The sequence below is a fragment of the Oncorhynchus masou genome, chromosome 8 (genome assembly GCF_036934945.1).
Source record: "Oncorhynchus masou masou isolate Uvic2021 chromosome 8, UVic_Omas_1.1, whole genome shotgun sequence".
Classification (NCBI taxonomy): domain Eukaryota; kingdom Metazoa; phylum Chordata; class Actinopteri; order Salmoniformes; family Salmonidae; genus Oncorhynchus; species Oncorhynchus masou.
In genome coordinates, this window is record NC_088219.1 from 46,596,673 (window position 1) to 46,740,851 (window position 144,179).

General features: G+C 42.8%; 2 protein-coding genes across 4 annotated transcripts; one reads left to right on the plus strand and one right to left on the minus strand.

The window, feature by feature from the left end:
- The first annotated feature begins 4,654 nt into the window (after nt 1-4,654).
- On the plus strand, nt 4,655-104,012 carry LOC135544750 (solute carrier family 12 member 2-like). 2 transcript variants are annotated; one of them, XM_064972614.1, is made up of 27 exons: nt 4,655-5,702; nt 29,863-29,982; nt 35,098-35,173; nt 35,567-35,662; nt 42,765-42,904; nt 43,706-43,816; nt 44,867-44,975; nt 45,409-45,536; nt 45,688-45,772; nt 45,873-46,039; nt 47,442-47,549; nt 47,791-47,914; nt 48,132-48,233; nt 49,969-50,124; nt 51,949-52,048; nt 55,197-55,308; nt 56,156-56,296; nt 58,256-58,362; nt 59,754-59,833; nt 60,856-60,996; nt 76,201-76,248; nt 80,245-80,361; nt 80,834-80,945; nt 89,058-89,144; nt 97,707-97,842; nt 98,147-98,214; nt 99,208-104,012. In XM_064972614.1, the coding sequence occupies exons 1-27, from the start codon at nt 5,157-5,159 to the stop codon at nt 99,341-99,343; spliced, it is 3,453 nt and encodes a 1,150-aa protein (XP_064828686.1). In that variant the 5' UTR covers nt 4,655-5,156; the 3' UTR covers nt 99,344-104,012. The 2 variants fall into 2 exon arrangements, with proteins under 2 accessions (XP_064828686.1, XP_064828687.1); XM_064972615.1 differs by lacking the exon at nt 76,201-76,248.
- A 10,219-nt stretch (nt 104,013-114,231) lies between these two features.
- LOC135544751 (F-box/WD repeat-containing protein 2-like) lies at nt 114,232-123,140 on the minus strand. Of its 2 annotated transcripts, none has more exons than XM_064972617.1 (8): nt 122,867-123,140; nt 121,729-122,015; nt 120,213-120,435; nt 119,600-119,794; nt 119,124-119,257; nt 118,640-118,726; nt 118,243-118,412; nt 114,232-117,993 (listed from the first exon to the last, which is right to left on the minus strand). In XM_064972617.1, the coding sequence occupies exons 2-8, from the start codon at nt 121,993-121,995 to the stop codon at nt 117,705-117,707; spliced, it is 1,365 nt and encodes a 454-aa protein (XP_064828689.1). In that variant the 5' UTR covers nt 121,996-122,015; nt 122,867-123,140; the 3' UTR covers nt 114,232-117,704. The 2 variants fall into 2 exon arrangements, with proteins under 2 accessions (XP_064828689.1, XP_064828688.1); XM_064972616.1 differs by having other exon boundaries at nt 122,692-123,139.
- Nucleotides 123,141-144,179: the final 21,039 nt, after the last annotated feature.

The window sequence follows — 144,179 nt, forward strand, 5'->3', positions numbered from 1 at the left end:
AGCCTACAGCAAACAGACTTAATTTGAAGTGTTTCTAAAATTAAAAATTAATGGTGAAAAAACGACTGGAACCATTTCCGTGTTTCACCGCTGAGTTTTATGGGTATTTAGCCAACATCACTGTGACATTCTAATTGACAGGCACGTATCTCATCCCACCTCAACGTCCAAAGCTAATTTGTTATAATTCAATTGTGTGACCAGCGCAGACTTATTTGAGTGTCGGAGCTAGTTAGCAGACAGAGTGAGTGGCTGTCATTGCCTGGCCTGGCTACTGGTCTCAATGTAATGAGCTCCTGGGCTGTAAATAATTGTATTAACAGGATTAGAGAGTAGCCGGGTAATAAGGAGAATAAATTTACTGGTGGATCTGACCTCTGGCTTTAACACTGCTGAGCAAAGATGTTGCCGTACCAAGAGCCAAGATCTGCTCACACAGCAGCAAGAAGATCTCCAACTACCCTACTACAGGCAGACTTCCAGACCTTTGAAGTGGAAATCTTGTATTCTTTTACAGTATCGCCAAATGATGGACAGAGGATAGCAGTGTACCATGCAGTGCAGATAGGGGATTAGCTGCTGGAGTTAAGTCAACAGCAGATCATATGGGCTCTGAAGAACTTGTTGCTCTGGCACTGTTATTCATTAAAATGACATAAGCACTCAGTTTATAATCAATCATGATGGTGTTTTGGGATTACAAATCACCATTAACATTCTATTATAAATTATTAACCTATTCAATTTGAAATATATTCTCAACTGTTTTGTCATAAGCATACATGCCGTAACAAGTTATAAAGCATTATACCTTTCAATAATAATAAATATATGTATATATATTTTAAAACTATTTTCTACATTATAGAATAAGAGTGAAGACATCAAAACTATGAAATAACACCTATGGAACCATATAGTAACCAAAAAAGTGTTAAACAAATCCCAATTATATATATATATATGTTTTAGGTTCTTCAAGGTAGCCACCCTTTGCCTTGATGACAGCTTTGCACACTCTTGAAATTCTCTCAACCAGCTTCACCTGGAATGCTTTTCCAGCAGTCTTGAAGGAGTTCCCACATATGTTGGCTGCTTTTCCTTAACTCTGCGGTCCAACTCATCCCAAACCATCTCAATTAGGTTGAAGTCGGGTGATTGTAGAGGCCAGGTCATCTGATGCAGCACTTCATCCCTAACCTTCTTGGTCAGATAGCCCTTACACAGCCTGGAGGTGTGTTTTGGGTAATTGTCCTGTTGAAAAACAAATGATAGAGCCCCCAAGGGTGGATCACATCCGGCCGTGATTGGGAATCCCATAGGGTGGTGCACAAATAGCCCAGCGTCGTCCGGGTTTGGCCGGGGTAGGCCGTCATTGTAAATAAGAATTTGTTCTTAACTGACATGCCTAGTTAAAAAAGGTTAAATAAAATAAATAAGCACAAACCAAATGGGATGGTGTATCACTGCAGAATGCTGTTGTAGCCATGCTGGTAAAGTGTGCCTTGAATTCTAAATAAATCACAGACAGTGTCACCAGTAAAGCACCCCCACACCATCACACCTCCTCCATGGTTCACGGTGGGAACTACACATGCAGAGATCATCCGTTCTCCTACTGTGCGTTTCTGGATGAGAGAATGCAAAGAGTGTGCAAAGCTCTCATTAAGGCAAAGGGTGGCTACCTTGAAGAACCTAAAAATATAAATATATATATTTGGATTTGTTTAACACTTTTTTGGTTACGACATGATTCCATATGTGTTATTTCGTAGTTTTGATGTCTTCACTATTGTAAAAAGAAAGAAAAACCTTGGAATGAGTAGCTGTGCCCAATGTAAAATTGAACTCGGAAGTTTACATACACTTAGGTTGGAGTCATTAAAACTCATTTTTCAATCACTCCACAAATTTCTTGTTAACAAACTATATTTTTGGCAAGTCGGTTAGGACATCTACTTTGTGCATGACACAAGCCATTTTTCCAACAATTGTTTACAGACAGATTATTTCACTTATAATTCACTGTATCACAATTCCAGTGGGTCAGAAGTTTACATACACTAAGTTGACTGTGCCTTTTAAACAGCTTGGACAATTCCAGAAAATTATATCATGGCTTTAGAAGCTTCTGATAGGCTAATTGACATAATTTGAGTCAATTGGAGGTGAACCTGTGGATGTAATTAAAGGTCTACCTTCAAACTCAGTGCCTCTTTGCTTGATATCATGGAAAAATCAAAAGAAATCAGCCAAAACCTCAGAAAAAAATTGTGGACCTCCACAAGTGTGGTTCATCCTTGGGAGCAATTTCAAAACGCCTGAAGGTACCACGTTCATCTGTACAAACAATAGTACGCAGGTATAAACACCATGGGACCACACAGCCGTCATACCGCTCAGGAAGGAGACTTGTTCTGTCTCCTCCAGATGAACATACTTTGGTGCAAAAAGTGCAAATCAATCCCAGAACAACAGCAAAGGACCCTGTGAGGATGCTGGAGGAAACGGGTACAAAAGTATCTATATCCACAGTAAAACGAGTCCCATGTTGACATAACCTGAAATGCCAATCAGCAAGGAAGAAGCCATTGCTCCAAAACCGCCATAAAAAAGCCAAACTACGGTTTTCAATTGCACGTGGACAAAGATCATACATTTTGGAGAAATGTCCTCTGGCCTGATGAAACAAAAATATAACTGTTTGGCCATAATGACCATCATTATGTTGAGAGGAAAAAGGGGGAGGCTTGCAAGCCAAAGAACACCATTCCAACCGTGATGCACAGGGGGTGTTATGGGGGTGCTTTGCTGCAGGAGGGACTGGTGCACTTCACAAAATAGATGGCATCATGAGGATGGAAAATTATGTGGATATATTGAAGCAACATCTCAAGACATCAGTCAGGAAGTTAAAGCTTGGTCGCAAATGGGTCTTCCAGATGGACAATGACCCCAAGCATTCTTCCAAAGTTGTGGCAAAATGGCTCAAGGACAACAAAGTCAAGGTATTGGAGTGGCCATCACAACGCCCTTACCTCAATCCCATAGAACATTTGTGGGCAGAACTGAAAAAGCGTGTGCGTGCAAGGAGACCTACAAACCTGACTCAGTTACACCAGCTCTGTAAGGAGGAATGAGCCAAAATTCATCCAACTTATTGTTGGAAGCTTGTGGAAGGATACCTGAAATGTTTGACCCAAGCTAAACAATTTAAAGGCAATGCTACCAAATTCTAATTGAGTGTATGTAAACTTCTGACCCACTGGGAATGTGATGAAAGAAATCAAATCTGAAATAAATCACTCTACTATTATTCTGACATTTAACATTTTAAAATAAAGTTGTGATCCTAACTGACCTAAGACAGGGAATTTTTAGTATGATTACATTTTGAAAAACAGAGTTTAAATTTATTTGGCTCAGGTGTATGTAAACTTCCGACTTCAACTGTAAGTGTTGACAGAGGTTGTGGATGGGCTGCGGCCGCCAGAGGTATTTTTGGGATGGTGTGAGGTGGGGTTGTTCAAAAAGGGGCTTTTTTTAAATGAATTGTGTTGCCTTTGTGACCCAATTAAAAACAATTGTTCACAGAAAATGCATTATACCTTTAAGTAAAGTGTTAACACAAATGTTTGGTTGGCTTGGAGAGGGTAGAGTGTGTTGTAGGGAGGGGACTGATCAGGAATTAGTGGTGTGGTGACACATTGCTGACGATCCATTGATATAAATATGATCTATGCATGTAACACTAAACACACCCACAACAATGAGCCCTGGACAGCCACTCCCCTGACAGCGTCTAAGATCCTTTTGCATCAGTAATGTGGCCTAAAAGAAAACACACAGTAATGTGATCTTTTTGTTTCTCCTGTATCTAGACCACAAACAACAGAGATTAGGCCTAGTTTAACCATTATCTGAATAGTTTTGTTGTTGTGGGGACAAAAGTTACAATGAACCTCAAGATGTACAGTACATTTAGGGTCGCTCCTAATTGAGTTGGTGAAAAACAAGAAGTACAACATGGTGCATTTGACCTGGCCAACCTCCAAACACAGACCAATTACTGATTGGCATAAACCTTTATCTACAAAACTACACATCATGACAAGAGCTTAGAAAATGAAAGGGTGGGCTGTCTACATCTCATCTCCACATATTGTTTACATTAAAGGCATTCCAGCAAAAGTTCTAAGCACATCTGCCAAGTAGTATATCTTTTCATAAATTAAATTGGAAAAATAAGCCACACATAACTAACTACACCATAATGATATGTTTGACTATTAAAGTAACTTTGAACTGAAAAAAAGTCTCTTACTCAAATTATTACATAGCAATAAGATCAGGCAAAGTTCTACGTTTTTTCTGGACATCCTGTCAATTACACTGTATGAATTGACACTACTTCAAACTTGTAATAGTTTCTATCATAATGTATGGTAGGCAACTTTAATTCAAATGTTCATCTTTTTGGTTGCTTTTTTGATTGCAAAACTGTTTCTCCACCGCAACTACAGACTTTAAATGTTTCTGGTACATGCTTTGCATAAGGAAACATTTTAAATAACACGCCTTCCCCCTTTTCCCTTTAAAAAAGGATGAGCTGAAATCTCGCGAGCTCTACCCCCGGTTTGGAACTCATGCTACCAGTCGGTATCTGAATGCCTTACTGCAGTGTGTATTGCAGCGAGGATGCAATGGGAGTCTAGGAGGAGTTGCACCAAGGTCAATGCAGCATCCACTCTAAAACATAACACCGCGGATTTGATTCACTTTCGTACACGTGTGCTGAAAGCGAGAGGACCGTGAAGCGTTTTGAAGATTCGTTTGCCAGGGCTGAAAGTTGATGCCTTTTTCCTCTGTAGTGTATATAACGTCAGTGAGGCAACTAGCAAGCCATCCTTCTCCATTTGTAGCTCTCCGCATGTCTGGACTACCTTTTCTCAATTCGGATGCACTGCGTTTCTGTTGGAGCGAATCTCCAGACAGTCTTCCTCCACTTGGGTGGTATCAGGAGTGTTCGCTAACTTTGTCGGAAATAATTGGGTTTTAGCAGCAGTGTAGCTTTGCTATTGTACACGAGTTGTGCTGGACATTTAGCTAGCTAGGTTTGTCTCTGCAAGCTCGTCCATTCATCAGTAATATTTGCAATGTCAGCGCCATCCTCCACGCCTCCCGTTCAGGAAGAGAAACAGGCGCCAGAAAATGAGGGACTGACCGTGGATACAGGTTTGGAGCCCGCCGGCCCGACACCCAGCTCGAGTCGGTTCCAGGTGGACCTAGTGGCTGAAGCAGCCAGCGCCGCTGATAAAACGCCCAGCACGGATTCCACGCTTGCATCTGGCGACAAAGCCACCCCCGAAGGTTCGGAGCCAGCAGCGGGTGGTGAGGCAAAAGGCCGGTTCCGAGTGGTGAACTTTATGGATCCCACTGGAGCGAGCCCACCAGAAGTAGTGCCCGCTGAAGGCTTCCAGAATGGAGACACCGTAATGAGCGAGGGCAGCCTGCATTCTTCGACAGGAGGCCAGCACCACTACCACTACGACACCCATACAAACACCTATTACCTGAGGACTTTTGGCCACAACACCATCGATGCTGTGCCTAACATAGATTTCTACCGGCAAAGTGCTGCTCCGCTGGGGGACAAGCTGATAAGACCCACCCTTTCGGAGCTGCACGACGAACTTGACAAGGTAAGCAACAGCGAATTTATGTTTTTGAGCCATAGCGCCTGCTTGGACATGTGCTGCGTTCATAACAACTGGGAACTGCGACGTCTCCGACTTCCGTGCGTTCATGACAACTGGGGGAAAAAACGAGTTCCGACTGCGAACATGTTTTTTGAATGGTCAAGCAACTCGGAATCCCGAGGCGGGAAACCTCTTTCCAGAGCTACGACTTTCCGATCTGAAGATCACCGACGTCATGATTCGACCTCGTTGTTTTTCTTCCGATTTCGCAGTTGTCTTGAAAGCAACTTTCTTTTTGCTAGCCACCTTTCTGTATTTAGTTCTAATTTTGACATTGTTGCTGTCAATTCTATATTGTTTAGTGGTACATTTTGCCTAACATTGGCGAGAAGTCAATGTGTGAAAAGGAGTTTTGCGCATAGAAACTCGTGTGAATAGGATACACGTATTCGTTGTACTTGAATAGTGTGGTAAGAGTATTTGGATTAGAGGTCAACAGTTTATGATTTTTCAACTCCGAAAAGGATTATTGGAGGACAAAAAAAAGGCCGATACTGATTAATCTGCCAATTTTTATTTATATATTTGTAATGACAATTACAACAATACTGAATGAACAATGAACACTTATTTTAACCTAATACACAAATACAATCTATTTAGTCTCAAATAAATAATGAAACATGATCAATTTGGTTTAAATAATGCAAAAACACAGTGTTTGAGAAGAAAGTAAAGGGGCAATATGTGCCATGTAAGAAAGCTAACGTTTAAATTCCTTGCTCAGAACATGAGAATATATGAAAGCTGGTGGTTCAATATTCCCAGTTCTTCAATATTCCCCCTTAAATTTTAGGTTGTAGTTATTATAGGAATTATGACGTGTTAACTATTTCTTTATATACCATTTGTATTTCATATGTCTTTGACTATTGGATGTTCTTAAAGGCACTTTAGTATTGCCTGCCTAATCTCGGGAGTTGATTAGGCTTGAAGTCATAAACACCGCTGTGCTTCAAGCATTGCTAAGAGCTGCTGGCAAACTCAGTAAAGTGCTATTTGAATGAATGCTTACGAGCCTGCTGCTGCCTACAGCCGCTCAGTCAGGCTGCTCTATCAAATATCAAATCATAGACTTAATTATAATACAATAAACACACAGAAATACGAGCCTTATGTCATTAATATGGTCAAAACCAGAAACTATAATTTCTAAAACAAAACGTTTATTCTTCCAATGACATACGGAACCGTTACGTATTTTATCGAACGGGTGGCATCTCTAAGTCTAAATATTGCTGTTACATTGCACAACCTTCAATGTTATGTCCTTCAATGTTAAGTCCTATAAGGTTAGTATCATACCTCATGTAGCCTAGCCCATAGTCCTATAGGTTTTAATAAGGTTAGTATCACACCATGTAGCCAAGCCCATAGTCCTATAAGGTTAGTATCACACCTCATGTAGCCAAGCCCATAGTCCTATAAGGTTAGTATCACACCTCATGTAGTCTAGTCCATAGTCCTAGAAGGTTAGTATCACACCTCATGTAGCCTAGCCCATAGTCCTATAAGGTTAGTATCACACCTCATGTAGCCTAGCCTCCAACACTACTCAGACTGCATCCAATTTGTTTATCACAGTGCCATCTGTTTTGTCACCAAAGCCCCATATACTACCCACAACTGCAACCTGTATGCTCTTGTTGGCTGGCCCTCGCTTCATACTCGTCGACAAACCCACTGGCTCCAGGTCATCTACAAGTCTCTGCTGGGTAAAGCCCTTCCATTATCTCAGCTCACTGGCCACCATAGCAGCACACACCTGTAGCACGCGCTCCAGCAGGTTTATCTCACGGGTCACCCCAAAGCCAATTCTTCCTTTGGCCACCTCTCCTTCCAGTTCTCTGCTGCCAATGACTGGAACGAACTCCAAAAATCATTAAAGCTAGAGACTGTTACCTCCCTCGCTAGCTTTAAGCACCAGCTGTCAGAGCAGCTCACAGATCACTGCACCTATTGCGGGAAGTTTGTGAAAGGCTACCTGAAACATTTGACCCAAGTTAAACAATTTTAAGGCAATGCTACCAAATACTAATTGAGTGTATGTAAACTTCTGACCCCCTGGGAATGTGGTGAAGGAAATTAAAAGCTGAAATACATCACTCTCATTACTCTGACATTCCACATTCTTAAGATAGGTCAGTTGGGATCACCACTGAGACAGATCCTTTACTAGGATTAAATGTCAGGAATTGTGAAAACGGAGTTTTAAATGCGTTTGGCTAAGGTCTATGTAAACCTCCGACTTTTCTGAGAAACATTTTCCCGTCTCTGTGTGTGTGCAGGTCTCTTGGAGCCAAGAGGATAGATAGATGAGCTGCGAGTTCAAAGATATTTTCTATCTGTTCTGATGTACACCATCTGATGTACATTACTCATACTTTGTCACTCAAATCATTGTTGCTTTGGTTAAGCTCTGATGTAAGTTTTTTTCTATTGGCATTTGTTATTGGCTTGAAGACATTTTGCTTGGCTTTTGGTGTGGTCGGTCAAGACACACCCACTTCCAGCTTTGATGTTAGACAACTTGTAATATTACGTTCTCAAATAGTTAATCCTGTCTTAATTTAGAGTTCCTTATCTGACATTTTGACAGTAATTGTTTAAAATGTATATCATTTTAATGTCTAGTAGCCTATGGGTTTAGCAGAGTACTAATGTAGTCAGTTTACCATGACAAAGCGATCCCAGGCACACTGGCTTGCGTCCACAATGTCAGCCCTTTCATTTGGTCAGCAAATCTACGGAAATCCTTCTCCATTTGAAACACGCCCCTAATAATACCACAAATGTAGTTGAAATTCCAGAGCATTTCTGCTTAGCATTGACACCATTTCCCTGGCATGCGCCTGGCATTGATGGCATGCCAGCCCTGAGGTCTCCTTATCGTTCTGTTCAACTTATTGGAAGACGGAGAAAAAAAACAACGGAACCATGTTGACATTCCAGGGTCTGTTAAGTCTCAGACATCATGGTAAGGAGGCGGGCGCCATTACCGACGGACACACGGGAAGACGCTCAAGTTTAACTGTCTTGACTCCGTATCTCCAGATGTGTTTTTTTCCCCACATTCCATCAATGTCCTCTCAATCCTTACATTTTGGGTAATATTTTTTTCTGTAATGTTCTTGTGGTGTCCATTCTAACTGCAAGTATGGGTGGATACTATTCCCATATGGACCTGTAAGCCTTACAGCTTGTATGTAGAGTACACAGTTATGATCTTCATAAGACCGTGTGGAACAGTATATTTAACTTAACGAACAGCTTAACACATAAAGCAACAACCTGCAACATGTTAGCTTTTACTGTGTCCTTTTTGGGAAATTGTGTGCTCTTGTGACCCAGTATATAATAGACTACATGAGGAGTAATGGTTAATTCATTCCCGGACTGAAAATCTATTCTAGTCAGTTTCCTACTATAGTAGTGCAACCTCCCCTCCTTAATTTCCACTATTGGTTTATACTGTTTGATCTGCGGTCGTCTCCTTTTCCCAGCTTTGATATGTATCCCAGCAGCACAACACATTACCATAGACATTTTGACATCCTGTTTTGAATATATGAACATGTCCCTCTTTCCTCCCTTTCTTGAAGTAGGTTAATGACTGATCTGTATGTGAATGAATAAGTGAAGGAAGGTGTCCATCCTATACTGCTTTCACCAATCCAACTCTTTCCAGATGTGCAAAAAGCGAGGAAGTGTTGTTTTTTACTATTCCAAACGGCCTTAGTCAGCATGTTGAACTTGTCACTATTTTTTGTCCTGGTGGCATCAGTTGAACATGTGGCATTTTTGGCCAAATGCCTGCATTTGTACATCGGCAGTTGTCAGTAACCGGACACTGGTAAAATATACTTTGACACATTGAATTTTGCCTTTGACTAGGCCTATAAATATAGATGTTACATTTTTCTGCATGTATGCACAGAAGGCTTAAGCCAAAGCTTAGCGACTAGAGGTAGACCGATTTTAATTGGCATGGCAGATTTCAAATTTTCATAACAAATCGTAATCATCCTTTTTGGATGCCGATTATGGCTGATTTACATTGCAATCCACGAAGAGGCTGCGTGGCTAACCACCTGTTACGTGCATCTAATCAGTGCGGCGCCTGTTCATTTATCATCGAATCACAGCCTACTTCAACAAATGCGCATTTACGGAAAAAGCACTTACGTTGCACAAATGTACCTAACCATAAACATCAATACACAAAATAAATACACAAGTATATATTTTTTAAACCTGCATATGTAGTTACAAGAAATGCATGTTAGCAGGCAATATTAGCTAGGGGAAATGTTACTTTTCTTGCAGAGTCAGGGTATATGCAGCAGTTTGGGCCGTCTGGCTCGTTGCGAACTGTGTGAAGACCGTAATTAATTTGCCAGAATTTTACATAATTATGACATAAATTGAAGGTTGTGCAATGTAACAGAAATAATTAGACTTATGGATGCCACCCGATCGATAACATAGGTAACTGTTCCGTATTTCACTGAATGAATAAATGTTTTGTTTTCAAAATGATAGTTTCCGGTTTTGACCATATTAATGACCTAAGGCTCGCATTTCTGTGTGTTATATTATAATTAAGTCTATGATTTGATAGAGCAGCCTGACTGAGTGGTGGTAGGCAGCAGCAGGCTCGTAAGCATTCATTCAAATAGCACTTTACTGCGTTTGCCAGCTGCTCTTAGCAATGCTTGAAGCACAGCGATGTTTATGACTTCAAGCCTAATCAACTCCTGAGATTAGGCTGGCAATACTAAAGTGCCTTTAAGAACATCCAATAGTCAAAGATATATGAAAAAAAAATGGTAATAGAGTGTCCTATAAACTACAACCTAAAACTTCTTAACTACTACTAACTACTACTATTTTATTCATGTATTAAGTTAAAATAAATGTTCATTCAGTATTGTTGTAATTGTCATTATTTTTTATGTATGCATGTGTGTATTTTTATTATTTTATTTTTTATTTCACCTTTATTTAACCAGGTAGGCTAGTTGAGAACAAGTTCTCATTTGCAACTGCGACCTGGCCAAGATAAAGCATAGCAGTGTGAACAGACAACAGATTTACACATGGAGTAAACAATTAACAAGTCAATAACACAGTAGAAAAAAAGAGTCTATATACATTGTGTGCAAAAGGCATGAAGAGGTAGGCGAATAATTACAATTTTGCAGATTAACACTGGAGTGATAAATGATCAGATGGTCATGTACAGGTAGAGATATTGGCGTGCAAAAAAGCAGAAAAGTAAATAAATATAAACAGTATGGCGATGAGGTAGGTAAAATTGGGTGGGCTATTTACCGTTAGACTATGTACAGCTACAGCGATCGGTTAGCTGGTCAGATAGCATATATATGGTCCGATTGTAATTGGTATCTGCTTTTTTTGGTCCTCCCAATAATTAATAAAATGTGTATGCATGCATGCGCACACACACAATTATTGGAGGACCAAAAAAAAGCCGATACTGATTTTTGGAGGACTGTGTGCGTGTGTGTGTGTGCATGCATACATACCGATTTAAAATCGGGCAGTTTTTATGTATCTGCTTTTTTGTGGTCCTCCAATAATCGGTATCGGCTTTGAAAAATCATAAGTGGTCGACCTCTATTACAGACTTTAGAAAATTTAAATAGCATAAAGTAAGGCCAACCCCTCCTATGCTCCATCGATTGGTATCAAGAGAGCGACAGTGTTCAGACAGCCATGGTTTTAATGAAAAGTAGCATCCTAATGGTTCAATGCCATGTAGTTGGAAGAGCAGCCCTATTGTATGCAGATGGACTATATTAAACTTATTTTACCACCTTAGAATGACTTGTATTGATACTCATAGAATAACATAATTGTCCACATGCCTTATTTTCTAGTCAATCAACATCAATGATTCCTGCCCCTTTTTGCTATATTTTATTTCCTCTTTCGCTGTGTGCCACAGAGGAGGCTTTCAAATTCAGTCAGTTCGTGCCTGTCGCTTCAAAGTCGAGGTCACACTACTACCATTAAAATGTTTTTCCCTTTTATCAGTAGAGCGAACTAAGGATTGAAAACGCAAAATGGAAATTCCAGTGTAGCCAATCAATCTGTGCCTGTGGACTTGCTCAGAAATCATCAGTCACCCAATTAGCCATCGTTAGTGTTGCTAAAAGGGGACTTGTCAAGAGATAGACTGCAAAGTTACCTGACCATTGCTAGGCACACACAAACTCTGTGAAGCAACCAATGGCCGTTGCAGATTCCATTGAAAATGAATAAAAAGGGACATCATTCTGCATTTGTAATGTGGCCCTTTTCTGATATTGCTGCTGCCACCCATTTTTTTGTTTTGGTGGGGTAGATTGTAGCCTTTACTGTTCTTATTGGGCCTTGAACCCATTACCCAGCAATAGCCGCATGTGACTTGTTATATTGACCAGGAAGAGTAGAAACCCTGACAGGGCAGATCTATTCAGTGCCGGGTGGCCAAGCGGAAGTGGATTGTGGTGTTATATATTGACGTCTTCCTATTGCAACTACAGTTGGGGGCTCAAAGTTGACGAGAGCCCAAACAGGCCAGCTAACTTCCAACTATAGTATGAGTCAGTACTATGTGGCTTCTTGGCCTTAGTAGTGGGGGACCAGGCATGGAGTAGACATGTCTGCCTTTAATATCTATTTATGTCCCAGTTAGATGTTTTAATGCAATTTGAACACGGCCCAGAGAAAACAGAACACAGTTTACAGTAAGTAAGCCTGTGGTATTGGTTAACCTTTGTCAATGTTTAAAGCCTTATTGCTCTGATTACAACTTCTTGAGTGTTTCTATGAAGTTCAAGTGGTGTACAAAGTCTGCAAAATGCCCATGCCATCACTCTGTTACAATGCAATTACAATCATGTCAGCATGTGGCTTTTGTTCTCATACATTCTTTGGATGGTGACGCTGTGTGCCAATACTTTTGTGTTCCCTTTGGCTCATGTTGTTAGACGCTGACCAATCCCTTTGGCAGTTAACGTAGTGCGAAGTCTTGACCCCCTTCCTCCGTGGAGTGTTGAGTCGGCAGGGCCTCTCTTTAAGAAGTGGCCAAATTAATAGAGCTGCGTCCCCCGGGGAATTCCCAGTCAGGCGTTTCCATGCTCGCAACTAGGAAGCCCTTGGTGGTGGGGAGACCACCCCAGGTGATGTGACACCCCACTCTTAACATTTTATATATATTTTTTAATTGTATGCTATGCAGCCAAATGAACCCTATTCTGAATGATTGGATACTCCCTTATTTGAAATGATCAGTCTTCTGAAATTACATGGCCTTTTAAGTGCGACGATTTTGGTCGCATTAGGCTTGGGCGGTATACCGAGGTATTTGGAAATAGTCAAGGGGATAGTTTTTTCAATACCATTTGAAACAATTTATTGAAAAACTTCCAAATTTGTAGCTACTTTACATAAATGCCTGCAGTCAATTTGTGAAAAACTTTAGACAGAGCAGATCACATTCTTCATTTCACCTGTCACGTTATTTAACATTATGAAGCTTACCGTTGTTCCCCAGAACGGTTGAGCCAGTCCCGTCTTTGTAAAAAGCACCACAGGAGAAAGCGGGAGCATGTGAGTCCAGCTGTGTATTGATGGGTCGCATTTTAAATTGAAAGTCAAGTTTTTTTTTTTTTTTGCTTCAATAGTTGGGCAGCTACAGTTTTCTTTCACGGGAAATACATTAGTTCAACACATTCATCAGAAATTGCTTCATTTTCATTAGATGGCAACAAGTTCAACGCTATTTGGCTGGCAACCACACAAGTAAATGAGCTTAGCCTTTTCATCTATTTTTCGCAAAAACGATCCATGGCCATCATGTTTCTAATGTATATCATAGAAGGAATGTTGCCAGCTACATTTCCTAATGTTTTGCTTGAAGTTAATCTTGCATTTTGCAGATAAAAGTAGGCTGGCTACACCAAGAAAAGTAACAGAGAAAAATAGCTACAGATCAGAGTGCTGAAATTACAATAAGAAGCATTTTAGATCTGCATTTGTAAAACATGGCAGCGTAGCCTAGTGGTTAGAGTGTTGGGCTAGTAACCGAAAGGTTGCAGGTTCAAATCCCGAGCAAACAAGGTACAAATCTGTCATTCAGTTAACCCACTGTTCCTAGGCTGTCATTGAAAATAAGAATTTGTTCTTAACTGACTTTCCTAGTTAAATAAAGGTACATTTTTTTTTTGATTTCTTAAGCATAAAAATAATTATGTAAATAATTATGTAAAAATATGTAAAAAAAATAATTATAATTATGTGTAATTATCTTGCTAGTTATCTAAGTAAGTAGTGTTGTCACGATACCAACATTTTGAGTAATGATACGAAACCAGGCCAAGTATCACAATATCGAGTAGTATTGTGATACCAAGGGGGGGAAATTCAGTGGCCTAGCATCTTGTTCGTCCCGTCCCCCGGACACTTGTTCACATTTTCTAAACGTTATGCACTTGTGCTACGCTAAAACCTGTCACTGATAGTCACACTTCTACTCAATACAACACATATTGAATTTAACTTTACACTGTTCACTGTATAATAGAATACTGCATCGAGGAATGTGAGGAAGGAATATACATGCATAGCTGCATGGCATTGTGCCAACAAATGGAAAACATTGCAGTTAATGCTTTGACTCTCTCCCACAAACACACACTGCTCCAGACTTAAATGTTAGGCCCCAAACAGAATGTAAGGAGCACCAGAAAGATATTTTTGATATACACAAAAAAATATATATAAACACAACATGTAAAGTTTTGGTTTCATGAGCAAAAATAAAAAATCCCAGAAATGTTCCATACGCACAAACTTGTCTCTCAAATTTTGTGAACAAATTTGTTTACGTCCCTGTTAGTGACAGGTGTGGCATATCAAGAAGCTGATTAAACAGCATGATCATTACACAGGTGCACCTTGTGCTGAGGGCAATAATGCCACTTTAAAATTTGCAGTTTTAGGACCTCCCGAGAGGTCTAAGCCACATTGATGTGGCTGGCTTCGGGGTTAAGTGAGCAGGTGTTAAGATGCGTGGCTTGGCGGGTTATGTTTCGGAGGACGCATGACTTGACCTTCACCTTCCGAACCCAGTTATAGCGATGAGGCGATGGAAATTGGGGATAAAAGGGGTGTAAAAAAGTGCTTTTTTTTCTCTCCACAAAACACAATGCAGCAGATGTTTTTAGGGGATGCGCAATTCGCATGCTGACTACAGGAATGTCCACCAGAGCTGTTGCCAGATTAATTTTATATTCATTTCTCTACCATAAACTGCCTCCAATGTTGTTTCAGAGATTTTGGCAGTATGTCCATCTGGCTTCACAACCGCAGACCACGTGTAACCATGACAGCCCATCTGACGGTCATGTGAAATCCATAGATTAAGGCCTAATGAATTCATTTCAATTGATTTCCTTATATGAACTTTGACTCAGTGAAATCTTTGAAATGGTTGCATTTATATTTTTTGTTCAGTATAGTTAGACCAAGATGAATCTTACCATGGGCTCTTGTAGTGACCGTATTACTGCCACACCACGAGTCAACCGTAGTAAAATTCCAAGTAACTGAGTCAAGGGAATCTCCTCTTATGCACTCTGGACATGCGTTGGTAGTACCCAACTCCCTAACAATCAGGTCGCTAATGGCTTGGTACTCAGGACTCTCTTGTCCTTCTAAAGGTGTCCACATGCTCCCCAACCGAACAATTTGGTTATGATGACATTTTGTGACATTTTACTACATTTTGGAGTTTGGTTAGGGTTTTTGTCCACTGTTCGGGCACTAGTCATTTTTCCTTCGTGATTGGTCAACTGTAGGGGTGACGTGAGTTTTTGATTCTTGTCGATTCAGCCTAATACGAACGACAACTTTGAGCATCGATTGACCGAGACGTTACAAAAGTACCTTTACCAGTACGATTCTAGCCATGTATTATACAAAGAGCAGAATGTAAATGCCAATTCATGGAGGGAGATTGCGGAGAAGCTGGGGTCTGACCCAAGCACTTGTGAAAAGGCAGGGTAGGGTTTGCAACAAGTTCTTCAAAGAAACAAGGGCCGCAGTGGAGTTGCGGTTGGAAAGGCTAATCCAGAAATGTTGCTGCTGGCATGGGAAGCATGTAAGACTGAAAGCAACGTGCCTTCTTCACGAAAGGATGGGGTATGTTGTATTTTCTATATTTGTCGACAAAAAGAGTAGTCATGTTTTGCTAACAATAGTTAGCCAGCTAGAGCTAGCTACTTGGCTGGCTAGTGTCTAGCTAGCTTAGCAGCATACTCGTGCAAGCCAACCAAATAAACTTTGGATCAAACATTTTGTCATAGAAAGAAAATCATAAGCTTTCCACATTGGTAACACAAGTCAAAGTTTGGTAGTAAGGTCCAGCTAGTGTAGATGTTTGAGCAGAGTTGAGTAGCTAACGTTAGGCCAGGCATACTCTGCTCAAACGTTTCAAATGTTGTGGTCTCGGTTAATGATTATTTGATGTTCATTAATGTTTTGGATATGTGTACTAAATAGCCCTCTACTTTTTTTTCCCCAAGACACATACACAAGTGAATGGAGACAGCACCTGGTTTTGTTCTCTGTGCCCCAGTACTGCCTGTTCACCAGCCCCAAGCACTACCTCTGCAGCCAACCGATCTTCCGCACTGAGTTGCAGTGCAGAATTACAAACGATCTCAATGCAGGACCTGGGAAGCTCTATCTTGGGCCCACCTCCCAAGACCTACTCCGCTGGCTTGCTCCTCAGCGCTGCCAAAGAGCAGCAGCAGGGATTTGAGGAGAAGGGAAGACCTACTCCACTGGCTTGCTCCTCAGCGACGTCAAAGAGCAGCAGTGGTAGTAGCAGGGATTTGAGGAGAAGGGAGACCTACTCCACTGGCTTGCTCCTCAGCGACGCCAAAGAGCAGCAGTGGTAGTAGCAGGGGTGTGAGAAAGGACAAAGGAGCTGCAGACTCGGTCCTAGACACATCACTATTAAAGGCATTGCAAATGTTTGAAGACATCTCAAGATCTGGAGAACGTCATGCGCCAAGCCCACCAGCTTGTCCCAGAGGTAAATAAATACAAATAATTTCAGACTACTTTGATCCCCTTTTCTCTCTTCTGTTTACCTTCTTCCTCACCATGCACACTGCTCTCCAGACACTCATAATGTCCCCCCTCTTTTCATACTCTCCACAGGGTCCTGGCAGCTACAGATGATTTCATGGATGAACTCTTGACCAATCTCCGGGAGGAATTTGATCACCAGCTGCACGAGTTCGTGCATGATTTCAAGAAGATGACATGGACCGAACGACTGGGACCACAGTGAAATTAACTTGTTCTATTGTTTAGACATCTCAGGAGTCACACTAGACACTTACATTTTATTCCATAGATACTTATTTACATGTCTGTTCTTAGCAGACACTTTGTTTATTTTCAGAAGCAAGAATAAAGGTTTATTTGTGTGCTGAAAAAGCTCTGTTGCCATTTCCTCATCTCAATACAATGTGTTTCAATGCATTCTATTTCAACATCAGGGGCTGACAATGTACAGAAGAGCCGTGTGCCACGTAATTTACAGGCTTTCTTCTACTTGTGGTGTTGCTCAATCTAATCTAAATTACTGCACATTGAGATGTCCCAGAATCCGGTTTCATTTTATTAACCAGATTAAAATTCTACTGGTTCAATGCGGACAAAAAACTGAGACTGCATACAAGAATCCTCCTCCTTGCAGCCATGATGCAGAATGCATTCTGACTCTCTGACAATGAGGGGTGGTAGGTCCAGGTACGCCCAAGTTTATTGAGATGGACACCTGTGAAAGAGCGGTAAACAGGAGAATGTCATACATGCATACATACAGTACCAGTCAAAAGTTGTACATTGTAGAAAAATAGTGAAGAAATGAAAACGATGGAATCATGTAGAAACCAAAAAAAGTGTTAAACAAATCTAAATTTGAGATTCTTCAAAGTAGCCACTCTTTTGCCCAGCTTTGCACACTCTGTTCTGTCTTAACCAACTAGGCTCTTAGTTTAACCATTTTATTTGTATTTACAGATGGCATACATGTTTGTTATTAAGGCACATGAAAGTTCACATGTTTGAGAAAGGCATTTCTGATAAAAAAAAGTACATTCAAATGGTTCTCCTGTGAAGTAGTGACCCGCGACATATGCTTGGTTTTTCTGGAACGGGTCACAAATTTGAACATTGAAGTGGGCACACACATTCCATTTGTTCTCCATTAGAGCTGGGACTATAAACTGAAAATGGACACTGATCATGACTTCTTGCAGGAATTTTGCTGATGTCATTAGGATGAGTGAGAAGTTTGAAATGAAATAAGATGGTTAATGGGACAATTGATGGTTACATCCATGGAGGTGGTAGTTCAAAGGATAATACAAAAAAGCTGTGGTGCACATTGTTAGAAACGTATTGTTCTATTTATCGTTATCGCATCAATTGAGGCAATTTATTGCTATATGGATTTTTGTCCTTTTCGCCCAGTTCTAGTTTCCATTGATGAAATCAAAGTGTTGCAGTCAGCAAATACAGCTGGGATGTATTTGGGGCGTGCAACCATATATGGGTAGTCTAGCACAGTTTGATGCAGTATTTGAGTACAAATAAGCAGACGTGTGTGTACACTTGTGGGAGGTCGCAAATAAACATGAACAGGAAGTCTGCCCGTTTAATCAACGCTGTCATCTGTCACTGCGTCACAACACGGGATGCTCCCAGATCCTCTTGGAGAGCTTTGGTGTGGCAGCAGCCACCATTAGAACTCGACACACTGACGTCAAAGCAGCTCTTATATACACTGAGTGTACAAAACATTAGGATCATCTTCCTAATATTGAGTTGCACCCCATTTTGCCCTCAGAACAAATCAAATCAAATTTTATTTGTCACATACACATGGTTAGCAGATGTTAATGCGAGTGTAGCGAAATGCTTGTGCTTCTAGTTCCGACAATGCAGTAATAACCAACAAGTAATCTAACTAACAATTCCTAATCTACTGTCTTATACACAGTGTAAGGGGATAAAGAATATGTACATAAGGATAAATGAATGAGTGATGGTACAGTGCAGCATAGGCAAGATACAGTAGATGGTATCGAGTACAGTATATACATGTGAGATGAGTATGTAAACAAAGTGGCATAGTTAAAGTGGCTAGTGATACATGTATTACATAAAGATGCAGTAGATGATATAGAGTACAGTATATACGTATGCATATGAGATGAATAATGTAGGGTAAGTAACATTATATAAGGTAGCATTGTTTAAAGTGGCTAGTGATATATTTACATCATTTCCCATCAATTCCCATTATTAAAGTGGCTCAATTTGTCAGTGCATGGACTCTACAAGGTGTCAAGCGTTCCACAGGGATGCTGGTTCATGCTTCCCACAGTTGTCAAGTTGGCTCGATGTCCTTTGGGTGGTGGACCATACGTGATACACACAGGATGTTGAGCATGAAAAACCCAGCAGCGTTGCGGTTCTTGACTCAAACCGGTGCGCCTGGCGCCTTCCACCATACCCCGTTCCAAGGCATCGTAGTGTTTGTACACACAGTGTACAGTATATGGTTATCCATCTAGAACTCTAGTTCTGCACAAAGTTCACCTGTCAACAGCCGTAGAGCTGTGGTATGGCGACTGGTAATTGCACTTCTGTAGAGTCTCATTATGAAGCAGAGGAAAAATGGGGGACGGTCTTAAACCCAGCTCAAGGTGAAACCTTGTTGGCCGGTATGAGGGGGAAAAATACTAATTTCCTGTTTAAAAATGGGCTTGGCTCACCCTTGCACAAGGGTCACCTATAAAATGGAACCCAACCAAGCTGTCTCTAGCGAAGCCAAATTGGAACCTAGGGCGGGATGCAGGTAGTGGGTGTTTTGTTCCATAATGCAGTTTGGGATTGCAGTGTGGGAACATGCCGCTCCACGAATACTGATGTTAATTGGAATGTTATTTGTTTTTGGATGAGAGTTGTTTCGTCAATTGTTGGACAACTGATAAACCACAGCATTCATTACGAAGTGGCCACTCTGAGGCCAGCACACACAATTTGGTTGAGCACTATTCCCAGAAATGTCTCTCACATCAGGTTTCCTTGAAGTTCTATTTACTTTTCCCAGGCTCTTCCCTGTTCTTCATTAGGCAGATTTGATGGTGGCTTCATATGTCTACGAGGCCTAGCCCTGTATCATATTGTTTCGGCTGTGTGCACACAATTCTTCTTTATTTTATTTTATTTTGATTCGTCATTATCCAAGTCTCTCTTTCCGGAGGTCAACTTTGCTTGGTGTGAAATCTGATTGCTTTCATCAGTTTTTGGAGGCCATCTTTGCCTTGGCACGTCCAACTCCAGTTTCCTCTGCCCAGCTAATCCTCCTGATGGCTTTTTCTTTGTTGTCGAAAGCTGCTCTTTGTGTTACGTCACCCATGTAGATGATGTCCTCTGACTCGTACAGTGGTGTTAATTTCAGAAGCGCTGGCACACCGAGCAGATTTAGTAGAATTCAACTCTGCTTTGCCCGCTTTTTTTTAATCATCGCTCAAAATGTGCCAAGACTCAATGCTCGCTTAATGGGAACATTTGAATCCTTTTTCATGGTTTTGAATAAATAACAGATGAGCGACATGGGTACATAACTCTATTTTACTGGTACTTATTTTTAGCTCCTAGTGTCCTGTTTTATTCCCATATGTATCTCAGCATTTTCTCTATAGGCCAACATTTGAGCAGCCTGTCTCTACACTATCTGGTCTGAGTCATATAGTGCTTTCAGAAAGTATTCATACCCCTTGACTTATTCCAAATGTTGTTGTGTTAGTCTGAATTCACAATGGATTCACTATTTTACCCCCTCACCTATCTACAGAAAATACCCCATAATTAGTGAAAACATTGTGTTTTTGAACATTTTGCAAGTTGATTGATTGAAAATGAAATACAGAAATATCTCATTTACATAAGTATTCAATACATGAACTTTGGCAGCTTATTTAGGCTTGCCATAACAAAGGGGTAGAATACGTCTTGACTAGAGACATTTCAGCTTTTCAATTTTTATTAATTTGTAAAAATGTGTTATGATCTTTAAGTGTTAGCGTTACATAGTCAAAAATGTGAATTTGATAGTTTCCTTATTTTTTAAGGTGTCAATGCCAAAGTCAACATGGTTCATAGTGGTAATACAGTGGGGCAAAAAAGTATTTAGTCAGCCACCAATTGTGCAAGTTCTCCCACTTAAAAAGATGAGAGGCCTGTAATTTTCATCACAGGTACACTTCAACTATGACAGACAAAATGAGGGAAAAAAATCCAGAAAATCACTGATTTTTAATTAATTTATTTGCAAATTATGGTGGAAAATAAGTATTTGGTCAATAACAAAAGTTTATCTCAATACTTTGTTATATACCCTTTGTTGGCAATGACAGAGGTCAAACGTTTTCTGTAAGTCTTCACAAGGTTTTCACACACTGTTGCTGGTATTTTGGCCCATTCCTCCATGCAGATCTCCTCTAGAGCAGTGATGTTTTGGGGCTGTTGCTGGGCAACAGACTTTCAACTCCCTCCAAAGATTTTCTATGGGTTGAGATCTGGAGACTGGCTCGGCCACTCCAGGACCTTGAAATGCTTCTTACGATGCCACTCCTTTGTTGCCCGGGCGGTGTGTTTGGGATCATTGTCATGCTGACAGACCCAGCCACGTTTCATCTTCAATGCCCTTGCTGATGGAAGGAGGTTTTCACTCAAATTCTCACGATACATGGCCCCATTCATTCTTTCCTTTACACGGATCAGTCGTCCTGGTCCCTTTGCAGAAAAACAGCCCCAAGGCATGATGTTTCCACCCCCATGCTTCACAGTAGGTATGGTGTCCTTTGGATGCAACTCGGCATTCTTTGTCCTCCAAACACGATGAGTTGAGTTTTTACCAAAAAGTTCTATTTTGGTTTCATCTGACCATATGACATTCTCCCAATCTTCTTCTGGATCATCAACCCCGTGTGGTTCTGGGATTTTTGCTCACCTTTCTTGTGATCATTTTGACCCCACGGGGTGAGATCTTGCGTGGAGCCCCAGATAGAGGGAGATTATCAGTGGTCTTGTATGTCTTCCATTTCCTAACAATTGCTCCCACAGTTGATTTCTTCAAACCAAGCTGTTTACCTATTGCAGATTCAGTCTTCCCAGCCTGGTGCAGGTCTACAATTTTGTTTCTGGTGTCCTTTGACAGCTCTTTGGTCTTGGTCATAGTGGAGTTTGGAGTGTGACTGTTTGAGGTTGTGGACAGGTGTCTTTTATACTGATAACAAGTTCAAACAGGTGCCATTAATACAGGTAACGAGTGGAGGACAGAGGAGCCTCTTAAAGAAGTTGTTACAGGTCTGTGAGAGCCAGAAATCTTGCTTGTTTGTAGGTGACCAAATACTTATTTTCCACCATAATTTGCAAATAAATTCATTAAAAATCCTACAATGTGATTTTCTGGATTTTTTTTCTCTCACTTTGTCTGTTATAGTTGAAGTAAAACCTATGATGAAAATTACAGGCCTCATCTTTTTAAGTAGGAGAACTTGCACAATTGGTGGCTGACTAAATACTTTTTTGCCCACTGTATATTTGAAGACCCAAACAAGTTTCAAGTTGATGATAGGCCATTGTGAAGGGGATTTACAAAGGATTTAAAAGTACACTTAAAATCTGATTTCCTGATTCATCAATTTCTCAGCCATTTTATCAATCCCTTAGTACAGTTCTTAACTTATTTTGAGAAATGCTATGGGCCTACATACCGAATGGTCTTATTTGGACTTGTGGTTAATGAGAAGAAGTTTTCAAAAATCTATCCTGAGGGACCTTGTGGGTCCTAGACAAAGATTTGACGTCACAAATTTGAAGTCACTCATGGCCTGTAGTTTCTGTGTGCCGAACTATATATTTTTTAGTTTTGTCCGTGTATTTTTTAAATATTTTTTTCTTCTTCAATTGCTGATTACATCAGAAGAACAATATGTTTAGCTGTAAACCCCTAATGAATATTACTTCACATGGATGTGGGGGCAGGCAGCAGTAGCCCCTGGGGAGCCTCTATGGTGCGGTTGTTGTAGGGATCTGCCCACATCAACATCCATGAAGGAAGCCAGTGTACTATGAGTTAAGATCAGGATAGCAGTCCCTGATCCTCGACACAGCAAGTGGGGATGACCACACAGGTTCCTGACACAATGCCACACGACAAATTGTAGTACACATGTTAGTGCTTCCTATAGTCATCCCCTGGGTCCCATGGGTCAGCCAGTGCACATCTTTCCTGTACTTCCTGGCGAAGCGCAAAACACCATTTTCCAGGATGCACAGGAAGAAGTATGGCAGTAAGCTGACACTGTGTGGGGCCCTGGCCACAGCACTCCCTTTGTATGTCAGTGTAGCCTGACAACTCACACTAAATTCTTACCTTCTTCTTCTTATTACCTCTACTTTAGCCTTAGACTGCCATCATTGAAGTTGTTTGTGGTGGCAAGGGTTACGAGGGGCATGTATGAAAAAAGTGAAGAGCGATTGGATCGTCTCTAACCAATGAGTGTATCAAAGCCAATGCCACATTTTCAAACCGCCGCTTTACTTACGCGTGTTCTGGCTCTAGACCAACTCATCGTTTTCTGAACCAATCAGATGGCCCTGAATGTGTTCGCATTCAGTGAAGGGTCGAGGAAGTACTCTGATCCGGACTTATTACGGAGAAGAAACGAACATCTGTGGGAGTGGCTTAGCGTTTGGACGGAGCAAGGAGTTGAGTAGCCAGGCAAATGTCAGTGGGCAGGTCCTTTCAATGACCACAATGGCACCACTGAGGCAGACTGGGTGCCACTGCTGCCTGTTCCTCACCTGGGGTGTATCATTATGCAGATTCTGTTGCAAAACGTTTCGCGAAGGAAATTGTTTAACGTTTTGTCTAGGAACCAAACGGAAGTAAACAGAGCAAACCAAACGGGGAGGGACTTACATGAATTTGTCCAATAGAAACTCTTGTTTTTCTTGAAAAACATTTTTCCATTTGGAGTAAACTGTTTCTATAGCCATGTAATTTAGCCTACACCATCACAATAAATGCATTGATTATTTTGGACCGGTCTAAAGAAACGTGATATGAAGAAAACATAGAGTATGCTTTTCTGAAATAGACATAACATAATAGTTATCCGTATGTTAGACCCTGATCTGGTTATGCCACATGGCTGTGGGCTACACTCGTTCATTTAGCAGACAGAATTCCGTTGCATTTGATATTTTTTTATAATATGAAGAATACAATTGAACATAGCTGAATAAAATAGAAAGGACATTTTCTCCGTACATTTTGAGGGAGTGTGCACATGCGGCTATTCTGTGTTGAGCTGTTAAAAAAGAAACACTGTACTCCTGTATGCTTAATTTAGTTATTTATTTAACTTTAGCACCTTGGTGCATTCAGCATGTCAACAATTCTTACAAAAACAAATAGTGATGAAGTCTCTTCCACTTTGAGCCATGAGAGATTTACATGCATATTATTCATGTTAGCTCTGTGTACTTTTAAGGGCCAACCATGCTGCCATGTTCTGAGCCAATTGTAATTTTCTGAGTTCCCTTTGTGGTAACTGAACAGTAATCCAGGTGTGACAAAACTAGAGCCTGTAGGACCTGCCTCGTTGATAGTGTTACAAAGACAGAACAGTGCTTTATTATGGACAGACTTCTCCCCATCTTAGCTACTCTTGTATCAATATGTTTTGACCATGACAGTTTACAATCCAGGGTTACTCCAAGCAGATTAGTCACCTCAATTTCCACATTATTTATTACAAGATTTAGTTGAGGTTTAGGGTTTAGTGAATGATTTGTTCCAAATACAATTCTTTTAGTTTATGAAATATTTAGGAGTGCCATGCTTGTTGAATGTCCTTCCCTATAAGCGTGCTGAAAGTCTGTCAATTTGTTTACAGTAAATTAAACTCAGCAAAAAAATAAATGTCCCTTTTTCAGGACCCTGTCTTTAAAAGATAATTAGTGAACATCCAAATAACTTCCATATCTTCATTGTAAAGCGTTAAAACACTGTTTCCCATGCTTGTTCAATGAACCATAAACAATTAATGAACATGCACCTGTGGAACGGTCGTGAAGACACTAACAGCTTATAGGCGGTAGGCAATTAAGGTCACAGTTATGAAAACTTCACTAGCCATACTGCTCGTTCTCGTTCTATCTCACAGCAAGAACTGGCAAATCTGGTGTAGGCCACGAGGAGGAGATGCACTGCAGTACTTGATGCAGCTGGTGGCCACACCAGATACTGACTGTTACTTTTGATTTTGACCCCCCCCCCTTTGTTCAGGGACACATTATTCCATTTCTGTTAGCCACATGTCTGTGGAACTTGCTCAGTTTATGTCTCAGTTGTTGAATCTTATGTTCATACAAATATTTACACGTTAAGTTTGCTGAAAATAAACGCAGTTGACAGTGAAGAGGATGTTTCTTTTTTTTTTTTGCTGAGTTTAGCATTGTATCTAGTCAAACACAATTGTCCCCAAAAGTTTACCGAGGGTTGGTAAAAGGGTGATTGGTAGGTAGCGGAATTACTTTAGCTTCCCTCCAGGCCTGAGGGCTCACACTTTCTGGAAGGCTTAGATTGAAGATAAGGCAATTAGGAGTGGCAATATCATCTGCTATTATCCTCAGTCATTTTCCATCCAAGCTGTCAGACCCCGGTGGCTTGTCATTGTTGATAGACAACTATTTTATTTTTTTCACTTCTTCCACACTCACTTCACGAAATTCAAAATTACAATGCTTGTCTTTTTATAATATCATCAGTTATACTTTGATGTGTAGTGTCAGCGTTTGTTGTTGGCATGTCATGCCCAAGTTTGCTAATCTTGCCAATGAAAAAATCATTAAAGTAATTGGCAATATCAGTGGGTTTTGTGATGAATGAGCCATCTGATGAATGATGTAGTTGAGTTTGCCTTTTTGCCCAAAATGTCATTTAAGGTGCGCCAAATCTTTTTTTATCATTCTTTGTAGCTTATCTTTGTTTCATAGTGTAGTTTCTTCTTCTTTTATTCAGTTTAATCACATGATTTCTCAATTTGCAGTCCGTTTGTCAATCGGTTGTACAGCCAGACTTATTTGCCATTATTTTTGCCTCATCCCTCTCAACAATAACTTTGTTCAGTTCCTCATCAATCCATGGGGATGTAACAGTTTTTTTTTTCTTAATGTGTGCTTGGTTATTAGTAACTGGAACAAGTAGTTTCATAAATGTGTCAAGTGCAGCCTCTGGTTGCTCTTCATTACACACTGCAGAACAACAAATATTCTTTACATCAACAATATAGGAATCACTACAAAACACCATTTTAGGCTCAGCCTTTCAAACGTTTTCCTAGATATGACTACTATATTGTGATCACGACATCCTATTGGATTTGGATACTGCTTTAAAGCAAATTTCTGTAGTATTAGTAAAGATGCGATAAATACATGTTGATGATTTAATTCCTGTGCTGTTTGTAACTACCCTGGTAGGTTGACTGATAACCTGAACCAGGTTGCAGGCACAAGTTACAGTTTGAAGCTTTTTCTTGAGTGGGCAGACTGATGAAAGCCAGTCAACATTTTAAATCACCCAGAAATATACCTCTGTTTATATCATATACCGTATCAAGCATTTCACACATTATCAAGATACTGACTGTTAGCACTTAATTGTCTATAGCAGCTTCCCACCAGAATGGGCTTTAAGTGAGGCAGATGAACCTGTAGCCAGATTACTTCAACAGTATTTAACATGAGATCCTCTCTAAGCTTTACAGGAATGTGGTTCTCAATATAAATGAGAACCTTGTTTCGTAAGTTACAGGTTAACGTGGGCTATTTTGAGCACTTTTCTGGGATGCTTGATTGTTTTCATTGCTTTACTGGGAAGCTTAGCAGAAGTAGACATGCTCATGTTATTTATGTTAGTGCAGGGTGAGCTGCACACAGTGGACTTCCTACTAGGTTACACCGCCTCAGTGCTAACGGTAAATCTGGTTTGTAGGCACATGATTACTGCATACAATGATTTGGGTGGATCCCATCTTCCTTATAAAACGATCTTTGTTTCCAGAAGGTTTCAAAATTGTCAGTAAATGTTGCACCCACAGAGCTGCAATAGCCTCATAGACAGTTATAGAGGGATAAAAGTTGTATGAAACATTTAATGCCACGATTTAGGGAGGGCACAGGGCCAGATATAAGATAAGGGGTGTTTGTTGGTGTCAAGGAGAGACTCAATCGGTTATTTAAAATCCATCTTCAGCTGTTCTGAGCTGCCCTTCATAATGCCATTGAATCCCACATGAACAATGATCAATTTACTGTTGCAGGTTTATAATGTTAGGGAGCAGCTTATTGATGTCCTGATGCAGGTTTATAATGTCTGGGAGCAGCTTATTGATGTCCTGTTGCAGGTTTATAATGTTAGGGAGCAGCTTATTGATGTCCTGATGCAGGTTTATAATGTCTGGGAGCAGCTTATTGATGTCCTGTTGCAGGTTTATAATGTTAGGGAGCAGCTTATTGATGTCCTGATGCAGGTTTATAATGTTAGGGAGCAGCTTATTGATGTCCTGATGCAGGTTTATAATGTTAGGGAGCAGCTTATTGATGTCCTGTTGCAGGTTTATAATGTTAGGGAGCAGCTTATTGATGTCCTGTTGCAGGTTTATAATGTTAGGGAGCATCTTATTGATGTCCTGTTGCAGGTTTATAATGTTAGGGAGCAGCTTATTGATGTCCTGATGCAGGTTTATAATGTTAGGGAGCAGCTTATTGATGTCCTGATGCAGGTTTATAATGTTAGGGAGGGGCTTATTGATGTCCTGATGCAGGTTTATAATGTTAGGGAGCAGCTTATTGATGTCCTGATGCAGGTTTATAATGTTAGGGAGCAGCTTATTGATGTCCTGATGCAGGTTTATAATGTTAGGGAGCAGCTTATTGATGTCCTGATGCAGGTTTATCATGTTAGGGAGCAGCTTATTGATGTCCTGATGCAGGTTTATAATGTTAGGGAGCATCTTATTGATGTCCTGATGCAGGTTTATAATGTCTGGGAGCAGCTTATTGATGTCCTGATGCAGGTTTATAATGTTAGGGAGCAGCTTATTGATGTCCTGATGGAGGTTTATAATGTTAGGGAGCAGGTTATTGATGTCCTGATGCAGGTTTATAATGTTAGGGAGCAGCTTGTTGATGTCCTGATGCAGGTTTATAATGTTAGGGAGCAGCTTATTGATGTCCTGATGGAGGTTTATAATGTTAGGGAGCAGCTTATTGATGTCCTGATGCAGGTTTATAATGTTAGGGAGCAGCTTATTGATGTCCTGATGCAGGTTTATAATGTTAGGGAGCATCTTATTGATGTCCTGATGCAGGTTTATAATGTTAGGGAGCAGCTTATTGATGGCCTGATGCAGGTTTATAATGTTAGGGAGCAGCTTATTGATGTCCTGATGCAGGTTTATAATGTTAGGGAGCAGCTTATTGATGTACTGATGCAGGTTTATAATGTTAGGGAGCAGCTTATTGATGTACTGATGCAGGTTTATAATGTTAGGGAGCAGCTTATTGATGTCCTGATGCAGGTTTATAATGTTAGGGAGCAGCTTATTGATGTCCTGATGCAGGTTTATAATGTTAGGGAGCAGCTTATTGATGTCCTGTTCTCGTGCTCCGGGAGAGTACAACGATTTTGCCATTTTCCACCATTGAACAGCCCAATACAACGGCTGGAGATGGGAATGGATAAATCCGCCCATTCCCACCCCTCACACAATTAGATGACCCTTTAACGGGCCCACGATAAGCAGGATAGCATACACCCGATACTCCCGGCGATGGGACCAGATCTCCCGCAGCAGGCAGTGCCCATCTGGAGTCAGCATAGTTGAAGTCAGCACAGCCGCTGCAGACACATTCAATCCCAGCGATGAAGGCACAGGTAGATCAGGCACAAGTGCAGCGAAGCTATTCCTTATGTCAATCTGCTCAAACATCTCGCAGACACTCCAGTCCGCTTAGCATCATGCCGCTGCCTTTGGATTCCACCTCTTGTGACATAAGACCAGCACTGATTGGAACAATCCTCTTGATGTTCTCTGTCTACTCCACTACAAGATGGAGGAGAACCAGATGGAGACGACATCCTTGGCAAGCAAGTTCCAGGGCGCACAGGCCATTCGGAAAGAGACAGATGGCAAGGCGGGGAAACAACCATCAGGCCCGCGTGACATCCAGCCACAGGAGTTGAGAATGATCCTATTTGTGTTTTCCCCATAAGTGTGCACAGAATTGACATTTCTAGCTAAGGATAGCCACCTCATTCCTGTAATCATACGCAGGCAAACAATTGCCTAATTGTAACACCGGAATGTCTGTTGGCCTGGACGAACTTAATAAACACATCTTCTACAGTGCTGGAAACATTCGTTAGCTATTTCAGGGCTCCATTGCAACTTTTCTAGCTCGCTGGCAAGTTGGTAGCAGGCGTTGACACAAGCACTTATGAATAAAAAGGAAAGAGGACTTTGGAAACAACAGGTTGAGGCGCAGGAGGTTAGAGTTCGTGACAGGGAGTGAGTCGTCGGGGGGGGGGGGGGCTGCAGGCTGGGAGCGTCCTGGGACACATAGATGGAACAACTTGTATTGGTGGGCCCTGAGAGACTGACTTGGTGGGACAGCCACCCACGTCACTGCATTGTCTCTGCACAGGAGGGATGCTTCCTGTGTTTGACCTTCTCCAGCCGATACGAGGACAGATTAATCAGTGTCTGTGAGAGAATAAATGTTCTGTAAAATAAAAATCTAGTAGATTGTTTCTAGAGATAAATAAACATGGGTGAACCACAGTTGAATTCAGAGATGTTGTTAGTCAGATGTCTTTCTCCATTGTGCATGCTGACCATAGCGGTCTGTCTCATTTTGTTTACAGGAGCCATTTGAGGATGGCTTCGCCAACGGGGATGAGCTGTCACCGGCCGAGGAGGCCGCAGCCAAGGAGGCGGCTGAGCCTAAGGGAGCGGTCAAGTTCGGGTGGATCAAAGGGGTGCTGGTAAGTGGTCAACCGACAGACTGTTTTACCTTTTTGCATCTCCTGAGAGTCCTCCTGCTTACCTTTTTGTTATGTGACACAATGTGACGTTTCCCCATCAATACCCCTGCATTTCGATCTGCATCTCCCCCTCCATTTTTATGTGTGTCTTTACTTTCTGGCATTTCTCTTTGACCCCTGCGTCTACATTGCTACTGCATCATAAGCACTTCTCTTTTTGTGGATATGACATTGTAGGGAATGCATTGTCCTCCAGTTATTCTTGAACACAATATTCAATGGCATGAATGGAAATCCTGACTTGGCGTACATGAATTTCAAGTCAGGATTTTGACCATAGTATATTTTTCTGCCCTCTCATTCAAAGTACAGAGAAATTCCTTCATGACCCCAGAATCAGACTCGGCCTCTTTTAGTTAACGTTTCATTCAACTTAAGATTCCCTTGGCTATCTAATTGTATTTTATCAGTCCTATAGCAGTCAAAGAGGAACCTCAATAATTGAGATGTGAGTCGAGCACATTCTACTCAAGATTCTGTGCAACTAGCAAGAAATCCTTTGGTGATTAATCCGTGGTCTGTCCAGGCCATAAAATGTTTCTGAGAGTCTAGTGTAAGAATCTGCCAGGGTTGTAGGAATTTGTCACACATTACATTTTTATTTATTTCACCTTTATTTAACTAGACAAGTCAGTGGATGCCCAATATTCAAATTTGAATACGAGTTCTACGTCCTACAAGACAAATCGGTTGCGGGACGAGCGTCACCATCTGACGTGAGACAATGCAGCAAATATTGATGGGTACGCTTCCTGCTTTTAGTACCTGCTTTGCTTTTATGGGTACACTCGCAATGCCAGTCAGTCCACCTATTATGTCATCATTGGCTTGAACGGGGACACCCGTTCTATTATTTGTATTTCCATGGCAACACATGCTATTCTAACGGCTAATACAGTGACCATGATCATTTGGCTGGCCAATAACAGTCATCCCAAATTCCATGACTGTCACAGCCCTAAATAAATGTGGTACTAGTTCCTGCTGCTTTTTAAAACGGTCAGATGGGTGAGAGGAAGAAAGGCTTTTACATGTCAAAATACAAGCTGGGTGACAAGAAACAGAGATTATCTGAGAAAGAACTAACTGTGCTGCACATCTGTCAGAACTGAAAACTTCAAACAAAGAGGAAATGGCTTGAAGTAAACTGTTTCTACTAGCTGTCATGAATGTAGTTAAAAGTACTTTACATTTTAGACAGGCACAGCGGTCTAAGGCACTGCATCTCAGTGCTAGAGGTGTCACTACAGACCCTGGATCAATTCCATGCTGTATCACAACCGGCCATGATTGGGAGTCCCATAGGGACCCATTGGCCCAGCATCATCCGGGTTAGGGTTTGTCTAGAGTTGGCCGTCATTGTAAATAAGAATTTGTTTTTAACTGACTTGCCTAGTTAAATAAATAAAAAATAAAAATCCACCATTAAAAACATTCAAACATACAGTACCAGTCAAAAGTTTGTATCACAGCTACTCATTGAAGTTTTTATTTTTTATTTTTTTATTTTTTTCGATTTTCTACATTGTAGAATAATAGTGAAGATCTCAACATTATGAAATAATACATATAGAATCACGTAGTAACCAAAAAAGCGTTAAACAAGTCAAAATATATTTTATATGACAGCTTTGCACACTTGACATTCTGTCAACCAGCTTCATGAGGTAGTCACCTGGAATGCATGTCAATTAACAGGTGTGCCTTGTTAAAAATTAAATATTGGTAAATAAATATGGTATATAGAATTTTTATTATTTTAGCCCTTATTTCACTGAGAACACATTCTCATTTACAGCAACGACCTGGGGAGAGGGGGGATAAATGAGCCATTTGTAAGCTAGGGATGATTAGGTAGCCATATTTGGAATTTAGCCAGGGCACCAGGGGTTAACTCCCCTACTCTTACGATAAGTGCCATGGGATCTTTAGTGAGCACACACAGTCAGGACACCTGTTTAACGTCCCATCCGAAAGATGGCACCCTATACAGGGCAATGTCCCCAATCACTGCCCTGGAGCATTGGGATATTTTATTTTTTAGACCAGAGGAAAGTGTGCCTCCTACTGGCCCTTCAACACCACTTCCAGCAGCATCTGGTCTCCCATCCAGGAACTGACCAGGACCAACCCTGCTTAGCTTCAGAAGCAAGCCAGCAGTAGGATGCAGGGTGGTATGCTGCTGGAAGATAGCCCTATTTGGTAAAAGACCAAGTCCATATTATGTCAAAAACAGCTCAAATAAGCAAAGAGAAACAACAGTCCATTACTTTAAGACATGAAGGTCAGTCAATCTGGAAAATTTCAAGAACTTTGAAAGTTTCTTCAAGTGCAGTCGCAAAAACCATCAAGCGCTATGTTGAAACTGGCTCTCATGAGGACCGCCACAGGAAAGGAAGACCCAGAGTTACCTCTGCTGCAGAGGTAGAATTGCCAGCCTCAGAAATTGAAGCCCAAATAAATGCTTCACGGAGTTCAAGTAACAGACTATTGCCCGTCTCAGAAATTGAAGCCCAAATAAATGCTTCACGGAGTTCAAGTAACAGACTATTGGTTCCAACCGCCGTGTCTTTGAGACGCAGAGTAGGTGACCGGTTGATCTCTGCATGTGTGGTTCCCACCATGAAGCATGGAGGAAGAGGTGTGATGGTGCTTTGATGGTGATTTATTTAGAATTCAAGGCACACTTAACCAGCATGGCTACCACAGCATTCTGCAGCGATACGCCATCCCATCTGGTTTGCACTTAGTGGGATTATGATATGTTTTTCAACAGGACAATGACCTAACACTGTGTAAGGGCTATTTGATCAAAAATGAGAATAATGGAGTGCTGCATCAGCTGACCTGGCCTCTACAATCACCCAACTTCAACCCAATTGAGATGGTTTGGGATGAGTTTGACCGCAGAGTGAAGAAAAAGCAGCCAACAAGTGCTTAGCATATGTGGGAACTCCTTCAAGACTGTTGGAAAAGCATTCCAGGTGAAGCTGGTTGAGAGAATGCCAAGAGTGTGCAAAGCTGTCATCAAGGCAAAGGGTGGCTACTTTGAAGAATCTCAAATGTAAAATATATTTTGATTTGTTTAATTAACACTTTTTTGGGGTTACCACATGATTCCATAGGTGTTATTTCATAGGTTTGATGTCTTCACTATCATTCTACAATGTAGAAAATAAAAAAATCCTTGAATGAGTAGGTGTTTTATATCTATGCGAGCTCATTTTACTCTCCATGAAATAGGCAGAATAACTAGCTAGAGAAATTATTACAAATGTTGAGACCGTTAGTTTGTAATTGTGAGAAAATAAAAACACATTCTGTGCAAGGACGTTGGCCGTCAGTGCAGTGACTTGATCCACTGTGTAGCGAACTCTTGTAACTAGCGCTTCCTTCACTGATATAAAAAGCTTTCAAGCCTGTTTAAATGACCCTGAAGTTGTAGACATGCAGCCCCACAATTAAGAGGAACTGAGTGTTATCAGAAATCGGTCTATAGATCAGCATGTTTCTCCATGATAGCATTGTTGGTTCAGCTGAGCACAGCAGCTGACTCAGGAGGCTACTGCAATGACTTGTGATAGAAGAACAGCTGCTTCATGAAAATCAATGTAAGCATTATCACTACTAACTACAGTAGTTTGATAGCAGCAGTTGTTGGAAGATTTAACATTGTGTGTGCAGCACTAAATAGGTAGCTGGTTCATTTCAGTCAAAGAACATTTCAGTGACTGGCTCCGCTGTTGCTGACAAGTTGGGGTGGCAGGTAGCCTAGTGGTTAGAGCGTTGGGCCAGTAACCGAAAGGTTGCTAGATTGTTACCTTGTCAGCTTTGGGATTCAATCTGTTGTTCTGCCCCTGAACAATGCAGTTAACCCACTAGGCAGTTAACCCACTAGGCAGTTAACCCACTAGGCCGTCATTGTAAGTATGAATTTGTTCTTAACTGACCTGCCTAGTTAAATAAAGGTTAGAAAAAATACTAATAATAAATAAATGCTAGCTATCGCGCCCATAGTCAAACTTCAGAAATACTGTTCCTTTGAAGCACAATATTCCTTAGCTAGATGAAAATGAGGCAACTAAGACCCCCCCCCCCGGCGGAATCTGATGTGACATAATTTGAATTAATATTTTACATTACCATGGAAATGATTGCATCACAATACCAGGTGGCCACTGCGAGTGTACCCATGAGTTTACGTGTCAAATTGCCAGGGTTAGATGTTCCAAGCACGTTCTCTTTCTATGTGTGCTGCTGCTGCTGCTACAGGGAGAGGGGGTGCTGCCGAGAAACCCAAGACTTGTTCGCTACAACACCTTAATTGTTTCAGCAAGGAGCATCAATGTTTCATCATGTTGTTAGGAGTCCATGTTACTGAAGAAACGAACTCAACCGTACGAATGCCTGGCTGTCCTGTCTTCAGTTCGTTCCAAAATAATACAAAAATATGGTTATGACTTATTTTACTTTCATGACGATCTTCATCCATAACTTTTGGGTACACGGTAATTGTGCCACACCTACTTTTGTTCTGTATTACAAATTCTGACTAGTGGGTATGATGCTAATCAATGAGTTTATTATACTACTCAATTACAAGATATTTGCACCGCAATTGATAACACTGTGGTAGATAATGATGAATGTTATTTGAGGTTGACAGTGATTTGATTTTAAATTAGGCTAGTAATTAAAAGTTTACTTTTTCCTTCCACCAGCCTTGGCCAGGTTTTCAAATGTTATCTTTTAAAGAGAAGGGCTTCAATTAGGACTTAAATCACTTTTTAAACATTTCTTCTAACATGAAGTTGCAATCTTGGTGCTTGTCGCAATTTTTAAGACAAGTCAATAACACGGCGAAACTGCTACTTTCACTAGGTTTTTAATTTTAACATTCACATTCATTCAGGTCAAACTGTGATCCTGCATCAAGTCTTGGCCTTGATTCCCACCAGCAATGTTCCAAGGCCAGGTCGTTGGAAAGTGCTTTATTGAGTGAAGTGTTCCGGTTTCCTCACATGCATCCTAACTGCCACCCCTTCCTCTGTGCAGGTGCGCTGCATGTTGAACATTTGGGGCGTGATGCTCTTCATCCGCATGTCATGGATCGTGGGCCAGGCGGGAATTGGTAAGACTACACCATGGAGTAGATCTTGGGAGTTCATGTGAATTACTGTTTTAATTCACACACGACGTCAACCCGAACCCCCAGCCACCCCACCAAACCACCTCTCTTTCTCCCATCACCTTTTGACCATTTACCATCCAGATGCTAAATGTTGCCACACGGCAACACATGCAGGCAACTGTTACACACTAGCTTGTTTTTGTAGTGGTGCCGCTACGATTCACAGGCCTTCTAACACTAACCCATGTGTGAATATGAGTGAGAGGCTCAACAAGCAAATGGGCTGCTTATTGATGCTCATTATTGCAGTTATTCTCCTCCTAGGAGTTTGTCGAAATGTTAATGCTGATTTTGTTTTGTCACTAGTTCATCTTGTCCTCCATTTCCTTTCAGTTCTCTCCTGTGTGATCGTTCTCATGGCAACAGTTGTGACCACCATCACTGGCCTTTCGACCTCAGCGATTGCGACTAACGGCTTTGTACGAGGAGGTATGAACCTTTGCTTCTTTAAAGGTCCAATGCAGCCATTTTTATCTCAATATCAAATCATTTCTGGGTAACAATTAAGTACCTTACTGGGATTGTTTTCAATTAAAATGGTCATAAAGAAACATGTCTTCTTAGCAAAGATCAATTTCCCAAGCCAGAATTTAGCTAGGACCGTCTGAGAGTAAAAAAGAGCAATTGTGCAAATGAACAAAGTTGTGATGCATGCTTTTCTGAAGGAATAGCAGCATTTGTACATGGAGCAGAGGGGAGAAGGAGAAATAAAATGCTAGTAGGAACCACAGGGGGAAAAAACAGAAGCTACACAGACAACTCATCCAGAACTTTGACTTCTAGCAGAAAGCCATTAAGATATCCGATAGCAAACATTTAGTATTGAATTGCATAAAAGTGTAACTTCATCACCTCATGCGTCACAGAACAGAGACTCACCGGCATATTTAAAATGCTCTGGACGCACCAGCTCCTGCCGTCTCCCGTGGTGGCACCAACAACATAAACCATCATTCTGTTACCAAACTTGGCATCTGCAATGTTCTTCAAGTAAACGTGTTTGTGAGGTTGACCATGCTGTTGGATTAGAACAGTGAGGAGGCATACGAGTAAGATGTGTTTTTTCTTGCCCAGAGTAATAAGGCTTTTATTAGCAAACGTGAAGATGCTAAGCTGGTGACTGTACAAGTATTTACAAAAACAAACAGGACGATCAACAAAAAGGTAGGCCTAATAAACTCAAAAGAAAACCCAGGCTCCAATCATGCCTGTAAACCTGGCGTCATGCCAACCTGTCTGTCTCGTCTTGTCCAAACAACAACAATAATGACAGGGTTTAAATAATACATTCCCACAATGCACTAGCTAATGGGAGGAAGAACTGACATGATCAATTAAGAACGTTCACAATGCAGGAAATGTTCAGTTCATAACATATTTTATGTATTCATACCAGCACACATGTTAATAAATGTGCTTCTCATGAATCATGAATCGTTTACAATGTCTGGTTATTTATAATAAGGCTTTGAATTAGGTGAGGAGGACATAAGGACGGAAAAGTACAAAGGAAAAGCACTAAACAGTTATAGGTTGACCACCTCCCTTGAAATGAAGGCTGTCCAAAGAATGTAAACACAAACACTCCGGTTTTGCATCAGGGTACTCTGGTATAGGAACCATAATAGCTTGATGGCATTTTACCTGACCAGAGTACTGACATTGCATTGTAGTAGGCCTACACAGGAAGAACACAAGCATGAGCAACATCACCTGGAATAATGAGAACTTGAACTATGTATGATTATTCATCTTGAACATCACTCCCGGGTCAGAAAACAAACCCCCACTGACCTGCTTGGTTGTTGAGAGCATGTCCACTCTTTTTGGCACAGTCATCGTTTGTAGAGCAGGCGAGTTAGGTAAGCAATGTTCAGTTTATACTGCCAGTAAGACAGCAGAACCAAGGACAGGATCAGACCCCTCTCCAGCTTCCAGGCCTCGAGCACAGCTCAAGATGTTCAATTTCAGTAGGAAATGGTATGAGAGGCTCTTCACTCTTACCAGCAACCGGCAGAGACACCACCTCACCGCCATCCATCAGCTCCACAGTAAAGGCCATGGGTAGCGAGATAGCCACCAGCTCATCAACAGCATCAGAACCCTGCAGCTCCTCCTCCGGAGGCTCTGTCATCACAGCCCGCAGCACAGCTGGTGCAGTAACAGTAAGGTCGGCGCACTCCTTTCCTTCTGTGGACCGAAACACAGAAACCATCACCGGCTCAGAAACAGCCCCTTCCATTGACAGGTTAGAAACATCACACCGCTGCAGCTCAGACTCACTGACCGCAGGGAGCAGTAGATCAGGGATCAGCAGTAGATCCTCACTGTGACTGAATTGATCCCACTTTTGACATTTGTGAGGTTGATCAGGGAGCAGTAGATCAGGGGCAGGTAGATCAGGGAGAGGTAGATCAGGGAGAGGTAGATCAGGGAGCGGTAGATCAGGGAGCGGTAGATCAGGGAGCGGTAGATCAGGGAGCGGTAGATCAGGGGCAGGTAGATCAGGGACCGGTAGATTAGGGAGCAGTAGATCAGGGAGCAGTAGATCAGGGACAGGTAGATCAGGGAGCAGTAGATCAGGGACAGGTAGATCAGGGACAGGTAGATCAGGGAGCGGTAGATCAGGGAGCGGTAGATCAGGGACAGGTAGATCAGGGACAGGTAGATCAGGGAGCAGTAGATCAGGGAGCAGTAGATCAGGGAGCAGTAGATCAGGGACAGGTAGATCAGGGAGCAGTAGATCAGGGAGCAGTAGCTCAGGGACAGGTAGCTCAGGGACAGGTAGCTCAGGGACAGGTAGCTCAGGGACAGGTAGCTCAGGGACAGGTAGCTCAGGGACAGGTAGATCAGGGACAGGTAGATCAGGGAGCAGTAGATCAGGGAGCAGTAGATCATGGAGCAGTAGATCAGGGACAGGCAGAGCAGGGACTGGCAGAGCAGGGACTGGCAGAGCAGGGACTGGCAGAGCAGGGACTGGCAGAGCAGGGAGCAGTAGATCAGGGAGCAGTAGATCAGGGACAGGTAGAGCAGGGACAGGTAGAGCGGGGAAGCAGTAGATCGGGGACGGGTAGATCGGGGACGGGTAGATCGGGGAGCAGTAGATCAGGGACAGGCAGAGCAGGGACAGGCAGAGCAGGGACAGGCAGAGCAGGGACAGGCAGAGCAGGGACAGGCAGAGCAGGGACAGGCAGAGCAGGGACAGGTAGAGCAGGGACAGGTAGAGCAGGGACAGGTAGAGCAGGAAGCAGTAGATCGGGGAGCGGTAGATCAGGGAGCGGTAGATCAGGGACAGGTAGATCAGGGACAGGTAGATCAGGGAGCAGGTAGATCAGGGAGCGGTAGATCAGGGAGCAGGTAGATCAGGGAGCAGGTAGATCAGGGAGCAGGTAGATCAGGGAGCGGTAGATCAGGGAGCGGTAGATCAGGGAGCGGTAGATCAGGGAGCGGTAGCTCAGTGAGCAGTAGATCATGGACAGGTAGAGCAGGGACAGGTAGAGCAGGGACCAGTAGATCAGGGACAGGTAGATCAGGGACAGGTAGATCAGGGGCAGGTAGAGCAGGAAGCAGTAGATCGGGGACAGGTAGATCGGGGACAGGTAGATCGGGGACAGGTAGATCGGGGACAGGTAGATCGGGGACAGGTAGATCGGGGACAGGTAGATCGGGGACAGGTAGATCAGGGAGCAGTAGATCATGGACAGGTAGACCAGGGACAGGTAGACCAGGGACATGTAGAGCAGGGAGCAGTAGATCAGGGACAGGTAGAGCAGGGACAGGTAGCTCAGGGACCTCACCAATAGACAGGGAAAGTTCATCCTCTCCTCCAGGAGTGGGCAGCAGCACAGGAGACAACAGCTGGGACAGATGAACCATCACCGGCTCAGGAACAGCCCCCCCTATCGGTAGGTCGACCTCCAGCACCTCCACTAAGAACCGCTCTACCTGGCCTAGCCTCGCTAACAGATTCCTGGCTGGGTAGGCACATACTTAGCGCTGCCACGGCTGTGGGTCCTCTGATGCACTCCACCAGCTCAGCAGTCGCCCAAATCTGGTCGCCCTCGGTGTTGGGACAGAACCACCAATAATTAGCCACATCCTGCGACTCCCCTGTCACGTTGTCGACCTCCAACTTGTAGAATTAGTCTGCACTCCTCACTGTGACTGAATTGATCCCACTTTTGACATTTGTGAGGTTGACCATGCTGTTGGATTCGAACAGTGAGGAGGCATACGAGTACGATGCTTTTTCTTGCCCGGAATAAGGCTTTTTATTAGCAAACGTGAAGATACTAAGCTGGCGACTGTACAAGTATTTACAAAAAACAATAAACAGGACAATGAGCAAAAAGGTAGGCCTAATAAACTCAAAAGAAAACCCAGGCTCCAATCATGACTGTAAACCCAGCATCATGCCAACCTGTTACCTGTCTGTCTTGTCCAAACAACAATAACGCACAGGGATTAAATACAAATTCCCACAATGCATCAGCCAATGGAAATATGACATGACACAATGAACAAATAACATTCATTAATCAAGAAATTCAATTAAACTTGTTCAGTTCATAAACATCTGTATTCATACCTGCACACATATAGTACATGACCAAAAGTATGTGGACATCTGCTTGTCAAAACATCTCATTCCAAATTCATGGGCATTATTATGGAGTTGTTGGGTGATTCGGCCTGGCTCGCAGTCAGTGTTCCAATTCATCCCAAAGAAGTTTGATGTGGTTGAGGTCAGGGCTCTGTGCAGGCCAGTCAAGTTCTTCCACACCAATCTCGACAAACCATTTCTGTATGGACCTCGCTTTGTGCACAGGGGCATTGTCATGCTGAAACAGGAAAGGGTCTTCCCCAAACTGTTGCCACAAAGCTGGAAGCACATAATTTCTAGAATGTCGTCGTATGCTGTAACGTTAAGATTTCCCTTCACTGGAACTAAGGGGCCTAGCCTGACCCATGAAAAGCAGCCCCAGATCATTTTTCCTCCTCCTCCAAACTTTACAGTTGGCACTGTGCATTGGGGCAGGTAGCGTTCTCCTGGCATCCGCCAAACCCAGATGGTGAAGCGTGATTCATCACTCCAGAGAACATGTTTCCACTGCTCCAGAGTCCAATGGTGGCAAGCTTTACACCACTCCAGCTAACGCATCCTCAGCCATGGAAACCCATTTAATGAAGCTCCTGACGATCAGTTCTTGTGCTGACGTTGCTTCCAGAGGCAGTTTGGAACTCGAGAGTGAGTGTTGCAACCAAGGACAGACAAATTTGACGCTCTTCAACACGTGGCAGTCCCGTTCTGTGAGCTTGTGTGGCCTACCACTTTGCGGCTGAGCCATTGTTGCTCCTAGACGTTTCCACGTCACAATAACAGCACTTCCAGTTGACTGAGGCAGCTCCAGCAGGGCAGAAATTTGACAAACTGACTTGTTGGAAAGGTGGCATCCTATGGTGGTGCCACGTTGAAAGTCACTGAGCTCTTCTGTAAGGCATTTCTACTGACAATGTTTGTCCATGGAGATTGCATGTCTGTGTGCTCGAGTTTATACACCCATCAACAACTGGTGTGGCTGAAATAGCCAAATCCACTAATTCTGAAGTTGTGTCCACATACTTTTGTGTACATATAGAGTACTAATAAATATGCTTCTCATAAATCATTGACCGTTTGCAATGTCTTGTTATTTATAATAAGACTTTAGATTAGGTGACTGAGGACAAGGACGATCATCAGTGTTTTTGTAAAATGTCCAGTGGACATTAAGTCTTGTTTGACACATTTTAAAGTGAAAAATCTGAGTGTCGGCATCAACCAGTTACCGTGGAATTTCCCCTTACAGTTTTTACCAGCGCTGTCTGATCTTGGCACTTCCGAACACTAGACTTGGATATTGGTGCATAGAAATGAGCCTCTCATATCAAGAGATTAATACTGTAGAAAAATAATAATAATTCAAGAGTCCGCTCAGGGCTCAATTTTGCATTTATAATTCCACCTTAATATATTTTTCATGAGTTGCGCAAGGTCGCTTCATGCTGCTTTTTATTTGGTGTGGTTTTGTTCTGGCCTTTTCTAGGCATGTTTGGATGAATGGGGCTGAGGTCTCCCACACTACTGATAGGCTAACCTTTGAACTTTTCTCTGGAATCCATACAAACCTGCGTCCCACAGAGCAGTGGCCGGCTCGTGACATTTGCTTAGTCTCCTGTGTTTGGATATGGAATTACAGGTGTGATTTTCACCAGCTGGACTTGGCTATCAGTGCCATCATCCACGGAACGGAATATGTATTATCAGTTGAGGGCCTCAATGAGATGTTCCCTGGTTTATTTGGAGTTGAATGAAGGAGGGGGGAAACACTGTCCACACATTGGTCCCAGTTGTCGCAGCATGAGGAGAAATTCAGTATTGTGTTTCTAAATTTGCAGCAGTTCTCCCTCAAGTCACTGAAAGAGACCAGTGCTGGCAGGGAGGTCTGAAATGGATATTAGGACACTCTCCACATGGGTGAGGGCAAAGGAAAACAAAGGATTAGATTCATTTTAAAATGCGCTGGTGATGAAATCATATTGTAGTAAAGGATATTTGTGTTTTCTGTAGTGTACTCCTCCTGGAGACCGCCTATTCGATTAATTTTCATAAGGTTTCCAGTCTACCGCAGCCAGATTGTTTTCGGGCTACAGGCGGCAAGAGAGGCTCCATATAGTGGCTATTGTTTTGTCTCGAGCAGCAGAGTAACCAAAACACGCACACTATCTAATTTCAACATCCGCTCCTCCTGAATTGATTTTCTTTTGAAATAGGCTAATCCATTACCCTTCGGTGGAATGCAAAAAGGCTATGGTCTGTTTCATACAGTATACTCATCCTAATATTTATATATTTATTGACTCTATTCTTTTACTTTAGATTTGTGTGTTATGTTGTATATTGTTAGACATTACTGCACTCTTGGAGCTAGGAACACAAGCATTTCGCTACACCCGCAATAACATCTGCTAAAATATGTGTATGTGACCAGTAAAACTAGATTTGAGTGTAGGTGGAACGAATAGAGCCAGCAAAATATCCCCCATGTGCTCAAGCATGACCCCACATTAATTTGTCCACCCACTCATGCCCTCAGAGATCAGTCGTTTGGGTCCTTCCTTTGTCTTGTCCCCCACTCGTGTCTGTATGAGCACTTGAGGTGCTCTCCAAAGCTATCAGCAGAGAGGTTGTATAAAGAGAGATCAACGAGGATCTCTACTCAGCCTGTCACACTACAAACTCAGCTAAATATGTCAATTAATTTGGCTCCCATCTTGGAGCTCCTCCATCCTATCCACTCGTTTGAGCAGATATGTTGTTTTAAGGGTGTCGTTGAGATGAGTATACTAGGCTGTCCTGCAGTTAGTTTTCCTGATGTATGCAAATTCAGTAGGCTAGCCTACATAATACAGTTATTTGATTAAACAACATGTGTTTCGCCTTTCTGAGACTAATTAAATGTAAATGCTTCGTCCATCTGTCTCCTTGCAGGAGGGGCATATTATCTGATATCCAGAAGTTTGGGGCCAGAGTTTGGCGGCTCCATTGGTCTGATCTTTGCCTTTGCCAACGCTGTGGCTGTCGCCATGTACGTGGTGGGCTTCGCCGAGACGGTTGTGGAGCTCCTCGGAGTAAGTCACCCAATCCTTCCCCACGGCATCATCCAAGATCAACATTTTCTTTCAGTTTTATTTGTTACTTTTTTCATTTTGATTAAATATTTGGTTTTCCCTCAAAAGGTTAACTTGGAGATTCAATAATACTGCTGAAAAAGCCTACTTTTTAACACCATTGTTTCCACATCTCTAATAAGCGGCGAGGGACGCTTTGGGTCTCCTGATGTTCAATGTTTATTCTTGGGTTGTTTGCAAGGAGGACTGAAAACCCACTATTTATTTAGGGGGAGCTCATGCAAAGTTAAAAATGATGACTCTTCTCCTTCGAGATCTTTGAAGTATTTTAAGCAACCCCCACACGGCCTATTGGTTAATCCTTAGTCACAGATGAGGGCAGTTTTTTTTGCACTTTGCTGATTCCAGCGTGCCATTGGCGTCAAATGTAAGCTGAATGAAATTGGTCAGAGGATAATGAATTGTTTTCTCTGTTCATTAGAATTTCATGCCCCTGAATTTGTTTTGCATTTCAGTAGTGTTTTTATTTTTTTGTAATAACATTTGGTCAGATGTTTTTCCGCCTTTTTAGATGGGGTTGGTAAAAGAATGTATGTTGCATTTTACATTCCATTTTGCGAGTTAAGTTTCAAACTCAGTTGTTAAGAAGTTGAAAATAAAAGTCAAGCAAAATATTTGCAATGCTTTTTCAACTGGCCAGTATCACAGTAATGTAGCTGAACACCGACAGCCAGCTATGAATTTGAGTGTTTCTCCTCTTGGTCTGGACAGTGAAGTTAGCATTCTCCTGTGATTTCTCAGAGCGTGGATTACATTATGACAGATGAGATCAATGACATCCGAATCATCGGCACGATCACCATCATCCTTCTCCTGGGTATCTCCATGGCAGGAATGGAATGGGAAGCTAAGGTAAGATTTTAACATACTAGGTTTGATTGAATAGAGCCCTCAGTCATGGTTTCTATCTAGAACTTAAGGTGATATTGAACTAAAACTCATCTCTGACGTCAAGCTGAAATTGACCTCAAATAAGCAGAATTCCTTCCAGACTGACTGAATGCAGACATTGATGTACACTGTGCAGTATGCTTGTGGTCATTACCCATTTGGAAGACACATTTGCAACCAAACTTCCTGACTGATGTCTTGAGATGTTGCTTCAATATATCCACATAATTTTCTTCCCTCATGATGCCATCTATTTTGTGAAGTGCACCAGTCCCTCCTGCAGCAAAGTACCCCCACAACATGATGCTGCCACCCCTGTGCTTCACGGTTGGGATGGTGTTCTTCAGCTTGCAAGCATCCCCCTTTTTCCTCCAAACATAACGATGGTCATTATGGCCAAACAGTTATATTTATGTGTCATCAGACCAGAGGACATTTCTCCAAAAAGTACGAACTTTGTCCCCATATGCAGTTGCAAACCGTAGTCTGGCTTTTTAATGGCAGTTTTGGAGCAGTGGCTTTTTCCTTGCTCCAGAACATGAAATTTGTTCGTACCTCAAGTTCTGTGAGGTGGAAGGATTTCCTTTGTCTCCATGAAAAACTATTCTCTATAACTGTGTGTCCATGAGGTCTTCTCAGGAATTTACGACCTCTGACCACAGCAGCCTAGTTGAAGGAGGCAAGGGGGAGGCAGGGAGAGGGGGATGGGCTTGCTATACCCAAAGAGGCCAACGTCATGACACTGTTTAAAGGCACAGTCAACTTAGTGTATGTAAACTTCTGACCAACTGGAATTGTGATACAGTGAATTATAAGTGAAATAATCTGTCTGTAAACATTTTTTGGAAAAATTACTTGTGTCATGCACAAAGTAGATGTCCTAACCGACTTGCCAAAACTATAGTTTGTTAACAAGAAATGTGTGGAGTGGTTGAAAAACAAGTTTTAATGACTCCAACCTAAGTGTATGTAAACTTCCAACTGTAATTAACATGTTCATTCTGTCCACAGGCTCAGATATTCCTGCTGGTCGTTCTGATTACGGCCATCTTCAACTACTTCATTGGCTCCTTCATCCCACTCAAGTCCAAGGAGTCGCAGGGCTTCTTTGGCTATGACAGTATGACCCTGTTTGGTTCTCCCTTTACACAACACAAACTGACATGACTATCAAGCAAAAGTAAAGACAGTCTAAAACATGTCAAGTGAAATTAGATTGACACAGTACCGGTGGTTTCGTTGTGGAGCTATAATTCTGAATTAATGTATTCTTCTCTGAACTCATGACCTACATGACTACTGTATGCAGTATGACGTACTGGCTACTCAAAGTTGAACTAGAGTTTTTTTCATGAAATCACAAGACCAAACCAATTGGATTATTTGTAATTCACTTTGCGACCTGATTCCAACTCACAGATCAACTGATCGAGTCTGACTGTCCTAAGATACGCACGGCATGCTTTGTAACTATTGCTCTCTCTTGCATTCTCTCTTGATCTGCTCACCTCTCCTTTCTCTCTCCCCCCCCCCCCCGCTCTCCTGCTCCAAAGGTGCGATTATGATGGAGAACATGGGTCCGGACTTCCGAGGCACAGAGTCGTTTTTCTCCGTCTTTGCCATCTTCTTCCCTGCAGCCACTGGCATTCTGGCCGGCGCCAACATCTCAGGAGATCTTTCTGTAAGGACCCCAGGTCATTGTTTAGAACAAAACCAGCAGGTCCCAATTCATATAAAAAGGATACAATCAATGGAACTCATGTAGTCTTGATTAAAAGTGGGACTTGATATGAAATCAGTGTGGGGGACGAGGCATTTCTTTATATTCACAGGACCCACAACTGGCCATTCCAAGAGGAACACTCTTAGCCATTCTGATCACTGGCATTGTCTACCTGGGGGTTGCCATTTCTACTGGTATGTGGAATTTCTTCACATTTGTCCCGAACAAGACCGAATAAATTATACATATTACAGATAGAGAGTTTGTGACAGTTTGTCTCGTTTCTCATTAAAGGCTCTTGCATTGTGAGAGACGCCACAGGAAACGGCAATGACACACTCAGCGCACAGTTCATGGCCAACTGCACTGACGCCGCCTGCAAATTTGGCTATGACTTCTCCTACTGCAAGGGTGATGGCGGTCAGTACAACTGCAGATACGGACTCCAGAACGACTTCCAGGTACATTACATGACTACACAAAAGTATGTGGACACCTGCTCGTCGAACATCTCATACCAAAATCGTGGGCATTAATATGGAGTTGGTTCCCCCCTTTGCTCCTATAACAGCCTCCACTCTCCTGGGAAGGCTTTCCACTAGTTGTTGGAACATTGCTGCTATAACAGCCTCCACTCTTCTGGGAAGGCTTTCCACTAGATGTTGGAACGTTGCTGCGGGGAATTGCTTCCATTTAGCCACGAGCATTAGTGAGGTCGGCACTGATGTTGGGTGATGATGACTGGCTCGCATTCGACGTTCCAATTCATCCCAAAGGTGTTCAGTGGGGTTGAGGTCAGAGCTCTGTGCAGGCCAGTCAAATTCTTCCAAACCGTCTCGACAAACCATTTCTGTATGAACCTCAACAGGAAAGGACCTTCCCCAAACTTTTGCCACATTTGGAAGCATAGAATTTGTAGAATGCCATTGTCTGCTGTAGCGTTTCCCATCACTCGAACTAAGGGGCCTAGCCCAAACCATAAAAAACAGCCCCAGACCATTATTCCTCCTCCAGCAAACTTTACCGTTGGGGCAGGTAGCATTCTCCTGGCATCCGCCAAACACAGATTTGTCTATCGGACTACCAGATGGTGAAGTGTGATTCATCACTCCAGAGAATGTGTTTTCATTGCTCCAGAATCCAATTGCGGCACGCTTTACACCACTCCAGCCGACGCTTGGCATTACGCATGGTGATCTTAGGCTTGTATGTGGCTCCTCGGCCATGGAAACTCATTTTAACAAACATTTATTGTGCTGACGTTGCTTCCATAGGCAGTTTGGTACTCTATAGTGAGTGTTACAACCGAGGACAGGCGATTTTTACACGCGTCAGCACCCAGCGGTGCCATTTTGTGAGCTTTTGTGGCCTACCTCTTTGCCATTGTTGTCCTAGATGGTTGGACTTCACAATAACAGCACTTACAGTTCACTGGGGAAGATCTAGCAGGGCAGAAATCTGGCCAACTGACTTGTTGGATAGGTGGCATCCTGTGATTGTGCCACGTTAAGTCACTGAGCTCTTCAGTTAGGTCATTCTACTGCCAATGTTTGTCCTATGGAGATTGCATGGCTGTGTGCTCATATTTCTACATCTGTCAGCAACGGCTGAAATAGCAGAATCCTCTAATTTGGAGGGGTGTCCACATGCTTTGTGTATATATAGTGCATGTCTGATTGGGTGATGTTTGCCACCTAGAACGGCAGCCATTTTGTGGCAGTTTTTATCACCGTTGAGTGGTGAGGGGAACTTGAAGAAACGTACATACTTAGTCCTCTTCGTCCCGGGTTGGACAGAAGTTGTCTAAGATAGGTCTGGCCTTATGGGCTCAGCTGTTTAACCGGTATCATGCCTTTTCCTTAGGTCATGAGCATCGTGTCCGGGTTCAGCCCCATCATCACCGCCGGAATCTTCTCCGCCACTCTGTCCTCTGCCCTGGCCTCTCTGGTCAGCGCCCCCAAAGTGTTCCAGGTAGACTCTGTCCTCAGATCCTGCTTCCTTAATCATGTTATGCTTTTACCATATTAACCTTACTTTATGGAATAGCTGCAGAGTTTATGCACATGTCCTGTTACAGTTACTGTCCCATAGACACAAATCAAAGGCAAGGTTGTGATCTTGTATCCCAATGTTCCTCCGGTCATCATCTTGTGTCCCATCTGCTGATTAGTATTTCGGTGTCCAATTCCAATGGGTTTTCCTTCTCCTCCAGGCTCTATGCAAAGACAACATCTACCCCGGCCTTGAGATGTTTGCCAAGGGATATGGCAAGAACAACGAGCCCCTTCGCGGCTATATCCTCACCTTCTGCATCGCTCTGGCCTTCATCCTCATTGGTAATTACGCTGTCCAGGTTTAGACATCTAACAATGACACTATTATTCACAATACGACATTCTGTAGTATGTCATGAAAATGTAATTCACTATTATGTCAGTATATCATTCAGTAGTACATCAGTAATATGTAATTTAGTAGTATAAATTACATATTAAAGTCTATGGACAGTTCCCTATGAACAACTAAACTGCCATGATTTTGTCTTTATTTTAGCCCAGTTGAACGTTATTGCTCCCATCATCTCCAACTTCTTCCTGGCCTCCTATGCTCTCATCAACTTCTCTGTATTCCACGCCTCTCTGGCCAACTCTCCAGGTAAGTCCTTTTGGGACTTTTCCTGAGGAAAAGTTATATCTGCAGTAAGTCTGGAATTTCAATGCTACCAAAAAACAGCCCAGAAGGTCCTGACTATGGCCAGAATTAAGTCATGAGTCTTAACAGTTAAGTCATTAGGCTTGAAGGTGAGATTTAATAGGAAATATGACTTTCAAACAAATAATTTATAGGTGGGGGCAGTCCTCACTCTGTCATTCTTAGTGAATGCATTGCTCCACTGGTATGCGTTGCATCGAGTCGCATCTATCTTTCCATTCCCCAAATAGCTTAAGCCTTGAGATAACAGATGTAATGACATGACTGAGTTATGGGAACATTGTTATAACTGGACAATTGTTTTATTAAAGAATGGCAACTGCGATCTTTATGATAAGGCCCACAGTTTTATTCTTAAGGAAGTAAATTGGAAGAAATGGGATTGTCTCAATGGCTCTCAGTATTATGCAAATGATTGATAGACACTTGGTTGAAAGCAATACTGCTGGGAAACAACATGTACGGCTGCTTATTATTCAATGCAACATATTCCGTATATTGGATTTGACCCTTGTCTGACTGATGTGATTTGTGTAGGAGTCAAACCTCAGGGACTGGGGTTTAGTAGTGAGGCTAGCTTGGCATGATGGCACAGTGTCACTAAATGTCACTTAGTTGATCTACGCTGGATGATGTCCACTCAGTGTCAACTGTCAGTCTATTGGTGTCAAGAAATCAAGATCTTTACTGTCATTTTTTTGTATCTAATGGTCATCAGTTGTGCCTTAGTCATGATGGAAAAGACAAATGAGTGTACAAATTTGAAATGACCCTTTCATTGTTGTATCATCCAGCAGTCGTTGTATAAAGTGATGTTTGTTTTTCTGTTAATACCACAAAGAAAGCCCTAGGAGAACGCCAGGTACAGATTTTATACCTAATTCTGACATTGTCCACGCAGACCATTTAATAACACGGATTTAAAGGGTACATGACTCACTAGAAGCAAGGCAATAGACACTTGGCTTCTCGCCTCTGGAAAGTCAAACTGGCAATGTCTAACGCCTTCTTTTCTGGCCACCTAGAGCCCATTTTCGCTCTCCCAACGGGCAAAGAATGACGTCACTCCACTGTACCCTTTATGTCCTGTGGTTTTTGTAGTTCTTGTCACTGTGTAACCGTGCGCACAGTTAAACTGTGCCCCATTGTACCAGTTTACTAAACTCCCACTAGTCTAGTCTCTTTAGTATCTAATTAACTGGGATCCAGTAGTGGATGTAACATTATTGTGCAATGTTTTTTTTACACCATTTATAATCCAAGTGCATATCCATGCTCTTTCCTTAAATTAGTGACGTTGCTATATTAAGCCGCCGCCCATTTTTTATGATTCAGTAATTTCACTTAACGATGACGTTTGTTGGAATATGTGACGAAGTAATGCAAGTCGTAAATGAACAAGAGCTCTCAGCTATGGTAAGCAGCTCTCCATAGACACTTGCTGATTTCTTCATAGACACGAGTGGCAGATTCGATCTAACCTTTTGGATTCTACCTCTCTTCACGTTCGTATGTTATTCCTTAAAATTGTATATATAACCCATTCTAACCTCGCTACGGTCTTTTACAATAAGGATAAAGGCCATATGCTGGCACCCCTTGGTATTACTGACCCCCAAAGTGCATTTTTACGAGGGTCCTTGTAAGGGAGTCCACCTAACGTTTCTCTGATCCTTAGGGTGGCGCCCCAGCTTCAAGTTCTACAACATGTGGGTGTCCCTGGCTGGAGCTGTGCTGTGCTGCGTGGTCATGTTCGTCATCAATTGGTGGGCAGCCCTGATGACCAACGTTATTGTCATGGGCCTCTACATCTACGTGAGCTACAAGAAGCCCGGTGAGTGACTCAAGACCAGGCCAAGTCGGCCATCTTGGATTGCCTCAACATCGACTAGTGTTATTTTGACAAGATAGGTGCTCATTGAGAAACTTGGCTAACATGGCCTACAGTTATCTTACTTTACAAAGATCATTACCATAGTATTTCATGAATTAGCCTACCCTTTAATTGAAAAAAATATAGCAATGCCCCCAAAAGAGGTCAATCGCTGTGAATTACACCTCACCACGTAGTGTAAATAATTTCCTAGACTTTTGATTCCACTGAAATATCAACCTTTATGACTAAGCCACATTAGCACAATGCACTGAAAGTCCCCTGATGCCCAGAGATGCTTTGAACACTCCCGAGTGGCGCAGTGGTCTAATGCACTACATCTCAGTGCTATAGATGTCACTACAGACCCTGGTTCGATCCCGGGCTGTAACACAACCCGCCATGATCAGGAGTCCCATAGGGCGGGGCACAATTGGCCCAGCGTCGTCCGGGTTAGGGGAGGATTTGGCCAGGGTTGGCCTTCATTGTAAATAAGAATTTGTTCTTAACTGACTTGCCTAGTTAAATAACATAAATGCTTTGAACACAATGTGAATCAGGCCCCACTATTGATATTTCAAGCTTTTTTTATTGCTGATGTATGCATGTATTTTGGTGAAGTGGTAAGCATTTGCATTACAATTATGTTTTTGTTGTGCACCCTCTGCTGCAGTGCAGCCCAGGCCAACATGGTTGAAATGTATTTATAGCTAAACGCAGGGTTGTGGAAACGGGCAGTATGACTACAGCCGAAATGAACCAGCTATTCACAAGGTGATGCTGTGTTAAGGTCCGTTACATTTGAATCAGAGGGCTTGCCGCTTACAGGGAAGGCAGGATGTGGGTTGTCAAAAACAATGGCTCTCGGCTCTATTTGCAGGGTAGAACATATGTTTCCACAAAAATATTCTGTCAACTTCGTCATTCAGTCTGTTAATTAGCATAGCGGATTTATAAATTATTATTTCTATGTTGTACATTAATAGACTTTCCCTCCGATGTTTCTATGGTGATTTGCCAAAGGGCTGGCTCATTCTCCTGTTAACTTTTCTTAAGCTGCCCACCCACGCAAGGCAGCGTGACATTAAATGGGGGGCTTTTAAATGTCTAGGTGCTGGGAGGGTGAGGGTGCGGATACATGCAGTTACATACGCTCGAGGACTAGACTGTTGAGGTCCCCACAGGGTTAAGATGGTCCACTGTGTTAGTGCTCAGGCTCTCTGGCCTGGTTGTGCTGATTCTATTCTGAAGCAAGCTGAGGACTAGACTGTTGAGGTCCCCACAGGGTTAAGATGGTCCACTGTGTTAGTGCTCAGGCTCTCTGGCCTGGCTGTGCTGATTCTATTCTGAAGCAAGCTGAGGACTAGACTGTTGAGGTCCCCACAGGGTTAAGATGGTTGATTGGAAGTCCCCATATGGAACCGCTGGCTCTGGTTAAACAAACCTGACCTGCGCTGGAAACCCCAGGGGGGAGCACCAGATACCAATTTAGACATTCACAGAGGCACACTTGTATGAACACACATACACAAATAGCGTCACACACTCCATTTGACATGCAGCTATATACACACACATGCTCTCCCTCACAGACTTACACACATTCTCACACACGCAGAGTCACAGCTTCACACACAGCTCTACACACTCATGCACAGCATCCCTACTGACTCCCACACTGCATGGAACTTGTTCCAATGGCCTGACTGGCTTAATGGCCACCCATACAGGGTCCTGACTCGAGAATGTGACTATGTTTGTGACTATGTTTGTCCTCTCTTCCAGATGTGAACTGGGGCTCTTCGACCCAGGCTCTGACATACCATCAGGCCCTGACCCACAGTCTCCACCTCAGCAGTGTTGAGGACCACATCAAGAACTTCAGGTATAGAACACACACACACACACACACACACACACACACACACACACACACACTACTTACAGTGCCTTGCAAAAGTATTCGGCCCCCTTGAACTTTGCGACCTTTTGCCACATTTCAGGCTTCAAACATAAATATATAAAACTGTATTTTTTTGTGAAGAATCAACAACAAGTGGGACACAATCATGAAGTGGAACGACATTTATTGGATATTTCAAACTTTTTTAACAAATCAAAAACTGAAAAATTGGGCTGCAAAATTATTCAGCTCCCTTAAGTTAATACTTTGTAGCGCCACCTTTTGCTGCGATTACAGCTGTAAGTCGCTTGGGGTATGTCTCTATCAGTTTTGCACATCGAGAGACTGAAATTTTTTCCCATTCCTCCTTGCAAAACAGCTCGAGCTCAGTGAGGTTGGATGGAGAGCATTTGTGAACAGCAGTTTTCAGTTCTTTCCACAGATTCTCGATTGGATTCAGGTCTGGACTTTGACTTGGCCATTCTAACACCTGGATATGTTTATTTTTGAACCATTCCATTGTAGATTTTGCTTTATGTTTTGGATCATTGTCTTGTTGGAAGACAAATCTCCGTCCCAGTCTCAGGTCTTTTGCAGACTCCATCAGGTTCTTCCAGAATGGTCCTGTATTTGGCTCCATCCATCTTCCCATCAATTTTAACCATCTTCCCTGTCCCTGCTGAAGAAAAGCAGGCCCAAACCATGATGCTGCCACCACCATGTTTGACAGTGGGTATGGTGTGTTCAGGGTTATGAGCTGTGTTGCTTTTATGCCAAACATAACGTTTTGTATTGTTGCCAAAAAGTTCAATTTTGGTTTCATCTGACCAGCGCACCTTCTTCCACATGTTTGGTGTGTCTCCCAGGTGGCTTGTGGCAAACTTTAAACAACACTTTTTATGGATATCTTTAAGAAATGGTTTTCTTCTTGCCACTCTTCCATAAAGGCCAGATTTGTGCAATATACGACTGATTGTTGTCCTATGGACAGAGTCTCCCATCTCTGCTGTAGATCTCTGCAGTTCATCCAGAGTGATCATGGGCCTCTTGGCTGCATCTCTGATAAGTCTTCTCCTTGTATGAGCTGAAAGTTTAGAGGGACGGCCAGGTCTTGGTAGATTTGCGGTGGTCTGATACTCCTTCCATTTCAATATTATCGCTTGCACAGTGCTCCTTGGGATGTTTAAAGCTTGGGAAATCTTTTTGTATCCAAATCCGGCTTTAAACTTCTTCACAACAGTATCTCAGACCTGCCTGGTGTGTTCCTTGTTCTTCATGATGCTCTCTGCGCTTTTAACGGACCTCTGAGACTATCACAGTGCAGGTGCATTTATACGGAGACTTGATTACACACAGGTGGATTATATTTATCATCATTAGTCATTTAGGTCAACATTGGATCATTCAGAGATCCTCACTGAACTTCTGGAGAGAGTTTGCTGCACTGAAAGTAAAGGGGCTGAATAATTTTGCACACCCAATTTTTCAGTTTTTGATTTGTTAAAATAGTTTGAAATATCCAGTAAATGTCGTTCCACTTCATGATTGTGTCCCACTTCTTGTTGATTCTTCACAAAAAAATACAGTTTTATATCTTTATGTTTGAAGCCTGAAATGTGGCAAAAGGTCGCAAAGTTCAAGGGGGCCGAATACTTTCACAAAGGTACTGTAGACCAAAGGAATGGTATGGTCTTTGAAATGCAGTGGCCCATAGAAAGGCTATATTCTTAACAATAAACCACCTTAGTTTTACCACCAGCGCCCTTCCTGGTGTTTCATTATGCTACTTTTTCAGTATTTACTGGGGAAAATGTTCAGTATTCAGGAAATGTCCTTCATTCACGTTGTCATAAAGGCTGTTGCCCTGTTAGTTCTAACAATATCTGATGGGCAAATTAGATGAACAACTCTTCACTTAATTACCCTTCGATGTTGCATGGCAATTTGTCACTAACACATGCCCACTGAGGTGTGCAGATCCGGGGAGGCTGCAGCAGGCTGACTGCATCTGGGTGGCAGGGGAGGACTTTGCTGTTTGTCCAGTCAGGCTGCAGCAGGCCCATCTCTCCGTCTCGGCATGACACATCCCCTTGGAGAGGGTTGTGTAACTGCACACCTGGGACAACAGTGGCAGATACTTGGCATCCTGAACACTGCCTTGCCTCAGAGGACAAAAGTGTGAGACTAAAATTGTCTATTCTCCAAAACCTAGCATCTGTCATCATATAGCAATGGTGTAGAGCATGGGAGTTGGAGTATAGAACCGTGTTTCTCGAAGACGTGGGCACTGCCTCAATCACACAAACAAGGGGGCAGACATATTTTAGTACTAGTGTTCTAGTGATACAATATCAAATGGATGCTTACCTTGATTTTAATCAAGCATTCAGGGTCTTGTTCAGAAACACTGATATAGGAAAAGCTTTCCATCAGGTCACCCTCAGAACTTGTCCGAGCCTCAACACAACTATCTCATGCTCTATTGTTCACCTGCTCACACAAGGACTGTAAGAGTTGCTGTGGACGCTTTTCAGAATGCGCAATTCGCCCTGGAAGTGTTCCCATGGCAATACATCGGCGGTAAGGGATTATGGAGCATCTGATATTGTCTTCAGAATTCAAACGTGTTACTCCTGGACTTCTCGTTTCCCCCCTCCTGGCTCTCTTATTAATCCCATGTGCTTAACATAGCTTTAATTTGATGTGCGTTACTCCATCCGAGTCTGTTCTTGTTCTTGATGAAAACTTCTGCTCTCAAGGTCATTAGAAGACATTGAGTGAGATGAAGCACTGGGGAGTACTGTGTGTATGTGACCTCGTGAAAAAGTCAGTGGCCAAGCGGTGGCCATTGGTTAACCCTCCTGGTTAACCCTCCTGGTAGTGGGTGCATGTTTTAGTTTCAGCTCTGCGCTAAACTGACCGAAATCGACTAAATCAGCTGCTCATTAGAACTTTGATTAACAGAATCAGGTGGGTTGCCAGAAAAAAACACCTGCTCATCAAGTATATCTCCATGAGGAGGGTTGGCCATCCTTGGGTTAGATATTGGTGTCCCTAGTATGTGTACCATTTACTGTTAGCATGGATACTAGCGAAATGCTTTTTTTGTATTGACTATGTTTTACCACAGACCCCAGTGCTTGGTGATGACGGGATACCCCAACTCCCGTCCGGCTCTGCTCCACCTGGTCCACGCCTTCACCAAGAACGTGGGCCTGATGATCTGCGGCCATGTGCGCACGGTGAGTCGCCAGAGACTTTGCCTACCTGGAGACCATTTTGGCTCCATCACATAACTGTACCATAGCACACAACAGGGCCATTTTGGCTCCATTTCACAATGTTTCACTCTTATTTTATAGCATACCCTTAACCTTAGATTACTAATCTCAATGCAATGTCATAATAACTTCTAGTTAACTACCGGTGACTAAGGGCTTTATTGACTCCCATTAGAACCAATTTGCGGGAAACAGAACACAGTGGCTGCCCTATTGTTTTCAACCTTGTTGGTTGTGTTGCTCATATTAATCCCGCATTAATCCCACATTGCATGTTGATTGAGTCGTTGCTCCCAATTAGCGACTGTTTTTTTCCATTTTTTTTTCATGACTATGGGCAACTTTTTTTCCCTTCTAAATACCTCATGTGTGCGTTACCTGGGGGCAATAAAATTAGCGTTCCATTAAAGCGGTGTGGGACTGGAGAAATGTAATCGTCCCTGCGCTGTGCCCACAACGCTCTCTCTTTCTCTCTCATAAACACACACACTCTCACTTTCTCTATTCTTCCATTAACACTGGCAAAAAAGAGTGAGTGCTCCAACACCAGCCAATGGTAAAAATGGGCTGCTTTTTACGCTAAAGCCCCTCTCTCTAGAAATAAGGAAGACTTCATGTATGGACCTTTTAAGGCTGTTTGAATGGAGGCTTCTTCCAGGAAAGCTTAAGATCCTTTGACGGTAACTGGTAACCACCTGTGATTTTGACTGTGCAAGGTGGAACTACATCTACGTTTGTTAATGAGTTGCTAAATGCTACACTTGGCCTTTAGCGTGACTGTTCTTATCTATGTGTGTTCTGTCCACAGGGCTCCAGAAGACCCAACTTCAAAGAGCTGTCCAACGACCAGACGCGTTACCAGCGCTGGCTGCTGAAAAACGAGACCAAGGCTTTCTACACCCCTGTGTTTGCCGACGACATGAGACAGGGCACCCAGTATCTGTTACAGGTGAGGACAGACAAACACTGCAATTGGTGGAAGCGGTAGGATCTGCTGTAGTTTTTTTTACACGTACAACATTTTTGTTCTATTTAAACTCAGCAGAAAATGAAACGTCCCTTTTTCAGGGCCCTGTCTTTCAAAGATAATTCGTAAAAATCACAGATCTTCATTGTAAAGGGTTTAAACACTGTTTCTCATGCTTGTTTAATGAACCATAAACAATTCATGAACATGCACTAACACAGCTTACAGACAGTAGGCAATTAAGGTCACAGTTATGAAAACGTAGGACACTAAAGAGGTCTTTCTACAGACTGTTAAACACCAAAAGCAAGATGTCCAGGGTCCCTGCTCATCTGCGTGAACGTGCCTTAGGCATGCTGCAAGGAGGCATGAGGACTGCAGATGTGGCCAGGGCAATACACTGCAATATCCGTACTGTGAGACGCCTAAGACCGCACTACAGGGAGACAGGACAGACAGCTGATCATCCTCGCAGTGGTAGACCACTTGTAACAACACCTGCACATGATCGGTACATCCGAACATCACACCTGCGGGACAGGTACAGGATGTCAACAACTGCCCCAGGAACACACAATCTCTCCATCAGTGCTCAGACTGTCTGCAATAGGCTGAGAGAGACTGGACTGAGGGCTTGTAGGCCTGTTGTAAGGCAGGTCCTCACCAGACATCACCGGCAACAACGTTGCCTATGGGCACAAACCCACCATTGCTGGACCAGACAGAACTGGCAAAAAGTGCTCTTCACTGACGAGTTACGGTCTTGTCTTACCAGGGGTGATGGTCGGATTCGCGTTCATCGTCGAAGGAATGAACGTTACACCGTGCTGTGCCTTGGAGCGGGATCGATTTGGAGGGAGAGGGTCCGTCATGGTCTGGGGCGGTGTGTCACAGCATCATCGGACTGAGCTTGTTGTCATTGCAGGCAGTCTCAACGCTGTGCGTTACAGGGAAGACATCCTCCTTTCTCATGTGGTACACTTCCTGCAGGCTCATCCTGACATGACCCTCCAGCATGACAATGCCACCAGCCACACTGCTTGTTCTGTGTGTGATTTCCTGCAAGACAGGAATGTCAGTGTTCTGCCATGGCCAGCAAAGAGCCCGGATCTCAATCCCATTGAGCACGTCTGGGACCTGTTGGATTGGAGGGTGAGGACTAGGGCCATTCCCCCCCAGAAATGTCTGGGAACTTGCAGGTGCCTTGGTGGAAGAGTTCCGTAACATCTCACAGCAAGAACTGGCAAATCTGGTGCAGTCCATGAGGAGGAGATGTACTGCATTACTTAATGCAGCTGGTGGCCACATCAGATACTGACTGTTACTTTTGATTTTGACCCCCCCCCCCCCTTTGTTCAGGGACACATTATTTCACTTATGTTAGTCACATGTCTGTGGAACTTATTCAGTTTGTGTCAAAGTTGTTGAATCTTGTTATGTTCATACAAATTTTTACATATGTTAAATTTGCTGAAAATAAACGCAGTTGACAGTGACATGACGTTTTTATTTTTTCTGAGTTTATATTTGAATTCCACTCTGGTTTCCCTAGAAACACATGCCTTTGGATTTATGCTAAATTTGACAAAAAAAATTCCTGAAGTTCAAGCACAATGAGTCAAAGTGCATGATAATATATTGAAACCCATTGTGATGTGGAGTTTAGGTCAATTCCAGTTCAACTCCATGGAATTGTCAAATGACATGGAAAACTAGAATTTAAAAAAGATCCATGGATCAAGATTGAATTAACCCCAATGCAGGTGATATACTTTAATGTTATGATTGCTGGCCAAACAGACTTTTTCATGCTTGATAGCGATTGCGTAAGCTGATCTTTTGGGAGGTGCAGCACCCTGTCAAATTGATCTACAGATAGGGATTCATTTAGTAGTGGCTTTAGGTTGGTCTGACCTGTTCTCCCCCTCTGTTTTACCCAAGGCTGCCGGACTGGGTCGCCTGAGGCCCAACACTCTGGTGATTGGCTACAAGAGTGACTGGAGGGACGGAGACATGATGAACGTGGAGACCTACATCCACATGATTCAGTGAGTAAAACGGGGGCTTTGCAAGCCACCTCATCAAAAGGCCATCCACAAAGATGTCCGATTTAGAACAGTCATTGTTTTAAAGCACCTGAACATGAGATGGGTTGTGAAGATAACAAGCTTAGTCACTAAATTACGGAAACTTAATTTATTGATCGGCAGGTAAGGTTGCTCTCGAGCGGCTAGATGTTCTTTAACATTCGTCCATCAGATTTGCCACCAATGCTCCTTATAGGACACATCACTGCACTCTATTCTCCTCTGTAAACTGGTCATCTCTGTATATCTGTCACAAGACCCACTGGTTGATGCTTATTTATACAACCCTCTCTTAGGCCTCACTCCCCCCTAACTGAGATATCTACTGCAGCCCTCATCCTCTACATACAACACCCGTTCTGCCAGTCACATTCTGTTAAAGGTCGAACTGGACAGTTTTCTCAATCATGGACTCTCTTACAGACAGTTGTGGCTGCTTTATGTGATGTGTTGTTGTCTCGACCCCCTTGACTTTTGTACTGTTGTCTGTGCTCAATAATGTTTGTACCATGTGCTGCTACCATGTTGTGTTGCTACCATGCTGTGTTATGTGTTGCTGCCATGCTATATTGTCTTAGGACTCTTTATGTAACTTTGTGTTGTCTCTCTTGTCGTGATGTGTATGTTCTACTATATTTGAATTTAATTAATTTTTATTTTCAATCCCAGCCCCCGCACCTGCAGGAGGCCATTTGCCTTTTGGTAGGCCACCATTGTAAATAGGAATTTGTTTTTAACTGACTTGCCTAAAAAAAAAAATTAAAACAGTGAAATGTTTACTTTACTTACCTTCCCAACAATGCAGAGAGAAAGAAAATAGTGAAATAATAGAAAAGTAAAATATGTTATACACAAGTGCAGATAACTTGGTTATGAGATGATGACCAATGGATTTAGACTGAATCAGTTCCTGGCGTAAAGTGTGGGGATTATTGTATTAGATTGGGAGGTTAGAGATGGTTCAGCCCCAGCATATTAAAACCTATGCTAATACTCATAGCAATGTGCTCTTTAGTTTTCATTTTACGCTAGCTTCTACTATGCACTTACATCAATGCAGTTTTATAGAATGGGTGAAGTCATGCTTTCACATGGTCTGTGAAGATCCCATCTCTACCAGTAAGGCATTTAACGTTGTCCTTCGAAACTTGGCCTCTTTCATTGCGGCTTGAGTTCTTAGCTTGTTTGTTTGTTTGCGGTAACCTTGTTAAAGTGCGTATGCGGGTTTAGTCTGAGTGGAAAACTGCACGTTTAATGTAGTTTGTTGTACACATACACACAGGCCCTGCTCAGTGTCAAGCGTCTTCCTGTAAAATGCAAACAGAGTGCGTTTGTTTGTTTGTGCCTTTCAGCGATGCCTTTGACTTCCAGTACGGTTCTGTGGTCTTCAGACTGAAGGAGGGACTAGACGTATCCCACATCTCAGAACAAGGTGTGTGTACACAAACACACTGAAACACTTTCGTACCAAATGACATGATGTACTTACCCACACACACACACTGAAACACTTTCGTACCAAATGACATGATGTACTTACCCACCCACACACACACAAACGACTAATCTTATCAGCTTGTCTCATTTGTTTCCTCCTAAAACTTTATTCAGTTATTGAGAAAATGAATTCAGCACTAGTATTTTGCCATGTCATGTTAATTTGTTCAGCCCGACGATTGTGTCTGGGCCAAGTTTCAACTACACAGGGAATCGAGAGCATCCAATTGAGGTGTGGTTGTTAAACTAAAGTTGGAGAGAGGTGAATAAAAGGGATTTTTCAGTAGATGAACCTTCAAAAGACAGTCCAGCTGCAGATTATAGGCTCTTTGATTTGTTCTCACGCAGTCACTCCCTGTTAACCTTCCTATTCCTCTTCACTGATTACAGGTTCACATTTTCTGATCATTTCTTGGTTGAAGAGTAGACGTGTCACTCACCTACCATTCGTTCACCAATAACTCTGAGTCAATGCGTGTTGATAACAACAGCATTCAAATAAAACAAGTCTTTGCTTGTCTGTGGGATTTTTACTGCTTTCTAGTTCTATTCATCTTCCTTAGTCCAGTCAGTTGACCTGGCTTGTACCATGGCCAATAGTGGGCGGCGACTCTGCTTTTCCACCCAAATTCACCTAAATTGGCCCAAATGGCTCAGCCACCATTTCAGAACACACTGTTTGCCTTTTACCCACCAAATAACCCCATCATCAAGATTATTTCCTACATTTTAAGAGTTACCGTCCACATCTGTGTTTAGTGGACATAAAAATGACTCATGTTTAAGTTGTATTCCACTTACAAAGCCCATGCTATTTTCCAGGTAATTGGTTTTTGACGTTTACAAGATGTTATTTTTGCTCTAGGCTAATAGTTTATCTTCACTGGTCATTTGTTAACAAACATTAACAGAATGTCCAGTAAACATGGTTAATGGTTTCGCTTTGTCGTTTCACAGATGACCTGCTGTCGTCACAGGAGAAGACGTCAGGAATGAAGGATGTGGTGGTGTCCATCGACATGAAGGACTCTGACGGAGACTCGTCCAAGCCTTTGTCCAAGGCCACCAGTGTCCAGAACAGCCCAGCCATGCAGAAAGGTCAGGTGTCATTCTAAAGTAACCCACATATAAACAGTGAGTGCCTTTTTACACCAGTGGTTGTGCGCACATACCTGATTCGGCTAATCGAGGTCAAGATTGCTGTGCAGGACGGAAAAACTCTTCAGCTCTGAAGGAGCAGGAAGGTTGGTCACCTAAGTTTTTACAACTTCACATTGACATATGGAAAATTAGGCGTTTGTGAAATCACAATGTGAACGTGCTGTTTTGGCTCTTGAGGAGGGGGTTTCAGATGTAAGAATTCTGAAAGCAATTTACCGCCACACGCTGATCCCCCTCTAGATCTCTCAAAGGCCTCCCTTATGCTCCTCCAGCCAGCCAGTCACTAGGCTACACTGAGTGCCGGGCCTGTAAACCACTCTACTCAGAAAGGAAGTGGACTCTGACACTGTGACCCCCAGCCTTCCCACTGTGCCCAGTCTGTTAGTCTCCACAGCACACAGATGGCTTTACTACAGAGTGTGTGTCCTTGTTTGTTTACACATACATTTGTGCATGTACACACACATACACGAAAACATCTCATGCATGTATACGCATGTGCTCACACACAGATGGCTTCAAAATGTTGTCTGTCTGCTGCCTCCTTAAACTGTGGACAAATAAACAGGGAAACTGTTCCCACATGTCTTACGGACAGGCTGGGATCTTTAGTTGATTCCCGACATGGAATTCTATTTATGCCCGTCACGTTTAATGGAATCCTCCCATAGGGAGTCCCATGTCAGTGACCCTGTGGGTAGGCCTGGGCAATATGGCCTAAAAATAATGTAGATTTTTTTTTCAGACCTAAGGATGAATAACAATATTGTATTTATTTACCTAGTGAAGTCGGTTAAGAACAAATTCTTAGCTACAATGACGGCATACCCCGGCCAAACCCAGACGATGCTGGGCCAATTGTGGGCCGCCCTATGGGACTCTCAATCGTGGCCGGATGTGATACAGCCTGGATTCGAACCAGGGACTGTAGTGATGCCTCTTGCACTGAGGTGTAGTGCCTTAGACCAAATGAGAATTTGTTCTTAACTGACATGCCTAGTTAAATAAATATAAACTTATTCTAAAATTGATTCAACAGTTTTTTCCCTCAGTCTAAACACAATGACCCATAATGACAAAGTAAAAACAGGTTTTTAGAAAATGTTGCTAATTTATTTTAAAAAATTAAACTGAAATATCACATTTCCGAAAGTATTCAGACCCATTACTCAGTACTTTGTTGAAACACCTTTGACAGCGATTACAACCTCGAGTCTTCTTGGGTATGACGCTACAAGCTTGGCACACCTGTATTTGGGGAGTTGCTCCCATTCTTCTCTGCAGATGCTCTCAAGCTCTGTCAGATTTGATGGGGAGAGTTGCTGCACAGTGATTTTTTTCCCAGGTCTATATAGACATGTTTGATCGGGTTGAAGTCCGGGCTCTGGCTGGGCCACTCAAGGTTATTCAGAGACTTGTCCCGAAGCCACTCCTGCGATGTCTTGGCTGTGTACTTAGGGTCATTGTCCTGTTGGAAGATGAACCTTTGCCCCAGTCTGAGGTCTTGAACGCTCTGAAGCAGGTTTTCATCAAGGATCTCTCTGTATTTTGCGCCGTTCATCTCAATCCTGACTAGTCTCCCAGTCCCTGCTGCTGAAAAAAATCCCCACGGCATGATGCTGCCACCACCATGCTTCACAGTAGGGATGGTGCCAGGTTTCCTCCAAACGTGACGCCTGGCATTCAGGCCAAAGAGTTCAATCTTGGTTTCATCAGACCAGATAATCTTGTTTCTCGTGGTCAGAGTCCTTTGGGTGCCTTTTGGCAAACTCCAAGCGGGCTGTCATGTGCCTTTTTACTGAAGAGTGGCTTCTGTCTGGCCACTATTCCATAAAGGCCTGATTGGTGGAGTGCTGCAGAGATGGTTGTGCTTCTGGAAGTTTCGCCTATCTCCACAGAGGAACTCTAGAGCTCTGTCAGAGTTACCACCGGGTTCTTGGTCACCTCCCTGACCAAGGCCCTTCTTCCCCCGACTGTTCAGTTTGGCTGGGCGGCCACGCCTAGGAGAATCTTGGTGTTTCCTACCGTCTTCCATTTAAGAATGATGGAGGCCACTGTGTTCTTTGGGACCTTCAATCCTGCAGAAATGTTTTGGTACCCTTCTGTGCCTTGGCACAGTCCTGTCTCAGAGCTCTACAGACAATTCCTTTGACCTGATGGCTTGGTTTGCTCTGACATGCACTGTCAACTGTGGGACCTTATATAGACAGGTGTGTGCCTTTCCAAATCATGTCCAAGCAATTGAATTTACCACAGGTGGACTCCAATGAAGTTGTAGAAACATCTCAAGGATGATCAATGGAAACAGGATGCTCAACTTCAAGTCTTATAGAAAAGGGACTGAATACTTTCTTTTTTTTAATAGCTTTTTTTGTGTTTAAATACAAAAAATGTCAAACAACCTGTTTTCGCTTTGTCATTATGGTGTATCAAATCAAATGTTATTGGTCACATACACATGGTTAGCAGATGTTAATGCGAGTGTAGCGAAATACTTGTGCTTCTAGTTCCGACCATGCAGTAATATCTAACAAGTCATCTAACCTAACAATTTCACAACAACTACCTTATACACACAAGTGTAAAGGAATGAATAAGAATATGTACATAAAAATATATGAATGAGCGATGGCCGAATGGCATAGGCAAGATGCAGTAGATGGTACAGAGTACAGTATATACATATGAGAGTAATGTAGGGTAAAGTGGCATTGTTTAAAGTGACTAGTGATACATTTATTACATTGGGTAGATTGTTACCTACCCTCACCACCTGGGGGCGGCCCATCAGGAAGTCCAGGACCCAGTTGCAAAGGGCGGGGTCGAATCCCAGGGTCTCGAGCTTAATGACGAATTTGGAGGGTACTATGGAGTTAAATGCTGAGCTGTTGTCGATGAACAGCATTCCCACATAGGTATTCCTCTTGTCCAGATGGGTTAGGGCACTGTGATTGCGATTGCGTCGTCTGTGGACCTATTGGTGCGGTAAGCAAATTGGAGTGGGTCTAGGGTGTCAGGTAGGGTGGAGGTGAAGTGGTCCTTGACTAGTCTTTCAAAGAACATCATGATGACGGAAGTGAGTGCTACGGGGCGATTCCCTCAGATTCGCTCATTTCGCTCAGTTACCTTCGCTTTCTTGGGAACATTTACATTACATTTACAATACAGGAACAGGAACAATGGTGGCCCTCTTGAAGCATGTGGGAACAGCAGACTGGGATAAGGATTGATTGAATATGTCCGCAAACACACCAGCTGGTCTGCACATGCTCTGAGAACGCAGCTGGGGATGTCGTCTGGGCCGGCAGCCTTGCAAGGGTTAACACGTTTAAATGTTTTACTCACGTTGGCTGCAGTGAAGGAGAGCCCACAAGTTTTGGTAGCGGGCCGTGTCAGTGACACTGTATTGTCCTCAAAGTTAGCAAAGAAGTTGTTTCGTTTGTCTGGAAGCAAGACATCGTGGTCCACGGCGGGGCTGGTTTTCCTTTTGTGGTCTGTGATTGACTGTAGACCCTGCCACATACGTCTCGTGTCTGAGCCGTTGAAATGCGACTCTACTTTGTCTCTATACTGACGCTTAGCTTGTTTCCTTGCGGGGGAAATAGCTACACTGTTTGTATTCGGTCATGTTTCCGGTCACCTTGCCCTGATTAAAAGCAGTGGTTCGCGCTTTCAGTTTTGCGCGAATGCTGCCATCAATCCACGGTTTCTTGTTGGGGAATGTTTTAACCTGTCTAGGACTGGAACCCCGTTCCGCTAGCGGAACCCCTCGCCAACAGCCAATGAAATTGCAGGGCGCCAAATACAAATCAACAGAAATCAGATCAATCAAATTTCTCAAACATACAAGTATTTTACACCATTTGAAAGATAAAATTCTCGTTAATCCAGCCACAGTGTCTGATTTCAAAAATGCTTTACAGTGAAAGCCCCATAAACGATTATGTTAGGTCACCACCAACTCACTGAAAAACCTAGCCATGTTTCCAGCCAAAAAGCAGAAATAGAGATAAAATTAATCACTAACCTTTGATGATCTTCATCAGATGACAATCATAGGATTTCATGTTACACAATATATGTATGTTTTGTTCGGTGAAGTTCATATTTATATCCAAAAATCTTATTTTACATTGGCGTGTTATGTTCAGTAGTTCCAAAACATGCAGTGATATTGCAGAGAGCCACATGAATTCACAGAAATACTCATTATAAATGTCGATGAAAATACAATTTTTAGACATGGAAATATAGATACACTTCTCCTTAATGCAACCGCTGTGTCAGATTTCAGAAAAACTTTGGGCTCAGAGCCCAAACCAGCCAGAGAAATATCCGCCATGTTGGGTAGTCAACATTATTCATAAATAGCATTATAAATATTAACTTACCTTTGATGATCTTCATCAGAATGCACTCCCAGGAATCGCAGTACCACAATAAATGCTTGTTTTGTTCGATAATGTCCATCATTTATGTCCATTCATGTCCAATGGCTTCTTTTGTGAGGGCGTTTGGTAAACAAATCCAAATGCGCGATCTGGTCCATTCGGACGAAACGTTCAAAAAGTTATATTACAGGTCGAAGAAACTTGTCAAATTATGTATATAATCAATCTTTAGGATGTCTTTATCATAAAAGTTCAATAATGTTCCAACCGGAGAATTCCATTGTCTGTAGAAAAGCAATGGAACGACAGCTGCCTCTCAAGTGAAAGCGTGTGACTGAGAACAAGGCTGTAGGCAGACCACTGACTCCAGGAGCTCCCATCCACATCACAGTAGAAGCCTGAAACAATGTTCTAAAGATGGTTGACATCTAGTGAAAGCCTTAGGAAGTGCAACATAACCAATATCCCACTGTGTATTCAATAGGGTGAGTTCAAAAACTACAAACCTCTGATTTCCCACAAACCTCCCATTTCCCACCATTCAAACAGTTTTAGAAACTTCAGAGTGTTTTCTATCCAATACTAATAATAATATGCATATATTAGCATCTGGGACTGAGTAGGAGGCAGTTCACTCTGGGCACGATATTCATCCAAAAGTGAAAATGCTGCCCCCTAACCCAAAGAAGTTAATAGACGCTGTGGTTACAACATCACCGATGCACTTGCTAATAAATTCATTCACCGAATCAGCGTATTCATCAATGTTATTGTCCGACGCTATGCAGAACATATCACAGTTCACGTGATTGAAGCAATCTTGAAGCGTGGAATCTGATTGGATGGACCAATGTTGAAAAGACCTGAGCACAGGCGTTTCCTGTTTTAGTTTCTGTCTATAGGCTGGGAGCAACAAAATGGAGTCGTGGTCAGATTTTCCGAAAGTCGGGCGGGGGAGGGCTTTATGTGCGTCTCGGAGGTTAGAATAACAATGATCCATGGTTTTGCCAGCCCGGGTCGCGCATTCGATGCTGATAAAATTTAAAATTTAGGGAGCCTTGTTTTCAGATTAGCCTGTTTAAAATCCCCAGCTACAATAAATGCAGCCTCAGAATATGTGGTTTCCAGTTTACATAGAGTCCAATGAAGTTCTTTCAGGGCCGTCGATGTGTCTGCTTGGGGGGAAATACACGACAGTTATTATGATCGAAGAGAATTCTCTTGGTCGATAATGCGGTCGGCATTTGATTGTAAGGAATTCTAGGACTTGAGTTCCCGTATATTGTTATGATCACACCACGTCTCGTTAATCATAAGGCATACACCCCGCCCTTCTTCTTAGCAGAGATATTGTTTGTTTCTGTCAGCGCGATGCGTGAAGAAGCCAGGTGGCTGTACCGACTCTGATGACGTATCCCGAGTAAGCCATGTTTCCGTGAAACAAAGAATGTTACAATGTCTGATGTCTCTCTGGAAGGCAACCCTTGCTCAGATTTCGTCTACCTTGTTGTCAAGAGACTGTACATTGGCTAGTAGTATGTTCGGGAGCGGTGCGCGATGTGCCCGTCTACGGAGCCTGACCAGAAGACCGCTCCGTCTGCCCCTTCTGCGGCACTGTTGTTTTGGGTCGCCGGCTGGGATCCGATCCATTGTCCTGGGTGGTGGACCAAACAGAGGATCTGCTTCAGGAAAGTCGTATTCCTGGTCATAATGTTGGTGAGTTGACGTTGCTCTTATATCCAAATGTGTGTAGATTGCTGAGTTTATTTTAAATCCATTTTAGAATAAGGCTGTAACGTAACAATATGTGGAAAGAGTCAAGGGGTCTGAATACTTTCTTAAGGCACTGTATTATCATTCGCATGATAATTTAAAAACACATTACTGTGCAGCAGACCAGGTACTTCTATGCGTGCTCAGGTCCACACAATCATCAACATTTATAAGTACAGAAAAACCAGACACATGCTCACATGGAGCCCTTCAAACAAAAGAAGATGTAAAAAATGACAGTTATGAAATAAAGAAACTTGTTTTTCACAAGTGTATCATGTCGTGAACTCTGCAAACAATGTTTCCACTCAGATAATGATAACTGTAAATGAATGTAATTAAGACATGCATTAACAGAAATATATGGAATTAACTGTACATTCACTACTGGTGACATGTAATGGGGAATTGATTTTAAAAAATCAATGGGCAAACTATTCACATTGTTACGATGAATTGGCGGGAGACAGCTGTGCCACGCCTCCCCTTGTCTCAATATTAAAAATTTTACTTCACCAGTAATGTAAAGTACTTAAGTAGTACTTTAAAGTATTTTTACTTAAGAAGTGTTTTGGGGTATCTGTAATTTACTTTTTACTTTCACTACATTCCTATAGAAAATAATGTACTTTTTACTCCATACATTTTCTCTGACACCTAAAAGTACATTCTGAATGCTTAACAGAACAGGACAATTGTCCAATTCACTCACTTATCAAGCGAAAGTCCATGGTCATCCCTACTGCCTCTGATCTGGCAGACTCATTAAACACACATGCTTCATTTGTAAATGATGTCTGAGTGTTGGAGTGTGCCCCTGGCTATCAGTTAAAAATAAAAAATAAATTGTGCTGTCTGGTTTGCTTAATACAAGGAATTTTAAATGATTTACACTCTTACTTTTGATACTTAAGTACATTTTAACAATTCCATTTACTTTTGATACTAAAGTATATTTAAAACCAAATAGTTTGACTTTTACTCACGTAGTTGTTATGAACTTGAGTGAAGACCCAAAAGCGGTTTTAACAGAAAACAGAGTTCTTTAATGAAAATACAGGAATGGCATAAATCCTCTTCCAACGTTGTCAGCGGAACAAAAGAACGTTAGTATAGTGCAGGATGCTCCTGCCAGGCAGACTCCGACAGGACAGGACAAGGTGGAAGCAAACGAGACGACAGCTTGCTTCTGGCATCAAAAAACACAAATAAGAATCAGACACTGAAAGTAGCAGGAACAGAGAAAGAAATAGAGACCTAATCAGAGGGGGAAGAGAGAACAGGTGGGGAAAGAGAGAATGAGCTAGTTAGGGGAAATGTAGAACAGCTGAGGAATGAGAGACAGAGAAGGTAACCTAAAAAGACCAGCAGAGAGAGAGAATGAAGAGAAAGGACAGGAACAGACATAACAAGACATGACAGTAGTACTTTAGTGGGTGACTTTTTCTATTAAGTTGTCTTTACTTTTATTCAAGTATGACAATTGAGTACTTTTTCCATCACTATTTCACACACATTTTAGATGCTTTTCATTGACTGCCGCCACTCTATAAATCAGCAAGACCTATTGCCACACACGCTGTCCAAGTTGAGGAATTCCCTAATGAACTAATGATCCTCTGTGGCTAAGTCATGCTTTCTGGTGAAGTATTTTGAAAAAATATTAGTCCGTTTCTGTAGAAACAGGAGTAATTACATCATTTTGGCAAATGTATGTCCATTTACTCCTCTATTGGACCCACCGCTATGCCATTTCTCTCCTGTTCTATTGGTTTTTATATCAACTTTCTTTCGTTGTCCAGAAGCCAAAGGCACAATTCTTGTCATATTAGCAACCCATCCTAGTTGTTGCATCTTCAGATTTTTCAAACAGAGATGTTTGTCTGTCACACATGGAACCTTTATCAGGTGACCTGTTTAGAATGGTATTTTCCCGCTAAATGTTTACAGAGTTGCGTGTTTCGGGATCTCTCATAGAGCGGTGTGTGTCAGACGATCTGTCACCACAGATGCGTAAGTGCAGCATAGGGGGATGCGGTCAAAATAATTTATGGAAGTATATATGGAGACTGTTTAGTGCCAAAAAACGTGTTAAAAACATGTCAACAACAGCAACCCAAAAAATATTGATCTTTCTTACATCTCTCAGATATAGGGCAGACACTAGAGAACAAACTTATTTGGATTTTTGGGGGACTATCCATGTAGTGAGTGAATCTGTTATTTAATGTGTTTGTTTGGGCTAATAGCAGTAAGGCCAAAATACATTTTCTATCCCAAAATGTTTTTATAATTCAAGGGGTCTTAAAATTCTAAATCAAACAGCTAAATAATCTTTGGTATGCCCCTCCCTTCAAACAATTGCATATTGCTTAGTAGAACAACCCCCCCAATCCCCTGGCTTAGACTCGGGTTCTTTAATGAAAATACAGGAATGGCATAAATCCTCTTCCAACGTTGTCAGCGGAACAAAAGAACGTTAGTATAGTGCAGGATGCTCCTGCCAGGCAGACTCCGACAGGACAGGACAAGGTGGAAGCAAACGAGACGACAGCTTGCTTCTGGCATCAAAAAACACAAATAAGAATCAGACACTGAAAGTAGCAGGAACAGAGAAAGAAATAGAGACCTAATCAGAGGGGGAAGAGAGAACAGGTGGGGAAAGAGAGAATGAGCTAGTTAGGGGAAATGTAGAACAGCTGAGGAATGAGAGACAGAGAAGGTAACCTAAAAAGACCAGCAGAGAGAGAGAATGAAGAGAAAGGACAGGAACAGACATAACAAGACATGACAGTACCCCCCACTCACCGAGCGCCTCCTGGCGCACTCGAGGAGGAAACCTGGCGGCAACGGAGGAAATCATCGATCAGCGAACGGTCCAGCACGTCCCGAGAGGGAACCCAACTCCTCTCCTCAGGACCGTACCCCTCCCAATCCACTAGGTACTGATGACCACGGCCCCGAGGGCGCATGTCCAAAATCTTACGAACCCTGTAGATGGGTGCGCCCTCGACAAGGATGGGGGGGAGGGACGAGCGGGGGCGCGAAGAACGGGCTTAACACAGGAGACATGGAAGACCGGGTGAACGCGACGAAGATAGCGCGGGAGAAGAAGTCGCACTGCGACAGGATTAATGACCTGGGAAATACGGAACGGACCAATGAACCGCGGGGCCAACTTGCGAGAAGCTGTCTTAAGGGGAAGGTTCTGAGTGGAGAGCCATACTCTCTGACCGCAACAATATCTAGGACTCTTGGTCCTACGCTTATTAGCGGCCCTCACAGTCTGCGCCCTATTACGGCAAAGTGCCGACCTGACCCCCTTCCAGGTGCGCTCGCAACGCTGGACAAAAGCCTGAGCGGAGGGGACGCAGGACTCGGCGAGCTGAGATGAGAACAGCGGAGGCTGGTACCCGAGGCTACACTGAAAAGGGGATAGACCGGTAGCAGACGAGGGAAGCGAGTTGTGGGCGTACTCTGCCCAGGGGAGCTGTTCTGACCAAGACGCAGGGTTACGAAAAGAAAGACTGCGTAAAATGCGACCAACAGTCTGATTGGCCCGTTCGGCTTGACCGTTAGACTGGGGATGAAAGCCGGACGAGAGACTGACGGAAGCCCCAATCAAACGGCAAAACTCCCTCCAAAATTGAGACGTGAACTGCGGACCTCTGTCGGAAACGACGTCAGACGGAAGGCCATGAATTCGGAAAACATTCTCGATAATGATCTGAGCCGTCTCCTTAGCAGAAGGGAGCTTATCGAGAGGAATGAAATGAGCCGCCTTAGAGAATCTATCGACAACCGTAAGAATAACTGTCCTCCCCGCTGATGAAGGCAGTCCGGTGACAAAATCTAAAGCGATGTGAGACCACGGTCGAGAGGGAATGGGAAGCGGTCTGAGACGGCCGGCAGGAGGAGAGTTCCCAGATTTAGTCTGCGCGCAGACCGAACAAGCGGCGACAAATCGACGCGCGTCACGTTCCCGAGTGGGCCACCAGAAACGCTGGCGAATGGAAGCGAGCGTACCCCGAACGCCGGGGTGGCCGGCTAACTTGGCAGAGTGGGCCCACTGAAGAACGGCCGGACGAGTAGGAACGGGAACGAACAGAAGGTTCCTAGGACAAGCTCGCGGCGACGGAGTGTGAGCGAGTGCTTGCTTTACCTGCCTCTCAATTCCCCAGACAGTCAACCCGACAACACGCCCCTCAGGGAGAATCCCATCGGGGTCGGTGGAGACCTCAGAAGAACTGAAGAGACGAGATAAAGCATCAGGTTTGGTGTTTTTTGAGCCCGGACGATAAGAAATAACAAACTCGAAACGAGCGAAAAACAGAGCCCAACGAGCCTGACGCGCATTAAGTCGTTTGGCTGAACGGATGTACTCAAGGTTCCTATGGTCAGTCCAAACGACAAAAGGAACGGTCGCCCCCTCCAACCACTGTCGCCATTCGCCTAGGGCTAAGCGGATGGCGAGCAGTTCGCGATTACCAACATCATAGTTACGTTCTGACGGCGATAAGCGATGAGAGAAAACGCGCAAGGATGGACCTTGCCGTCAGAGAGAGAGCGCTGAGAAAGAATGGCTCCCACGCCCACCTCTGACGCGTCAACCTCAACAACAAACTGTCTAGAGATGTCAGGTGTAACAAGAATAGGTGCGGATGTAAAACGATTCTTAAGAAGATCAAAAGCTCCCTGGGCGGAAACGGACCACTTAAAGCACGTCTTAACAGAAGTAAGGGCTGTGAGAGGAGCTGCCACCTGACCGAAATTACGGATGAAACGACGGTAGAAATTAGCGAAGCCCAGAAAGCGCTGCAGCTCGACACGTGACTTAGGAACGGGCCAATCAATGACAGCCTGGACCTTAGCGGGATCCATCTTAATGCCCTCAGCGGAAATAACGGAACCGAGAAAAGGGACAGAGGCGGCATGAAAAGTGCACTTCTCAGCCTTCACATAAAGACAGTTCTCCAAAAGGCGCTGGAGGACGCGCCGCACGTGCTGAACATGAATCGAGAGAGACGGTGAAAAAATCAGGATATCGTCCATGTAAACGAAAACAAAAATGTTCAGCATGTCTCTCAGGACGTCGTTAACTAGTGCCTGAAAGACAGCTGGAGCGTTAACGAGGCCGAAAGGAAGAACCCGGTATTCAAAGTGCCCTAACGGAGTGTTAAACGCCGTCTTCCACTCGTCCCCCTCCCTGATGCGCACGAGATGGTAGGCGTTACGAAGGTCCAATTTGGTGAAAAACCTGGCTCCCTGCAGGATCTCGAAGGCTGAAGACATAAGAGGAAGCGGATAACGATTCTTAACAGTTATGTCATTCAGCCCTCGATAATCCACGCATGGGCGCAGGGACCCGTCCTTCTTCTGAACAAAAAAAACCCCAGCTCCGGCGGGGGAGGAGGAGGAGACTATGGTACCGGCGTCGAGCGAAACCGACAAATAATCCTCGAGAGCCTTACGTTCGGGAGCCGACAGAGAGTATAATCTACCCCGGGGGAGTAGTTCCCGGAAGGAGATCAATACTACAGTCATACGACCGGTGTGGAGGGAGAGAAGTGGCCTTGGAACGACTGAACACCGTGCGCAGATCGTGATACTCCTCCGGCACCCCTGTCAAATCGCCAGGCTCCTCCTGTGAAGAAGAGACAGAGGAAACAGGAGGGATAGCAGACATTAAACAGGTTACATGACAAGAAACATTCCAGGATAGGATAGTATTACTAGACCAATTAATAGAAGGGTTATGGCGCACTAGCCAGGGATGACCCAAAACAACAGGTGTAAAAGGTGAACGAAAAATTAAAAAAGAAATGGTTTCGCTATGATTACCAGAGACAGTGAGGGTTAAAGGCAGCGTCTCACGCTGAATCTTGGGGAGAGAACTACCATCTAAAGCGAACAAGGCCCTGGGCTCCCTAACTGTCTGAGAGGAATGTCATGTTCCCGAGCCCAGGTCTCGTCCATAAAACAGCCCTCCGCCCCAGAGTCTATCAAGGCACTGCAGGAAGCAGATGAACCGGGCCAGCGGAGATGGACCGGAAAGGTAGTGCGTGATCCAGAAGGAGAGGCCTGAGTAGTTGCGCTCACCAGTAGCCCTCCTCTTACTGATGAGCTCTGGCCTTTTACTGGACATGAGGTGACAAAATGACCAGCGGAGCCGCAGTAGAGACAGAGGCGATTGGTGATTCTCCGTTCCCTCTCCTTGGCCGAGATGCGAATACCCCCCAGCTGCATAGGCTCAGCATCCGAGCCGGCGGAGGAGGGTGGCAGTGATGCGGCAGGTGGCAGTGATGTGGAGAGGGGAGCAACGGAGAACGTGAGCTCCTTTCCACGAGCTCGGCGACGAAGATCAAACCGTCGCTCTATGCGAATAGCGAGAGCTATTAAGGAGTCCAGACTGGAAGGAACCTCCCGGGAGAGGATCTCATCCTTAACCTCGACGTGGAGACCCTCCAGAAAACGAGCGAGCAAAGCCGGCTCGTTCCAGTCACTAGAGGCAGCGAGAGTGCGAAACTCAATAGAATAATCCGTTATGGATCTATTCCCCTGACATAGGGAAGACAGGGCCCGGGAAGCCTCCTCGCCAAAAACAGAACGGTCAAAAACCCGTATCATCTCCTCCTTAAAGTCCTGATACTGGTTAATACACTCAGCCCTCGCCTCCCAGACTGCCGTGCCCCACTCACGCGCCCGTCCGGTAAGGAGAGAAATGACGTAGGCGATGCGGGCTGCGCTCCTGGAGTAAGTGTTGGGCTGGAGAGAGAACACCACATCACACTGAGTGAGGAATGAGCGGCACTCAGTGGGCTCCCCAGAGTAACACGGCGGGTTGTTGATCCTGGGCTCCGGCGACTCGGAAACCCTGGAAGTGGGCGGTGGATCGAGGTGGAGTTGGTGAACCCGTCTTGTGAGGTCGGAGACTTGGACGGCCAGGGTCTCAACGGCATGTTGAGCAGCAGACAATTCCTCCTCGTGTCTGCCTAGCATCGCTCCCTGGATCTCGACGGCGGAGTGAAAAGGGTCCGGAGCCGCTGGGTCCATTCTTGGTCTGATTCTTCTGTTATGAACTTGAGTGAAGACCCAAAAGCGGTTTTAACAGAAAACAGAGTTCTTTAATGAAAATACAGGAATGGCATAAATCCTCTTCCAACGTTGTCAGCGGAACAAAAGAACGTTAGTATAGTGCAGGATGCTCCTGCCAGGCAGACTCCGACAGGACAGGACAAGGTGGAAGCAAACGAGACGACAGCTTGCTTCTGGCATCAAAAAACACAAATAAGAATCAGACACTGAAAGTAGCAGGAACAGAGAAAGAAATAGAGACCTAATCAGAGGGGGAAGAGAGAACAGGTGGGGAAAGAGAGAATGAGCTAGTTAGGGGAAATGTAGAACAGCTGAGGAATGAGAGACAGAGAAGGTAACCTAAAAAGACCAGCAGAGAGAGAGAATGAAGAGAAAGGACAGGAACAGACATAACAAGACATGACAGTAGTACTTTAGTGGGTGACTTTTTCTATTAAGTTGTCTTTACTTTTATTCAAGTATGACAATTGAGTACTTTTTCCATCACTATTTCACACACATTTTAGATGCTTTTCATTGACTGCCGCCACTCTATAAATCAGCAAGACCTATTGCCACACACGCTGTCCAAGTTGAGGAATTCCCTAATGAACTAATGATCCTCTGTGGCTAAGTCATGCTTTCTGGTGAAGTATTTTGAAAAATATTAGTCCGTTTCTGTAGAAACAGGAGTAATTACATCATTTTGGCAAATGTATGTCCATTTACTCCTCTATTGGACCCACCGCTATGCCATTTCTCTCCTGTTCTATTGGTTTTTATATCAACTTTCTTTCGTTGTCCAGAAGCCAAAGGCACAATTCTTGTCATATTAGCAACCCATCCTAGTTGTTGCATCTTCAGATTTTTCAAACAGAGATGTTTGTCTGTCACACATGGAACCTTTATCAGGTGACCTGTTTAGAATGGTATTTTCCCGCTAAATGTTTACAGAGTTGCGTGTTTCGGGATCTCTCATAGAGCGGTGTGTGTCAGACGATCTGTCACCACAGATGCGTAAGTGCAGCATAGGGGGATGCGGTCAAAATAATTTATGGAAGTATATATGGAGACTGTTTAGTGCCAAAAAACGCGTTAAAAACATGTCAACAACAGCAACCCAAAAAATATTGATCTTTCTTACATCTCTCAGATATAGGGCAGACACTAGAGAACAAACTTATTTGGATTTTTGGGGGACTATCCATGTAGTGAGTGAATCTGTTATTTAATGTGTTTGTTTGGGCTAATAGCAGTAAGGCCAAAATACATTTTCTATCCCAAAATGTTTTTATAATTCAAGGGGTCTTAAAATTCTAAATCAAACAGCTAAATAATCTTTGGTATGCCCTTCCCTTCAAACAATTGCATATTGCTTAGTAGAACAACCCCCCCAATCCCCTGGCTTAGACTCGGTTTAGACTCTTATGGGTTAAACTGTCAAGTTGTCGTGAAGCAGTGTTTCTCAAATGGTTGAAGTTGCAGCCAATAATTTTTGTCTCTGTGAAGACTAAAGAGTGTGTCCTGGCTATAAACACTGGTTTCGCTAACTTGGCGTGTCCCAAGAAATGTACAAAGTGTTCATCCACTACTAAGGCAGTGGTGGAGTTTTCCGATTACACAATTTCTAACCACTGCCTGGATTCTAACATTTATTTCCTGAGGGACCCCAAGTGTGTGTGCTTGTGTTACCACTGATGCCTTTTCCATTGGAGCCCATTCCATCTCGTTTGGCGCAGGGATAAATGACACAGCGGCCCCCTGACACCCCACCCCCAGAACAGACCCCTCATTGTAGCGGTGCCATTGACACATGTTTTCCATCATGGCGACAGCAAGCAAAAACGTTAACCTCTCCATTCTCTCTCGCTCTTTTTTTAATATATTTTTTTACATGATCCAGATGACGATGACGAATGCAAAGCCGCAACGAAGCCCCTATTGAAGAAAGGCAGGCAGTCCACCTTTTTGAGTTGCCTTACTTTTCCTTTTCTCTCCTTCTATTACTTTCACTCACTTGCACACGTACTCATTCTTTGTCTGTCACGTAACCGTATTTAAATACAACATGTTTCTTGTTCTCACTCTGTCATGAGCATTGGAAAAGCCGTTGAACCTGGTTGAGTTTGGTTTTCTTTTTCTCTTCTATTGCCCTCACCCTCATGCACACATTGTCTCTCACTCTTTGTTACTCTGTCATCTAGTAGTCTTAACTGCCTTGCTAGCTGCCTGGCTCTGGGAATAACTGTTTTTTCCTCCTGTCCTCTTTCTGCTCCTAACTCAATCCGTCTACCTGTAGCTCTAGCACAGTCTCTGAAGCGCTGTTGCACATGCGTGTGTGTATACATCTTCTTTGTGGCAGTGTGAGAAGGTCTTCCTCTTTGTTGTTAGCTGTGTGTGTGTGTACATCTGCTCTGTGGCAGTGTGAGAGGGTCTTCCTCTTTGTTCTTAGCTGTGTGTGTGTGTACATCTGTTCTGTGGCAGTGTGAGAGGGTCTTCCTCTTTGTTCTTAGCTGTGTGTGTGTTTACATCCACTCTGTGGCAGTGTGAGAGGGTCTTCCTCTTTGTTCTTAGCTGTGTGTGTGTGCGCCCTGATGTTGTATTTTCTTTCAATTTTTTCTTTCCTGAACTTCCTCAGTCGTAAGTGCCTGTTTCTTCTCTCTGCAGAGATGACGGTCTTCAGTACTTTGTCACTGTCTCGATCTGTTCCTTTCTAGCAGGCTGCTCTTTGGGTTTGTCTGTTTTTCTCTCTTCCTCTCATTCTTTCTCTCCCTCTATGCCTGTGTCTCGCTCTCCTGTTGTAATTGTCATGTGCTTTTCAGGTACATCTGTTTGATATCCATTCTGTCACCTTAGCCAAGTCGCAGACATACACTCAGACAGTAGAGAAGGGAATGTTACAATAAAGACACTCACTGACTGCACACCGTACATTACACTGAGCCCACAGTTTACATTACACTGAGCACACAGTTTACATTACACTGAGCACACAGTTTACGTTACACTGAGCACACAGTTTACATTACACTGAGCCCACCGTTTACATTACACTGAGCCCACCGTTTACATTACACTGAGCCCACCGTTCACACTACACTGAGCCCACCGTTCACACTACACTGAGCCCACCGTTTACATTACACTGAGCCCACCGTTTACATTACACTGAGCCCACCGTTTACATTACACTGAGCCCACAGTTTACATTACACTGAGCCCACCGTTTACATTACACTGAGCCCACCGTTTACATTACACTGAGCCCACTTCACATTACACTGAGTCCATTTCACATTACACTGAGCCCACAGTTTACATTACACTCAGCCCATTTCACATTACACTGAGCACAGTACATTACACTGAGCCCACAGTTTACATTACACTGAGCCCACCGTTTACATTACACTGAGCCCACAGTTTACATTACACTGAGCCCACAGTTTACATTCCACCGGGCCCACAGTTTACATCCCACCGAGCCCACCGTTTACATTACACCGAGCCCACCGTTTACATTACACCGAGCCCACCGTTTACATTACACCGAGCCCACAGTTTACATTACACCGAGCCCACCGTTTACATTACACCGAGCCCACCGTTTACATTACACCGAGCCCACCGTTTACATTACACCGAGCCCACCGTTTACATTACACCGAGCCCACAGTTTACATTACACCGAGCCCACAGTTTACATTACACTTAGCCCACAGTTTACATTACACCGAGCCCACAGTTTACATTACACAGAGCCCACAGTTTACATTACACAGAGCCCACAGTTTACATTACACAGAGCCCACAGTTTACATTACACCGAGCCCACAGTTTACATTACACCGAGCCCACAGTTTACATTACTCTGAGCCCACAGTTTACATTACACTGAGCCCACAGTTTACATTACACTGAGCCCACATTACACTGAGCCCACATTACACTGAGCCCACATTACACTGAGCCCACATTACACTGAGCCCACACTTCACATTACACTGAGCCCACAGTTTACATTACACTGAGCCCACACTTTACATTACACTGAGCACACCGTTTACATTACACTGAGCCCACTTCACATTACACTGAGTCCATTTCACATTACACTGAGCACAGTACATTACACTGAGCCCACAGTTTACATTACACTGAGCCCACAGTTTTCATTACACTGAGCCCACCGTTACATTACACTGAGCCCACCATTTACATTACACTGAGCCCACAGTTTACATTACACTGAGCCCACAGTTTACATTACACTGAGCCCACAGTTTACATTACACTGAGCCCACTTCACATTACACTGAGCACAGTACATTACACTGAGCCCACAGTACATTACACTGAGCCCACTTCACATTACACTGAGTCCATTTCACATTACACTGAGCACAGTACATTACACTGAGCCCACAGTTTACATTACACTGAGCCCACAGTTTACATTACACTGAGCCCACTTCACATTACACTGAGTCCATTTCACATTACACTGAGCACAGTACATTACACTGAGCCCACAGTTACATTCCACCGGGCCCACAGTTTACATTCCACCGGGCCCACAGTTTACATTCCACCGGGCCCACAGTTTACATTCCACCGGGCCCACAGTTTACATTCCACCGGGCCCACAGTTACATTCCACCGGGCCCACAGTTTACATTCCACCGGGCCCACAGTTTACATTCCACCGGGCCCACAGTTTACATTCCACCGGGCCCACAGTTACATTCCACCGGGCCCACAGTTTACATTCCACCGGGCCCACAGTTTACATTCCACCGGGCCCACAGTTTACATTCCACCGGGCCCACAGTTTACATTCCACCGGGCCCAACGTTTACATTACACCGGGCCCAACGTTTACATTACACCGGGCCCACCGTTTACATTACACCGAGCCCACCGTTTACATTACACCGAGCCCACCGTTTACATTACACCGAGCCCACCGTTTACATTACACCGAGCCCACACTTTACATTACTCCGAGCCCACACTTTACATTACTCCGAGCCCACACTTTACATTACTCCGAGCCCACACTTTACATTACTCCGAGCCCACACTTTACATTACACTGAGCCCACACTTTACATTACACTGAGCCCACACTTTACATTACACTGAGCCCACATTACACTGAGCCCACATTACACTGAGCCCACAGTTTACATTACACTGAGCCCACACTTTACATTACACTGAGCACACTGTTTACATTACACTGAGCCCACACTTTACATTACACTGAGCCCACATTACACTGAGCCCACACTTCACATTACACTGAGCCAACAGTTTACATTACACTGAGCCCACACTTCACATTACACTGAGCCAACAGTTTACATTACACTGAGCCCACACTTTACATTACTCCGAGCCCACACTTTACATTACACTGAGCCCACACTTTACATTACACTGAGCCCACACTTTACATTACACTGAGCCCACATTACACTGAGCCCACATTACACTGAGCCCACATTACACTGAGCCCACAGTTTACATTACACTGAGCCCACACTTTACATTACACTGAGCACACTGTTTACATTACACTGAGCCCACACTTTACATTACACTTAGCCCACTTCAGAGATCGTTTCCATTGTACCGTGAGTGTTAGATAAAAGCCACACAAGATCCCCACTTCCTTTGATTTCTATCACACAGCCTGGTGCCAGATCTGTTTAGGCTGTCTTGCTAATGACCATAGTGCTTGTCTAGGATCAGGTCCCCCTTGTCCGTATAGTCTTATTCATTATGATCTGAAAGACCAAACAGATCCTAGACACTTTATGAATGTGGGCCCAGTCTTAGTCACACAGAGGAATTCCTAGCTAAGTCATCTCCCTCTTTGAGGATGCAGCTTCCTGTCCTGTCTTGATCTTTGTGTCTGACATAGCACTTTTTTGCCACACAGACAAGAGCCCCCAGAGGTTGAACGTGGCCGACCAGAGGCTGCTGGACGCCAGTCAGCTGTTCAAGAGGAAACAGGGCAAGGGCACCGTGGACGTGTGGTGGCTCTTTGACGATGGTGGTGAGTTTGGCCCTCCAGACCACCAAGGGGGTGGTTTCTGGTTACTTTGTGCCTATTGGTTGCTGTTACAGAGCAACTTGGTTGTAGTTGGGAGTTTGACAAACACTGTATTGAGGACAGTCAATTCAGGAAGAGGTCTGAGCAGTCTAAAGCGTGCTGCACTCAGAACTAGAATATCTCTTTGGTTGAGAATATTACTGGTTACTGGTCGTGAATATCACCAGTGAGTAACATATGCAACGAGAGTAACATGCCACTGAGAAATTAGAAAAATATACATTGGACAAGAGACTAACATTGCACCAACATGAATGGAGTAGGCACAACAGCCATGTAGACACTTTGGAAACATTTAAAGAGACCTTAGAGCGCGACCATAACTCTGCACATCAGTAAGAAGAGACTGGTGTTGCCGCATTGCACCAAAGACAGAGTAGTGACTGACTGTGTCTCTGTAATGTGACTGTGCCAGGCCTTACCCTGCTCATCCCCTACCTGCTCACCAACAAGAAGAAGTGGAAGGACTGCAAGATCCGCGTCTTCATAGGAGGCAAGATCAACAGGATCGACCACGACCGCAGAGCGTGAGTGACATTCTATTCACTACAGATCTATATTGCTTTCTATTCGCTGTGGATCTATACTGCCAATGGGAATGTATTGAAAGTATACTACATGACCAAAAGTATGTGGACATCTGCTCATCGAACATCTCATTCCAAAATTATGAGCATTATTATAGCTGGTCCCCCCTTTGCTGCTATAACAGCCTCCACTCTTCTGGGAAGGCTTTCCACTAGATGCTGGAACATTGCTGCCGTGACTTGATTCCATTCAGCCACGATCATTACTCAGGTCGAGCACTGATGTTGGGCGATTTGGCCGAGCTCGCAGTTGGCTTTACAATTCATCCCAAAGGTGTTCGATGGGGTTGAGGTCAGAGCTTTGTGCTGGCCAGTCAAGTTATTCCACACCGATCTTGACAAACCATTTCTGTATGGACCTCACTTTGTGCACGGGGGCATTGTCATGCTGAAACAGGAAAGGGCCTTCCCCAAACTGTTGCCACAAAGTTGGAAGCACAGAATCGTCTAGAATGTCATTGTATGCTGTAGCATTAAGATTTCCCTTCACTGGAACTAAGGGGCCTAGCCCGAACCATGAAAAACCACTCTAGAACATTATTCCTCCTCCACCAAAATTTACAGTTTACACTATGCATTCGGGCAGGTAGCGTTCTCCTGGCATCCGCCAAACCCATATTCGTCTTTTGGACTGCCAGATGGTGACGTGTGATTCATAACTAACTTCATTCCCACTGATCCAGAGTCCAATCGCGGCACACTTTACACCACTCCAGCCGACACTTGCCATTGCGTGTGGTGATCTTAGGCTTGTTTGCAGCTGCTCCGCCATGGAAACCCATTTCATAAAGCTCCCGACGAAGAGTTCTGCTGACGGTGCTTCGAGGTAATTTGGAACACTGTAGTAAGTGTTGCAACTGAGGACAGACAATTTTTACGTGCTTCAGCACTCGGTGGTCCCGTTCTGTGAGCTTGTGTCTCCTACCACTTCGGGTGGGGCCGTTGTTGCTTCGAGCGGTTTCCAATTCACAATAACAGCACTTACAGTTGACCGGGGCAGCTCTAGCAGGGCAGAAATTTGATGAACTGACTTGGTGGCATCTTATTATGGTGCCATGTTGAAAGTCACTGAGCTCTTCAGTAAGGGAATTCTGTAGCCAATGTATGTCTATGGAGATTGCATGGCTGTGCTCAATTTAATACACCTGTCAGTAACAGGTGTGGCTGAAATAGCCGAATTCACTAATTTGAAGGGGTGTCCACATACTTTGTGTGCGTGCGTGCGTGTGAATACATTTAAACACAGTTTTTCACAATTCCTGACATTTAATCCTTGTAAAAATTCCCTGTTTTAGGTCAGTTAGTCTCACCACTTTATTTTAAGAATATGAAATGTCAGAATAATAGTAGAGCGAATTATTTATTTCCGCTTTTATTACTTTCATCACATTCCCAGTGGGTCAGAAGTGTACATACACTCAATTAGTATTTGGTAGGATTGCCTTTAAATTGTTTAACTTGGGTTTAATGTTTCAGGTAGCCTTTCACAAGCTTCCAACAATTCTGGCCCATTCCTCCTGACAGAGCTGGTGTAACTGAGTCAGTTTTATAGGCCTCCTTCCTCCTGACAGAGCTGGTGTAACTGAGTCAGGTTTATAGGCCTCCTTGCTCGCACACGCTTTTTCATTTCTGCCCACAAATGTTCTATAGGATTGAGGTCAGGGCTTTGTGATGGCCACTCCAATACCTTGACTTTGTTGTCCTTAAGCCATTTTGCCACGACTTTGGAATATGTATGTGTGTATACAAGTCGGAAATGTACATACACTTTACATACAACCCATCTGAACAAGAGGAATACCTATGTAAGAATGCTTTTCATCGACCATGCCCTGTGCAACTGGGTCCTGGACTTTCTGACGGGACGCCCCCAGGTGGTGAGGGTAGGAAACAACATCTCCACGCAGCTGATCCTCAACACTGGGGCCCCACAAGGGTGCGTTCTCAGCCCTCTCCTGTACTCCCTGTTCACCCATGACTGCGTGTCCGAGCACGCCTCCAACTCAATCATCAAGATTGCAGACAACACTACAGTGGGAGGCTTGATTACCAACAACAACGAGACGCCTACAGGGAGGAGGTGAGGGCCCTCGGAGTGTGGGGTCAGGAAATAACCTCACACTCAACGTCAACAAAACAAAGGAGATGATCGTGGACTTCAGGAAACAGCAGAGGGCTCACCCCCCCCCCCCCTATCCACATCGACGGGACAGTAGTGGAGAAGGTGGAAAGTTTTAAGTTCCTCGGCGTACACATCACGGACAAACTGAAATGGACCACCCACACAGACAGTGTGGTGATGATTGTTTACAGACAGATTATTTCACTTATAATTCACTGTATCACAGTTCTAGTGGGTCAGAAGTTTAAATACACTAAGTTGACTGTTCCTTAAAACAGCTTGGACAATTACAGAAAATTGTATCATGGCTTTAGAAGCTTCTGATAGGCTACTTGACATAATTTGAGTCAATTTGAGGTGTACCTCTGGCTGTATTTCAAGGCCTAACTTCAAACGCAGTGCCTCTTTGCTTGACATCATGGGAAAATCAGACAAAACCGCAGAAAAGCCATTGTAGACCTCCACAAGTGTGGTTCATCCTTGGGAGCAATTTTCAAAACGCCTGAAGGTACCACGTTCATCTGTACAAACAATAGTACGTAGTAAGTATAAACATCATGGGACCATGCAGCTGTCATACCGCTCAGGAAGGATGCGTGTTCTGTCTCCTAGAGATGAACGTACTTTGGTGCGAAAAGTGCAAATCAATCCCAGAACAACAGCAAAGGACCTTGTGAAGATGCTGGAGGAAACAGGTACAAAAGTATCTATATCCACAGTATAATGAGTCCTATATTGACATAACCTGAAAGGCCGCTCAGCAAGAAAGAAGCCACTGCTCCAAAACTGCAATAAAAATGCCTAAGGTTTGCAACTGCACATGTGGACAAAGATCGTACATTTTGGAGAAACGTCCTCTGGTCTGATGAAACAAAAATAGAATTTCTTGGCCATGATGACCATCGTTATGAACTGAAAAAGCATGTGCGAGCAAGGAGGCCGACAAACCTTACTCCGTTACACCAGCTCTGTCAGGAGGAAATGGCCAAAATTCCCCCAATTTATTGTGGGAAGCTTGTGGAAGGCATCCCAAAATGTTTGACCCAAGTTAAACAATTTAAAGGCAATGCTACCAAATGCTAATTGAGTGTATGTAAACTTCTGACCCACTGGGAATGTGATGAAAGAAATAACAGCTGAAATAAATCATTCACTCTACTATTATTCTGACATTTAACATTTTAAAATAAAGTATTGATCCTAACTGACCTAAGACAGGGAATTTTTACTAGGAATAAATGTCAGGAATTGTGAAAAACTTTACATGTATTTGGCTAAGGTATGTATGTAAACCTCCGACTTCAACTGTGTGTGTGTGTGTGTGTGTGTGTGTGTGTGTGTGTGTGTGTGTGTGTGTGTGTGTGTGTGTGTGTGTGTGTGTGTGTGTATACACATATATATGTATGTATGTATGTATAATATACACATATATGTACTGTTCAAAAGTTTGGGGTCACTTAGAAACGTTGACACACATTTATAAGCAACCATCACTCTGGTGTTCCAATAGCTAATCCAAGTTTATAATTTTAAAAGGCTAATTGCACCTCTGCCTTGAAGGTCAGCATCCTGGAGTCGCCTCTTCACTGTTGACGTTGAGACTGGTGTTTTGTAGGTACTATTTAATGAAGCTGCCAGTTAAGGACTTGTGGGGGCGTCTGTTTCTCAAACTAGACACTAATGTACTTATCTTCTTGCTCAGTTGTGCACCGGGGCCTCCCACTCCTCTTTCTATTCTGGTTAGAGCCAGTTTGCAATGTTCTGTGAAGGGAGTAGTACACAGCGCTGTACGAGACCTTCAGTTTCTTGGCAATTTATTGCATGAAATAGCCATCATTTCTCAGAACAAGAAAAGACTGACGAGTTTCAGAAGAAAGTTATTTGTTTCTGGCCATTTTGAACCTGTAATTCAACCCACAAATGCTGATGCTCCAGATACTCAACTAGTCTAAAGAAGGCCAGTTTTATTGCTTCTTTAATCACGGAGCGCCACCGATCCATCACGACTGGTCTGCCGACGTAATTCCGTCCGTTGTGCCCTCAACCGGCCTGTGCCGGACATCGGTGAAGACGCTTCTGCTAGCCCCGGCCTGCTATCTTTATGTACGCTGTGTGTCTCACTTGCTAGCGTAGTAACGACTAACTAATGGCTTCCTTGTTTCATCTATTGCTGTTCACTGAACCCTATGATCATCTGGCTACATAGCTGATGCCAGCTGGACTTTTCATTAATCACAGTACTCCATTTTGTTAATCTGTCGGTCCCAGCCTTGAATTCAGGCCCTGTGTGTAGTTAACTGACCCCCTCCGCCCATTCATCACCATTTTACCTGTTGTTGTTGTCTTAGCTGATTAGCTGTGTTTGTCTTACCCGTTGTTGTCTTAGCTAGCTCTCCCAATCAACACCTGTGATTGCTTTATGCCTCGCTTTATGTCTCTCTCTAATGTCAATATGCCTTGTATACTGTTGTTTAGGGTAGTAATCATTGTTTATTTTTGTTGCGGAGCCCCTAGCCCCACTCAACATGCCTCAGATACCTTTTTTGTCCAACCTCCCACACATGCGGTGACCTCACCTAGCATAACTCGTGCCTCCAGAGATGCAACCTCTCTCATCATCACTCAATGCCTGGGTTTACCGCCACTGTACCCGCACCCTACCATACCTTGTACATTATGTACATTATGCCCTAAATCTACTGCAGAGATGGCCTGCAAATTTCTGTCATACTTTCCAGGTCTATGCCCAAACAGTTCGAGCTTCTAATTTTAAAAATGAATCTCTCCAGAAATAATCTCTCACTGTTGCCGCCTGTTATAGACCCCCCCCCCCCCCTCAGCTCCCAGCTGTGCCCTGGACACCATGTGTGAATTGATTGCCTCCCATCTATCTTCAGAGTTTGTTCTGCTAGGTGACCTAAACTGGGATATGCTTAACACCCCGGCCGTCCTACAATCTAAGCTAAATGCCCTCAATCTCACACAAATTATCAAGGAACCTACCCGGTACACCCATAAATCTGTAAACATGGGCACCCTCATAGATAATATCATGACCAACTTGCCCTCCAAATACACCTCTGCTGTTTTCAATCAGGATCTCAGCAATCACTGCCTCATTGCCTTCATCCGTAATGGGTCCGTGGTCAAACGACCACCCCTCATCACTGTCAAATGCTCCCTAAAACACTTCTGCGAACAGGCCTTTCTAATCGACCTGGCCTGGGTAGCCTGGAAGGATATTGACCTCATCCCGTCAGTAGAGGATGCCTGGTTGTTCTTTAAAAGTAATTTACTCACCATCTTAAATAAGCATGCCCCTTTCAATTTAAAAAAAACTAAGAACAGATATAGCCCGTAGTTCACTCCAGACCTGACTGCCCTCGACCAGCACAAAAACATCCTGTGGTGTACTGCACTAGCATCGAATAGTCCCCGCGATATGCAACTTTTCAGGGAAGTTAGGAAAGCAAAGGCTAGCTTTTTCAAACAGAAATTTGCATCCTGCAGCTCTAACTCCAAAAAGTTCTGGGACACTGTAAAGTCCATGGAGAATAAGAGCACCACCTCCCAGCTGCCCATTGCACTGAGGCTAGGAAACACTGTCACCACCGATAAATCCACAATAATCGAGAATTTCAACAAGCATTTCTCTACGGTTGGCCATGCTTTCCTCCTGGCTACCCCAACCCCGGCCAACAACTCCGCACCCCCCGCAGCTACTTGCTCAAGCCTCCCCAGCTTCTCCTTCACCCAAATCCAGATAGCAGATATTCTGAAAGAGCTGCAAAACCTGGACCTGTACAAATCAGCTGGGCTAGATAATCTGGACTCGCTCTTTCTAAAATTATCCACCGCCATTTTTGCAACCCCTATTACTAGTCTGTTCAACCTCTCTTTCGTATCGTCCGAGATTCCTAAAGATTGGAAAGCTGCCACGGTCATCCCCCTCTTCAACGGGGGTGACACTCTAGACCCAAGCTTACAGACCTATATCCATCCTGCCCTGCCTTTCCAAAGTCTTCGATAGCCAAGTTAACAAACAGATCACTGACCATTTCAAATCCCATCGTACCATCTCCGCTGTGCAATCCGGTTTCTGAGCTGGTTACGGGTGCACCTCAGCCACGTTCAAGGTACTAAACAATATCATAACCGTCATCGATAAAAGACAGTACTGTGCAGCCGTCTTCATCAACCTGGCCAAGGCTTTCGACTCTGTCAATCACTGTATTCTTATTGGCAGACTCAACAGCTTTGGTTTCTCAAATGACCTCCTCGCCTGGTTCACCAAGTACTTCTCAGACAGAGTTCAGTGTGTCAAATCGGAGGGCCTGTTGTCCGGACCTCTGGCAGTCTCTATAGGGGTACCACAGGGTTCAATTCTCGGGCCGACCCTTTTCTCCATATATATCAATGATGTCGCTGTTGTAAATGAGAACTTCTTCTCAACTGGCCTACCTGGTGAAATAAAGATGAAATAAAAAAAAATCAGAACAACAGTTTTTAGCTGTGCTAACATAATTGCATAATGGGGTTTGTAATGATCAAGTAGCCTTTTAAAATTATAAACTTGGATTAGCTAACACAACGTGCCATTGGAACCCAGGAGTGATGGTTGCTGATAATGGTCCTCTCCACCTATGTAGATATTCCATTAAAATAACTGCCCTTTCCAGCCACGACAGTCATTTACAACATTAACAATGTCTACAGTGTATTTCTGATCAATTTGATGTTAAACATTACTAAGTGACCCTAAACTTTTGAACAATAATGTCTATATATCGTGTAAATTGTAATACTATATGTGTTTTCCTCTTCTTACATTTTTTTACATTCCATATTGAGTAAAACATTTTTATATTATCTTACATCCTAGATTTAGGTCTGTCTGGCAAATTCCCTCAAACCCCTAATTCCTCCAATGCTAAATAAGATCAGTGTGTTACAGGTTCAAAGGATGAGCTCTGCTCTTAGCTGCCCGTCAGAGCCCTATGCTACATTGCCTCCTAAAAATACAGCTTAGTCACTGACTGGCACAGTCAGGATTAAACCCACGCTGTTCCACCACCACATTAAATCTGCAACAATTTGTTGTATTTGCTTCACAGAAGCAGGTTAGGTTCTCTGTTGTTCTTTCTCCCACTCATCTGTCTTTCTTCTTTCTCTTTTCTCTCTGTGTTATTGTGGCGGCAGTGTTATTGTCCAACACAAATGTCCTGACCCTCACTCTCATTGTCCCCCACAGCTGCCTCCTGCCTCCTTTTGTTGGCTAGAATTAGCACTGGCAACCCAGGCCTTCCATTTTTGTGTGTGTGTGTGTGTGTGTGTGTGTGTGTGTGTGTGTGTGTGTGTGTGTGTGTGTGTGTGTGTGTGTGTGTGTGTGTGTGTGTGTGTGTATTCATTACTTGTAAAACCAGGAACAGACATTTCCTTGCTAATTTAAAATATAGTTTCAGTTTTGGCAAACTATATTTTTGGACTTAATTTGTTCAATACTTGGACCTCATTATTGCAATAATATCCCATCCAAACTTTGCATGGAATTGAGGATTCAAGTATCCCTTTGATATGAAAGTCATTGTATATAAAAGTCGATGTACTTACTTGGACATGACATGTTTGGAGTCGCTGAAGATGTTTTGAGGAGAAGTTATCCCCGTCTTTTGATAAGAAAAAAACGAGGGAAATGAGTGTCATAAAGAGAAAGCCTCTTAACAGCCACCACAGCTTTTTTTCTCTCAAATATCTGGAAAATATTGATTTCAGCTCGCACCTGTTCGCTGTGCTACTTCAAACAGCAGCAATCCTTTCAAATGGCTTCTTGATGCCCTCTGAGGCTTGTGCGGTCTCTCCAAAGCTCTTGGATGTAAGTGGCATGAAAACTGCCTTAGTGTTATGTGTTTGTTTTTACATTTCCTCCTCAGGATGGCCACCCTGCTCAGCAAGTTCAGGATAGACTTCTCCGACATCAACGTACTAGGAGACATCAACACCAAGCCCAAGAAAGAGAAGTATGTTGTTTTTCTCTCAAGATTGATTCTCCCTTATATGACATTACATTTAAGTCATTTAGCAGACGCTCAGTTCTGAGGTTGTCGGGCGGGTTGGGGTTCTAAATTGAAATGTCAAGGCAAAAGGACAAGACCTCCCGAGTGGCGCAGCGGTCTAAGGCATCGCAGTGCTTGAGGCATCACTACAGACCCGGGTTCTATCCCAGGCTGTCTCACAACCGGCCGTGACCAGGAGTCCCATAGGGCAGTGCACAATTGGCCCAGGGTCGTTAGGGAATTTAACACTTATGGAAGATTCTGGAGCGGTGCCTGAAACTGTGTTTTCCACCAACATTAACAAAATACCAAATGTTGTATTTATTAGGATACCCATTCGCTGCTGCAAAAGCATCAGCTGCTCCTCCTGTGGTCCACATGAAACATGACATAGTACAGAACAGTATTAGTCAAGGACTGAAATACATACATTTTAAACATCACACATAGCCTACATATTAGTACATACACACAATATCTAAGTCTAATACATAGCACAGTGCAAATTACAATACCACATATATCAAATGGCTCTCTCTTAATGGCTCTCCCTTTGTGCAGTAAGGTGTTATTTTTTGGACCTGGGAACTGAAGAGGCTACTGGATTGCATGTCTTGTACCGATGAGTGTCTGAACTGTGTGCTAACTGCTTGAACAGACAGTTCGGTACCTACAAAACATCAGTACCTTGCACAAAGAACAATAGTTATGCAGTCAATCTTTCCTCAACTTTGATCCAGGAGAGACTGACACTTTCCCTCCGTGTACATCTAAGTGTATGTGCTGCTCTGTTCTGGACCAACTGCAATTTACCTAGGTCCTTTTTTGCCGCACATGACCACACAGCTGGGCAGTAGTCCAGGTGTGACAACTAGGGCCTGTAGGACCAGTCTGGTCAAATGAGATGTCAAGACGGCAGAACAACGCCTTATCATGGACAGACCTCTTCCCATTTTAGCAACCAATGAGTCGATATGTTTTAACCATGACAGCTTGCTATCGAGAGTTACACCCAGCAGTTTACACCCAGCAGTCTCCTCAAATTTCCCAATAGCCATATTATTCAATATTAGATCTAAACTGTGAGGCAGATGAACCTGCAGCCATATTATTTCCACATCATCTGACATGAGATTATCTCTCAGCCTAAAATGAATATGACTCTGGACATACAGTGCCTTGTAAAAGTATTCATCCCCCTTTGCATTTTTCATATTTGTTGCATTACAACCTGTAATTTAGATTTTTATTTGGATTTCATGTAATGGACATATACAAAATAATCAAAATTGGTGAAGTGAAATGAAAAAAAGACTTGATTCAAAAAATTTAAAAAAATAAAAAACAGAAAAGTGGTGCGTGCATACAGTGGGGCATTTAGTCAGCCACCAATTGTGCAAGTTCTCCCACTTAAAAAGATGAGAGAGGCCTGTAATTTTCAGGTACACTTTAACTGTGACAGACAAAATGAGAAAAAAAATCCTGAAAATCACATTGTAGGATTTTTAATGAATTTATTTGCAAATTATGGTGGAAAATAAGTATTTGGTCACCTACAAACAAGCAAGATTTCTGGCTCTCACAGACCTGTAACTTCTTCTTTAAGAGGCTCCTCTGTCCTCCACTCGTTACCTGTATTAATGGCACCTGTTTGAACTTATCAGTATAAAAGACACCTGTCCACAACCTCAAACAGTCACACTCCAAACTCCACTATGGCCAAGACCAAAGAGCTGTCAAAGGACACCAGAAACAAAATTGTAGACCTGCACCAGGCTGGGAAAACTGAATCTGCAATAGGTAAGCAGCATGGTTTGAAGAAATCAACTGTGAGAGCAATTATTAGGAAATGTAAGACATACAAGACCACTGATAATTTCCCTCGATCTGGGGCTCCACGCAAGATCTCACCCCGTGAGGTCAAAATGATCACAAGAACGGTGAGCAAAAATCCCAGAACCACACGGGGGGACCTAGTGAATGACCTGCAGAGAGCTGGGACCAAAGTAACAAAGCCTACCATCAGTAACACACTACGCCGCCAGGGACTCAAATCCTGCAGTGCCAGACATGTCCCCCTGCTTAAGCCAGTACATGTCCAGGCCCATCTGAAGTTTGCTAGAGAGCATTTGGATAATCCAGAAGAAGATTGGGAAAATGTCATATGGTCAGATGAAACCAAAATAGAACTTTTTGGTAAAAACTGAACTCATCGTGTTTGGAGGACAAAGAATGCTGAGTTGCATCCAAAGAACACCATACCTACTGTGAAGCATGGGGGTGAAAACGTCATGTTTTGGGGCTGTTTTTCTGGAAAGGGACCAGGACGACTGATCCGTGTAAAGGAAAGAATGAATGGGGCCATGTATCGTGAGATTTTGAGTGAAAACCTCCTTCCATCAGCAAGGGCATTGAAGATGAAACGTGGCTGGGTCTTTCAGCATGACAATGATCCCAAACACACCACCCGGGCAAGGAAGGGAGTGGCTTCGTAAGAAGCATTTCAAGGTCCTGGAGTGGCCTAGCCAGTCTCCAGATCTCAACCCATAGAAAATCTTTGGAGGGAGTTGAAAGTCCGTGTTGCCCAGCATCAGCCCCAAAACATCACTGTTCTAGAGGAGATCTGCATGGAGGAATTGGTCCAAAATACCAGCAACATTGTGTGAAAACCTTGTGAAGACTTACAGAAAACGTTTGACCTCTGTCATTGCCAACAAAGGGTATATAACAAATATAACAATATATAACAAATTATTGAGATAAACTTTTGTTATTGACCAAATACTTATTTTCCACCATATTTTGCAAATAAATTAATTAAAAATCCTAAAATGTGATTTTCTGGGGGAAAAAATTCTCATTTTGTCTGTCATAGTTGAAGTGTAACTATGATGAAAATTACAGGCCTCTCTCATCTTTTTAAGTGGGAGAACTTGCACAATTGGTGGCTGACTAAATACTTGTTTGCCCCACTGTATATATTCATCCCCCTTTGATATGAATCCCTTAATAAGATCTGGTGCAACCAATTACATCCAGAAGTCAGATAATTAGTAAAATAAAGTCCACCTGTGTGCAATCTAAGTGTCACATGATCTGTCACGTTTTTAGTATACATTGGGCTCCAAAATTACTGGCACCCCTGACAGGCGATGCACAAACAATACTTAAACAAATATAAACAATATAATTATAGAGACAAACTCAAAATACCAACATGTGAAAAATACTGTACTTTATTAATGTTTCAATGGAACCCAACAAAATAATTTATTGATTTCATTAAAAATCAATGTCTTCCAAATCAAGGTTTCACAATTAATGGCACCCTTTAATATTATTGTAAATAATATCTACCAAAATTAAACCAGGAATTAAATTCCACTTAGATAAACTTAAATAAGTCTTAAGGAACTATATTGAGCCATTACATCACTTTCTGTTTCACTAGGGTGTAAAAATGAGGTAACACACATGCAATATCCCTTTGTCATCCAACACCATGAAGAAAACAAAAGAACTGGCAGTTCAAAAGAGGCAGATGGTTATAGACCTTCATAAATCTGGTAATGGCTACAAGAAGATCCATGAACGATTGAATATACCACTGAGCACTGTCAGGGCATTTATTATAAAATTCAAAAGATATGGAACAGTTGAAAACCTCACGGGTAGAGGACGCAAATGCATTTTGCCCCCCAGGATAGGGAGGAGGATTGTGAGAGAAGCAACAAAACCTCCAGAATCACTGTGAAAGAATTGCAGGCCTTGGTGGCATCTTGGGGTCATCAGGTTTAAAAAAGCACCATCAGACACCACCTCCACAACCACAGGCTCTTTGGAAGGGTTGCCAGAAGAAAGCCCTTAATGACCCCAAGACACAGACGCAAGCGCTTGGAGTTTGCCAAACGTCATTTAAATTATGATTGGAAGAAGGTGCTCTGGTCAGATGAGACCAAAATTGAACGTTTTGGTCAGTTACAGCATCGGCATGTTTGGCGTCGAAACAGAGATGCATACAAGGAGAGGCACCTCATACCCACAGTGAAATATGGTGGTGGGTCAGTGATGTTTTGGGGCTGTTTTAATTCCAGAAGTCCAGAGGCACTGGTTAAGATTGATGGAATAATGAATTCCACCAAGTACCAGGCAATTTTGGCTGACAAATCTGGTTGCCTCTGTCAGAAGGCTGGGACTTGGCCGGATGTGGACTTTCCAACAAGACAATGACAGAACAGTATTAGTCAAGGACTGAAATACATACATTTTAAACATCACACATAGCCTACATATTAGTACATACACACAATATCTAAGTCTAATACATAGCACAGTGCAAATTACAATACCACATATATCAACACGGTGGCAGCATCATGCTGTGGGAATGTTTTTAATTGGCAAGAACTTGGGAAACTGGTCAGAATTGAAGGAATGATGGATGGCTCTAAATACAGGGAAATTCTTGAGGGAAACTGGTTTGTCTTCCAGAGATGTGAGACTGGTACGGAGGTTCACAATGACAATGACCCTAAGCATACTGCTTAAGCAACACTCGAGTAGTTTAAGGGGAAACATTTAAATGTCTTGGAATGGCCTAGTCAAAGCCCAGACCTCAATCCAATTGTACATTTGTGGTATGACTTAAAGATTGCTGTACACCAGCGGAACACATTCAACTTGAAGGAGCTGGTGCAGTTTTGCCTTGAAGAATGGGAAAAATCCCAGTGGCTAGATGTGCCAAGCTTATAGAGACATACCACAAGAGACTTGCAGCTGTAATTGCTGCATAAGGTGGCTCTACAAAGTATTGACTTTTGGGGGGTGAATAGTTATGCATGCTCAAGTTCTGTTTTATTGACTTATTTCTTGTTTGTTTCACAATAAATAATATTTTGCATCTTCAAAGTGGTAGGGATGTTGTGTAAATCAAATGATACTAAAAATCTATTTTAATTCCAGGTTGTTAGGCAACAAAATAGGAAAAATGCCAAGGGGGGTGAATTCTTTTGCAAGCCACTGTACATGGCAATACCTCCTCCATTTAGGTGAATTAGAAAAGTATTCAGACCTCTTCACTTTTTCAAAATGTTACGTTACAGCCTTTCTCTAAAAGTGATTAAACGTTGTTTTATCAATCTACATATGATACCCCATAATAACAAAGGAAAAAAAGTTTATTTAAATTTAGCAACCATTGAGTCTTTTTATTTAAATGTCTTAAATAAAACATTTAAATATCACATTTACATAAGTATTCAGACCCTTTACTCAGTACTTTGTTGAAGCACCTTTGGCAGCAGTTTCAGCCTTGAGTCTACTTGGGTATGTGTTAAGGGCATTTTTATCAATAATGACTAATTATGTATACATTTCAATCAGGACTGACTAATAAGAATACTATTATATTACTGTATATTACTATGTATGAATTTTCTTTATAATCCTAGTACTGAATATAATGTGTGTAAATATAATCAAGAATTAGAACAATGACTGTCTGTACCATGGTAGAAATGAATGAACTATATCGCCAGACTGGTTAGAATGCTTATCTACACAAGCTGACCTTGGCTCTGTCATATATTATCTTAATAGGGAGAGACATGTGAGAACCATACAGCCATTGTACTAGAGTGGAGATGACACGGGTTAGTACTAAAACTAATGACGTCATTTTCAGTTTATAACCTGTGGTAAAATGTATAATGGGCAGTACTCTCGTGAATCAATGCTGCTGATTGACTTTAAGACTGGTCTCTGTGCATTTTATACAAATAAGAGTCATACAGATTCTTATGAATTGACAGAGTGAGTAATTTTAATTGGGTATTAAAACATAGAGGAATATAATTCCTGTAACAGTATGACACTACAAGCTTGCCACACCTGTATTTTGAGTTTCTCCCATTCTTCTCTGCAGATCCTCTCAAGCTCTGTCAGGTTGGATGTGGAGCGTCGCTTCATTATTATGGGGTATTGAGGGAAAACATTTATTTAATCCATTTTACAATAAGTCTAATGTAACAATGTGGAAAAAGTGAAGTGGTCTGAATATTTTCCGAATGCACTGTATATTCTATAACCATGTATAGCTACTATTGCATCAAATGAATTATCTCAGTTTGTTTCAGAGATGGCCAGAATTAATGTTTTCTGATAATACATTTCATGAACCTTGTTTCTCTGGCTACATACTAAACTCAGCAAAAAAAGAAACATCAACTGTGTTTATTTTCAGCAAACTTATCATGTCTAAATATTTGTATGAACATAAGACTCAACAACTGCGACATAAACTGAACAAGTTCCACAGACATGTGACTAACAGAAATGGAATAATGTGTCCCTGAACAAAGGGTGGGTCAAAATCAAAGTAACCGTCAGTATCTGATGTGGCCACCAGCTGCATTAAATAATGCAGTGCATCTCCTCCTCATGGACTGCACCAGATGTGCCAGCTATTGCTGTGAGATGTTGCCCCACTCTTCCACCAAGGCACCTGCAAGTTCCCGGACATTTCTAGGGGGAATGGCCCTAGCCCTCACCCTCCGATCCAACAGGTCCCAGACGTGCAAATGGGATTGAGATCTGGGCTCTTCGCTGGCCATGGCAGAACACTGACATTCCGGTCTTGCAGGAAATCACGCACAGAACGAGCAGTATGGGTGGTGGCATTGTCATGCTGGAGGGTCATGTCAGGATGAGTCTGCAGGAAGGGTACCACATGAGGGAGGAGGATGTCTTCCCCATAATGCACTGTGTTGAGAATGCCTTCAATGACAAGCTCATTCGGGTGATGCTGCGACACACCGCCCCAGACCATGACGGACCCCCCCACCTCCAAATCGATCCTGCTCCAGAGCACAGGCCTCAGTGTAACACTCATTCCTTCGACGATAAACTCGAAGAGACAAAACCGCAACTTGTCAGTGAAGATAACTCGGCATATATATATATTATAGTATTTACAAATTCACCACATTTATGATTTTATATGGGAATCAAAAATGTTTCATGAATGTTCACCATGTGCTGATGTGCTCAGCACTGTCAACCAGCCCCATTTTGACATCACCGTCTGTACACTGTTAGTGTCTTAACGACCGTTCCACAGGTGCATGTTCATTAATTGTTTATGGTTCATTGAACAAGCAAGCCCTTTACAATGTTTAAACCCTTTACAATGAAGATCTGTGAAGTTATTTGGATTTATCTTTGAAAGACGGGGTCCTGAAAAAGTGACTTTTCTTTTTTTGCTGAGTTTATATGTTAATATGGGCTATTTTTAATCATTTTCTGGTTTGTTTTTAGTGCTATTCTGAAAGGATGATTTTGAGTTAGACATGTCAGTGACATTTACATTTGGATCAATGGTGGTGAGTGGGCTGCCCACAGTTGGCTTCTTCAATGCAAACAGTGGAATTAAATGTGCATATGATTATTGCAGACAATACCCTCGGAGGTAACACTTAAAGGAACATAAATTAGAATACATTTACTGCACTTCCGTTTCTTTGGAATATAATATGATTTCCATGTCCTCTGTTGCTTAGTATGACAGGGAGGCCTGGAGCACTATCAAACCTAGACCATCAGTCTCTGGTTGGAGATAATCCTGGAACCCCTGCGGTCAGGGTGAATGACTTTTAAAGAGTGTTGGTTTCTCCCACAGCAAAATACATTTGTCAAAAAAGGAGACATTCCTGTCTTTACAGAGTTTCTTTGGGAACTCATTTAGGGCAGCGAGGCAGCTGTAACGTTTCGAACCCCTTCTATAGCACGTCAGGGGGCCAGAGATGACTGCTCTCTTTCCTGTGCAAAGAAGGGTGTTCAAGGGAATGTTGTAGCCCTTCTTCAGTTCCTCAGATTGCCTAAGCGAATGTCGTTAAATCCAACGTGAGTGACAATAGTGCTAATATTAGATTAGTTGGATAGAACTGTGGGCAGGAGGGAGTCCTTCACATTGCCAGTGTCTCCCACTGGCTGCGGAGTTAAGCGTGCCATCTGTCCAGTGGTTTGGAGCAGGTCAGTACTGCCAGACTCATCGAACCCCTTGGCTGTATGAGGCATTCAGAACTGACATTCTGTGTGCCTGGGCTGCATCCAAGTACTTAGAAAGCACATCTTGTTTTTCCACAGTTGAGGTAGCAGCCGGAGAATCTCTTCACTAAGCTGTTTGATGATGATACATTTGGAACAGACAAAGAATTCATCTTCATTTGAGTTCCACCTTTTCCTCTTGCGTTGATATGATATCAGACCGAGTGTAGACCTCTCTGATGACGGCTGTTGCGTGATGACCTATGCCCTCACATAGCATTGGGTTGAACTTTGACACCTTCAATAATCATGACAGTGTTTGCTCTTGGGGTGGTGTGACTCAATATTAGGAAGGTGTTCCTAATGTTTGGTACACTCAGTGTATATACTCAAATATACTGGCCTGTTATATATATACTGTGCATGTGTACTAAAGTTTCTAACTAATCATTTACTAACCTTTGATCCCCTATGGTTTTGCAGTGTTACTGCTTTTGAAGAGATGATCGAGCCGTACCGGCTGAAGGAGGACGACATGGAGCAGGATACGGCGGAGGCACAGAAGGCCAGCGAGCCCTGGAGGATAACTGACAACGAGCTGGAGCTCTACAGGGCCAAGGTAAATCTAACCACTCTTGCCATCACCATATTACTTACTCCTATCCAGTTATTTCAGATCTGTGAACATGGAAGTGGTAGGGGCTAGCTGTAGGATGCTAGGAGCAAAATAGAATCAAGCCTATAAAACATTTTAAATTTGGGTCCTCCAGAGTCGGGTATTGTGCCCAATGTCTTTGAGATATATGGGGATGAAAGTGCTCCCATATCTGCCTATCCTACAGCAAAGTGTGGCTGCTGCTTTAGATGGTAATCTCGTAACGTGTATCCATTTTAACCTGTGTTTTTGTTTTGGTTCTTCTCAGACTAATCGTCAGATCAGACTGAACGAACTGCTGAAGGAGCACTCAAGCACAGCTAACCTCATTGTCATGCAAGTAGATTTAAGAGCAGTTCTTTTTTTGTGTGGTGTGTGTGGCACAGAAGTATTGAGGCCTCATGTTTGGGCCTGGCAGGTAGCCTAGCGGGTTAAGAGCTTTGGGCTGGGAAACGAAAGGTCACTGGTTTGAATCCCGAGCCGAATAGGTGAAGAATCTGTCAATGTGCCCTTGAGCAAGGCACTTAACCCACATTGCTCCTGTAAGTTGCTCTGGATAAGAGCATCTGCTAAATGACTAAAATGTAAATTGTAATAACAGCCACTAAGTGAATCAGCTGGGTGCCCAGTAAACTGAGACGCCAGCCAGCCTCACACTCCCTCGCTCTCCTCTGTCACCCTCCTCGTCTCCTTTAGGTCTTCTCTCCATTTCCCTGACACTTTTTTTATCTTTTCTCTCTGTTGCTCTACCTTCTCTTTCTCAATCCACTCTTCATCTTATTTTGTCTCTGCTACATTTACCACTTCCAATTCTCCCCCTCTACATTTTCCTCCCATCGTCCTGCTTCTCATTTATTCTCCCTCTGCTTCCTTACTCATCCTTCCCTCTCTATGCATGGGCGCACACACACAATACTCCACTCGCACTCATTCAGTCGCGCTGTGGGTTAATTACCCTAGTGTTGTCTCTTTCCACCACTGGCTTGGCTCTGCTTCGGTCCCTGCTGTCCTATCCTATTCACAACACCACAGCACTACTGCTCTCCTCATCTCCACAACTGATACTGAATGGGGTCAGTGGCCATAGAGCAGTACAAAAACCCATTGTCCTCAGTGTCACTGGTCCTCCATTTTGTGTCTCATTAATGGATGTGTAGAATAGGGTGTTTCAATGCTCTGTTAGTCATACTGCACTTTATTGAAGTATACGTGTGGTATTGAGTTTATTGTGCTGTTGATATACGGGGCACGAGGGTGAGATTTGAAAGGATCCAAATGGATAGGGCTATTTCTGTCACTCATCACATCACACTCTCTCTCGATCTACAGGAGCATGCCCTTGGCCAGAAAGGGAGCAGTGTCCAGTGCTCTCTACATGTCCTGGCTGGAGACTCTGTCCAAGGATCTGCCTCCCCTCCTCCTGGTGCGCGGAAACCACCAGAGCGTCCTCACCTTCTACTCATAAACACACACATGCTGCCTTTGGGACCTCCCATCCCTACCCCTGCCCTAACTAAGACACGCACACATATTCTTCAATGAAGGTAGAAATAGTAGCAATTGATGATAATATTAATAATGATAAAGTATATGGTGTTGCTGTGGACATCCAGCCTCTTACACTACATGATCAAAAGTATGTGGACACCTGCTCGTCAAACATCTCATTCCAAAATCATGGACATTAAAATAGAGTTGGTCCCCCCCTTTGCTGCTATAACAGCCTCCACTCTTCTGGGAAGACTTTATACTAGATGTTGGAACATTGCTGTTTTAACAGCCTCCACTCTTCTGGGAAGGCTTTCCACTAGATGTTGGAACATTGCTGCTATAACAGCCTCCACTCTTCTGGGAAGACTTTCCACTAGATGTTGGAACATTGCTGCTATAACAGCCTCCACTCTTCTGGAAAGACTTTACACTAGATGTTGGAACATTGCTGTTTTAACAGCCTCCACTCTTCTGGGAAGACTTTCCACTAGATGTTGGAACATTGCTGCTATAACAGCCTCCACTCTTCTGGAAAGACTTTACACTAGATGTTGGAACATTGCTGTTTTAACAGCCTCCACTCTTCTGGGAAGACTTTACACTAGATGTTGGAACATTGCTGCTATAACAGCCTCCACTCTTCTGGGAAGGCTTTCCACTAGATGTTGGAACATTCCTGCGGGGACTTGCTTCCATTCAGCCACGAGCATTAGTGAGGTCGAGCACTGATGTTGGGCGATTAGGCCTGGCTTGCAGTCGGCATTCCAATTCATCCCAAATGTGTTTGATGAGGTTGAGGTCAGAGCTCTTTGCAAGCCAGTCAAGTTCTTCTACTCCGATCTCGACAAACCATTTCTGTATGGACCTCACTTTGTGTACAGGGGCATTGTCATGCTGAAACAGGAAAGGGCCTTCCCCAAACTGTTACCACAAAGTTGGAAGCACAGAATGTCATTTTATGCTATAGCAATAAGATGTCCCTTCACTGGAACTAAGGGGCCTAGCCCAAACCATGAAACAGCCCCAGACCATTATTCCTCCTCTACCAAACTAACAGTTGGCAGGTAGCGTTCTCCTGGTATCAGCCAAACCCAGATTCGTCCGTCGGACTGCCAGATGGTGATTCATCACTCCAGTTTCCACTGCTCTAGAGTCTGCTCGGCCATGGAAATCAATTTCATAAAGCTCCTGACGAACAGTTATTTTGCTGACGTTGCTTCCAGAGGCAGTTTGGTACTCGATACTGAATGTTGCAACTGAGGACATACGATTTTTACGCACTTCATCACTGTGGCCTACCACGTTGTTGCTCCTAGACGTTTCCATTTCACAATAACAGCACTTACAGTTGACGGGCAGATCTAGCAGGGTAGACATTTTACGAACTGAATTGCTGGAAAGATGTCATCCAATGACGGTCCCATGTTGAAAGTCACTGAGCTCTTCAGTAAAGCCATTCTATTGCCAATGTTTGACTATGGAGATTGCTTGGCTGTGCTCAATTTTATACACCTGTCAGCAATGGGTGTGGCTGAAATAGCCGAATCCACTAATTTTAAGGGGGTGTCCACATACTTTTGAATATAATGTATGTGAAAAGGCAGTCAGTCAGTGAAGTCCCCACTACTCTTGAAACTGGAGACTGAAGAACACGTGGGAGATTTCCTGAACCCCTGGCTAACACATTCAACCTAACGCGAAAAGAAGTGCACAATTTAATTTACAAAGTTGATTTCCACTCTGGCTTGAAAGGGCCTGTTCATGCTTCGCACAATTTTGTTATTACTATTAATATTGTTATTATTATTCCGATTCTTCTTGATGTCATGTTAAGTTATAGATCATTTTATATTTTTTTCAATGCAGCAATAATCGCCCTCTTATATTTCCTTTTCTTGTGTTGGGAGAGAGGCATGTCAAATGCTTTGCAACACTTTTTATTGCCTTATGTATGTGCCTTCCAGTTGAAATCAATAATTAAACTATTAATCGCTCTACCCAGATTGAACGGTATGAAAAATGTATAATAGCTATTTTTATTAGGTTTTAAATGTAATCTTTGTTTTTATTGAGGATTTTTATGGTAGTGGATTGATTGTAGGAGGTTAGCAGAGTCTCCACTTGATGGCATCAAAAGCTTTCTCTGGTGTTTATTTTCCTCTTCCTCCATCCCTAAATTTTTCCTGTTTTTTTTAATGGCCTCTGACTTTATTGTCTATCAGTTTGTTTGTCTTCCTTTAAGCTGTGTAAATGAAACAGTTTATAGTGCAGTACCCTCTACTTAATACTAGAGGCAATCTGCTTCAATTCTGAAAGTTGATTGGATGATGTCGAAGAATTGTCTCTTAACAGAAAGCATCCACGGGTCTAGAATTTGAAGTTCTAGGGTTCTTATTTCCACACTGTGTCAGAAATGACTGCAGTTGGCTAGAATTGGGCTTAGCTTCTGATTAGCTTTGCCATGCTAAAGAGCCAGTTGTCTCACAATAGCTGCTAACACAAACAAGTGTTTCAACCAAAAACAAGTCTCCTTTGGACTCAAGTAGGTCCCCACATTAAAGTCTGTCACCATATTGGAATCTATCGGCTGAATCCTAACTTCAGATGCTCCAATTTTACTCAAACTTTTTTGCGGAATTTGTGTATCGATGTCCATAGGAGACTTGAAAGTGAGTTACTTATGCATATCTCAAATTAGGACACGGCCCCTCGGGTTCCCCACATTGGAGTGACTCTATGAAGGAACTGGTCTAGCCCTTACAACTGCGAATTAGACTTTGCCTTAATGCTAGAAGTAATGATTGTTGTCATTGTCTTTCTCTTATAAGCCATACTGGCTGTATGATTGAACTAGTGGGTCAATGCAGATGTAGCTATAGAGGAGTATTGCAAAAAGAAGAATGTACTGTCACTCTACTTTATCCAGTATTTTAAAAACAATTCTGTATATGTATGTACCATTTTATTGTTGTTTCCATTTCAAGAAAGCCCCCCTTAGTCTGTTACATGGAACAGTCTGGAATTTGTGCTTTAGGTTCAACCATTTATAGAAAAGTGCCGTTTCGTGTCAGTCTTTTCTCCAGTAGTGGTGGCATTAGCTCATTCTGCCTCAGACAATGGTACCTGGACATAATCTGGTGTAGACTGTTTTTACGTATTCCACTAAACAGTGGACCGGAGTCCTTCATGCCCACATGTCTGACTGTTTGTCTGCTTGCCCTGATGTACATTGAACTAGTAGCCTCAATTCTCCTCTGTTCATTTCTGTTCAATGCAGAAACGACTCCCACTCTGTCTGGTCTGTGAAGATGAGTAGGCACTTTGCTGAGTATCTTTCCTTGGCTGTTCTTTTTGGGTGTTCAAAAGAGGGGAAATTGTTGATAGAAGATATGGATTAGCATGTTTCAAGAGGGCACTGATACATACCTCTAAGCAGGTGAGCTACTGTAATAAGGTATTGGGATAAAATTCATGGTTTATTTGAAGGGTCCCTCAGTTCATTTTTGGACCATTTAGGCTGGCCCATATACCTACTGTCAGCACACTTTGCCATTGTTCCGGGAGAATTAAAGTTGTGGTGCGTACCATGTGGGGCCTTTCTCGCAGGGGTGAAATGTCCCAAAGCAAAGGGGCATGTTAACTGTTTCTTTAACTTGTGAATGAGGGTTTTATAATAACTGCCGAAAGCTACTGGATCAAAACAGGGTTATTTGCGTTTATAATGTACAGTATTGCCCACGCCTTACCCAACACGCTGTCTATAGGTCATAGCATTTAAGGCCAACCATGTCATTGCCCCTCTCTTCCCTAGTTCTTATCCTTTATGCAATTTTTAAAAATCTGATAAACACTAAACAGAGAGTTACTTTTATTTTTTACTTCTACAGTGCCGAGTTCAATGTTTTTGCTAAAAGCTACATCCTTTTAGATTTCAGTCCCACATGGAAATCCAAGTGCAGTGTGCTTTGTATTTCAGGCTCAATCAACTATTCCCACCCACACGACTGCATCTCACCGTTCCGTGTCCTTTATCTAGAGAATGACTACGCCATGTGATTGTGAACGAATATATACACATATAGTGTAAATATACTCATGTATAAAAAAAAAATCTTTGAAATATGTATAAAGCATGTAAAACCTTTTTTTAAATGGGTGGAGGATTGTAAAGCTTTTTAGAACCCAGATGGTACAATCTTAATTACCAAATCTGTTCTGTGTATCAGTGAGTAAACCACTCAACCCTCAGTTACTATACAAAGCAACAATGTTACAAACAAAACACGGGTTACTCTACATTTATATTTAAATATATAAATAACACAATGTGTGTCAATACAAGCGGGCGGGGATTTTTGTCATGAGTGTGTTCTTTTTTTCCATCTATGTATAGGTGTGAGGAGAGGAATACTATAACGTCCTCAAAACGTCATTATTTAGCCGAAACCTGTCACTACTGTGCTCTGTCCAAGAGACCAAAACATGTTGCCTGTAACTTGTGGCCTAGCCATGTTGAGACGTCGTCCTCCTCTGTATTTGTATTGATATGCCGTACTGTTAACTGTCACAGATATGCTTTTTTCAAACATTTTAACATACTTTGTACATGTTTATTGCATTAAATCAAATGAAATCAATCATCATTGATGCACTTGGGTATTTTTTTACTTTTGTTTAGGTTCTTTCTTTATCCACCTATAACTAGCATTTTAAACAAGGTAGCACCTTCAGAAGTGCTTGATTTGTACAGTGCCTTCAGAAAATATTCTTGGACTTGTTCCATATTTTGTGTTACAGCCTGAATTAAAATGTATTTTTCTCCGTCTACACACACTGCCCTAAAAATGACAGTGAAAACATGTTTTTAGAATTTTTTGCAAATGTATTGAAAATTAAATGTAGAAATATATTTTATTTACACCCCTGAGTCAATACTTTTGTAGAAGCAGCGATGACAGCTGTGAATATTTCTGGGTAAGTCTCGAACAGCTTTCCACGCCTGGATTGTGCAACAATTGCCTATTATTCTTTTTCAAATTTCTTCAAGCTGTTGATCATTGCTAGACAACCATTTTCAGGTCTTGCCATCGATTTTCAAATAGATTTAAGTAAAAACTGTAACTTGGACATTCAGGAACATTCACTGTCTTCTTGGTAAGAAACTCCAGTGTAGATTTGGCCTTGTGTTTTAGGTTATTGTGCTGCTCATCACCCAGTGTTTGGTGGAAATCAGACAAGTTTTCCTCTAGGATTTTGCTCCGTTCAGTTTATTTTTTATCCTAAAAAACTCCCCAGTCCTTAAAGATTACAAGCACACCCATACCATGATACTTCTACCACTATGCTTGAAAATATTGAGAGTACTACTCAGTAATGTATTGGATATGCCCCAAACATAACTTTTTGTCCTGAATACAAAGTGTTAATTGCTTTGCCAAATTGTTTGCAGTATTACATTAGTGCCTTATTGCAAACAGGATGCATGTTTTGGAATATGTTTATTCTGTACAGTCTCCGTCAATTAGAGTATTGTGGAGTAACTACAATGTTGTTTATCCAACCTCAGTTTTCTCCTATCACAGCCATTAAACTCACCATTGACCTCATGGTGAAATTCCTGAGTGGTTTCCTTCCTCTTTGGCAACTGAGTTAGGAAGGACACCTGCAACTTATTTAGGCTTGACATAAGAAAACTAAGGGTTTGAATACTTGATTCAATAAGTCATTTCAGCTTTACATCTATGAATTTGTAAAAATGCTTTGTAAGTCACAAGTTGCATGGACTCACTGTGCGCAATAATAGTGGTCATTTTTTTTTGACTACCTCATCTCCGTTCCCACACATCAGTCGAGCAGTGAATTTCAAAAACAGATTCAACTAAAAAGACCAGGGAGGTTTTACAATGCTCACACAGAAGGGCACCTGAAGAAGCAGGCATTGAATATCCCTTTGAGCATGGTGAAGTTATTAATTACACTCTGGATGGTGTATCAATACACTCAGTCACTGAACTTATTTAGGCTTGCCATAACAAAACTAAGTGGTTGAATACTGAAGTTATTTCAGCTTGACATTTAAGAATTTGTAAAAATGTATAAAAACATTATTCCACTTTGACATTATGGGGTATTTGTGTAGGCCAGTGACAAAAAACATCGCAATTTAAACTATTTTCAATTCAGGCTGTAACACAGAAAAATGTGGGAAAAGTCCAGGGGTGTGAATATTTTCTGATTGGAGGGAGTTGACACTTGATTTAGAAACTATAAATCCCATGGTGAGACCTGTTCAGTTTGAAAACCTGGCTGAGAAATATCCAGTGCACGCAACCACACCTCTACCACCATCTAGTGCTCAGTTATCACAAGCTCTGTCTTTGAAGACATGATAGTCATCTTGTTGAATACTGTAGTTTTGCAATCCTAAAACATTGAGGATTATTGCTAAATAGAAACGTCTTATTAGTTAAATTTACCATGATGGCAAACCAGCAGTACGTACCCAAACTTTTACTAGATACAGTACGCAGGCCAAGCAATTACGTGCAAATGATTCATTTTATACAACTTATCTTTCATATAGGCTAATTTTGACTCACCACAACCATTTACAGCCAAGATGGCCAGCCCTCCCACTCAAGGAAATTGGGTATATTTACCAGCTCATTTTGCAAGCATAATTGCCCCACTTGTGCAGTTTGCCTAAACTGTTATGCAGTGTAAACACATTGCCAAACACAGTCCGCAACAATTGTAACCCTCCTCACACTTAATAAAAATATATATTTTTTAAAGTGCTTTGTCCTACTGTTATGAATTTTATGAATAATGACTAAACAATGTATACATTTAATTAGATCTATAACTAACTGAATTCTACCCTGTTTCGCTATATCTGATTAATAATGTTAGTTCATAAGAAAGAGGTTATGTAGCATGGACAAGGGGTGATTGAAAATGATAACCATTATGGAAGAAGGAATGTATGTGTGTACTGAAAGAAAGCAAAGAGACTCCTTAACCTATGTTTGAACCTACCCAGCTATATACAGTGGGAAGTATTTGAAACACTGACGATTTTGCAGGATTTCCTACTTACAAAGCATGTAGAGGTCTGTACTTTTTATCATAGGTACACTTCAACTGTGAGACGGAATCTAGAACAAAAATCCAGAAAATCACATTGTATGATTTTTTAAAAGTAATTAATTTGCATTTTATTGCATGACATAAGTATTTGATCACCTACCAACCAGTAAGAATTCCGGCTCTCACAAACCTGTTAGTTTTTCTTTAAGAAGCCCTGCTGTTCTCCACTCGTTACCTGTATTAACTGCACCTGTTTAAACTCATTACCTGTATAAAAGACATCCGGCCAACAACTCAATCAAACTGACTCCAACCTCTCCACAATGGCCAAGACCAGAGAGTTGTGTAAGGACATCAGAGTTAAAATTGTAGACCTACACAAGGCTGGGATGGCCTACAGGACAATAGGCAAGCAGCTTGGTGAGAAGGCAACAACTGTTAGCGCAATTATTAGAAAATCGAAGAAGTTCAAGATGACGGTCAATCACCCTTGGTCTGGGGCTCCATGCAAGATCTCACCTCGTGGGGCATCAATGATCATGAGGAAGGTGAGGGATCAGCCCAGAACTACACGGCAGGACCTGGTCAATGACCTGAAGAGAGCTGGGACCACAGTCTCAAAGAAAACCATTAGTTACACACTACGCCGTCATGGATTAAAATCCTGCAGCGCACGCAAGGTCCCCCTGCTCAAGCCAGCGCATGTCCAGGCCCGTCTGAAGTTTGTCAATGACCATCTGGATGATCCAGAGGAGGAATGGGAGAAGGTCATGTGGTCTGATGAGACAAAAATAGAGATTTTTGGTCTAAACACTCGCTGTGCTTGGAGGAAGAAGAATGAGTACAACCCCAAGAACACCATCCCAACCGTGAAGCATGGAGGTGGAAACATCATTATTTGGGGATGCTTTTCTGCAAAGGGGACAGGACGACTGCACCGTATTGAGGGGAGGATGGATGGGGCCATGTATCGCGAGAGATCAACCTCGTTCCCTCAGTAAGAGCATTGAAGATGGGTCGTGGCTGGGTCTTCCAGCATGACAACGACCCGAAACACACAGCCAGGGCAACCAAGGAGTGGCTCCGTAAGAAGCATCTCAAGGTCTTGGAGTTGCCTAGCCAGTCTCCAGACCTGAATCCAATAGAAAATCTTTGCACGGAGCTGAAAGTCCGTATTGCCCAGCGACAGCTCCGAAACCTGAAGGATCTGGAGAAGGTCTGTATTGAGGAGTGGGCCAAAATCCCTGCTGCAGTGTGTGCAAACCTGGTCAAGAACTACAGGAAACGTATGATCTCTAATTGCAAACAGGTTTCTGTACCAAATATTAAGTTATGCTTTTCTGATGTATCAAATACTTATGTCACGCAATAAAACCTCTTAGAGCTCCCCCCTACTTTGTGCAATTTCTGCCTGAAGACATACCCAAATCTAACAGCCTGTAGCTCAGGCACAGAACAAAGGATATGCATATTCTTGGTACCATTTGAAAGAAAACTCTGAAGTTTGTGTAAATGTGAATTGAATGTAGAAGAATATAGATCTGGTTTAGATAAAACAATGAAAAAAAACATACGTTTTTTATTTTTGTATCTTTAAAATGAACAAGATAAAACAAACATTCAGATAGGATGATGGGGACAATTTCAGTGAAAAATATGAGGGCAACAGTACTTGTGCAAAGTTTCAGAATGATTTCTAAAATGAGTGTGCTACATGACATTTATCATGAAGTCACCCAGGTGTCCCACACAAGTAGCCCAAATGTACCCAAGTGGCCAAATTGGTGAAGGTATACATTTTGAAACAAATAACTATATACAAAATACCAAAATGGTATTCTAACGCACCCCCCCCCCCCCCCCCCCAAAAAAATAATTGAGAAAAAAATAATGGGAAAAAAAAGAAGATATATATACATTTACAAAATAACATGAGCAACTATTTACCCACTTTCCATATTTGGAAGACCCTCAGTCCTTTATATAGCCCCAACCTAAAACCCCAAACTGCAAGCAATACAGGTGTAGAAGCACGGTGGCTTGGAAACACTCCCTAGAAAGCCTGGTCGAGGGGTTCATAAATGACCCGAATAGTGAATTGGAAATTTTGAACTACTACAAAAATAGTGTTAGGGATAAAAAGGGTTTCCATCTAAGGAATGCCCCACTTACTGAAAGATTCCAGGTAGTCTATGACAAGAGATTGCTTGTACCTGACGGGACCACCTTGTCACTTATTTGGCTAAATTATTAACCATAGTTTCTTCTTTTGATACAGCTACAGCGGTCTTAAAATGGACTGTTACCTTGAATGCAACATTAAGATGTTGAAACATTTTAACTCTGTCCGTGACATTTCCTGACATCTTATTTTCATTTCTCTCTCACTTCAGTTGTTCTCAGGAGAGAGGTCAGTGTGTGTAGAGAAAACACATTTGACCAGGTAGAGTCAGGCTTCTACTTCATCGCCCTTGACCACTACACCAAAGAGGATCAGTGAGTCACCAACTCATCTTATGCCTTAGAGAACTCAGCAAGTTTTGGCTCAGTTAGAAATGTCCTTGTTTTTGAAAGAAAAGCACATTTTTTGTACATTAAAATAACATCAAATTGATCAGAAATACAGCGAAGACATTGTTAATGTTGTAAATGACTATTGTGGCTGGAAACAGCAGATTTTTTTTTAAATGGAAAATCTACCGTACTGAGGCCCATTATCAGTAACCATCACTCCTGTGTTCCAATGGCACGTTGTTTTAGCTAATCCAAGTTCAGAATTTTAAAAGGCTAATTGATCATTAGAAAACCCCTTTTGCAATTATGTCAGCACAGCTGAAAACTGTTGTCCTGATTAAAGAAGCAACAAAACTAGCCTTCTTTAGACTAGTTGAGTATCTGGAGCTTCAGCGGGTTTGATTAAGGCTCAAAATAGCCAGAAACAAATAACTTTCTTCTGAAACTCATCAGTCTTTTCTTGTTTTGAGAAATTAAGGATATTCCATGTGAGAAATTGCATCAACAGTGAAGAGGCGACTTCCTCAGTCCAGTGTCTGTGTTCTTTTGCCCATCTTAATATTTTCTTGTTATTGGCCAGTCTGAGATATGGCTTTTCCTTTGCAACTCTGCCTAGAAGGCCAGCATCCACAGAGTCACCTATTCGCTGTTGATGCTGAGACTGGTGTTTTGTGGGTACTATTTAATGAAGCTGCCAGTTGATGACTTGTGAGGTGTCTGTTTCTCAAACGAGACCCTCTGGAAATCGAAACTGGTTCTGAGGGAGGTGTCGTGGCCATAAACAGTACCTGGGACAGCTTCCAGCGCTACCGATGTCTGGAGGACAGCCAGAGGGTGGTCAAGGACATCTGTCACAACTTTATCTTTAGTGTGTCAGCTCTGCTGCAGCTGGGAGCTAAAGGTATTGCACTGCACTCCCAACATATGCTTAAACATACTTATGTTCATTTATGTGTTTCTTTAAGCGACAATCAGCAGTTGAAACAATAAAGTATTCTCCTCCTGTTTCTTAAAAAGCTGAGGGATATGGCTGGAGAAATGTAACCACTCTCAAATTCATAGAGCTCTGGATGCAAGGACTGACCATCACGCCTCCTTCTAAAACCCCATTGGAGGAGACACCCCAAGGTTCCTTGCCACTCCAATGGGTTTTAAGAAGGATGCGAGTATAGGGGAAGTGAGGAGTTGAGCAGAGAGCTCATGTCATTGTTTTAGGTGGAATCTTATGTTGAATGATGCACATTTTAGTCAATTAGCAGATGATCTTATCCAGGACCAATTAGGGTAAAGTGCAAATAAAGCTGATTCTGACATGTTAATCAGAGTTTAGCTGGTTTATCATACTGTATGTCAGTTTACATTATTATTTGGGACTGGTTATGCACTGAATGAACTGTAGCAGGTAGCAGATCCTCCCCTTTGTGTCTTCATATAATTCCCATGAGCTGTATGTGTGTCCTTGGGCTTAATACCCTTAAATAATGGCTCCTGCGTGCAATTAATAGACTTGTTTTATGGTGTTTGCCTGAGATGACCGTCTGCTTTTCGCTTTACAGACAAAAGTTAGCTAACTTTAGCAAGTAGATTCCACTCAACTGAAGGTATAGTAAACCTATTAGAATGTATTTCTCAATTTGCTTGGTTATCAAGCTGCTGGGTTTCCCAAGTTGTTCAGCACTTACTGATCAAACCGGCTCGCTAACTAAACAGACGGCTCTGCAGCGCGTTGCAAACAGAAGGCTCGTTATAGCCAATCACAACACTGGACTGGCCATTGGCAATAATTTGTTAGTTCATCCATCATCCCAGTGAAAGGTCTTTAGACTGACACCCGCATTAACCCCCCCTTGCCTGAAATCCAAACCCAAAGATGCCAAGACTTGAGAGCGAAAAGTGACTTTCTGGTGGACAATTTAATGCATTCACATTTATTTTTTACATGTTTTAATATGTACTGTTAAAATACTTTTTTCTTTTTGATCTGTGACTGATGTTATGCTCGCTCAAAGTCACACTTCCAAGCTCTCAAGTTTAATTTGTGCTCTTGACTGACCTTTGCATTCGCGGAGCTGTCGTTGACAATTTTCTTCTCTCTTGACTCGGTTTCGCGCCATCTCGTGCTCGTTCAACTTTTGAACCGAATTTTACACCAAAGCCACTCAACGGGCCACTGCCTGCGATGCCTCCCGATCTTACAGTAAGATAGGGAGGCATGGCAGGCAGTGGCCCGGTTGCATGAACCAGTCGCAGTAATACCGGGATGAGGAAAAGCTGAAACTTTGTGGACTCGGGAGTACCATATAGCTGTCTGGGGCTCTGACGCCTGGTGAGGTCGCCGTAAATAATTACTATATCAACAGATGTTTAGCTCAATGGAGGGTGTTCTCCTTAATAACAGAGCCAAGTCGTCTTTGCCATGTAGAACAAAAATGCTCCTCAGAACCTAAAAAGGGCTGAGGGGGTTTCACAGTGAGCCCTGGAAACCTGTTCTCCCGTAGAACGGAGAAGCGAATATGGCTAGAGTTCTCCTGCCTTGTTGCCTATAGTGGCAGCGCCCTGTGGTGGGAAAGCCTGAGCAGCGTGTCTCAGAGCTGGCTTAAATAAAATAAAAATGGGAACAGTGTGGTACATTTGAATTTGAGCTGAAAATCTCCCACAACCGTAATGCCATGAGGCTGAACTGGTCAGTCTAGTCAACACAAACAAGGGAGCTAGCAACGCTACCATCTTAGCAGGTAGGGAACTAATGTCCAAGTTATCTAGCCATGCTTATGCAACCATATGTGCTAGTGTGGTTAGCTTGCTTTCCAGCGAGCTAGCCACCATAAGCTAGCTAGTTAGAATCCTCACCGCTAATGTTAGATAGTTGAGCATAGTAATGCGCTAAACAATTAGCAGCTACCTTGATGTGAAAGTGTGCCATTTCAAGCTCAGTGCTGGCTGAAGGAAATCACGTCGGGAGAGTTAGTGTATTCCGCGACCGAAAGAGCTGTGAGATGTTTTAACTAACGAGAGACGGGAGCTAGCAATGCTACAGTGTTACAATCGGGGTATGCTAATAAGGTTAACTGGCCTCAAGGTGAGCTAGCCAAGTTAGCTTTGCAGCGCGGGCAACAGGAAACAGAGGCTGAACACGCCCCCATTCACATCGACACGGCTGTAGTGAAGACGATCCAGAGATTCAAATTTCTCGATGTCCAAATACACCAACACAGTTGTGAAGAGGGCATGACAATGCCTCTTCCCTCTCAAATCCTCAAAATGTTATACAGATGCAACATTGAGAGCATCTTGACTGGCTGCATCACTGCTTGGCATCCGACCGCAAGGCACTACAGAGGGTAGTGCGTATGGCCCAGTACATCGCTGGGGCCGAGGTCCCTGTCACCCAGGACGGCTATACCAGACAGTGTCAGAGGAAGGCCCTAAAAATTGTCAATGACTCCAGCCACCCAAGTTGGTCTGTTCTCTCTGCTGCTACCGCACAGCAAGTGGAACGGGAGCGCCAAGTCTGGGACTAAAAGGCTCCTGATCAGCTTATACCCAAAGCCATAAGATTGCTGCAGTTAATCAAATGGCTGCCCGGACTTTCTGCTTTTCACCCCTACCTACATGTACATAGTACTTCGATCAATCACCTAACCAAACCTACATGTACATATTACCTCAAATCAATCAACCCAACTACCTCATACACCAGTATACTGACTTGGTACCTGTACTCTGTGTGTATATAGCCTTGGGATTGTGTTAGTATTTTCTTTATCCATTTGCAAATGTTCTTACTTAACGTTATTGTTGGGAAAGGGCTCGTAAGGAAGCATTTCATGGTAAAGTCTATACTTATTGTATTCATGTGACATAGCATTTGATTTAACTGAGTCTCATGGGCTAGCCATGAAGCTCGCTACCAAGAGACTGAGAAGTAGAAAAGCAATTTCTACACAAAATAAAAACCATTCGGTCAGTACTGAAGACCTATGCTCGGCAGCGATATCTTCATGGTTCACTTGTGAGCAGTTAAGCAGGAAAACAGGGAACCACTCGATCTGAGGAGAGCTACAGTAATGTAATTATTTAAAATACTCTTTGAAGAGGTAGGGTTTCAGATGTTTTCGGAAGATGGGCAGGGACTCTGCTGTCCTAGCTTAAGGGGGATGCTCGTTCCACCATTGGTGTGCCAGGACAGAGAAGAGCTTGGCCTGGGCACTGTCCTCCTGTAGGGGTAGGAGGGCCAAGAGACCAGAGGTGGCAGAACGTAGCACTCAGGTTGGGGTGTAGGGTTTAAGCATAGCCTGAAGGTAGGGAGGAGCAGTCACTCTTGTAGTGGATATGAGCTTCGACTGGAAGCCAGTGAAGTGTGCAGTGGCGCGGGGTGACATGGAAGAACTTGGGAATGTTGAACACCAGGTGGGCTACAGTGTTCTGGATAAGTTGCAAGGTTTTGATGTCACAAGCAGGGAGCCCAGCCAACAGCGAGTTTCAGTAGTCCAGACAGGACATGACAAGTGCCTGGATTAGGTCACTAGTGCCGCTTCCTGTGTGAGCAAGGGTCGTCCTTGTGCATAGAGTTCTATGGTTTATTTAACGTTGAAATCAATGGTTCTCCTTTAGATATTTTACAAATAGGGGATTCGCTAGGATCACCTACTCTTAGAAGAACTGTGTAAATTGTTCAATGTAGTCATTGTGCGGTTTGTGTTTGGCATACATTTGAAAGTGAAAAATCGTCTCTGCATAATTCCGTTAATGCAAATTGCCCTGCAGTAATTGGTTAAACCTACCCATATTTACTCTAACGTATTACCCTCAAGTCAGCAAAAGCTGACATTCTATAGAATCTTCTCTTAGAGTGCTTATTAAATTCCACGGAATTGTCAATTCTTTCAGTTCTCCCAAAATGTCTGTAAGAGGTAAATTTTTAAAGCAGATCTAACAAAACGAGACGGTTTTATGGAGTTTTAGAACAAAGGGCTGAATTCAATCATGTTAAAAGCAGCTTTTCTGTGTTGGAATGGTGTAGGCGTAAACCGGTCATTAAAAATATTCATGCCAGGAGACCACTGATTGGCCAGCTCAGCCAATGAGCCAATACATCATGTTCTGAGGAAATAGCAAGCATTTTTTAGATGTTTTTTCTCCAATATGTGTTGGCCACAAATTGCAGTTTATCCTTGTACATAGACACTTTCAAGGTAAGGAAACATATCTAATTTCCCTACTTAACACACAGAGAGGAAAAAAAGACAAACTATCAAGTTAAGGTTAGCAACTTCCATTTATTTGAAAGACTGCAATATTGTTATATACAACCAACATACCTGAATTAAGCTGATTGATGTATGCAAGTGAAAAAAAGATTGGTTGGGTGTGTAATGCTATTACAGTGCAATACAGTTTAGTGAGGCAATGCATGTAGAGGTCTGACCTCCGAGGCCTTGTTTGAACTAATGAAACATGAGATTGTATCAGCAAAAATGTCTAGGTTTACTGTACCATTCATCTGCTTAGTAAGGCATCAACAGAATGGCAGGAGAGCTACTTGTCTGTACAGATTACAGAACTTCAGAGTGCGAATCAGGAATCATTGGGAGAAGGGAAGCATAGACTGTCAAAATGTTACTAGCGTTCAAATCCTTGCTGCCTCCATCCTTGTTTCCTCAACTACCTCTTTACCTTTCAAGGTGTTTTGGAGAAGATCCTAGGTCCCACCCACAGACCTCCCCAATGAGCTTTGAGAAAGAGTACAAGGAATTGATGAAACAAGAATGGAAGAAGCATGCATTTAACAGCTATAAGAATTTTCAGAAACAGCTATGGTGTAAAAATCTATCCGGTCTTTTCCACTTAACTGGGAAGACTCCTGATATCTTTGAGGTCTCTTTCAGAGTATTAAAACATCTCTGGGCTAAATTCACCTCTGAGCAACCAATGTGATCTTTAGAGAAAATCACATATGTAAGTATTGAAATGGACATTTAAAAACTGCATGGATGGGTATTTGCTCTTAAATTAGTGACTTGGTCTAAGTACACTGCTGAACTGAATGTCACTGTAAAACATAGCTGAGAGTCAAGTCTTGCTTTGACTCCCAAGCTGATAACCAATTGCTCACTCTCATTCACATTGTGCAAACTTCCCAACTTCAAATCCTGTAAAAAAAAACATTTACCTGGTCTATACTTCAACACCGCAATTCACAATAAATATTCAAGTGAATCATGTAGGGTAAATGGCAGCAAGATTTAGTGTTGCAAGTGGCAAGATTTAGTGTTGCACGGTATACCGGTACCACGGTAATAAAAAGGTACCAAAACGGATGATCTTTATAATACCAACATTTTAGAACACCATTGTACCATTTCACGATACTACCGACTTGTTCAGCCCTGCCGATCTAAAGAGCCTGCTGGCGCCTGTTGTTTAAAGTCAGTTTTGTTAATAAATTCAGTTGAATTTAAGCCACTAGTCTCTTGTATTCGCAGGTCTTATGATATCCACTTCTGTCATTTGCGTATCAAGTGTCGCAGCTGTAATCAGTGCATTGCATCCACTAACAGCCCTCACTCACCCGCTTCTCTCTGTCCGCTCTTCAAACTTGTCTATTCTGCCATCAGTTTAAAAATATATAGAATTTACATGCTGACCGTGCGTGAGTCGCAAAATAAATGTAGAAATCCGTGTCATTCAATTACGCGCGCCAGCGATGCCATGGCCTAAAATAGAACTCCTTTCTATTTCTGACCCAGATCGCTCTGAAAGTCCTGCCTCTCCTATCTCCTCATTGGTTTATAGAAGCAGGTCCTCATTGGTTATACCCACATGGGTGATTGAGAGACGAAATGTTTTGCCGGTTGTCGTGGTAAGTGTAGATGCCAATCACCATATAAATTCAAAGATTTAAAAAATCTGGAAGGAGGAAAGATGACTAGAAACAATTCGGTTGGCCGTTCTAACTAGCTAAATTGCCATACATGTTTAATGCTTTTCGACCTGTCCCCAAATTAATGTCATTGCTTCAGAGTTTTTGATATTTTAACCTGCATGTCGTGATCGCGTTTGGTGTAGGGGGACAAAATACATTTATGCACGATAGCGCGAGCGAGAACGCAGACTAATTGAATAACATGGATTTCTACATTTATTTTGCGGCGTACGCGACGTGTCCGGCCTGGTCGGCATGTCAGAGAGGTGAAATGGAGCACCCTTTCGCCACAGGCATGCTTTACAGCAACAACAAAAAACGTCTAGTCTTTAGTTTGCTTAAACATTCAAAAAAATATTAACCATATTAACAGAATGCCCTTTCTATCAGGATCCGCGCGCATTTTATATAATTTCACAAACCATGTCGCGGGCCATTTTAAACTAATCCCGGGTTGCTAATTATTAGTTTGATTACAAACAACGTTCAATCATGTTATCTAGCTAGCCAACAACCTGGTAATTGACAGTAGACGTAGGCACATTTGACTGGCACAGGAAGAAAGGAAAAGGGTCTGCTACTCATGACAGGAGGAAGTGTCTTAACTGAAGAGTAAAGGTTTCAAGCAGTGTTTTCCCCTTACTGACAATGACATGCAGATCATTTTGCATGTACATTCCTCCAGCCAAATATGACCAAATCAGCCATTCTATAATACACTAAACAGTGTGAAGTTAAATGTGTTGTATTGAGTAGAAGTGTGAATTTAAGTGACAGGTTTTTGGAGAAAGTTTAGGAAACAAGCTTCCGAGGGACAGGGCGAGCAGGATGCTCGGCCACTTATTATTTTTCCAACGTGGCGGCATGATACTTGGCCTGATGTAAAAATGGTTTGTAAAATGTTGGTATCGTGACAAGCCTAGTAAGTTTAGAAATACATTGTATGCGGTTGGTTATAGTATGGAGAGTACGAAAGATAATAAAAATATATATACAATTACAACATTCATTATCTCATTGCAATGTGCCTGGTAATAATGAAATTCTAGTTTGATTTGTCACACCTAAGTGAAAATTCAAATCAAAGGAAAAGGCACAACTTAATGTCAAGTTGACTTTTAAGAAAAGCATTATCAAACAATGGATTTACATTGAATATGGTACAAATCCGATGCACCAAACCACTTTGAACATTTCAACATAAAACTCTCATGGGGATGGTAATTGACAGTCTAGGAAAAACGTAGGACACAGTATGCCAATGTCATAGATGTACTTTCTTGTAACGAAGTATTGTGTTAAGGCAACTTCCTGCCTCGTAACTGCTTGAAGAACCTTGTCCGAAGTTTAAAGGTTCTGATACATGGTAATACAGGGGAAATGTCTACAGCTGTAGAGCCTGACTTGTTTTGCAATGTTTTTGTAAAATTGTCACAGTCTAATGGTTGTAGACCATGCAGTTTTTCGAGAGTTCGGTCTTCATTCAGCCACCGTCCCGGTCCTTGTATTTCCTTCAAAATGAGAAGACCCATGGCAGGGTTGGAACTAACACCAACTGCTTCCTTGGCCCTCTGAACTGGGCCTTTCTTCCCCTTGTATTCATAGCAGCGTTTTGGTGTGTCTTATGGTTGGTGACAGCATGTCACATGATGCGTGTATGAGAGCATGTGTCGAAAAAAAAGAAAAAAAAGGGAAAACAACTTTGGCCCATGCATTATCTAACTTGATGTTGGTTTCGAAAGTCAGAGCGACCTGTTTACATGGCAATTGACAATCTAGTTCTCGTAGGTTTCGCCGATAGCTTTCTTTATCGGTTTTCTTTCCACAGAACCAAGTGAATGCTATGGTCAGGCATGCTCGTGGCGAACACGAGGCCAGAGTCATTTCGCCCATCTAGCCCATTGAGCCAGGAGGTGACTCCCGGCAGGAAGCTGGAACCTCGTTTGGACTTCCTGTAGGCAGGCAGAGGCCAACGACCCGTTATCCTTTCTGTCCTCAGGTCCATGACATACAAGAAGTCGGTGTCGAAGAGGAGCGAGAACACCTCGCCGAAGCTGAGCAGGGAAAGGTTGGCGGGGTCCTGCGTTTTGATGACCCTGGAAAGAAGGAGATTCAGCAACTGATTGTTGGCAGGTATGAAGGGCTCCGTTACATTCCATGTATGAACACCCACACAACTCCTTTTGTTCGCTACCATGGATATTGTGAGTCATATACTCCAAAGTTCTGAGGATTTTGTGGCTTATTCACAGCAAGTCTAGCAAGGAATCAAGTCGTTTACAACCTGGTCGTTTTGAGGGTTAAAGTTCTGTTTCCTGATAGAAACATGGCCCTGGGCAGTTTACCTGAGGATATCGAAGCTGGCAAAGTCCCACTGGTAGATCCCCAGGTCCGAGCTACAAACGACATAGCGGCCGTCAAACTGCAGGCGAGGCTGCAGACACACACTACGGTCCTCTGACACAGACAAGGTCTTCAAGCACTTACAGTTGATTTCCCTGCCTATAGGCCAAACCTGCAAAATAACCAATGATACACGCACATTCATTTGTTTATATGCGTGTGAATATATGCATCTCTGTAGAGAAAACAGCACTGTGGTCAAACTGTGCTGAGGGGGACACTGTATGGAGCCATCTTAAGTATTACAGTGACAAAAGACAAAAAGCACAGGGTTAAATTTTTGCATGAAAGTTGAATGGCAGCAGATGCAAAGAAGATCAAATTAATTAACCATATTACCTTTATTTCATATTTGTCAGCACTCAACAGAATGTAGTCGCCAGGACAGTGCACCATGGATTCTACTTCACTCTTCTGAAGAATCACCTACGCAGGGGAAATGGTTTGATAGTCTTAATATGTGAGACGAGTTTGGGTCCTTCATCCAGTATTCTTATTGAACACTGGGTAGCTTGCAGTTTGTAAACAAAATGTACCAGCAACAAAACAAAAGAAATCTGTGAATGTGCTAGATAGGGCTTTGCTATAGATTGCAACACTGCAAAACCTTCTCCTTTCATCCATTTCACAGGCATTTACACAAGACAATGGGCACAATCACTGATCTACAAATCACCTTGCATCCCAGATATCTACTCAAGATTAGCAAAACATGTTGTGAAATTCTGCCCCAGGTCCTCAACGGATACCCATAAACACGCCGATTCAATTTTCCAGCAATCCTTAACATAACCAAGGACAGGAGGTTGATAGGCAAGTTTACCTTGGTGACCCACTCAGTATGTCCCGTGAGGGTGTTGAGGCAGGCGCCTGCCGACAGGGACCACACCTTCACAGAGAAGTCGGCCGAGCCGCTCACCAGCGTGTCCAGATCATCCTCGTAGTCCACGCTGAACACTGCCAGAGGCAAGGAGAGACCTGGCTTTTGTACACCAACACACATGGCTCTGCCATTTGTGACCATCATTTGTAGCCTTAAGAATTTGTTGTTGTTGTAAAATAGAGCTATTTAGACACTGATAAGGTCTCTATGGAGGCTACTTGGAGTGGTAGCTCCCACGCATAAAATCAGAGTTCATATCTGCCTGTCAATCAAAGACCCACAGATCAGCACAGTCCAGCTGTCTCTAGAAAACAATGCCTAACTCTCAAGTTATTTCCTAAAACCCAAATGAACAATGGACGTAACACCCCTAACTTAGCAACTGGGAAAGATAGGGACCCCAGTGGTACACTGACCTGCACCCGTGTGCCCACGGAACTGCTGGATCTTGGCACCTGTGCTCCATTCCCAGCAGGCGATAGTGTTGTCAAAGGACCCAGTCACCAGCTTCTGCTCATCAAACTTCACTGTGGCGCAGGTGTGCGTCTGAATGCCGTAGATGCACTGCCCGGTGCGGACGTCCCACAGTTTGGCAGAAAGGTCATCAGAGCCTACAAGATAATTTGTACATTTTACAACGAGGATAGCCTGATAAAGACAGCCTGGCTGTCAAAACGTTGGTGAATTAAATTATTGCATCGGAGCTCGAGGTTGCAGCTTTAAGATTTTATTTTAAAGAAAGGTCATCAGAGCCTACGAAATAATGTGAGTTTTACAATGAGGAATTAAACAATTACATGTATGAATGTAACGACAACATTTTAAGACTACAAAAGACCTCCAGCAAACTAGCAATTGTTACAAATACTACATTTTGCACAAAAGTACCAATTGAAGCATTATTCACAGATGCTAACACCTAAACCTTAAATTCAACCTCAGGCAAAAGAGTAAAAAGGCCATCTGGTCAAATGGATAGTAGGAGAACACTCCACCACACCCCAGAATGACCATACGCATATAACCCACCTGTGCAGAGAAGGCCGTCCTTGTAGTAGAGGGCGTAGACGCGCGCACTGTGCCCGATGAGCGACGAGGTCTCAAAGGCCTCCTGGTCCTTCAACTGCATCATGCGCAGCTTGGCCTTGAGGTAGATACCCTTCCAGTGGGACGCGTCCTGGATGGAGTCATCGATGCGCCAGCCCAGGTCCCGGCACACACCCTGCCACACCTCCGTGCACGCACTTATCACCTACGGGAGTTATCAAAAGGATTATATAGTTCAACCGGAACCGAGGACAAAGCAACCCAAAGAAACGTCAAATCTATTGAACCGAGGCAAATCTTAGGAGGAAAGGTTCAAAGTTAACCTCAATAACACACATTAAAATAGGTCCTTACTTGCACCACTAGTACATTTCTCAATCCAAAATATTATCAGTAACCACATTTCCATCCAGTTATGCGAGTAAAGTCATAGCATACAAAAAAAGAATAACAGCTGTGATGGAAACAGGAAGTTTCGGTTCAATTGTATAAATATAGACATCTTTGTGTCCGTAAAATTAATTATGCAAGAAATGGTGGCAGAAACGCCTTTATGCTCAAATATTGATATAATAAGTCAACTTAGATGTGTGGTACTACCACTCAAACAATGCAGTTTATTAGGCTACAGCTTAAATAAGTTCAACTTCACAGGGTGGTGAAGTGCACAGTGATCTTGATGTGCCTTTCCAATAAATAGAGGGTCTTATTCTGGTGGCACGATGATCGACGCTTGACAAATAAAAATATTCTCAACCATTATAACATCATGTAGACTAGTCTACATGCACTGTATCTGCCAGCTGTTGGCTAGAGCACAAGTGCCAAGACCCGAGTAGGCACATTTGCCATTTTCACAACAGTTTGTGACCAAACTATCAGTACAATTGAAAAGGAGGTGTAAACACATTGAGAACTTTTGATTTTTATTAGGTAAATAAACTTTTGCAAAAAGAATTCTGTATCCTCTCGTCATCCACAACAGGTATGTTTGGTGGGAGAATGCACATTTTCTTTATGGTGATTCTAAGATATTCCCATAAAAATCTGTCACCAATTGGATGGAAACCTAGCTAGTGTCACATGTGGGAAACCCTGGACTTATTCAATTGCATGTACACCAGCTACTAACAAATACCCCTTCAATACCCCTTCAAACAGAGTTGTACTGTGCTGGCCTGGTTATGCATCCACCAACAGTTGACAGAACCACACTGGAAAGGTGAAAGAAAAAATAACCAAGCCAGCATAATATGGTTCAGGTCAGCACAATGGTGTGAAAAGGGTATAACATGAAGCCTGGGCCACATTCAGTTTCCAAACATTGCAGATAGAAATGACATGAATAGAGCCATTCCTTGTTCATGTGTGTCCTACATAACATGTTTTTCTATCTGAACGTTCCAAAATGTTGTGTCCTGCTGAATGCGCCACAGACCTTTGTCGTACTGCTTATACACCACCAGAGATCCAACCACCATGACAGAGAGAGCCTGACCTTATTCCACCCCTTGCACACCAGGCAGCAGGTGAGCAGGGTCTGCGGGTCGAGCCAGTGCAGCAAATAGAAGGTGAGCTCCAGGGGCAGCAGTCGCAGGAAGTCCCGCTTGAGCAGCGCCTCCAGTCCGTTGGACAGGTGCCGCAGCTGGACTGCACCGCTCAGCGAGATGAGTTGGTCCAGGGACTGGTTGCGCTGCTGGTCGCTCAGTGTGAGGAAAGAGGCGGAGACCGACTCCAGCCACCCCTCAAAGGCCGCCTTCTCCATGGACACATGAGAACGTCGACCTGCGGTTACAGGGTTCAGTAATGATGATTAGTTAACGTTACATACCATTATTATGTATTTAAAGGTAGCCTCAGCGACATGGCGTAGATGCAGAAAGTAAACAAACAACTTAGTTGGTACATTTCTGCAACAGCTAAGAGTGTTGAACCGCGAGACTCAACTTCTCGGTTGTTTTGGTCCCGTGGCTACCAAACTAACAGCGAGAAGCGAATCCGTGCACATGTGTAGATAATGTGTTGTATATCGCTAATGTGTTGTAGCAGTTATTGACATTAGCGATATACAACACATTAGCAATAACAGTGCTGCTCGTGGCAACGTCATTTCGCTGAGTTTACCTTTAAAGCGTAGTTAATACATTATAAAAGATCACCTTTGACTGTTTACAATACTTAATTAACACTACCAGCAAATGTCTACCCCAATCGTTTACTTGGGCCTAGCTAGCTAACGTTACATACTTCACACGTTTAAGGCAACATGAATCCTTAGCTAACTAGCGTAGACAACACTGCCTGTTGTACTGAGTAGAACATCTACTGTTCTGACTAGCTAGCTTTGCCCCTTTTATTTAAAGTTATAGCTCAGGGTTAACGTTGCTAAGCTAGCTAGCGTTTCAGCAGTAAGGTGCATTGTACACTAACGTGTAGCTGTAGAAACGGTAGAACGACGTACCATTTCCCGTAGAACCCGTATCTGTGGGCGGTATTGTGCTAACTAGCCAGGCGGACAGGAACACCTGGTATTATTTGCGTTCTACAAACAAGACAACGCTACTTAACTATCAGAATATCCCTTTTGCGAGATGTCAGAAGGTCATTAGTTTATCAGCTTAGAAAATAAACGTTACGTTAGTTTTTCTGGTTGGCTAGCTGGAATGAGGGACTCTGCTTCTTTCCGAAGTTAACGGATAGGTAATGTTACACGCACCAATACAGTCACGTTTTACCTAAACGTAGATGAATACATTTACTACCGTTAGCTAGCTAAATCCAATCTAGTTCGATGGATGCACCCACTGAGGTAATGGCTCTAACCATAGAGATACATAGAGGACTCGTGTCTGTGACAGAATAGGCCGGGCCATTGAAGCTATCTCCGTTTTGAAGTAGTCCATTTTCTTTTTCGCGTTTGCCTTAGCCCTCATAATGACCCGGTTGGACATGACTCCAATAGGGTCACCAGGACGGATCAGCCAATAAAGTCGGAAGTCCCACCCAGTTGACTACATTAAAATGGTGGAAGCCCTCAATTGCGCTGCCTATACTATAATGTTATTGTTGCCACTAGAGGCCTCTATCATTCTCTATGGATGCATGCCTTATGTTGCAAACTTTTTCTGCAAACGTTTTTCCGGCTACTTAGCGATGGCTTTCCGGGTCAATCTCACTTTTTTTCAAAGTAAAAGCCAGTTTTATGATTTTGGATTTACAGGACGCAATGACTGTTCTGCCAGGTTAGTGAAGGACGAACGAAGTAGATAAACAGTGGTGTGTATTCATGGATGCCTAGCGAAGTCAGGCTTCCCCAAAATATGTACCAAGAAAAAACACATACAAAACTGTATCTTTCTTCTCTTTGTGTTTCATAATTTAACTTCAATTCGCAAGAATGAACCTTTATTTAAATAGGCAAATCAGTTAAGAACAAATTCTTATTTACAATGACGGCCCACTAAAAGGGACACCAACTAACTTTGTTCGTTACTTTTGATGTTGTCGTTATACACAAATATTCCACACGAGGGCGGTATTGAAGCTATGGAACATTTTCTTCTGCAACGTGACCCAAATGAACTACCTTCCAGTGCATGCATTGTAACATTGGCTGAAATAGTACTCATACATAACTATTTCGTGTTTCTAAATTATTTCTTTATTCAGACGAAGTGTACTGCTATGGGATCCCCCATGGCTCGTAACGATGCTAATTTGTATGTGGGTAACATGGCGAAACAGTCCATTTTCAAACCTCAAAAATGTTTTCTTGCCTATCATTATTTGAAAACGGTATGTTGATGATATTTTTGTTCTATGGAGGGGTGATGCAAAACAGCTCCAGGCGTTCCATGCTTTTCTTAACTCCTGTTCTGATCATCTGAGATTTACTATGCAATCTGATATACGTCAAATCAGTTTTCTTGATCTTCTGATCTTGTGTTCTATACACTGACCTTTACAGGAAACCTACTGATCGTAAACAGTTTGCTGAGGGCTGATAGTTTAAAAATAGTTTGCCTTCCCTTGAAAAATAGTTTGCCCTACAGCCAATTCTGTTGAATCAAAAGAATTTGCAAAAAACAATCCGATTTTGACAGAAATATGGCTGAGACACAAAGAAAATTAAAGGAGAGGGGTAAATTAAGGGAATCGTTCATAAACATTGGCACATTCTAAGATCCGATGATAGTATCGGTAATGTGTTTTCGGACCTTCCCTCGGTCGTATTCTCACGGGGCAGAAATCTCAGAGATCAATTGGTAAACTCTGATTTACCACTCCAAGATATCCCTGCACAACCTCTATTTGCGCCCCTACTGGATAGAAACTACAAGTGTAATGTCTGTGCTCAATGCAATGGCACTTATACATGTAGATCCTTCAAACACCCCCAAACAGGGAAACAGATTCCAATCAAAGCTGTTATCACATGCTCCACTAAGGCAGTTATTTCTCTTATAACTTGTCCTTGTGCTAAAAACTTATGTGGGTAAAACAAAGTGCGAATTTCGGAGCATCGTAGCACCATTAGGTGCTAAAACTCGACTTACCCAGTTTCGACCCACTTTTCGGAAGCATCGAACATTGGCATCGAACATGTCACCCTCCCTAGGAGAGAGGGTGACCTCGATCATTTATTGTTAAAACGAGAGGCTGCCCGGATCTTTAATTTAAAGACCCTTGCTCCCTCCGGTCTCAACGTAGACTTTGATCTGAAGCCATTCTTGTGATTTTGCTGTTGTAAATGTTTGTAGGCTTATGTAGCCAAATTGAATCTATGATCGTATGCTATCGATTTGTTTTTTGTATGCTATTTTAATATATGAGATTTAACCAATGATATCAGGCCACACCCGACCATGATTACAGACACCTGTCTGTGTCTTTTGACACTTTATAAACGAGTCACCCCACAGTGTTTGTCATTATACCCTGAGGAAGACAGCTTGTCTGGTGAAACATTGGACATGCATTTTTTTTTGCATCTGAGCTCCTAGGGTATGCGGCTCTCCTTTATTTTTCAAGTGTTCCACTCCGCAAGCCTGCACCTCGCCTAAATAGGTATGTGTTCCTTTCACCTCTAGTAATTTTTCCAACAATTGTTTACAGACAGATTGTTTCACTTATAATTCACTGTATCACAATTCCAGTGGGTCAGAAGTTTACTGACACTAAGTTGACTGTGCCTTAAAACAGCTTGGACAATTACAGAAAATTGTATCATGGCTTTAGAAGCTTCTGATAGGCTACTTGACATCATTTGAGTCAATTGGAGGTGTGCCTGTGGATGTATTTCAAGGCCTAACTTCAAACGCAGTGCCTCTTTGCTTGACATCATGGGAAAATCAAACAAAATCAGCCAAGACCACAGAAAAAAAATTGGAGACCTCCACAAGTGTGGTTCATCCTTGGGAGCAATTTCCAAACACCTGAAGGTACCACGTTCATCTGTACAAACAATAGTATGCAAGTATAAACACCATTGGACCATGCAGCCGTCATACCGTTCAGGAAGGAGACGCGTTCTTTCTCCTAGAGATGAACATACTTTGGTGCGAAAAGTGCAAATCAATCCCAGAACAACAGCAAAGGACCTTGTGAAGATTCTGGAGGAAACAGGTACAAAAGTATCTTTATCCACAGTAAAATGAGTCCTATATCGACATAACCTGAAAGGCCACTCAGCAAAACCAGCATAAACAAGCCAGACTACGGTTTGCAACTGTACATGGGGACAAAGATCATACTTTTTGGAGAAATGTCCTCTGGTCTTATGATACAAAAATAGAACTGTTTGGCAATAAAGGCCATTGTTATGTTTAGTGGAAAAAGGGGTAGGCTTGCAAGCCAAAGAACACCATCCCAACTGTGAAGCACAGGGGTGGCAGCATCATGTTGTGGGTGTGCTTTGCATCAGGACGGACTGGTGCACTTCACAAAATTGATGGCATCATGAGGTAGGAAGGTTATGTGGATATATATATTGAGCTGTCGTCAATTAACAGAATTCTCATATAGTTGTTCCTTTTGTCCAGGTGGGAAATAGCAGTGTGGAGTGCGATTGAGATGGCATCATCTGTGAATCTGTTGGGGCAGTATGCGAATTGGAGTGGGTCTAGGGTTTCCGGGATGATGGTGTTGATGTGAGCCTTGACCAGTCTTTCAAAGCACTTTATGGCTAACGATGTGAGTGCTATGGAGCGGTAGTCATTTAGGCAGGTTACCTTCGCTTTGTTGGGCATAGGGTCTATGGTGGCCTGCTTGAAACGTAGGTATTATAGACTCGGTCAGGGAGAGGTTGAAAATGTAATTGAAGACACTTGCCAGTTGGTCCGCGCATGCTCAGAGTACACGTCCTGGTAATCCATCATTGTGAATGTTGACCTGTTTAAAGGTCTTGCTCACATCGGCTATAGAGAGCATGATCACACAGTCATCTGGAACAGCTGGTGCTCTCATGCATGCTTCAGTGTTGCTTGCCTCATGTCACTGGCCAGCTCGCGGCTGGGTTGACCTTTTTAGTCTATAATAGTTTGTAAGCCCTGCCACATCCGACGAGAGTCAGAGCCAGTGTAGAAGGGCTCAATCTTAGTCCTCAATGCCATTGGATGAATCCCGGAACATATTCCAGTCTGTGCTATCAAAGCAGTCCTGTAGTGTAGCATCTGCATCATCTGACCACTTCCGAATTGAGCGAGTCACTGGTACTGCTTTAGTTTTTGCTTGTAAGCAGGAATCAGGAGGAAAAATTATGGTCAGATTTTCCAGATGGAGGGCGAGGGAGAGCTTTGTACGCGTCTCTGTGTGTGAAGTAAAGGTGGTCTAGAGTTTGTTTTTTTGCCCCTCTGGTTGCACATGTGACATGCTGGTAGAAGTTTGCCGGCATTAAAGTCCAGGTCCACTAGGAGCACCGCTTCTGGATGAGCATTTTCTTGTTTGCTTATGACCTGATACAGCTCGTTGAGTGAGGTCTTAGTGCCAGTCGGTTTGTGGTGGTAAATAGACGGTTACGAAAAATATAGATGAAAACTCTCTTGGTAGATAGTGTGGTCTACAGCTTATCACGAGGTACTCTACCTCAGATGAGCAATACCTCGAGACTACTTTAATATTAGACATCGCACACCAGCTGTTATTGACAAATAGACACACCCCCCCCACCCCTCTTCTTACCGGACTTAGCTGTTCTGTCCTGCCGATGCACGGAAACTCATCCAGTTTATTCTCCAGGGGTTAACCATTCGTTAATGAATTCTCACAAGGCACCCTGATCTCCGCCCTCTGTATTTCCTTATTTTCATCATGTGATTGATGGGGATTTGGACCTTGTCTGGGAGCAGCATTATATCCTTTGCATCAGACTCATTAAATAAAAAAGTTTTGTCCAGTTCGGGGTGAGTAATCGCTGTTCTGCTATCCAGAAGATTTTTTCGGTCATAGGAGAGTGTAGCATCAACATTATGTAGAAAATAAGTTACAAATAATGCGGGGAAAAAAACACAAAATAGCACAATTGGTTAGAAGCCCATAAAACGTCAGCCATCCCCTCCAGCGCCATTCTTCATACCTTCGTCTTTATACGATTATATTAGTCTAATGGCTAGGGCCTCTCTTTTGTACCTGCATGTACAGATAAACCATTCAATACAAAAGTAGATCTGTTTAAATTCCTTCGCAAGATTAAACTTAAGCATGTGTTTTCGCAAAACACTGCTTCGACTCTAGAAACATATCAAAGAACTGGTACCCATTTTAAGCCCAAAAGCAAATTCTGTCCTACTCCTCGATTAATACCTAGTGTAGGTTAATCGAACAAGAAGCCATGTCAGTAAATAGGAGACAAACAAACCACATTCAGAAGAATCTCACTAGAACAGAACAGGCACTTAATGAATTAATGAAAGATTCATCTTTGGTTATTAAACCTGCAGATAAGGGGGGGGTGCTGTGGTTGTTTTAGACTATGAAAATAATAAAGAAGAAATTCAGAGGCAACTCAGCAATTAACATTTCTATAGACAACTGAGAGTTGATCCCACACAGGGGAGACAACTAAATGTCCATGTCTAGATGCAGGGGGTTCATTTGAATTTAGGAAATGCCCTGTTGTTAAATTAAATACATTTTTGCTCCATAAAGTAATCCAACATTGTGTACGCCGCCATCTTGTCTATTTCAAATCTTATCTATTTGATCGAGACAGATGAGTCTTATCATGACATGCGGGACTTTGGGGTGGACACCCACCCATTACTTCATGGACCAAAACATATTTATTCAATTTAATAACGAAGCTAAATTCTAACAAACCCCCTGCAACTAGACATGGGTGTTTAGAAGAAATTGGTTGTCTTCCAAGTTGGGAATTGAGGAAGTATCGTTAAGATTGGTTCTGTTTGGCGTAGCACAAACATTTTCAACCAATCTAAAAATGCCTATCAGCCAGCTGAAACAGAGTAATGGTCTGACTAGGAAATATTTTCAATAGCTAGTCACACTGTAGAAATCAGGAAAAATACCTACTGGTGTATTTTAATGCCGAGATACATAAGAATTTAAAATAAGGCCACTTTATTATCATAATCTTGCACCATTCAGTCAGGAGATATGATGCTGAAAGAATATGGCACCACAACAAACCTGCCAAGAGAGAGCTGCCCACCAAAACTCACGGACCAGGATAGGAGGGCATTAACCAGAGAAGCAACAAAGAGACAAAAGATAACCCTTGAAGGAGCTGCAAAGCTACACAGCGGAGATTGAAGTATCTGTCCATAAGTCCACTTTAAGCTATACACTCCACAGAGCTGGGCTTTACGGAAGAGTGTCCAGAAAAAAGCCATTGCTTAAAGAAAAAAAAAAGCAAACACAATTGGTGTTTGCCAAAAGGCATGTGGGAGACTCCCCAAACATATGGAAGAAGGTACTCTGGTCAGATGAGACTAAAATGTTGCTTTTTGGCCATCAAGGAAAAAGCTACGTCTGGTGCAAACCCAACACCTCTCATCACCCCAAAAACAACCTCCCCACAGTGAAGCATGGCGGTGGCAGCATGCCGTGGGGATGTTTTTATCGGCAGGGACTGGAAAACTGATCAGAATTGAAGAAATGATGGATGGTGCTAAATACAGGGAAATTCTTGAGGGAAACCTGTTTCAGTCTTTCAGATATTTGAGTCTGGGATGGAGGTTCACCTTCCAGCAGGGCAATGACCCCAAGCATCCTGCTATAGAATCACTTGAGTGGTTTAAGGGCAAACATTTAAATGTCTTGGAATGGACTAGTCAAAGCCCAGACCTCAATCCAATTGAGAATCTGTGGTATGACTTAAAGATTGCTGTACACCAATGGAACCCATCCAACTGGAGGGAGCTGGAGCAGTTTTGCCTTGAAGAATGGTCAAAAATCCCAGGGGCTAGATGTGCCAAGCTTATAAAGACATACCCCAAGTTGGCTCTACAAAGTATTGACTTAGGGGGTGAATACTTTCGCAAGCCACTGTATGTGCAAATACTGGTATAATAACCACCATATTAAAGTAAACTTGGAGTCACTCAATGATATGTGGTGTGATCCTCCCATTATGACTTGAGAAAGCATGCAGTGTATTAGGCTACAATTTTTGAAATTTTTGCAAATTTATTGAAAATAATAAACCAATACTTTATTTACATAAATATTCAGATCCTTTGCTATGAGACTCGAAATTGAGCTCAGGTGCATCCTGTTCCATTGATCATCCTTGAGATGTTTCTACAAATTCATTGGAGTCCACCTGTGGTAAATTCAATTGATTGGACATGATTTGGAAAGGCATACACCTGTCTATATAAGGTCTCACAGTTGACAGTGCATGTCAGAGCAAAAACTAAGCCATGAGGTCGAAGGAATTGTCCATGGAGGTTCGAGACAGGATTGTGCCGAGGCACAGATCTGCTTAAGGTTACCAAAACATTTCTGCAGCATTGAAGGTCCCCAAGAACACAGTGGCCTCCATCATTATTAAATTGAAGTAGTTTGGAACCACCAAGACTCTTCCTAGAGTTGGCCGATTGGCCAAACTGAGCATTCAGGGGAGAAGGGTCCTGGTCAGGGAGGTGACCTAGAACCCAATGGTCACTCTGACAGAGCTCCAGAGTTCCTCTGTGGAGATGGGAGAAACGTCCAGAAGGACAACCATCTCTGCAGCACTCCACCAATCAGGACTTTATGGTAGCCTTTATGGTAGAGTGGCCAGACGAAAGCCACTCCGTAAAAGACACAAGTTTGCCAAAAGGCACCTAAAGCAAGATTCTCTGGTCTGATGAAATCAAGATGGAACTCTTCGGCCTGAGTTCCAAGCGTCACGTCTGGAGGAAACCTGGCACCATCCATACGGTAAAGCATGGTGGAGGCAGCATCATGCTGTGGGGATATCTTTTAGCAGCAGGGACTGGGAGACTAGTCAGGATCGAGGGAAAGATGAACAGATCAAAGTATAGATTGATCCTTGATGAAATCCTGCTCCAGAGCCATCAGCACTACCGACTGAGGCGAAGGTTCACCTTCCAACAGGACAATGACCCTAAGCACACAGCCAAGACAAGGGAGGAGTCGCTTTGGGACAAGTCTCTGAATGTCTTTGAATGCCCAGCCAGAGCCCAGACTTGAACCCGATCGAACAGTTCTGAAGAGACCTGAAAATAGCTGTGCAGCAACACTCCCCATCCAACTTGGCAGTGCTTGAGAGGATCTGAGGAGAAGAATGGAAGAAACTCCAAATACAGGTGTGCCACGCTTGTAGCGTCATACCCAACATGAAGCAATGCTATAATTGCTGCCAAAGGTGCTTCAACAAAGTACAGAGTAAAGGGTATGAATACTTGTTTTTGCCTTGTCATTATGAGGTGTTGTTACATTTTTGAATAACGCTGTAACATAAAAAAAATGTGAAAAGTCAGTTTTGTGACAACCATCAGTAGAGTTGAAAATGCAATGGAAGTTGTTTTTTGTATTTTATTCTCAATAAGTCCGTTTGATGGAAACATCTCTGGAGGAATAATTTACATGTTGTTTTATGCAGATTTTAGAGTATTAGCATGAAAATCTGTCGCCAATAGGATGGAAGCCTAACTACGGTCAGAAATTAACACTGACATTACTAGATCTCCAACCATTACAGCAAGCACACACCTAATTTCCTAAGCCACTTGTCTAATTTCCAAAAAATGCAGTAAAAATGATTATGATCTACTAACATAGCTAGTAAAAATAGGCCAAGATGGCCACTATAGGCTTTTGCCAATGTGAGCATTTCTCAAGATTAGAGCAAATTAGGAAGAGCCAACAGATGCTGTGAAGAGCCTGTAATGGGATATCAAAATCAAATCAATTGTTATTTGTCACATGCGCCGAATACAACAGGTGAAATGCATACCTACAAGCCCTTAACCAACAATGCAGTTTTAAGAAAAAGTAATAAATAGATAAGTAAAATGTTTAATTCAAATAACAAATAATTAAAGAGCAGCAGTAAAATAACAGTAGCGAGGCTATATACAGGGGGTACCGGTACAGAGTCAATGTGCGTGGACACCAGTTAATCGAGGTAATATCTGATCCGATTTAGGAAACCAGGCGCATGTCGCAAGTCACGACTTCACAGGAGAGCCTTTTGAACAAATTTCTTTTTTCGTTTTTTTGGCAGAAATGTCTTCTCGAACATGTGAACTTTCATGTGCCTTAATATCAAACTTGTATGTCATCTGTAAATACGAATACAATTGTTAAATTACGAGCCTTGTTGATTAAGCCACAGAAAAAGAAGCAACCTTTCCGCTAGCCATGATTGGCTGAGATAATGAGTGGCCTGGACGTTGCATCTTGTGTCTATATAATGAGCTGCTCGTACTATTAAAAAATATATATTATGTTAGCCATGGGGAACTGCAAATATGTTGCTTCTGCTCTCAATAACATTGCTGCCCTGAATTTATCAGTTGCTATCGTCAAAGGTCAGTGGGAAAAATGATGTGATGGACTACTTTCTGGATGACGATCGTCGTTTCATAACACTTTTTGAAATTAGTGGAACACAACGAGCCAAACAAGCTGTGCAAACTAGATGGAAACAACACTGGATGTCTTATAAAAGGGGTTGCAGTCTGCCGTGAATCTTTTATCCATGTATACAGGTAAAAATCTAGCTACAGATTCAGATATTATACGTTTCTAATTTGGTCAGAAAGTTGTTTTCAGTGCAAGCTAAAGCTTGCTGTTAGCTAGCCGGCTGGAGTTCGATGGCTGGCTTGCTAACTAACAATGAACCTCACATTATATGGTTAACTTTAGCTTGCCATGGCAATCAGTTTGTATTCCTAGTAATGTTACTCTATGGATTGGGATTATAGTTCATTTTTTATCTAGCAAACATTAACGTGACATGTCTAAACAAGTGATCCCAAGTTAAAGCTTGCTGTTAGCTAGCTAACGTTAGCTGAGATTAGATGGCTGGCTTGCTAGCTAACATTAATGAAGTGTATGATGTGTGTGTGTAACATTAGTGATGTTTTCTCAGAATGCCATTTCGCATTGATATTTATAGCCTAATGTTAGCTAGCTAACATTGAACCTATTGGTTAACTTTAGGTAGCTATGATAATTGCTTTGTATTGCTAGTTAAAGCTTGCTGTTAGCTAGCCAGCTGACGTTAGATGGCTGGCTAGCTACTGTAGCTAACATTCCCTGTATGAACAAGTGTAGTGATGTTATCTCAGAATACCATTTCGCATCTATTGTATAATAATGCTAAAATATTTGCATCTGGAATTTGTCATTCAGCATCAATCTGTAGAACACGCCTGACTCTAATCCACCAGTCATACAGTCGTCAAAATGAGAGCTGGCCCAAGCAAGCAAAGACAGCAGCACAGTCATCAACTACATGCACCATTTCTTCACCAAGCAAAGACAGCAGCGCAGTCATCAACTACATGCACCATTTCTTCACCAAGCAAAGACAGCAGCGCAGTCATCAACGACATGCACCATTTCTTCACCAAGTAAAGACAGCAGCGCAGTCATCAACGACATGCACCATTTCTTCACCAAGCAAAGACAGCAGCGCAGTCATGAACTACATGCACCATTTCTTCACCAAGCAAAGACAGCAGCGCAGTCATCAACTACATGCACCATTTCTTCACCAAGCAAAGACAGCAGCGCAGCCATAAACTACATGCACCATTTCTTCACCAAGCAAAGACAGCAGCGCAGTCATCAACTATATGCACCATTTCTTCAACTACAGAAAACACTTGTGGACCTGCAGTTGCCAAACAAGAACAAGTTTGTGCTCTGGTATTGTGCCTGGTGAACCATGCACAAACTCCACCACAATCTGGACCTTCACTTTCTGATCACAGGCCACACCAAGTTTGCCCCTGACTTGTGCTTTGGCCTCATCCAGCAGCGCTTCAGAAAGACCAGAGTGAACACTTTCTCTAAGATTGTTGGTGTTGTGAAGGACAGCACTGTGACGGGTCAACATCACTGGAGCCTGGTGTTGTCGCCAAGGAGCGTTCGGACTCAGTCGGGACCAGGTTTCAGCTGCTGCGCAACACTGACATTCTTCCTCCCAAAGATGGTCTGCCTGTAAAAGCACCACCTGGACTGGACACAGCTAGACAAACTATCTTTTTGATAAGATCATGGAGTTTTGCAACGAGGAAGCTACGGACATTACATGCACTGCACCAAAGTCAAGGGCAGGACAGAAACAGGCTCTCCAAATATAGCTTCCCTTATTCATGCGTGGTTTGGACTGACCAATCATCATCACTATCTGCAGTGCCTCTATTCACATGACTCTCCTAACACACGCCATACGTTGCTATTTTTTATTTTTTTATCCTGCTGCTCAGCCACTTTACCCCTGATTGTATGCATATAACTACCTTGTCTATCAAATCAAATTTATTTATATAGCCCTTCGTACATCAGCTGATATCTCAAAGTGCTGTACAGAAACCCAGCCTAAAACTCCAAACAGCAAGCAATGCAGGTGTAAAAGCACGGTGGCTAGGAAAAACTCCCTAGAAAGGCCAAAACCTAGGAAGAAACCTAGAGAGGAACCAGGCTATGTGGGGTGGCCAGTCGTCTTCTGGCTGTGCCGGGTGGAGATTATAACAGAACATGGCCAAGATGTTCAAATGTTCATAAATGACCAGCATGGTCGAATAATAATAAGGCAGAACAGTTGAAACTGGAGCAGCAGCACGGCCAGGTGGACTGGGGACAGCAAGGAGTCATCATGTCAGGTAGTCCTGGGGCATGGTCCTAGGGCTCAGGTCCTCCGAGAGAGAGAAAGAAAGAGAGAATTAGAGAGAGCATATGTGGGGTGGCCAGTCCTCTTCTGGCTGTGTCGGGTGGAGATTATAACAGAACATGGCCAAGATGTTCAAATGTTCATAAATGACCAGCATGGTCGAATAATAATAAGGCAGAACAGTTGAAACTGGAGCAGCAGCACGGCCAGGTGGACTGGGGACAGCAAGGAGTCATCATGTCAGGTAGTCCTGGGGCATGGTCCTAAGGCTCAGGTCCTCCGAGAGAGAGAAAGAAAGAGAGAAGGAGAGAATTAGAGAACGCACACTTAGATTCACACAGGACACCAAATAGGATAGGAGAAGTACTCCAGATATAACAAACTGACCCTAGCCCCCCAACACATAAACTACTGCAGCATAAATACTGGAGGCTGTTATTGTTCTTGTACATACTATCTATTTCTGATATTTGTACTATGCAAGTAACCATTCGGCTGTACCGTTTACACCTTCTGTAGAGACCATCCACTTAGCAAGACTTAGCAAAATATCGATATATACAATTCATATTGATATGTGTGGTCGTAACATGATTTTGTGACACACCACAACAATATCATGTGACCGTATTAAGTGTCCACCTCATAAATATATGGCGCATGCATCTGTTTATGTACTTTACATGTGCACCTCACTCAGGTTGCATGACCTTAACTTATGTATAGAATACTATGTGATAAGTGCATGTGTAACAGTATATAAAGTATGCTAATGTACTGGTGTGGAGGCATCTGGGCAGTTGTGTGAAGTACTTAAGTTGTTTTTTGTGGTATCTGTACATTACTTAAGTATTTATATTTTTGGCAACTTTTATTTCACTACATTCGTAAAGAAAATAATGTACTTTTTACTCCATACATTTTCCTTGACACCCAAAAGTACCAGTTACATTTTGACAGGAAAATTGTCCAATTCAAACACTTATCAAGAGAACATCCCTGGTCATCCATACTGCCTCTGATCTGGCAGACTCACTAAACACAAGTACATTGTACCCCTGGATATAAAAATAAAAATATAATTGTGCTGTCTGGTTTAATAAGGAATTTGAAATGATTTATACTTTTACTCAAGTATGACAATTTAGTAATTTTTCCACCACTAGATGTAGCTGGGGGTTAAAGCGTTTCTTTCACATGACCCATCAATTTAGATAAGTGTGTCTGGGTAAGCGTCATCTAATATTTTTATCTGGACACTTTGTTTACCTGGAATTTTTCTTTATTGTAGGCTACTACCACTTTTAGTCTTTAGCACATGACCTCATGTGATTCCTTAAAGAGATGGGTGCAGCTGTATAACGTTTTGAGGATCTGAGGACCCATGCCAAATCTTTTCAGTCTCCTGAGGGGGAATAGGCTTTGTCGTGCCCTCTTCACAACTGTCTTGGTGATAGTTTGTTGGTGATGTGGACACCAAGGAACTTGAAACTCTCAACCTGCTCCACTGCAGCCCCATTGATGAGAAGGGGGGTGCTCGGTCCTCTTTTTCCTGTAGTCCACAATCATCTCCTTTGTCTTGATCACGTTGAGAATGAGGTTGTTGTCCTGGCACCACATGGCCCGGTCCCTGACCTGCTCCCTATAGGCTGTCTCATCATTGTCCGTGATCAGGCCTATCACTTGGGTCATCTGCAAATCTACATTTATAGGGTCCTAGACTACAGATTAACTATATATATATATATATATATATATATATATATATATATATATATATATACAGTGGGGCAAAAAAGTATTTAGTCAGCCACCAATTGTGCAAGTTCTCCCACTTAAAAAGATGAGAGGCCTGTAATTTTCATTATAGGTACACTTCAACTATGACAGACAAAATGAGAAGAAAAAAAAACAGAAAATCCCATAATAGGATTTTTAGTGAATTTATTTGCAAATTATGGTGGAAAATAAGTATTCATGTAGTAACCAGAAAACTGTTAAACAAATCAAAATATGTTTTAGATTTTAGATCCTTCAAAGTAGCCACCCCTTTGCCTTGATGACAGCGTTGCACACTCTTGGCATTCTCTCAACCAGCTTCACCTGGAATGCTTTTCCAACAGTGTTGAAGTTCCCACATATGCTGAGCACTTGTTGGCTGCTTTTCCTTCACTCTGCGGTCCAACTCATCCCAAACCATCTCAATTGGTTGATTGTGGAGGCCATGCCGTGTAAGGTCATCTGATGCATCATTCCATCACTTACCTTCTTGGTCAAATAGCCCTTACACATCCTGGAGGTGTGTTGGGTCATTGTCCTGTTGAAAAACAAATGATAGTGGGACTAAGCGCAAACCAGATGGGATGGTGTATCGCTGCAGAATGCTGTGGTAGCCATGCTGTTTAAGTGTTCATTAAATTCTAAGCTAAATCACAGACAGTGTCACTAGCAAAGCACCCCCACACCATCACACTTCCTCCTCCATGATTCACGGTGATGTCCACACATGTGGACATCATCCGTTCATCTACTCTGCATCTCACTACTCTCCGTCTCACAAAGACATGGAGGTTGGAACCAAAAATATGAAATTTGGACTCATCAGACCAAAGGATAGATTTCCACCGGTCTAATGTCCATTGCCCGTGTTTCTTGGCCCAAGCAAGTCTCTTCTTCTTATTGGTGCCCTTTAGTCGTGGTTTCTTTGCAGCAATTTGACTATGAAGGCCTGATTCACGCAGTCTCTTCTGAGCAGAAGATGTTGAGATGTGTCTTAATTGAACTCTGTGAACTCTGCACATTGCCTCTGTACCGGTACCCCCAGTATAAAGCCTCGGTATTGTTATTTTACTGCTGCTCTTTAATTATTTGTTTTTTTAATGAAACTTTTTTCTTCTTTTTTTCTTAAAACTGCATTGTTGGTTAAGTGCTTGTAAGTATTTTTTTGTTTGTTTGCTTTTCACTGTAAGGTCTACACCTGTATTCTGCGCATGTGACAAATAACATTTGATTTGAACTATGGCTAATTTACAGTCACGTCAAACAGTGCAGACAAAATAACAACAGTAGCTGTATTTGTTTAAGCTCTTTTCTAGTGACATTTTTTGGGATACATCCATAACAATGAGCTAATGAGGCACGATTTTGACTGGCATGGAAAATGTGCTCTCTCGCCAGGACAATGTTGATCAGAGGAGCTAACCAACAACACAGCTAACACAATCACTTCAAACTGAAGCTGGTAAGACTGCAATCGAGCTGCACTTCGTTTTACCTTTTTTCTATTGACATTTCTTTGTATATATCCATAAAATTATGCCAACTGATTCATGATTTCGACTGGCTGAGAAACGCTGTCTGCCTCTCCCTCTTGTCCCGACACATTCAATACTATGGGACAGTTGGAGATCGAATTTGAATATTGAAACAATGTTGCAAATGTCGGAGAGACACAGTAAGTTTTATACAAATCTCCTGCTGTTGAAATTTTAGTCTAAAAGAAATGTGAGATAATGTCTAGATTATTTTTTATAGTGCAGATCAAGCTTATAACTTCCCTGCCTGGGTTGATGAGACAATGGATTCAGATGGAGAAACAGAGTAAATAGGCCAGGGTAGCCTAGTGGTTAGAACGCTGTACAAGTAACCGAAAGGTTGCAAGTTCAAATCCCCGAGCTGACAAGGTACAAATCTGTCGTTCTACCCCTGAACAGGCAGTTAACCCACTGTTCCTAGGCCGTCATTGAAAATAAGATTTTGTTCTTAACTGACTTGCCTAGTTAAAATAAAGGTAAAAAAATAAATATTAACATTATAGATTTAGCCGGTGGTAACTTGTGGAATAGACACCGTCTGGAATGCGCTTTTAACCAATCAGCATTCAGGATTAGACCCACCCGTTGTATAATGTATTAATTATGTTTCAGGGCTACGTCCCAAATGACACCCTATTCCTTATAAAGTACACTACTTTTGCCCAGAGCCCTGACAAAAGTAGTGCACTATATAAGGAATAGGGTGCTATTTGGGAGACTACATTATTGTCCATCTGCCATAGGCTTGGAGCTAACCAACTGGAAAGAATACCCCTTGCAGTCCATGGTTGTGTGTGCTAAACAAAAAATATCTGACGCTGAGTTGAAGGGAACATTTCATTACCCTACACTGTACGGTGTACACATCAGTGTGAAGACAGAACTACCTTGCACTGAATAATGGGAACTGCCTTGCACTGAATCATCCCTCATGGACACACACACACACACACCCCTGGTCGACAGCATGATGTAATGCGTTAGATTGGGGCTATATGACTTTAGTGCTGTCTGACATGTTTTGCTCAAATTAAAACGCTTCACTTTTAAATAACCAATGACGATCTATAGCCTACATAACAAAGGCACAAATGCGACGACTAGAAAAATGGGAAGTGACTCATACAGTTAGGCTCATGCCTTCATTGCCTTGTGTAATGAACAATGTGTGATGGCCCAAAGGAGTGACTGTGTTGTGCGTACTGTGTGGCATTGAGTATGGCTCAGTGGAAATGTAATTTTCAGAGTTGCACTAGAAGACCGTAAAGGTTGAGGTAAATGTATCTCAGAGATTTAAAAAAGTTAGGGTTTCAACATTAATGACTGTGATAAGATATGATCTGGTAAGAGGTTTATATTCCTTCTTAGAAGCTTCTCTATGACAAAGCACATCAAAGCAAACTACCCGACCCACTACCTGTTCACCCCGCTTCCACCCAGAAGGCGAGTTCAATACAGGTGCATCAGAGCTGCCTACCTACAGACCAGATATCATTGCCCATTTTAAAAAATTGCAACACTAGTCACTTCATTGTTACATTCTGGATCATATCTGTTTTTGATTTGGTTATATGTTCTGAGTTTTGGCTTTAGCCATATATATCAGTTGACCATTTTTCTTTGTAACTACAGTAAGTGTTAATTTTGAGATTGCAACTTAATTTGGGGCAAGTTTATACATTCCAAGGAAACATCTTATGGCTCTGTTTTGAATAGACTTAGCTGTTTTGGCTTCTTTACAACCCTAGATTCTAGCAGTATAGTTCAATAATTGACACACTCACACATTAATTATAGAGCCATGAATATGTAAAATAGCCAAGGTCTTTACAGATTTTCTATTTACTTCCAACAGACCCCAACACTCTACTTGCAGAAGGGACTTTATACCCTCCTCAAAGGTCATATATTCATCAGAAATTATATCTTAGGGTATTGCTCCAAAGAAAAGTAATTCATATTTCCTACACTACCCTTTTTTCTGAAGTGCATCATCTGGGTTTTAACTTGGTTGATCATTAATATCTACTTTGTACAACAGAGATTGACAGTGTTCAACATACATTTCAAATCGTGCTCAGTCTCTGCAAGAAATTGAAAACAATATTGTCTACGGACACTAGTATCCCCAGAGTTGTGTCATGTACTTTAACCCATAAATTAGCATGTTTGATTTGCTGGGCCAAGTAATTTACTAAAAGGGCAAATAACTTTGGGGAAAGCACATCACCTTGTTTGACTGCAAACAGAGTGAGAAACCATCCAGTCCTCATGTCATTTACCTGTACACAGGTGACTTCAAAACTTCATTAGATAAGTCATTGATTCCTATGGCTTTCTTTGGTTTTGCCAGCTCAACCACCATTTTTATTTTATTTATTTATTTCACCTTTATTTAACCAGGTAGGCTAGTTGAGAACAAGTTCTCATTTGCAACTGCGACCTGTCCAAGATAAAGCATAGCAGTGTGAACAGACAACACAGAGTTACACATGGAGTAAACAATAAACAAGTCAATAACACAGTAGAAAAAGAGTCTATATACATTGTGTGCAAAAGGCATGAGGAGGTAGGCAAATAATTACAATTTTGCAGATTAACACTGGAGTGATAAATTATCAGATGGTCATGTACAGGTAGAGATATTGGTGTGCAAAAGAGCAGAAAAGTAAATAAATAAAAACAGTATGGGGATGAGGTAGGTAAAATTGGGTGGGCTATTTACCGATAAGACTATGTACAGCTGCAGCGATCGGTTAGCTGCTCAGATAGCAGATGTTTGAAGTTGGTGAGGGAGATAAAAGTCTCCAACTTCAGCGATTTTTGCAATTCGTTCCAGTCACAGGCAGCAGAGAACTGGAACGAAAGGCGGCCAAATGAGGTGTTGGCTTTAGGGATGATCAGTGAGATACACCTGCTGGAGCGCGTGCTACGGGTGGGTGTTGCCATCATGACCAGTGAACTGAGATAAGGCGGAGCTTTACCTAGCATGGACTTGTAGATGACCTGGAACCAGTGGGTCTGGTGATGAATATGTAGCGAGGGCCAGCCGACTAGAGCATACAAGTCGCAGTGGTGGGTGGTATAAGGTGCTTTAGTGACAAAACGGATGGCACTGTGATAAACTGCATCCAGTTTGCTGAGTAGAGTGTTGGAAGCTATTTTGTAGATGACGTCGCCGAAGTTGAGGATCGGTAGGATAGTCAGTTTTACTAGGGTAAGTTTGGCGGCGTGAGTGAAGGAGGTTTTGTTGCGGAATAGAAAACCAACTCTAGATTTGATTTTCGATTGGAGATGTTTGATATGAGTCTGGAAGGAGAGTTTACAGTTTAGCCAGACACCTAGGTACTTATAGATGTCCACATATTCAAGGTCGGAACCATCCAGGGTGGTGATACTAGTCAGGCGTGCGGGTGCAGGCAGCGAACGGTTGAAAAGCATGCATTTGGTTTTACTAGCGTTTAAGAGCAGTTGGAGGCCATGGAAGGAGTGTTGTATGGCATTGAAGCTCGTTTGGAGGTTAGATAGCACAGTGTCCATGGACGGGCCGGAAGTATATAGAATGGTGTCGTCTGCGTAGAGGTGGATCAGGGAATCGCCTGCAGCAAGAGCAACATCATTGATATATACACAGAAAAGAGTCGGCCCGAGAATTGAACCCTGTGGCACCCCCATAGAGACTGCCAGAGGACCGGACAGCATGCCCTCCGATTTGACACACTGCACTCTGTCTGCAAAGTAGTTGGTGAAGCAGGCAAGGCAGTCATCAGAAAAACCAAGGCTACTGAGTCTGCCGATAAGAATATGGTGATTGACAGAGTCGAAAGCCTTGGCAAGGTCGATGAAGACGGCTGCACAGTACTGTCTTTTATCGATGGCCGTTATGATATCGTTTAGTACCTTGAGCGTGGCTGAGGTGCACCCGTGACCGGCTCGGACACCAGATTGCACAACGGAGAAGGTACGGTGTGATTTGAGATGGTCAGTGACCTGTTTGTTGACTTGGCTTTCGAAAGACCTTAGATAGGCAGGGCAGGATGGATATAGGTCTGTAACAGTTTGGGTCCAGGGTGTCTCCCCCTTTGAAGAGGGGGATGACTGCGGCAGCTTTCCAATCCTTGGGGATCTCAGACGATATGAAAGAGAGGTTGAACAGGCTGGTAATAGGGGTTGCGACAATGGCGTCGGATAGTTTCAGAAATAGAGGGTCCAAATTGTCAAGCCCAGCTGATTTGTACGGGTCCAGGTTTTGCAGCTCTTTCAGAACATCTCAAATCAAAATCAAATCAAATCAAAAATCTGCTATCTGGATTTGGGTAAAGGAGAACCTGGAGAGGCTTGGGCGAGTAGCTGAAGGGGGGGCGGGGGGGGGGCGGATCTGTTGGCCGAGGTTGGAGTAGCCAGGCGGAAGGCATGGCCAGCCATTGAGAAATGCTTGTTGGAAGGTTTCGATAATCATGGTTTTATCAGTGGTGACCGTGTTACCTAGCCTCAGTGCAGTGGGCAGCTGGGAGGAGGTGCTCTTGTTCTCCATGGACTTCACAGTGTCCCATAACCTTTTGGAGTTGGAGCAACAGGATGCAAATTTCTGCCTGAAGAAGCTGGCCTTAGCTTTCCTGACTGACTGTGTGTATTGGTTCCTGACTTCCCTGAACAGTTGCATATCGCGGGGACTATTCCATGCTATTGCAGTCCGCCACAGGATGTTTTTGTATTGGTCGAGGGCAGTCAGGTCTGGAGTGAACCAAGGGCTATATCTGTTCTTAGTTCTGCATTTTTTGAACGGAGCATGCTTATCTAAAATGGTGAGGAAGTTACTTTTAAAGAATGATCAGGCATCCTCAACTGACGGGATGAGGTCAATGTCCTTCCAGGATACCCGGGCCAGGTCGATTAGAAAGGCCTGCTCACAGAAGTGTTTTAGGGAGCGTTTGACAGTGATGAGGGGTGGTCGTTTGACTGCGGCTCCGTAGCGGATACAGGCAATGAGGCAGTGATCGCTGAGATCCTGGTTGAAGACGGCGGAGGTGTATTTGGAGGGCGAGTTGGTCAGGATGACGTCTATGAGGGTGCCCTTGTTTACAGATTTAGGGTTGTATCTTTTTTTACCTTCATTTAACTAGGCAAGTCAGTTAAGAACAAATTCTTATTGTCAATGACGGCCTAGGAACAGTGGGTTAACTGCCTGTTCAGGGGCAGAATGACAGGATCTTGTACCTTGTCAGCTCGGGGATTTGAACTTGCAACCTTTCGGTTACTAGTCCAATGCTCTAACTACTAGGCTACACTGCCACCCCGATGGTGGTGGGTTCCTTGATGATTTGTGTGAGATTGAGGGCATCTAGCTTAGCTTGTAGGACTGCTGGGGTGTTAAGCATATCCCAGTTTAGGTCATCTAACAGAACAAACTGAAGCTAGATGAGGGGCGATCAATTCACAAATGGTGTCCAGAGCACAGCTGGGAGCTGAGGGGGGGTGTTATAGTGTTATAGTTGGGTATGGAAATCTCAGAATTTTTGGTGGCCTTCCTGAGCCAGGATTCAGACATGGCAAGGACATCAGGGTTAGCGGAGTGTGCTAAAGCAGTGAGTAAAACAAACTTAGGGAGGAGGCTTCTGATGTTGACATGCATGAAACCAAGGCTTTTTCGATCACAGAAGTCAACAAATGAGGGTGCTTGGGGACATGCAGGGCCTGGGTTTACCTCCACATCACCCGCAGAACAGAGGAGGAGTAGTATGAGGGTGCGGCTAAAGGCTATCAAAACTGGTCGCCTAGAGCGTTGGGGAAAAAGAATAAAAGGAGCAGATTTCTGGGCATGGTAGAATATATTCAGGGCATAATGCGCAGACAGGGGTATGGTGGGGTGCGGGTACAGCGGAGGTAAGACCAGGCACTGGGTGATGATGAGAGAGGTTGTATCTCTGGACATGCTGGTTGTAATGAGTGAGGTCACCGCATGTGTGGGAGGTGGGACAAAGGTGGTATCAGGGGTATGAAGAGTGGAACTAGGGGCTCCATTGTAAACTAAAACAATGATAACTAACCTGAACAACAGTATACAAGGCATATTGACATTTGAGAGTGACATACAGCGAGGCATACAGTAATCACAGGTGTTGAATTGGGAGAGCTAGCTAAAACAGTAGGTGAGACAACAGCTAATCAGCTAGCACAACAACAGCAGGTAAAATGGCGTTGACTAGGCAGGGAGGGTCGGATTAACTACACACAGAGCCTGAGTGTGGCTGGGGCCGACAGATAAAACATAAACAAGCAGAATGGAGTACCGTGATTACATTTACATTTAAGTCATTTGGCAGA

Excerpts from the sequence above, each read along its gene's own strand:
- LOC135544751 (XM_064972617.1), bottom strand. The coding sequence starts at position 121,995 with ATGGAGAAGGCGGCCTTTGAGGGGTGGCTGGAGTCGGTCTCCGCCTCT. Across the intron at positions 120,436-121,728 it reads TGTGCAAGGGGTGGAATAAG|GTGATAAGTGCGTGCACGGA; the intron begins GTCAGGCTCTCT and ends TAACTCCCGTAG. Across the intron at positions 119,258-119,599 it reads CCGTGGGCACACGGGTGCAG|TGTTCAGCGTGGACTACGAG; the intron begins GTCAGTGTACCA and ends TGCCTCTGGCAG.
- LOC135544750 (XM_064972614.1), top strand. The coding sequence starts at position 5,157 with ATGTCAGCGCCATCCTCCACGCCTCCCGTTCAGGAAGAGAAACAGGCG. Across the intron at positions 50,125-51,948 it reads CGTGAGCTACAAGAAGCCCG|ATGTGAACTGGGGCTCTTCG; the intron begins GTGAGTGACTCA and ends CCTCTCTTCCAG. Across the intron at positions 58,363-59,753 it reads ACCTACATCCACATGATTCA|CGATGCCTTTGACTTCCAGT; the intron begins GTGAGTAAAACG and ends TGTGCCTTTCAG.